The sequence below is a fragment of the Trachypithecus francoisi genome, unplaced genomic scaffold (genome assembly GCF_009764315.1).
Source record: "Trachypithecus francoisi isolate TF-2019V2 unplaced genomic scaffold, Tfra_2.0 Lachesis_group12, whole genome shotgun sequence".
NCBI classification, from domain to species: Eukaryota; Metazoa; Chordata; class Mammalia; order Primates; family Cercopithecidae; genus Trachypithecus; species Trachypithecus francoisi.
In genome coordinates, this window is record NW_022681457.1 from 2,668,587 (window position 1) to 2,790,482 (window position 121,896).

General features: G+C 51.0%; 3 protein-coding genes across 7 annotated transcripts; all 3 read left to right on the plus strand.

Annotated features, from left to right (window-relative positions):
• Positions 1–13,295: 13,295 nt before the first annotated feature.
• On the plus strand, positions 13,296–32,436 carry C5AR1 (complement C5a receptor 1). Its single transcript, XM_033223813.1, has 2 exons — positions 13,296–13,450; positions 31,021–32,436. Exons 1-2 carry the CDS (start codon positions 13,448–13,450, stop codon positions 32,068–32,070), a joined length of 1,053 nt encoding a protein of 350 aa, XP_033079704.1. The 5' UTR covers positions 13,296–13,447; the 3' UTR covers positions 32,071–32,436.
• A 10,060-nt stretch (positions 32,437–42,496) lies between these two features.
• Positions 42,497–54,915, plus strand: C5AR2 (complement component 5a receptor 2). Of its 4 annotated transcripts, XM_033223815.1 has the most exons (3): positions 42,497–42,644; positions 43,100–43,192; positions 53,525–54,915. In XM_033223815.1, exon 3 carries the CDS (start codon positions 53,540–53,542, stop codon positions 54,551–54,553), a length of 1,014 nt encoding a protein of 337 aa, XP_033079706.1. In that variant the 5' UTR covers positions 42,497–42,644; positions 43,100–43,192; positions 53,525–53,539; the 3' UTR covers positions 54,554–54,915. The 4 variants fall into 4 exon arrangements, with proteins under 4 accessions (XP_033079706.1, XP_033079708.1, XP_033079707.1 ...); XM_033223817.1 differs by lacking the exons at positions 42,497–42,644; positions 43,100–43,192 and adding an exon at positions 44,011–44,760; XM_033223816.1 differs by lacking the exons at positions 42,497–42,644; positions 43,100–43,192 and adding an exon at positions 45,496–45,542.
• A 10,560-nt stretch (positions 54,916–65,475) lies between these two features.
• DHX34 (DExH-box helicase 34) lies at positions 65,476–120,129 on the plus strand. 2 transcript variants are annotated; one of them, XM_033223818.1, is made up of 17 exons: positions 65,476–65,664; positions 78,948–79,929; positions 81,541–81,852; positions 84,677–84,931; positions 86,771–86,873; positions 89,423–89,640; positions 103,977–104,151; positions 110,054–110,247; positions 110,910–111,011; positions 112,830–113,072; positions 113,300–113,473; positions 113,862–113,979; positions 114,513–114,619; positions 117,159–117,434; positions 118,259–118,435; positions 118,640–118,778; positions 119,430–120,129. In XM_033223818.1, the coding sequence occupies exons 2-17, from the start codon at positions 79,225–79,227 to the stop codon at positions 119,561–119,563; spliced, it is 3,432 nt and encodes a 1,143-aa protein (XP_033079709.1). In that variant the 5' UTR covers positions 65,476–65,664; positions 78,948–79,224; the 3' UTR covers positions 119,564–120,129. The 2 variants fall into 2 exon arrangements, with proteins under 2 accessions (XP_033079709.1, XP_033079710.1); XM_033223819.1 differs by lacking the exon at positions 65,476–65,664 and adding an exon at positions 74,685–74,874.
• The last annotated feature ends 1,767 nt before the right edge of the window (positions 120,130–121,896 follow it).

Sequence of the window (121,896 nt, forward strand, 5' to 3'; positions counted from 1 at the left end):
GATGCTGCGGATCAGAGAAACACACTTTGGTAGTGAGGGGGCTGTGGCCTTAAAGTTTGGTAACGGAAGGGGACTCCCCACTGGGACCCATTTTCCCTGTTCCTCAACCCAGCTCAGGTTAGCATCTGCATTATTTTATTTATTTATTTTTTTTTTGAGACAGGGTCTCACTCTGTCACCCAGGCTGCAGTGCAGTGGTGCAATCTCTGCTCACTGTAGCCTCCACCTCCCGGGTTCAAGAGATTCTCCTGCCTTAACCTCCCAAGTAGCTGGGATTACAGGCACCCGCCATCACGCCCAGCTAATTTTTGTATTTTTAGTTTTGCAATGTTGGCCAGGCTGGTCTCAAACTCCTGACCTCAAGTGGTCCGCCCACTTCAGCCTCCCAAAGTGTTGGGAGTACAGGCATGTGCCACCACACCTGGCTAATTTTTTTTTTTTTTTTTTTTTGAGGTGGAGTCTAGCTCTGTTGCCCAGGCTGGAGTGCAGGGGCACGATCTTGTCTCACTGCAAGCTCCATCTCCCGGGTTCATGCCATTCTCCTGCCTCAGTCTCCTGAGTAGCTGGGATCCCGCCACCATGCCCGGCTAATTTTTTTGTATTTTTAGTAGAGACGAGGTTTCACCGTATTAGCCTGGATGGTCTCCATCTCCTGACCTCGTGATCTGCCCGCCTTGGCCTCCCAAAGTGCTGGGATTACAGGTGTGAGCCACTGCACCCAGTCAATTTATATATATATATATTTTTTTTTTTTTTGAGACGGAGTCTCGCCCTGTCGCCCAGGCTGGAGTGCAGTGGCCGGATCTCAGCTCACTGCAAGCGCCACCTCCCGGGTTTACGCCATTCTTCTGCCTCAGCCTCCTGAGTAGCTGGGACTACAGGCGCCCACCACCTCGCCCGGCTTTTTTTTTTTTTTTTTTTTTTTGTATTTTTTTAGTAGAGACGGGGTTTCACCATGTTAGCCAGGATGGTCTTGATCTCCTGACCTCGTGATCAGCCCGTCTCGGCCTCCCAAAGTGCTGGGATTACAGGCTTGAGCCACCGCGCCTGGCCAATTTTTATATTTTTAATCGAGACAAGGTTTCGCCATGTTAGCCAGGCTGGTCTCAAACTCAAGGCCTCAAGCAATCCTCCTACCTCGGCCTTCAAAGTCCTAAGATTATAGTGTGAGTCCCTGCATCTGATTCTAACTGTATTTTTGTACCCGTTAATCCATTTTTTTTATATCTCCCTCCCACCTTCCCTTCTCAGCCTCAGGTAACCAACATTCGACTAGAATCGCCCTCTTAAACACTTAACAACTTTAGAATTAGAGACTTCTAGAATTTTCTTTTCTTTTTTTTGAGACGGAGTCTCGCTCTGTCGCCCAGGCTGGAGTGCAGTGGTGCGATCTCGGCTCACTGCAAGCTCCGCCTCCCAGGTTCACGCTATTCTCCTGCCTCAGCCTCCCAAGTAGCTAGGACTACAGGCACCCGCCACCACACCCGACTAATTTTTTTGTATTTTTAGTAGAGACGAGGTTTCACCGTATTAGCCTGGATGGTCTCCATCTCCTGACCTCGTGATCTGCCCGCCTTGGCCTCCCAAAGTGCTGGGATTACAGGTGTGAGCCACTGCACCCAGTCAATTTATATATATATATATATTTTTTTTTTTTTTGAGACGGAGTCTCGCCCTGTCGCCCAGGCTGGAGTGCAGTGGCCGGATCTCAGCTCACTGCAAGCGCCACCTCCCGGGTTTACGCCATTCTCCTGCCTCAGCCTCCTGAGTAGCTGGGACTACAGGCGCCCACCACCTCGCCCGGCTTTTTTTTTTTTTTTTTTTTTTTGTATTTTTAGTAGAGACGGGGTTTCACCATGTTAGCCAGGATGGTCTTGATCTCCTGACCTCGTGATCAGCCGTCTCGGCCTCCCAAAGTGCTGGGATTACAGGCTTGAGCCACCGCGCCTGGCCAATTTTTATATTTTTAATCGAGACAAGGTTTCGCCATGTTAGCCAGGCTGGTCTCAAACTCAAGGCCTCAAGCAATCCTCCTACCTCGGCCTTCAAAGTCCTAAGATTATAGGTGTGAGTCCCTGCATCTGATTCTAACTGTATTTTTGTACCCGTTAATCCATTTTTTTTATATCTCCCTCCCACCTTCCCTTCTCAGCCTCAGGTAACCAACATTCGACTAGAATCGCCCTCTTAAACACTTAACAACTTTAGAATTAGAGACTTCTAGAATTTTCTTTTCTTTTTTTTGAGACGGAGTCTCGCTCTGTCGCCCAGGCTGGAGTGCAGTGGTGCGATCTCGGCTCACTGCAAGCTCCGCCTCCCAGGTTCACGCTATTCTCCTGCCTCAGCCTCCCAAGTAGCTAGGACTACAGGCACCCGCCACCACACCCGACTAATTTTTTTGTATTTTTAGTAGAGATAGGGTTTCACCGTGTTAGCCAGGATGGTCTTGATCTCCTGACCTCGTGATCCGTCCGCCTCGGCCTCCCAAAGTGCTAGGATTACAGGCATGAGCCACCGCGCCCGGCCTTAGAATTTTCAATGTAATAATAATACCAGCTTCCATTCTGTATTTTTTTTGGTTTAGCTGTTTCAGAGACATGGTCTTACTCTGTTGCCCAGGCTGAAGTGCAGTGGCACAATCACAGCTCGCTGTAGCTGGTTGGATAACTCCTGGGTTCAAGTGATTCTTCCACCTCGGCCTCCTGAGTAGCTGGGACTAGAGGTGTGTGCTACCGTGCCTAGCTAATTAAAAACATTTTTTTTTTTTTTAGAGATAGGGTCATGCTATGTTGGCCCGGCTGGTCTTGAACTCCTGGGCTCAGTGATCCTCCCACCTCAGCCTCCCAAAGTGCTGGGATTACAGGCATGAGCTACCATGGCTGGCCTCCATTATGCATTCTGTGAGCTTGCATCTCTCATCTCTACCTGCTTTGGTGGTTATGAAGGCTTAGAAGAGCCCCTGGTCCTGAGCAATCACTATTATTATTACTATTATTTTAAAATTATTATTATTATTTTTGGATGGAGTTTCGCTTTGTTCCTCAGGCTGGAGTGCAATGGCAAGATCTCAGCTCATTGCAACCTCCTGGGCTCAAGTGATTCTTCTGCCTCAGCCTCCCCAGTAGCTGGGATTACAGGCGCGCGACACCGTGCCCGGCTAATTTGTGTATTTTATTTATTTATTTATTTTGAGACAGAGTCTAGCTCTGTCGCCCAGGCTGGAGCACAGTGGCACGATCTTGGTTCACTGCAACCTCCACCTCCCAGGTTCAAGCGATTCTCCTGCCTCAGCCTCCCGAGTAGCTGGGATTACAGGCCCCCGCCACCATGCTTGGCTAATTTTTGTATTTTCAATAGAGATGGGGTTTTACCATGTTGGCCAGGCTGCTCTTGAACTCCTGACCTCCTGATCTGCCTGCCTCGGCCTCCCAAAGCGCTGAGATTACAAGTGTGAGCCAACGCATCCGGTCATTTGTGTATTTTTGATAGAGATGGGGTTTCACCATGTTGGCCAGGCTGGTCTAGAACTTCTGACCCCGTGATCTGCCCGCCTCGCCTCCCAAAGTGCTGGGATTACAGGCGTGAGCCACCACACCCGGCCACCCAGCCCTATTTTTATTATTATTGCTGGTGCTGATGTTTTCTGCCCGCCTTTGAGACGCCCTCAGCTTGGTGCGCCTCCAGCTTCCTCCTGCCTGTGTCCCTCCACTGGTGCTTATTGCGGCCTCTGGGCCTTACTCAGAACCCCTGGTGCTAGAGTTTCTGGTAAGTTGGTCAGGCCAGGGTCGGATAACTGCATGGACACAAGCATTGCCCATGATGGACCCACCACATCCTGCCTCAAAAGCCACTCTGGCTACAGGTAAGGAACCTGCATGCCAGGGGAGGGGAGGGTGGTGAGTGGTGGTCAACTAGCCCAGTTTGGCTGGTTCTGGGTTTCCTGTGGCCACTGGCAGGCTGGTGGCTGGGCACAGCTGCTTCTCCTTGGGATGTGGTAGCTGCAGCTGCCTGCTCAGTCCATCCCTCCTGATAGGGGTTGGCATTGCCTGGTGCGATGGGTTTGTGAATGCAAAATAACATGCTCTGTGTGCCTTTCTGTCATGATTCTTTTCTTTCTCTCTCTTTCTTTTCTTTCCTTCCTTCCTTCCTTTTTTCTTTTTTTCTTTCTTTCTCTCTCCTTTCTTTCCCTCCTTCCTTCCTTTCTTTCTTTTCTTTCTTTCTCTTTCCTTCTTTCTTTCTTTCCTTCTTTCTTTTTTCCTTCTTTCCTCCTTCCTTCCTTCCTTCCTTCCTTCCTTCCTTCCTTCCTTCCTCCCTCCCTCCCTCCCTCCCTCCTCCCTCCCTCCCTCTCTGTCTCTATTTCTTTCTCCTTCCTTCCTTCCTTCTTTTTTTTTTTTTGAGGCGGAGTCTTGCTCTGTCGCCCAGGCTGGAGTACAGTGGCCGGATCTCAGCTCACTGAAAGCTCCGCCTCCCGGGTTTACGCCATTCTCCTGCCTCAGCCTCCCAAGTAGCTGGGACTACAGGCGCCAGCCACCTCACCCGGCTAGTTTTTGTATTTTTAGTAGAGACGGGGTTTCACTGTGTTAGCCAGGATGGTCTCGATCTCCTGACCTCGTGATCCGCCCGTCTCGGCCTCCCAAAGTGCTGGGATTACAGGCTTGAGCCACCGCGCCCGGCCTCCTTCCTTCCTTCCTTCCTTCCTTCCTTCCTTCCTTCCTTCCTCCCTCCCTCCCTCCCTCGCTCCCTCCTTCCCTCTCTCCCTCCCTCCCTCCCTCCTTCCTTCCTTTTCGTCTTGTCTTTTCTGTTTCCTTTTCTTTTTTTTTTTTTTTGGATACAAAGTTTTCCTCTTGTTGCCCTGGCTGGAGTGCAGTGGCGCGATCTCAGCTCACTGCAACCTCCGCCTCCCGGGTTCAAGCGATTATCCTGCCTCAGCCTCCTGAGTACCTGGGATTACAGGCACGTGCCACCAGGCCCAACTGATTTTGTATATTTAGTAAAGACGGGGTTTCTCCATAGTGGTCAGGCTGGTCGTGAAGTCCCAACCTCAGGTGTTCCTCCCGCCTCGGCCTCCCAAAGTGCTGGGATTACAGGCGTCAGCCACCGTGCCTGGTCTCTTTTCTTTTCTTTCTTTCTTTCTTTTTTTTTTTTTTGATGGAGTCTCACTCTGTCACCCAGAGTGGAGTGCATTGGCACAATCTCGGCTCACTGCAGCCTCCGCCGCCCAGATTCAACCAATCCTCCTGCCTCAGCCTTCTGAGTAGCTGGGATTACAGGCGCATGCGCCACCACCACACCTGGTAAATTTTTGTATTTTTAGTAGAGATGGGGTTTCACCATGTTGGCCAGGCTAGTCTTGAACTCCTGGCCTCAGGTTATCCACCCGCCTAGGCCTCCCAAAGTGCTGGAATTACAGTCATGAGCCACTGCACCCAGCTTAAAAAAAGGACTTCTATTGATATGTAAAAATACAGCAGAAGAGTTCACCAATAATAAGCTTAAAGAATGTTTACAGCTGAATATCCCTGTGTAACCAACACGTAGATCAAGAAAGACTTTTTCTAGCATCCAGAGCCCCCCCTTCCAGTTTTTACCCCTCAAAAATTATTTCTTTCCTGATTTATTTATTTATTTATTTATTTATTTATTTATTTATTTTTTGAGGCGGAGTCTCGCTCTGTCGCCCGGACTGGAGTGCAGTGGCCGGATCTCAGCTCACTGCAAGCTCCGCCTCCCGGGTTTACGCCATTCTCCTGCCTCAGCCTCCCGAGTAGCTGGGACTACAGGCGCCCGCCACCTCGCCCGGCTAGATTTTTTTGTGTTTTTAGTAGAGACGGGGTTTCACCGTGTTAGCCAGGATGGTCTCGATCTCCTGACCTCGTGATCCGCCCGTCTCGGCCTCCCAAAGTGCTGGGATTACAGGCTTGAGCCACCGCGCCCGGCCCTCTTTCCTGATTTATAACACTGAAGTCTAGTTTTGTGTGTTTTTGATTTTGTTTTTTTTTTTTTTTTTGAGTTGGAGTCTTGCTCTGTCGCCCAGGTTGGAGTGAAATGATGCGCTCTTGGCTCACCGCCTCCTGGGTTCAAGCAATTCTCGTGGCTCAGCCTCCCAAGCAGTTGGGATTACAGGTGCCCGCCACCATGCCCGACTAATTTTTGTATTTTTAGTAGAGACGGGTTTCAACATGTTGGCCAGGCTAGTCTGGAACTCCTGACCTCAGGTGATCTGCCCACCTCAGCCTCCCAAAGTGCTGGGATTATAGGCGTGAGCAGCCATTCCTGGCCTTATTGAGATCTTTTACAATCTGTTTTTTTGGTACTAAGTCTTTGAAATCCAGTGTGTGTGTCATTTTCACGGCCCATGTTAATGTGGACTCACTTTATTTCAAGCACTCACTGGCCAGATGCGGCTGGTGGCTGCCGTACTGGGCATTGCTGGTCTGGATCTTGAAGAGGATGAAGAGATACCAGCACAAAAGTCACCAACACAGGCCGGGCGCGGTGGCTCATGCCCGGAATCCCAGCGCTTTGGAGGCCAAGGTGGGCGGGTCATCTGAGGCCGGGAGTTTGATACCAGCCTGACCTGACCAACATGGAGAAACCCCGTCTCTACTAAAAATACAAAATTAAACGGGCGTGGTGGCTCATGCCTGGAATCCTAGCTACTCGGGAGGCTGAGGCAGGAGAATAGCTTGAACCCAGGAGGCGGAGGTTGCTGTGAGCTGAGATTGCTCCATTGCACTCCAGCCTGGGCAACAAGAGCGACACTCCGTCTCAAAAAAAAAAAAAAAAAAAAAAAAAGTTGCCAACATAAAAAATGGTGTGTATACACTCTATCCTGCAATCTCATTTCTAGAGAGTCATCTATAAATACTTGTACATGCATACGAGAATATATGTACAAAGGTACTCACTATGTTATAACCCAAAATATTGGAAACCACCTAAAATTTCACCATTAGGGAGGTGATTGAGTAAGCAAATTTGAAACTAACAACAGATTTCTTCTTCTTTTCCTTCTTTTTTTTTTTTTTTTTGAGACGGAGTCTCACTCTGTCGTCCAAGCTGGAGTGCAATGGCGCAGTCTTGGGTCACTGCAAACCCCGCCTCCCGGGTTCACAAGATTTTCCTGCCTCAACCTCCCAAGTAGCTGGGATTACAGGCACCTGCCACCACTCCCAGCTTATTTGTATTTTTAGTAGAGATGGGGTTTCTTTTTTTTTTTTTTAATTCAAAACCTTGCTAAATTCATTTTTTTTCTTTTTTGTTATACTTTAAGTTCTAGGGTACATGTGCACAACGTGCAGGTTTGTTACATATGTATACATGTGCCACATTGGTGTGCTGCACCCATTAACTCATCGTGTACATTAGGTATATCTCCTAATGCTATCCCATCCCACTGAGATGGGGTTTCACCATGTTGGCCAGGCTGGTCTCGAAGTACTGACCTCGTGGTCTGCCTGCCTCGGCCTCCCAAAGTGCTGGGATTACAGGCATGAGCCACCATGTCCGGCCTTCTTTTCTTTTTTGAGACCGGGTCTCTCTCTGTCACCCAGACTGGGTGATCATAGACAGTGGTGTGATCATAGCTCACTGCAGCCTCAATCTCCCAGGCTCAGGTGATCCTCCCACCTCAGCCTCCAGAGTAGCCGGGACCACAAGTGTGCACCACTACACCTGGCTAATTTTTGTATTTTTTGTAGAGATGGGGTTTCTTCATGTTGCCCAGGCTGGTCTTGAACTCCTGGCCTCAAGCAATCCTCCCTCCTTGGCCTCCCAAAGTGCTGGGACTACAGGCATGATCCACCACACCCAGCTAAAGGATTTCTTATGCTGTTAAAACAGAACAAAGTGTTTTAAAATTTATTTACAAAAACATTATTCTGACACCAGGTGCAGTGGCTCTTGCCTGCAATCCCAGCACTTTGAGAGGCTGAGGTGAGAGGATTACCTGAGCCCAGGAGCTCAAGACAAGCCTGGGCAACATAGACCCCCGACTCTACAAAAAATAATAAAACCAAAACCAAAACATTATCCAGAAAAACAAAGTGATAAAGTACATTACTGGGGCCCAGCATGGTGGCTCACACCTGTAATCCCAGCACTTTGGGAGGCCGAGGCAGGAGGATCACCTGAGGTGAGGAGTTCGAGACCAGCCTGGCCAAAATGGCAAAACCCCATCTCTACTGAAAATACAAAACTTAGCCGGGTGTGGTGGTGGGCACCTATAATCCCAGCTACTTGGGAGACTGAGTCAGGAGAAACTCTTGAACTTGAGTGGCGGAGGTTGCAGTGAGCTGAGATTGTGCCTCTGGACTCCAGCCTGGGCGACAAATTGAGACTCTGTCTCAAAAAAAAAAAAAAAACAAAGTTATTGGAACCACTGGTGAAATTTCAGTGAAGGCTGAGGATAGTGTGGTATCAGTGGCATAGTTCCTTATTTTGATAAACATATTGTAGTTACGTCAGAGAATATCCTGTCATAACCGCAATATAAGAGATACACAGTGACGAATTTATGGTAAAGGAGCATGATGTTTCCAAAGTACTCTCAAATGATTCCAGAAAAAACTTAAATAGACATAGATATGCCTGTATTATTTTTCTGGGGTTTACCAGCCCCCACAATTGCGTGAGCCAATTTCTTTCTGTCTTTTTTTCTGTGTGTGTGACGAAGTTTCGCCCTTGTCACTCAAGGCTGGAGTGCAATGGCACGATCTCGGCTCACTGCAACCTCCACCTCCCAAGTTCGAGTGATTCTGCTGCCTCAGCCTCCCAAGTCGCTGGGATTACAGGTGCCCATCACCATGTCTGGCTAATTTTTTATATTCTTAGTACAGATGCGGTTTCACCATGTTGGCCAGGCTGGTCTTGAACTCCTGACCTTCAGGTGATCCACCTGCCTTAGCCTCCCAAAGTGCTGGGATTACAGGCTGAGCCACCGTGCCCGGCCTCTGTCTTTTTTTTGAGACAGGGTCTTGCTCTATTGTCCAGGCTGCAGTGCAGTGGCACAATCATAGGTCACTGCAGCCTCGACCTCCTGGGGTCAGGTGATCCTCCTGCCTCTGCCTCCTGAGTAGCTAGGACTATAGGTGTGCTCCACCACACCTGGATAATTTTTTGTGTTTTGTAGAAACGGGGGTTTCCCTATGTTACCTAGGTCTGGAACTCCTGAACTCCGGTGATCTTCCCACCGTGGCCTCCCAAAATGCTGGGATTACAGGCACGAATTATTGCTTCTGGCCCCAATTTCTTTATTTTTCTCTTTCTTTTTTTTTTTTTTGTTTTTTTTGAGACAGAGTCTCACTTTGTCACCCAGGCTGGAGCACAGTGGCATGATCTCGGTTCATTGCAACCTCTTCCTCCTGGGTTCAAGCGATTCTCCTGCCTCAGCCTCCCAAGTAGCTGGGACTACAGGCGCCCGCCACCATTCCCAGCTAATTTTTTTGTATTTTTATTAAAGACGAGGTTTCTCAATGTTGGTCAAGCTGGTCTCGAACTCCTGACCTCAAGTGATCTTCCCGCCTCGGCCTCTCAAAGTGCTGGGATTGCAGGCAGGAGCCAACGCGCCCGACTGCTTTTACTATTCTTGCAACTTTTTTCATTTGACATTCCATTAAAATAAAAAGTTAAAAAAAATTTTTTTTTTTTTTTTCTGAGGGGATGTTTTATCAAGGACAGCTTTATCAACGGTCCCGGGCCTAAAAACGTTAAGAACCCATGATTTACGGTTGAGGAGGCAACTTCCATCCAAAATCCTAAAAGTCAAGTTCCTGTGACCTGGCTTCCTGAGCCGCCCCGCTCCCGCGCCCCCTGGAGGTCAGGGCCAGAACAACACGGCATTCCTATAATGCTCCAAATCGCCACAAATCGACCTTCGAAATCCTGGGTGAGTAACGCAGACCGCTCACATGGCTTAATTAGCAGAACTAAAACTTGCTGAACATCGTGCACCTGCACGTCCATCGCCAAACACAAACTCCGCCTTTGTAAAAGTCTAGGTGAATTCCCAGCTGAATTCAGAAGGGTGACAGGAATGGGACTTTTCATTGGTATTTTTCTTTTTTTTTTCTTTTTTTTGGAGTTGGGAGGAGTGTATTTCTGGATTGTTTAAATATTTACAATGAGCCAATGAGCATCCATTTCCTTTGCAATTAAAAGAAAATCAGATTTTTTTTTTTTTGAGACGGAGTCTCGCTCTGTCCCCCTGGCTGGAGTGCAGTGGCGCGATCTCGGCTCACTGAAACCTCTGCCTCCTGGGTTCAAGCGATTCTCCTGCCTCAGCCTCCCGAGTAGCTGGGACTACAGGCACCTGCCACCACGCTCAGCTAATTTTTGTATTTTTAGTAGAGACGGGGTTTCACCGTGTTAGCCAGGATGGTGTCTCAATCTCTTGAATTCGTGATCTGCTTGCCTCAGCCTCCCAAAGTGCTGGGATTACAGGCATGAGGACCGCACCCAGCCAAAAACCAGATTTTTAAAAATTGAAGTTTGCTGTAGAAAAATACTGTGGGAGAAAATTGTGGGTGGTGCCGGGCGCGGTGGCTCAAGCCTGTAGTCCCAGCACTTTGGGAGGCCGAGGCGGGCGGATCACGAGGTCAGGAGATCGAGACCATCCTGGCTAACACAGTGAAACCCCGTCTCTACTAAAAAATACAAAAAAAAAAAAAAAAAAAAAAACTAGCTGGGCGAGGTGGTGGGCGCCTGTAGTCCCAGCTACTCAGGAGGCTGAGGCAGGAGAATGGCGTCAACCCGGGGGGCGGAGCTTGCAGTGAGCTGAGATCCGGCCACTGCACTCCAGTCTGGGCGACAGAGCAAGACTCTGTCTCAGAAAAAAAAATAATAATAAAAATAAAGAAAGTTGTGGGTGGTGTTTTGTAGAGTCGCAGAAAGACATGGGAAAAAAAAACTGAGTGTGTTTCTGTAATTATCATAACAATCACACTCATTGTGCCGTAGGCTCCATAGGAGGGCTGTGAGCTGTGGTTACCAGATAAAATACAAGATTCCCAGGTAAAATATGAAAAAAAAAAATTTTGTGATCTTAACTCACTGCAGTCTTGATCTCCTGGGCTGAAGCGATCCTCCTGCCTCAGCCTCCCAGGTAGCTGGGACCGCAGGCATGTGCCACCATGCCCAGCTAATTTTTAATTTATTTTGTTGAGATGGGATCTCACTGTGTTGCCCAGGCTGGTCTCAAACTCCTGGCCTCAAGTGATCCTTCCTCGGTGTCCCAATGCCCTGGGAATACAGGTATGAACCACCAGGCCCAACCCTGAAATTTAAAGTTAACTGGGCAGTCTGTAATGTGTTTATGTTTGTTTGTGTGGGTGTGTGTGCTAAATCAGGCAACCCTATTCTGAGCAGAGAAGTGCTTTGATCTGACTTAGGTTTTATTTTTTTTATTTTGTATTTTTATTTATTTATTTTTGAGACGGAGTCTCGCTCTGTCGCCCAGGCTGGAGTGCAGTGGCCGGATCTCAGCTCACTGCAAGCTCCGCCTCCCGGGTTTACGCCATTCTCCTGCCTCAGTCTCCCGAGTAGCTGGGACTACAGGCGCCCGCCACCTCGCCCGGCTAGCTTTTTGTATTTTTTAGTAGAGACAGGGTTTCACTGTGTTAGCCAGGATGGTCTCGAACTCCTGACCTCGTGATCCGCCCGTCTCGGCCTCCCAAAGTGCTGGGATTACAGGCTTGAGCCACCGCGCCCGGCCTACTGACTTAGGTTTTAATAGGCTCCCTCTGGTTGCTGATGGAGATGAGACTACGGAGGGTGGGCAGTGAAGATCCCAGAGAGGAGGCTACTGCAATGGTCCAAGCAGAAGGTGATAGTGATTTGGATCAGGGTAACAGAGTCGAGGTGGTGAGAGGCTGACAGGTCATGGATCTATTTTGAAGGAAAGGCCAAGTCCAGGCTCCTTAGCTCGGCATTCAGGGCTTCTCTCCACCATGGACACACTTTCTCTCTGGCTTCTCAGACCCTGTAGCAGATAGAATGATGACCCCCGATGGTGTCCACATCTTAATCCTCTGAATCTGTGAACAGGTGACCTTCCATGGCAAAAGGGACTTTGCGGATGAGATTAAGTTAAAGATCTTTAGATGGGGGAGCAATTATCCTGGATTGGGTCTGGGTGGGCTCACTGGAATCACAAGAGTCCTTATATGAGGAAGATAGAAATTTGAGACATGTGGTAGAGGAGGAGGTGATGGGACCACAGAGGCCGGGATGGGCAGGGTGCAGCCACAAGCCAAGGAATGCCAGGAGCCACCTGAACCTGGGAGAGGCAAGGAACAGATTCTGCCCTGGAACCTCTGGAGGGAGTGCTGACATCTTGATTTTGGACTTCTGGTCTGCGGAACCATGCCAAAATAATTGTCTGGCATTTTTTTTTTTTTTTCCCCTGAGATGGAGTCTTGCTCTGTAGCCCGGGCTGGAGTGCAGTGGTGTCATCTTGGCTCACTACAACCTCCACCTCCCGGGTTCAAGCAATTCTTGTTCCTCAGCCTCCCGAGTAGCTGGGACTATAGGCATGCACCATCACACCCAGGTAATTTTTGTATTTTTAGCAGAGATGAGGTTTCACTATGTTGGCCAGGCTGGTCATGATGGTTTTTTTTTTTTTTTTTGAGACAGAGTCTTGCTCTGTTGCCCAGGCTGGAGTGCTGGAGTGCAATGGCATGATCTCGGCTCACTGCAACCTCTGCCTCCCAGGTTCAAGTGATTCTCCTGCCTCAGCCTCCTGAGTAGCTGGGGTTACAGGCTGGGGCCTTAGAAGGAAAGAGATAGATGGCTCCAGGCCAGGTGTGGTGGCTCACACTTGTAATTCTAGCACTTTGGGAGGTCAAGGTGGGTGATTGCCTGAGCTCAGGAGTTCCAGTCCAGCCTGGCCAACATGGCGAAACCCCGTCTTTACTAAAAATACAAAAAATTAGCCAGGGGTGGTGACACAGGCCTGTAATCCCAGCTTCTTGGGAGGCTGAGGCAGGAGAATTGCTTGAACCGGGTAGGCAGAGGTTGCAGTGAGCCGAGATCGTATCACTGCCCTCCAGCCTGGGCAACAAGCAAGACTCCGTCTCAAAGAGAGAGAGAGAGACAGAGAGAGAGAGAGAGAGAGAGAGAGAGACAGACAGAGAGAGAGAGAGACAGAGAGAGAGAGAGGGCCCCAACTAGGGAAATCAAGGCCAGAAGATGGGCCGAGCCTACAAAGGAACTTCCTCGGTTTTCCGAGCGCCGGCCCCCCTTCTCTGCCTGGGAGGAGGTGGTTAGAGTGCCCTGGGTGTGTGCCCCGCAGAGGGAGCTCTGGCTACAGTGCCCAGTGTGCAGACCAATGAGAGCCCCAGAGAGAAAGATGGTCATTTCCTCCCTGCATCTTCCCTTGGGGCTTTAAAAACCACAGCCCTTGGGCAGGAGGGACCTTCGATCCTCGGGGAGCCCAGGAGACCAGAACATGGTGAGTCTTGAAGGGGAATGGGAGCAGGAAGCTTTGTCCAGGGTCCCTCCCATCTCTGCTCCCGTGGGTCCTTTCTCTCTCCAACTCTCACCATCGACTCTGTCTGTCTCTCCCTTTCCTTTTCTCTCCCTGTCTTCTACCTCCCACCTTCCCTCTCTCCCACATCCCAGGCTCTAACACTCCAGGACTGGGATGTGGCCATGGGAATAAGATTGTCAAGTTGTGGGAGCCACAGCAACCTCATGGGGCTGGGGTCCGAGAAGACTCCCCAGGGGAGGGGACCCTTGAGTTGGGTCTCGTAAGATGACTAAGAATTCCACAAGCAGCCGAGCGCGTTGGCTCATGCCGTAATCACAGCACATTGGGGATTGTGCCAAGGTGGGAGGATTGCTTGAGGTCAGGAGTTCAAGACCAGCCTGGCCAACATAGTGACACCCTGTCTGTATTTTTTTTAAAAAAAGAATTCCACAAGTGAAAAGATCTAGAGAAGGCCTTCCAGGCAGTGGTAATGGCAGAGAAAATGTTGGGAGGCTGGAAAGAACCAGTTTGGAGGAATGGTCAAGTTACTCACAAGCTCTTTCAGATAGATGTTCTTTTCTTTTTCGACTTGGGATCTTGCACTGTTGCCCAGGCTGGAGTGCAGTGGCACCGTCATAGCTCACTGCAGTCTTGAACTCGGGCTCAAGTGATCCTCCCACTTTAGCCTTCTGAGTACCTGACCACAGGCATGCACCACTATGTCCGGCTAATTTTTTTTTTTTTTTTTTTTTTTTTTTGAGACGGAGTCTCGCTCTGTCACCCAGGCTGGAGTGCAGTGGCTGGATCTCATCTCACTGCAAGCTCTGCCTCCCGGGTTCACGCCATTCTCCTGCCTCAGCCTCCCGAGTAGCTGGGACTACAGGAGCCGCCACCTCGCCCGGCTAGTTTTTTGTATTTTTAGTAGAGACGGGGTTTCACCGTGTTAGCCAGGATGGTCTCGATCTCCTGACCTTGTGATCCGCCCGTCTCGGCCTCCCAAAGTGCTGGGATTACAGGCTTGAGCCACCGCGCCCGGCCTGTCCGGCTAATTTTTAAAATTTTTATTCTTGTAGAGATGGGTTCTTGCTATGTTGTCAGGGCTGGTCTTGAACTCCTGGCCTCAAGCCATCCTCCCACCTTGGCCTCCCAAAGCTCTGGGATTATTGGCGTGAGGCCATTGCGCCTGGTCGTTTCAGATGTTCTACATGATAGAGATGGGGAAACCGAGGCCCAGGCAGGAGCAGAGATGGCTGGGATCACTCCGTGGTTGGTGGCAGAATGAGGTTATGCCATGGATTCTGTGAGCGTCAGAAGGAACGCACCCCAGGCTAGATGAAGGTCCCCGTCATCCCTGTGTCCGGCGGCCTGGGCACTGAGCCAATAGAGCTGCGACTCAGCACCTGCTATAACACAGGCATTGCCTTGCTTCATCTGCGTCAAAGAGGAAACGGAAGACAATTTGGATGGACCAGGGAGGGGGCTCATGTTGCTTCATTCCTGCGTTCCACCCTTGAGATCAGACGAGGGCAAATGGCACTCTGCTGCTGCTGCTTTTTGCTTTCCAAAACATATTACAAAGTACCAAAGGACACTTGGTAAAAATTCATTCTCAGCCGGATGCCGTGGCTCACGCCTGTAATCCCAGCACTTTGGGAGGCCGAGGCGGGCGGATCACGAGGTCAGGAGATTGAAACCATCCTAGCCAACATGGTGAAACTCTGTCTCTACTAAAAATACAAAAATTAGCTGGGCGTGTTAGCGGGCGCCTGTAGTCCCAGCTACTTGGGAGGCTGAGACATGACAATCACTTGAACCCAGGAGGCGGAGGTTGCAGTGAGCTGAGATTACGCCACTGCACTCCAGTCTGGCAATAGAGTGAGACGCCGTCTCAAAAAACTAACAGAAAAAAAAAAAGAAAACTCATTCTCCCTGCCTACCCCAGAGCCTCTGACCCCTTTTCTTTTCTTTTCTTTTCTTTTTTTTTTTTTGAGACAGAGTTTTACTCTTGTTGCCCAGACTGGAGTGCAATGGCACGATCTTGGCTCACCGCAACCTCCGCCTCCTGGGTTCAAGCAATTCTCCTGCCTCAGCCTCCCAAGTAGCTGGGATTACAGGCATGCGCCACCACGCCTGGGTGATTTTTTGTCTTTTTAGTAGCGACAGAGTTTCACCATGTTGGCCAGGCTGGTCTTGAACTCCTGACCTCAGGTGATCCACCCACCTTGGTCTCCCAAAGTGCTGGGATTACAGGTGTGAGCCACCGTGCCTGGCCCTCTGACTCCTTTTCATTGCCCCCTCCCCTACCCAGAGGCAACCATGGGATGCCAGTTTGTGGTAGATCCTTCCAGAAACAGTTTACAGATGTCTGAGAGCACAGATGCTTAGGGAACAAAGTAAGGACTGGTGTGATGCAGGGAACCCCAAAACCGATCTCAGTCTTTACTGTGAAATAGCTGCAGAGATCTGTCCTCTCCTTATCTTTTTGTTTTTTCGAGACAGTGTCTTGCTCTGTTGCCCAGGCTGGAGTGCAGGGGTGTGATCTCAGCTCACTGTAACCTCCACCTCCTGGGTTCAAGTGATTCTCCTGCCTCAGCCTCCCAGGTAGCTGGGACTACAGGTGCCCACCACCATACCTGGCTAATTTTTGTTTTTGTTTTTTTTTTTTTTTGTTGAGACGGAGTCTCGCTCTGTCGCCCAGGCTGGAGTGCAGTGGCCGGATCTCAGCTCACTGCAAGCTCCGCCTTCCGGGTTTACGCCATTCTCCTGCCTCAGCCTCCCAAGTAGCTGGGACTACAGGCACCCGCCACCTCGCCCGGCTAGTTTTTTTGTATTTTTTAGTAGAGACGGGGTTTCACCGGGTTAGCCAGGATGGTCTCGATCTCCTGACCTCGTGATCCGCCCGTCTCGGCCTCCCAAAGTGCTGGGATTACAGGCTTGAGCCACTGCGCCCGGCAATTTTTGTATTTTTGTATTTTTAGTAGAGACAGGGTTTCACCCTGTTGGCCAGGCTGGTCTCAAACTCCTGGCCTCAAGCAATCTTCCTGCCTCGGCTTCTCAAAGTACTGGGATTATAGGCGTGAGCCACCGTGCTGACCGCCCTCTCCTTATCTTTAAGGTGAGGATAATACTAGAACCTACATCATAGACTAGATGAGAGAATTGACTGAGTGAATGCATGAAAAGTTCTTGTAATAGTGCCTGGTATACAGCTGGCACTCAATGTGGGTGACATTTCTAACCTTTCCCAGACTTATAAATAGCAGTATGTTTTGTACAGTACTCTGCATCTGACTTTTTTTCGTGAATAACATATAGTATTATTAACTGGCATTTATTGAGTGCTTACTGCATACCAGGCATTGTTATTAAGGCATTCATTAATTTCCCCTCAAGCAACCTTGAGGAAGGTACTTCATTCCCATGTAGTTCAAGGGAGTTGCCTCCTCCTCCTCCTTTTTTTCTTTTTTCTAGACAGGGTCTACTGAGGTCTCCCACCTCAGCCTTCTGAGTAGGTGGGACTACAGGTGCATGCCACCACGCCCAGCTAGATTTAAACTTTTTTGTAGAGGTGGGGTCTTGCTATGTTGCCCAGCCTGGTGCTTCTTTCTTTCTTTTATCAGCTGAGTAATGTGCTAATAGGAGATTTCATCCCCTTTAATGGAAATTTAGTTTGATTCCAATATTTGGTCTGTTTTGTTTTGTTTTGAGACGGAGTCTCGCTCTGTCACCCAGGCTGGAGGGCAGTGGCATGATCTTGGCTCACTGCACCTCCGCCTCCTGGATTCTGGTGATTCTCCTGCCTCAGCCTCCCAAGTAGCTGGTATTACAGGTGCATGCCACCACACATGGCTAATTTTTGTATTTTATTTTTTTAATAGAGACAGAGTTTCACCATGTTGGCCAGGCTGGTCTCAAACTCCTGACCCCATGATCCACCTGCCTCGGCCTCCCAAAGTGCTGAGATTACAGGTGTGAGCCACCGTGCCTGGCTTCCAGCCACATTCTTTAACTCAGTATCTGCAGACCTTCCAGTCCCATCTTGGCCGCCTGCCAGCCATGCTGACCTTTCATTTCTGCTATGCAGAAACGGATTTTGAGACTCCATCTCAAAAAAAAAAAAAAAAAAAAAGAGGGTGTTGGAGCTCAGCTCTCAGGAGTTTCTCTCCTGTCTCTGTTCTTGCTGACTGAGAAGACTTGGAGAGGTCTCTTCATTTCTCTGTAGCCTCATTTTTCTCATCTGGAAAATGAGTGTTGCTATTGCAACAAGTCTCCTAGGGTTGCTTTGTGGGTTAAATGAGATAATACACGAGAAAGGCTCAGGACAGCTTGGCAATGATTATGGCTATTCTTGTAAGTACTGCGTCTTCTCCTTCACCCTGTTCTCATCTGATCGTTCACATCTTGCTGCCAGCACCCTTTTCTAAGCCACCATCATGGCTCACGTCACCTGGACAGTTCCAATCTCCTTTTCCTCCTGGCTTCTGCTCTCTGCCCCTTTCTCCATGCAACAGACAAGGGTCCTTCTTCTAATGTGCACGTGAATTTAGGAACAATAATAGTACCCTGCCCTTCGTGCTGTTGTGACATAGATATGCACTGTGATTAGGAAATTACTGAGCCAACACTTGGGAAGCACCTGGAATAGTGCTGGGTAATTAGAACCCCCGGAGTAGCCCTGGACCTGCACTGCCCAATATGTGGGCCACCTGCCACAATGCAGCTGACCTATATTTATTTTTCACGATTTTATTTTATTTTATTTTATTTTATTTTTTTGGAGATGGAGTCTCGCTCTGTCACCTGGGCTGGAGTGCAGTGGCCGGATCTCAGCTCACTGCAAGCTCCGCCTCCCGGGTTTACGCCATTCTCTTGCCTCAGCCTCCTGAGTAGCTGGGACTACAGGCGCCCGCTAACACGCCCAGCTAATTTTTGTATTTTTTTTAGTAGAGACGGGGTTTCACCGTGTTCGCCAGGATGGTCTCGATCTCCTGACTTCGTGATCCGCCCGTCTCGGCCTCCCAAAGTACTGGGATTACAGGCTTGAGCCACCACGCCTGGCCCACGATTTTATTTTATTTTATTTTATTTTTGAGATGGAATTTTGCTCTTGTTGCCCAGGCTGGAGTGTAGTGAAGCGATCTCAGCTTACTGTAGCCTCCACCTCCTGAGTTCCAGCGATTCTTCTGCCTCAGTGTCCCAGATAGCTGGGACTACAGATGCACGTTACCACTCCCGGCTAATTTTTGTATTTTTAGTAGAGACAGGGTTTTACCATGTTGGTCAGGCTGGTCTTGAGCTGCTGACCTCAGGTGATCCACCCGCCTGGGCCTCCCAAATTGCTGGGATTACAGGCGTGAGCTACTGTGTCCAGCTTATTTTATTTTTTAGAGATGGAGTCTCGCTCTGTCGCTCAGGATGGAGTACAGTGGTGCGATCTCAGCTCACTACAACCTCTGCCTCCCGGGTTCGAGTGATTTTCCTGCCTCGGTCTCCTGAGTAGCTGGAATTACAAGTGCTTGCCATCACACCCAGCTAACTTTTGGATTTTTAGTAGAGATGGGGTTTCACTATTTTGGCCAGGCTGGTCTTGAACTCCTGACCTCAAGTGATCCGCCCTCCTTGGCCTCCCAAAGTGCTGGGATTACAGGAGTGAGTCACCGCGCCTGGCCTCGCCCCGGATCTTGGAGGTCTTTCCACATCATTATATAAATAACTTCCTCATTCTTTTTGTTTTTTTTTTTCTTTTTTGTAGGGATAGGGTCTTGCTAGGTTACCCAGGCTGATCTTGAACTCCTGGGCTCAAGAAATCCTCCTGCTTCAGCCTCCCAAAGTGCTAGGATTACAGGCATGAGCCACTGCACCTGGCCAACTTTTCCATTCTTTTTGATAGCTGTGTAGTATTCCGTTGCCTGGATGTACCATCATTAATTTAGCCAGTCCCCTCTTGCTGGACACTTCAGTTATTTCCAGTCTTTGGAGTGGTGACGCAGCGGCAAAACTTTGCAAGCCATTTGCGTCTGAAGATCCTGGAAACCACAGGATGTTGGAATCAGCATATTTTTTCTGCCTTTCTGAAGTTAACCAGAGGAAAGGACTGAGCGAGCTCATGGCAGGAAAGGAGCTTTGTCAGCTGACGAGGGAGTGACAAGGCAATGTCAGAGCAGAGGGTGAGGAGGCTTCCCTTAGGAGGGTCTGAGTCATTCTGTAGTCAAGGGTTGTTGCTGGGAGCATGCGAAACCAGCAGAGGCAAAAGTTACCTTCATGCGTCACAGCCAAGGGGGGCATTCAAAATATTTAACAACGTGCTAGAGTGCAGAGGACCCCTGGGCAGGGTCTAGGGCCTCCTGCTGCACCTAGTGTTAACAGTTTAGTGACATGAGCGTTGGGACCTGGAGCGGGGGTGTCCCAGAGTAGGAAACAGGAACTTAGGGTGCTGGGAGTGGGCAATAGAAGAGGTGGGTGGCTGAGGGCGGGGGCTGTTTACCAATGAAGATATTTTAAACAATGTTAACCTTCTATTTGGAAACATTTTCAAACTTATAGAAAAATGGCAAGAATGGAACAGGCTCATATACATATACATTTTACCCAGGCTTTCCCAATTTACTATATCTATCTCTCCATTATCCATCCATTCATCCATCCATCCATCCATCCATCCATTATCTAGCTTTTTTTTTTTTTTGAGACAGAGTCTTGCTCTGTTGTCCAGGCTGGAGTGCAGTAGAGTAATCTTGAGTCACTGCAACCTCCACCTTCCAGGTTCAAGTGATTCTCCTGCCTCAGCCTTCCAAGTAGCTGGGACTACAGGCACACACCACCATGCCCAGCTAATTTTTTTTTTTTTTTTTGAGATGGAGTCTCGCTCTGTCGCCCAGGCTGGAGTGCAGTGGCCGGATCTCAGCTCACTGCAAGCTCCGCCTCCCGGGTTCACGCCATTCTCCTGCCTCAGCCTCCCGAGTAGCTGGGACTACAGGCGCCCGCCACCACGCCCGGCTAGTTTTTTGTATTTTTTAGTAGAGACGGGGTTTCACCATGTTAGCCAGGGTGGTCTCGATCTCCTGACCTTGTGATCCGCCCGTCTCGGCCTCCCAAAGTGCTGGGATTACAGGCTTGAGCCACCGCGCCCGGCCCAATTTTTTTATACTTTTAGTGGAGATGGGGTTTCGCTATGTTGGCCAGGCTGGTCTTGATCTTCTGACCTCAAGTGGTTACAGGCATGAGCCACCACGCCCAGCCCATTGTCTATCTACCTATCCATCATCTATCTCCCAATCATATCTCTATCTATCCATTGTCTATCAGTCATCTGTCTATCCATCATCCATGCATCCACTCATTCGCCCATTCGTTATCTATCCATCCATCCATTCATTTATATCCATCCATCTTTCTATCATCTTTTTTTTTTTTTTTTTTGAGACAGAAGTCTTTCTCAGTCAAGGCCGGAGTGCAGTGGCACGATCTCAGCTCACTGCAACCTCCGCCTCCCAGGTTCAAGTGATTCTCCTGCCTCAGCCTCTGGAGTAGCTGGGATTACAGGGGTGCGCCAACATGCCGGCTAATTTGTGTATTTTTAGTGGCCTTTTTTGAATGGCTTCTTTCAGTTAGCATCGTGTTTTCAAGATTCATCCACATTGTAGCATGTGTCAGCACTTCCTTTTCATGGCTGAGTAATATTCCACCACATGACTAAACAACCCCTTTTTCATTCACTCATTAGCAGAAAGTGACATCTTAGCTTTCAATAATTTACTCATGGGGGTGATTCCATCAGTAAATGCCCACTGCCCACAGCCTGGTTAACCTTGGGCAGGCACAATGTTAGGGAATTAGAAATAAAAAAAGAAAGACTATCCAGGCATGGTGACTTTTACATCTGTAATCTCAGTACTTTGGGAGTTCAAGCCTGAAGGGTTGCTTGAAGTCAGGAGTTTGAGACCATCCTGTGCAACAAAACGAGACCCCATCTCTACAAAAAAAAAAAAAAGAAAAAAGAAAAAAAAAGAAAAAACAAAAATTAGCTGGGTGTGGTGGTGCACAACTGTAGTCCTAGCTACTCAAGAGGCTGAGGCAGGAGGATTGCTTGAGCCAGAGGGTTTGGGGTGACAGTGATCCATGATTACACCACTGCACACAAGCCTGGTGACAGATCAAGACCCCATCTCAAAAAAAAAAAAAAAAAAAAAGAGAGAGAGAAAAAGGAAATATAAAAAGGGAGCTGGGCCTGTAATCTCAGCACTTTGGGAGACCAAGGCGGGAGGATTGCTTGAACCCAGGAGTTCGAGACCAGCCTGGGCAGCACAGTGAGACCCTCCTCTTTACAGAAAATTAAAAATTAGCTGGGCACAGTAGTATGCACCTGTAGTCCCAGCTGCCTGGGAGGCTGAGGCAGGAGGATCACCTGAGCCTGAGAAGTCAAGGCTGCAGTGAGCCGAGGTTGCACCCCTGAGCTACAGCCTGGGTAGCAGAGTGAGACCCAGTCTCCAAAAAAAAAAAAAAGCGGTTCAGAGATGTGGATCTGAGCTCTTCAATAATCGAAGTATCGACAAATAATAATAGCAATGGCTGCCCCTTCTTGTCCCCTTCTCTATGGCACACGCTGTGCTAGGTGCTTAGGCATTTTTCATCTTATTTAATCTTCAAGGTGAATATTTTAAAGGTGTAAAAACCAGGCCGGGTGTGGTGGCTCACGCCTGTAATCCCAGCACTTTGGGAGGCCAAGGTGGGCGGATCACGAGGTCAGGAGTTCGAGACCAGCCTAACTAACATGGTGAAACCCTGTCTCTACTAAAAATACAAAAATTAGTGGGGCGTGGTGGTGGGTGCCTTTAGTCCCAGCTACTCAGGAGGCTGAGGCAGGAGATTCACTTGAACCTGGGAGGCAGAGGTTGCAGTGACCTGAGATTGTGCCACTGCACTCCAGCCTGGCAACAGAGCGAGACTCTGTGTTGGCCAGGCTGGTGTCGAACCCCTGACCTCAGGTGATTTGCCCACCTCAGTCTCCTAAAGTGCTAGGGTTATAGGTATGAGCCACCACACTGGCCTGAAATGGGCATATTAACAGAACCTCCTTGTAGGTTGTGATCAGGATCGAAAGAACAAATTTCATGTGGCATGTATAGCAGGTGTTCAGTAAGTACTGGCTGCTTTCGTATGACCACTCAGTGCCTTGATGGGTGCTTTACTGCAGTGTCTGATGGCTCTGGGCACAGATTTCGCCTACAAGGCTTTCTCCAGTCCAGCTGCCATGGACTGCAGCCTTTCTTTCTTGGGTGCATGACAGCTTCCTGCAGCTCTGTCTAGGAAGAAGTGATCAGGACCTTTTTGTTCTTTTTTTTTTAGATGGAGTCTCACTCTGTTGCTCAGGCTGGAGTGCAATGGGGCTATCTCGGCTCACTGCAACCTCTGCCTCCTGGGTTCAAGCAATTCTGCCTCAGCCTCCCGAGTAGCGGGGATTACAGGTGCCCACTACCATGCCCAGCTAATTTTTGTATTTTTAGTAGAGATGGGGTTTCACCATGTTGGCCAGGCTGGTCTCGAACTCCTGACCTCAGGTGATCTGCCCACCTCGGCCTCCCAGATTGTTGGGATTATAGGCATGAGCTTATTTTATATTTTAGTATTTATTTATTTATTTATTTTGAGACGGACATTATCTAAGAACTTATCTGGTCCCTCTGTTACCGACCTACTATGCCTTCCTGTCACATTAGTTCCCCGGTTAACTCTATTAACTGCCGGCGAGTTCCTGGGGTACACCGGTAACTGGACTAGTACTGCTATTCACTCAATCTCTAAACCGAGACCTACACGAGCAATATTTCTCCCCCTCATTGCGGGAATCTCCCTCACATCATCCCTCATTGCGGCCGGACTGGCGGGGGGAGCCCTAGGTCACACCCTCATAGAAAGCAACAAATTGTACCAACAATTTGCCGTAGCTATGGAGGAGTCAGCTGAGTCCCTTGCCTCCCTTCAGCAACAGCTCACATCCCTAGCTCAGGTGACCTTGCAGAACCGAAGGGCCCTAGACCTACTCACTGCTGAAAAAGGTGGTACATGTATGTTCCTGAAAGAAGACTGTTGCTTCTATGTAAATGAATCAGGGCTTGTAGAAAACCGGGTCCAACAGCTGCGCAAGTTAAGCATAGAAATGAGAAAACAGCAGTTTGCCTCAGCTGCAAATCAATGGTGGAATTCCTCTATGTTTTCTCTGTTAGCCCCCTTCGTTGGACCCCTGCTAAGTCTACTATTTCTGTTTACCGTAGGACCTTGTGTTATTAACAGAATTTTGCGGTTTGTCAGGGAAAGGTTTGACACCATACAGCTCATGGTCCTCAGAGCCCAATACCAACCTGTAAGCGCTGAAACAGAATCAGACTTATAAGACCCAAGATTGGCTCCAGAGGTACCTGAGAAAGGGGGAAATGAAAGATCAAATGAAGAGACTAAGAGGCAGAAATGAAGTCCACAGGCAAACAGCCCGGGCGGCGCCCTGACAGCCCGGGTGGCGCCCTGAGCCTAGTTAAAGATCGACCCCGGACCTAACCGATTAAGGTTATCTATAGACTCCAGACATTGTAAGGATAAACGTTGTGAAAGTCTCTGTCCTGCTCTAATTACCAGTATCTGCCACATATCTTAGTCCTGGGCCCAGTACAAACACAATCCTCTATTTTGTCCCAACTTCCTGGGCCCGACACAAACACATGAAGAAAAACAACACCTGGGGAAGCTCCAATAAGGTTACAACCGTTTGTCAAAGTGCAGGAACCAATAAGAAGGCTGCTAAAAGCATAACTTCACATTAACATGTAAACCAATTGTAATGCTGTAGCCTAGAGAAATGCCTTGTTCCTCTGTAACCTGACAAGTCCTGTTTACCTCGAGCTATAAATAGCAAGCGCACGCATTGTTCCAGGCCCTCTTGTATGTTGTGGAACGGAGGGACCAAGTTCGAACTTGCATTAAAGATCCTTGCCGCTTGGCTTTGACTCTGGACTCTGGTGGTCTTCTTCGGGGAACAAACGGTCTGGGCATAACAGTCTCGAACTCCTGACCTCAGGTGATCTGCCCACCTCGGCCTCCCAGATTGTTGGGATTATAGGCATGAGCTTATTTTATATTTTAGTATTTATTTATTTATTTATTTATTTATTTTGAGACGGAGTCTTGCTTTGTCGCCCAGGCTGGAGTGCAGTGGCGCGATGGCTCACTGCAAGCTCTGCCTCCCAGGTTCATGCCATTCTCCTGCCTCAGCCTCCCAAGTAGCTAGGACTACAGGCGTGCACCACCACGCCCAGCTAATTTTTTGTATTTTTAGTAGAGACGGGGTTTCACAGTGTTAGCCAGGATGGTCTCGATCTCCTGACCTCGTGATCTGCCCGCCTCGGCCTCCCAAAGTGCTGGGATTATAGGCGTGAGCCACCGCGCCCGGCCTATTGTATTTTATTTTATTTTGAGATGGGGTCTTGCTCTGTTGCCCAGGCTGGAGTGCAGTGGTGCAATCTCAGCTCACTGCAACCTCCGCCTCCTGGGTTCCAGAGATTCTCCTGCCTTAGCCTCCCAAGTAGCTGGGACTACAGGCACACACCACCACACCTGGCTAAGGTTTTGTATTTAGTAGAGATGGGGTTTCACCATGTTGGCCAGGCTGGTCTCAAACTCCTGACCTCAGGTGATCTGCCCACCTCGGCCTCCCAGATTGTTGGGATTATAGGCATGAGCTTATTTTATATTTTATTATTTATTTATTTTGAGACGGAGTCTTGCTTTGTCGCCCAGGCTGGAGTGCAATGGTGCGATCTCGGCTCACTGCAAGCTCTGCCTCCCAGGTTCATGCCATTCTCCTGCCTCAGCCTCCCAAGTAGCTAGGACTACAGGCGTGCACCACCACGCCCAGCTAATTTTTTGTATTTTTAGTAGAGACGGGGTTTCACAGTGTTAGCCAGGATGGTCTCGATCTCCTGACCTCGTGATCTGCCCGCCTCGGCCTCCCAAAGTGCTGGGATTACAGGCGTGAGCCACCGCGCCCGGCCTATTGTATTTTATTTTATTTTGAGATGGGGTCTTGCTCTGTTGCCCAGGCTGGAGTGCAGTGGTGCAATCTCAGCTCACTGCAACCTCCGCCTCCTGGGTTCCAGAGATTCTCCTGCCTTAGCCTCCCAAGTAGCTGGGACTACAGGCACACACCACCACACCTGGCTAAGGTTTTGTATTTAGTAGAGATGGGGTTTCACCATGTTGCCCAGGCTGGTCTAGAACTCCTGACCCAAGTGATCCACCTGCCTCAGCCTCACAAATTGTTGGGATTACAGGCATGAGCCACTGCACCTGGCCTGTTCTTTATTTTATTATGGAAAGTTTCAAACACACAAAAGTGAAGAGAATATTATAAACCCCTGCAAATACATCACTGCCATTCTTAGTCATCTGTAGCCCTGTTCTCCTTCCTCCCTCTGTCGCTCTCTCCCTCTCTGCTTTCTTCCTCCCTAATTTCCTCTTCCCTCCTTTGTTTCTTTTCTTTCTTCCTGCCTTTCTTCCTTTCACCCTTCTTCCCTTCCTCATTTCCTCCTCCTTCCCTCCTTCATTCCCTCCTCCCTCTCTTCTCTCTTTCTTCCTCTTCCCTTCCTTCCTTCCTCCTTCCCTCTCCTCCTCTCTCTCCCTCTAGTTACTCCTTTTCCTGGAGTGTTTTTTGTGGAGTCCTAATTAGGGAAAAGGAGTCAGGCTGGCAGGACCCAGGGAAAGCAATAAGAGGAAGGAGATAAACTATACATCTGCCTCTCTTCATGGTCTAGGACACACAGCTCTCCTATGCAAATAACTCCCAATTTTCCTGCGCCCAGCTATCGCCAGACACTCAGCTAATAGAAAAATGCAAGTTAGCTCACTGCAACCTTGGTGTTACCGGAACTTCACAAAGCCCTTTTCACACACACCACAAGCACCATCATATAAAATCACTAGCGAGCCGTTGTCTCTTTGCAGTTAGCTCTTCTGTTGCTGACCTGCCCATTGCACTCTTACAACATATTTTCCTACTTTCTCTAATAAATCTGCTTTTCTTTACCTACAACTGTCTTGGTAAATTCTTCTACCCTGCATCACTGGCCCCAAATAGTCACATTTACCTGTGATATTATTGTTTATTTTTGTTTGTTTGTTTGTTTGTTTATTTGTTTTTGAGACGGAGTCTTACTCTGTCGCCGGGGCTGGAGTGCAGTGGCCGGATCTCAGCTCACTGCAAGCTCCGCCTCCCGGGTTTACGCCATTCTCCTGCCTCAGCCTCCCGAGGAGCTGGGACTACAGGCACTCGCCACCTCACCCGGCTAGTTTTTTGTATTTTTTAGTAGAGACGGGGTTTCACCGTGTTAGCCAGGATGGTCTCGATCTCCTGACCTCGTGATCTGCCCGTCTCGGCCTCCCAAAGTGCTGGGATTACAGGCTTGAGCCACCGCGCCCGGCCGATATTATTGTTATTTTTGTGAGAGAGGGTCTCACTATGTTGCCCAGGCTGGAGTGCAGTGGTGTGATCATAGCTCACTGCAGCCTTGACCTCCTAGGCTCTAGTGATCCTCTTGCCTCACCCTTCCAAGTATCTAGGACCACAGGAGTACACTACCATACCTGGCTACTTTTTTTTTTGTAGAGACAGGGTCTTGCTATATTGCCCAGGCTGGTCTCTAACTCCTGGGCTCAAGCAATCCTCCCACCTTGGCCTCCAAAGAGCTGGGATCACAGGCATGAGTCACAATGCTTGGTAAAAAAAAATCTATTTCTTATTTCTGATTGTATCTTCCTCTTGCTGCCCCCAAACATTTTGTTCAGGGTTGGCACCATGATCCTAGAATCCGTCTTAGTGTCCCAAGAAGAGAGGCAATCGGAGATTCGATGCCACTGATGTGAGGCAGCAGAAAAGACACAGAACCATCTATGAAGTAATTTTTGCCCACCCCCAAAAAAATTGTACCTAAATCTAATCAAAGTTCTAGATCTCAAACTATCACTTTACAGCAAAACCAAGGGAGAGAGGAACAGTTGAAATAACAGCACACCTAAAAAATCAGCAAAATCTACTTGAAATTGATAACTCCTGGCCGGGCGTGGTGGGTGTTGCCTGTAATCCCAGCACTTTGGGAGGCCGAGGTGGGCAGATCACAAGGTCAGGAGTTTGAGACCAGCCTGACCAATATGGTGAAACCCTGTCTCTACTAAAAAATACAAAAATAAGCTGGGCGTGGTGGCACATTGCCTGTAATCCCAGCTACTCAGGAGATTGAGGCAGGAGAATCGCTTGAACCCAGGAGGCAGAGATCCAAGATCCCGCCACTGCACTCCAGCCTGGTGACAGAGTAAGACTCTGTCTCCAAAAAAAAAAAAAAAAAAAAAAAAAAAAGGATAACTCCTCCTAATGGCTTTGGGTTTTGAAATGATATCAGTTAGAACAGATGGGCTGCTGGCCGGGCATGGTGGCTCATGCCTGTAATCCCAGCACTTTGGGAGGCCGAGGCAGGTGGATCATCTGAGGTTAGGAGTTCGAGACCAGCCTGACCAACATGGAGAAACCCCGTCTCTACTAAAAATACAAAATTAGCCGGACATGGACATGGTGGTGCATGCTTGTAATCCCAGCTACTCAGGAGGCTGAGGCAGGAGAATCGCTTGAACCCGGGAGGCGGAGGTTGCAGTGAGCAGAGATCGCACCACTGCACTCCAGCCTGGGCAACAAGAGCAAAACTCAGTCTCAAAAAAAAAAAAAAAAAAAAAAAAAAACCAGATGGGCTACTCGGCTCTCTATGGGAGGATAAAAAGGGAGGCGAAGAGCAGTAGATGAACGTGCGGAGGGTCACACGGGCTTCACATAGGGTAGTCAGGATCTGAACCCTAGGGGACTGACTCCAAATCCAGTGCTGCTAACCTGAGTGCCATTCTGAGCCCACCACTACTGGACTACTGGAGCCCAAGTCAAAAGCATTCACATAGACTCATACCTGTAATCCCAGCACTTTGGGAGGCCGAAGCAGGTGAATTGTTTGAGGCCAGGAGTTTGAGACCAGCCCTGGCAACATAGCAAGACCTCATCCCTACTAAAAATTAAAAAAATAAGCCAAGTATGGTGGTGTGTGCCTGTAGTCACAGCTACTTGGGAGGCTGAGGCGAGAAGGTTGCTTGAGCCTCGGAGATCGAGGCTGCAGTGAGTCATGATCACACCACTGTACTCCAGCCTGGGTGAGAGAGACTCTGTCTCTAAAAAGTTTTTTAAAATAGTGTTTTTATGCAATCTTTTTTTTTGGACAGTCTCGCTCTGTTGCTAGGCTGGAGTGTAGTGGCACAATCTCAGCTCACTGTAACCTCAACCTCTTGGGTTCAAGCAATTCTCCTGCCTCAGCCTCCCGAGTAGTAGCTGGGACTACAGGTGCCCGCCACCACGCCCGGCTAATTTTTGTATTTTTAGTAGAGACGGGGTTTCACCATGTTGGCCAGGCTGGTCTCGATCTCTTGACCTCGTGATCTGCCCGCCTTGGCCTCCCAAAGTGCTGGAATTACAGGCGTGAGCCACCGCACCCAGCCCCATACAGTCTTTTAAAGAATCAAAAGCAGGCCGGGCGCAGTGGCTCAAGCCTGTAATCCCAGCACTTTGGGAGGCCGAGACGGGCGGATCACGAGGTCAGGAGATCGAGACCATCCTGGCTAACACGGTGAAACCCTGTCTCTACTAAAAAATACAAAAAACTAGCCGGGCGAGGTGGCGGGCGCCTGTAGTCCCAGCTACTGGGGAGGCTGAGGCAGGAGAATGGTGTAAACCCGGGAGGCGGAGCTTGCAGTGAGCTGAGACCCGGCCACTGCACTCCAGCCTGGGCGGCAGAGCGAGACTCCGCCTCAAAAAAAAAAAAAAAAGAAAAAAAGAATTGAAAGTAATGCAAAAACATCCATGGTGAGAAAAAAAATCCAAATTTTAACTAAAGACCATCTGCTTTCATTTGTTTGTTTTAGCACACTGCATTACTGCACAACAGGAACTGTAGAGGCTGGTCCCCAACATTCTATTTTTATGGCCAGTTTATACAGGCACCCCACAAGCCTTTTCCCAACAAGGAACCTTGTTTTCCAATCTACAGATGCCTCGAACTCTCAGCTGGGGGGGTTCACCCAGGTTCACAGTGTGACAATAACATGCAATCAGATTAGGCAACGTGGGGCTTTATGTAGTCATGGGCGTTTTGTGGTCTTGCGTTCTTTTGCTAAGCTTTATAATCTTTTTCTTCTTGGTTCAAACTATAGGAATGGCCGGGCACAGTGGCTCATGCCTGTAATCTCAGCACTTTGGGAGGCCGAGGCGGGTGGATCACCTGAGGCCAGGAGTTCGAGACCAGCCTGGCTAACATGGTGAAACCCTGTCTCTACTAAAAATACAAAAATTAGCCAGGCATGTTGGTGGGCACCTGTAATCCCAGCTACTCAGAAGGCTGAGGCACAAGAATCGCTCAAACCCAAGAGGCAGAGGTTGCAGTGAGCCGAGGTCGTGCCACTGCACTCCAGCCTGGCCAATAAAGTGAGACTCTGTCTCCAAAAAAATAAATAAATAAATAACAAGCGGTGTGTCCTTCACTGACCAGTGTGAATGGGTAGTGGCTACAGCCTTGCAATAGGGCTAGACTTTAACCATTAGGTTTCTGGATTGTGGGGAAGTGGGGAAGTCCAGGGACTTCACAGGATGGGACTGAGGGGAGAGGCAGCAGGCTGGCAAGGGGCCCAACCAGCATGGAATCATTTCAATTTTTTTTTTTTTTTGAGACGGAGTCTCGCTCTGTCGCCCAGGCTGGAGTGCACTGGCCAGATCTCAGCTCACTGCAAGCTCCGCCTCCCGGGTTCCCGCCATTCTCCTGCCTCAGCCTCCTGAGTAGCTGGGACTACAGGCGCCCGCCACCTCGCCCGGCTAGTTTTTTGTATTTTTTAGTAGAGACGGGGTTTCACCGTGTTAGCCAGGATGGTCTTGATCTCCTGACCTTGTGATCCGCCCGCCTCGGCCTCCAAAAGTGCTGGGATTACAGGCTTGAGCCACCGTGCCCGGCCAATTTTTTTTTTTTTTTTTTTTGAGACAGGGTCTCACTCTGTCACCCAGGCTGAAGTGCAATGGTGTGATCTCAGCTCACTGCAACCTCTGCCTCCTGGGCTCAGGTGATCCTCCCACCTCAGCCTCCGGAGTAGCTGGGACGACAGGCAAGTGCAACCACATCCGGCTAATTTTTGTATTTTCAGTAGAGACGGGTTTTTGCCATGTTGCCCAGGCTATGCTCGAACTCCTGGGCTCAAGCAGTCCACCCTCCTCGGCCTCCCAAAGTGCTGGGATTACAGGCGTGAGCCACCGCATCTGCCTCAATACTGTAGTAAGTGGTGTGATACCCTAGCTGACTCTCAGCCCTCAGCATCCCCATTTCCTAGGAAGGAAAAGCCACATGGGGGAAAAGCCACATGCCTGGGCCAGGATGCCCCCTCCCTGGGCACGTGCCTGCAGACTCATCCTCTCTGCTCTCTCCAATTCCCCTTAGGACCCCTTCAGTAGTACCACCCCTGATTATGGGCACTATGATGACAAGACTGTCCTGGATCCCAGCATCCCTGTGGATAAAACTTCTAACACGCTGCGTGTTCCAGACATCCTGGCCTTGGTCATCTTTGCAGTCGTCTTCCTGGTGGGAGTGCTGGGCAATGCCCTGGTGGTCTGGGTGACGGCATTCGAGGTCAAGCGGACCATCAATGCCATCTGGTTCTTCAACTTGGCGGTAGCTGACTTCCTCTCCTGCCTGGCGCTGCCCATCTTGTTCACGTCCATTGTGCAGCATCACCACTGGCCCTTCGGTGCGACCGCCTGCCGCATCCTGCCCTCCCTTATCCTACTCAACATGTACGCCAGCATCCTGCTCCTGGCCACCATCAGCGCCGACCGCTTTCTGCTGGTGTTTAACCCCATCTGGTGCCAGAACTTCCGAGGGGCCGGCTTGGCCTGGATGGCCTGTGCCGTGGCTTGGGGTTTAGCCCTGCTGCTGACCATACCCTCTTTCCTGTACCGGGTGGTCCAGCAGACCGATTTTTCAACAAAGCTGTCGTGTGGCGTGGACTACAACAACGACACACAGCGGGAGCAAGCTGTGGCCATCGTCCGGCTGGTCCTGGGCTTCCTGTGGCCCCTACTCACTCTCATGATCTGTTACACCTTCCTCCTGCTCCGGACGTGGAGCCGTAGGGCCACGAGGTCCACCAAGACACTCAAGGTGGTGGTGGCGGTGGTGGCCAGTTTCTTTATCTTCTGGTTGCCCTACCAGGTGACGGGGACAATGATGTCCTTCCTGAAGCCGTTGTCACCCACCTACCTGCAGCTGAAGAAGCTGGACTCCCTGTGTATCTCCTTTGCCTACATCAACTGCTGCATCAACCCCATCATCTACGTAGTGGCTGGCCAGGGCTTCCAGGGCCGACTGCGGAAATCCCTCCCCAGCCTCCTCCGGAACGTGTTGACTGAAGAGTCCGTGGTCAGGGAGAGCAAATCATTCATGCGCTCCACAGTGGACACTACGACCGAGAAGACCCAGGCGGTGTAAGCGATAGACTCGTGGGCCACTGTGGCGCAATGTCCCCTTCCTTCCTGGCCACTCTCCTTCTGCTTGTTTTCACTCCGCTCTTCGTGGGATGGCCTTACCTTAGCTAACTAACTCTCTTCCATGTCGCCTGTCTTTCCCAGACTTGCTCCTCCTCTTCCAGCGGAACTCTTCTCATCCTTCCTCATTTGCAAGGTGAACGCTTCCTTCTAGGAAGCCCCCCCTGCCCCCACCCACACACCGTCTTTTCATCCCAGGCTTTTGAAAAACAAACAGAAACCCACGTATCTGGGGTATTTCCATATAGCAATAGGTGTGAACAGGGAACTCAGAATACAGACAAATAGAAAGATTCTTGCTTTAAAAAAACATTTATTTTATGGTGAGTTGGAAAAAATGTAACTGGAGTCTTAAAAGTTCTTTGGGATAAAACAGAAGTCCATGGAGTTATCTAAGCTCTTGTAAGTGAGTTGATTTAAAAAAGAAAATTAGGCTGAGAGCAGTGGCTCACGCCTGTAATCCCAGAACTTTAGGAGGCTGAGGCTGGTGGATCACCTGAGGTCAGGAGTTCCAGACCAGCCTGGCCAGCACGGTGAAACCCCGTCTGTACTAAAAATAGAAAAAAATAACCAGGCATGGTAGTGGGTGCCCGTAATCCCAGCTACTTGGGAGGCTGAGGTGGGAGAATTGCTTGAACCTTGGAGGCAGAGGTTGCAGTGAGCCACGATCACTCCATTGCACTCCAGCCTGGGTGACAGAGGGAGACTCTGTCTCAAAAGCAAAAACAAAAACAAAAACACCTAAAAAGCCTACAGTTTTGTTTTTACTTTGTTTTTAAATTATACTTTCTATTTTGAGATCATTGCAAACTCAACACAGTTGTAAGTAATGATGCAGAGGGATCTTGTGTACCCTTCACCCAGCCTCCCCCAATGGCAACATCTTGCAAAACTACAGTGTAGTCTCTTTTTTTTTTTTTTTTTTTTTTTGAGACGGAGTCTCGCTCTGTCGCCCGGACTGGAGTGCAGTGGCCGGATCTCAGCTCACTGCAAACTCCGCCTCCCGGGTTCCCGCCATTCTCCTGCCTCAGCCTCCCCAGCAGCTGGGACTACAGGCGCCCGCCACCTCGCCCGGCTAGTTTTTTTGTATTTTTTAGTAGAGACGGGGTTTCACTGGGTTAGCCAGGATGGTCTCCATCTCCTGACCTCGTGATCCGCCCGTCTTGGCCTCCCAAAGTGCTGAGATTACAAGCTTGAGCCACCGCGCCCAGCAACAGTGTAGTCTCATAACCAGAATATTGACATTGACACAGTGAAGATATGGGACATTCCCATCACCACGAGGATCCCCAGGATGCCCACCTCCTCCACCCCCACACCCCAGCCTTTTCCCTAAACCCTGGCAACCAGGAATCCACTCTCCATTTCTCCAGTTCTATAATGTTGCCATTTCAAGAATGTTATACAGTGTAATCATATGGTATGTAATCTATTTTGAGCTTTTTTAAAAAAAGTATGCATGACTTTAATGATGAAAATAAAAATAATGAATATTGAAATCTTGTATTATTTCTAATGAATAATTGACTTGCAGTAGGTATTAGTCCGTTTGCACACTGCTGATAAAGACATACCCAAGACTGGGAAGAAAAAGAGATTTAATTGGATTTACAGTTCCACATGGCTGGGGAGGTCTCACAGTCATGGCAGGAGGCAAAGGCACTACTTACATGGCGGCGGCAAGAGAAGAAGAGGAAGAAGCAAAAGTGGAAACCCCTGTGAAACCCATCAGATCTTGTGAGACTTATTAACTATCACAAGAAGAGCAAGGGAAGGACCAGACCCCGACCCACAACACATGGGAATTCTGAGAGATACAATTCAAGTTGAGATCTGGGTGGGGAGACAGCAAAACCATGTCACAATATTTCTGCTTTGATTGTGTAGTGAGAATGTGCATGGATTATCTAGAAATAGCATGCAGACCAGCCAGGTGTGGTGGCTCGTGCCTGTAATCCCAGCACTTTGGGAGGCCGAGGCAGGCAGATCACTTGAGGTCAGGAGTTTGAGACCAGCCTGCCAACATGGTAAAACCCCATCTCTACTAAAAGTACCAAAATTAGCTGGTGTGTTGGTGCACACCTGTATGTAATCCCAGCTACTTTGGAGGCTGAGGCAGGAGAATTGCTTGAACCCGGGAGGTGGAGGTTGCAGTGAGCCAAGATCATGCCATTGTACTCCAGCCTAGAGTGAGACTCTGTCTCAAAAAAAAAAAAGAAAAAATTAAATTTAGAAATAGTGTACAGACCCAATGTTGTCCAACAGAAATATGATGCGGGCTACATGTATATCTTTGTTTTCTAGTAGCCACATTAAATAAGTAAAAAGAAATAGATGAAATACTTAATATAATACAATCATATGTTATATTAAGAACAACGAGGTGGTGGCTTACGTCTGTAATCCTAGCACTTTGGGAGGCCAGCCTGGGCAAAATAGTGAGATCCCATCTTCAAAAAAGTTAGTATGAGTGTGGTGGCTCATGCTTGTAATCCCAGCACCTTGGGAGGCTGAACTGGGCAGCTCACGAAGCCAGGAGTTTGAAATCAGCTTGGCCAACATGGCGAAAACCCAACTCTACTAAAAATACAAAAATTAGCCGGAGGTGATGATGCACGTCTGTAATCCCAGGTACTCAGGAGGCTAAGGCATGAGAATCACTTGAACCCAGGAGGCAGAGGTTGCAGTGAGCCATGATAGTGCCACGGCACTCTAGCCTGGGTGACAGAGTGAGACTCTCTCAAAAAAAAATTTTTTTTTAATTAAAAAATTAGCCAGTGTGGTGGTGGTGCCTGTGGTCCCAGCTACTCGGGAGGCTGAGGCTGGAGGATCACTTGAGCATAGGAGTTTGAGGCTGCAGTAAGTTGTGACTGCACCACTGCACTCCAGCTTGGGTGACAGAGCAAGACCCTGTCTCCAAACAAACAAACAAACAAACAAACAAAAAACTGCCTGACAGACAGATGCTGCAGTCTCTAGAGCATGCAGAAGCGGCTGTGAGTGGCCTCTGTGCCTGCTTGAGAGGAGATGTTGGTACCTGGGACAAGATCCTCTCTGGAAGCTGTGCTCATTAGTGCAGATCCCCTGGGCATCGAGGTCATGGGGAAGGACCTGAGCCCCAGCCGCCTTCAGCTCCTGGGGTTGGGCTCCTGTCAGCTCCCTCCCCAAGAAGACATCAGCCTCCTGGCCTCCTCCTGCCTGCTCCGGTCTCTTCCATGGCTGCCCCTGACCTAGATAGTTTCCCTCTGCCTCTCTGCTGGACCCTTCTGTGCATCCCTTGCAGAGATTTTTCCTCTTCGACGTTGGCGTTCCTCAGCTGTGTGTCCAACTCACTGGGTGCACTCACTCCTGCAGCTTCACCCAATACTTTCAGCATCTCTCTTTCCACATCTGGCCTCCCCACCCACTTGCCATGGCCAGACTGACCTCAGCAGTCTCCCCGGAGCCTCTTCTTCCCCTTCCCTCCCGACTCCAGAGACAACCCCGCGGTCCTCCCAGTCACCTAGCCTGAGCCTGGAGCCCATCCTGGATGCTACCTCCTTCCCAACCCACGCCCTGCCTGGCCCATGCCCTCCATCCTCTCCCATTTGGCTCTCTGCCTTGCCCCTTCCCTGATTTCCTGGCTGCTCAGTCTGTTTTTCCCAGACCATCTCTGCCTCTATTCTACCTTCCTTCAGGGGCTGCCTCCTCCGGGAAGACCTCCCTGACTTCCTCCTCTGCCTCCACAACCCCTAAGTTCTATCTCTATTCTCAGTCATCCTGTAGCTTTCCTGACTTCCGGAGTTGCAGGCAGTCGGTATTTTCTCCCCACCCTGATTTGGGAAGGAGATAGTGTCCCAAGAGCTGGACCCCACAGCAGTCTTCTAGATACAATTGGAGGCCAAGGAGTGGGATCCAGGTAGCCTTTCCAAGGCAGCCCCCACCTGGTGTTGACCAGCCCTGCCCGGGACGGAAGTGGGCTGAAGGGGCAGACAATTGCCAGATCTGCAGCTTGGGGAATCTGCTGGGTCAGCAAGTTCTGAAGGGGAAGTGGTAGGGAAGGGAAGTAGATGATGGGCTTGGCTGAGTCAGGCTGTATCCCCTTTCCTGCACCCACCCCCGCTCCCTGCATCCCTGGGATCTCATTCACACGTCTACTCTGCAGACCAGGGTGCCCCCAAGTCCTGCGACCAAAGTCTCCTCCTCTTTATCTTTGCCACGTGACCTTCCTGAACCTCACCCCTCTCAGAGCCAGGAGGGCATTTCTCTAGATGAGCACAGTCCCATAGAAATAGACCGTGAGTGGCCGGGCGCAGTGGCTCACACCTGTAATCCCAGGGCTTTGGGAGGCCAAGGTGGGTGGATCACCTGAAGTCAGGAGTTCAAGACCAGCATGGCCAACATGGCAAAACCTCGTCTCTACTAAAAATACAAAAACTAGCCGGGAGTGGTGGTGCATGACTCAGCTACTCAGGTGGCTGAGGCAGGGGAATTACTTGAACCCAGGAGGCGGAAGTTGTGGTGAGCTGGGATCGCACCACTGCACTCCAGCTTGGGCGACAGAGCAAGACTCTGTCTCTAAATAAATAAATAAAATAAAAGAGAAAGAAATAGACTGTGAACCAGGAGGCAGGAGGATCGCTTGAGCCCAGGAGTTTAAGACCAGCCTGGGCAACATAGCGAGACCCTGTCTCTACAAAAATTAAAAACAAAAAAAAGAAATAGGTGGGTGTGCAGGTGTGCACCTGTAGTCCCAGCTACTCAAGAGGCTCAGGCGGGAGAATTGTTTGAGCTCAGGAGAGACTGAGGCTGTAGTGAGCCAAGATCGCACCACTGCACTCCAGCCTGGGTGACGGAGTAAGACACTGTCTCAAAAAAAAAAAAGCAATATAATTATATTTATATTTGCCCGCAGGCAAGCAACAGACAAAAAGAAACAAAAAGAATCAGGTAAAATTAATTTTGGTAATATGTTTTATTTACCACAATATATTTAAGAGAGTATCATTTTAATATGTGTTCAATAGAAAGAGATTCTTGAGACTTCATATTCTTTTGTTTTGTTTCGTTTTTGGTACTGTGTTTTCAAAATCTGGTGTGTATTTTACACTCACAGCACTTCTTTTTTTTTTTTTTTTTGAGACAGAGTGTCGCTCTGTTGCCCGGGCTGGAGTGCAGTGGCCGGATCTCGGCTCACTGCAAGCTCTGCCTCCCAGGTTTAAACCATTCTCCTGCCTCAGCCTCCCGAGTAGCTGGGACTACAGGTGCCCGCCACCTCGCCCGGCTAGTTTTTTTTTTTTGAGACGGAGTCTCGCTCTGTCGCCCAGGCTGGAGTGCAGTGGCGCCATCTCCACTCACTGCAAGCTCCGCCTCCCAGGTTCACGCCATTCTCCTGCCTCAGCCTCCCGTGTAGCTGGGACTACAGGCGCCCGCCACCGCGCCCAGCTAATTTTTGTATTTTTTTTTTAGTAGAGACGGGGTTTCAGTGTGTTAGTCAGGATGGTCTCGATCTCCTGACCTCGTGATCCGCCCGTCTCGGCCTCCCAAAGTGCTGGGATTACAGGCGTGAGCCACTGCGCCTGGCCGTTTTTTGTATTTTTTAGTAGAGACGGGGTTTCACGGTGTTAGCCAGGATGGTCTCGATCTCCTGACCTCGTGATCTGCCCGTCTTGGCCTCCCAAAGTGCTGGGATTACAGGCTTGAGCCACCGCACCCAGCCACACAGGACTTCTTATCTCGGACCCAAGGACATTTCAAGTAGTCTCTCGTGGCTGGTGGCTGCAGTGTTGGACTGCTCAGGGCCAGACTTCCTTGACTAATGTATAGAGCGTCTACAGAGTTCGAACATCTAACTGTTGGAGCTGTACTTCTAACCCTCTGAGGTTGTGGTGTGACACTCTAGGATCCTGTGATTCAAATAGACTGTGACTCACATTGTAGGATCTGTTGGATTCAACAGCCTATGATTCCAATATTTTAAGAGTCTGTGATTCCGATACTCTAGTCTCCAGAGTCTTTGATTGATTGGTTTTGAGACAAAGTCTTGCTCTGTCACTCAGGCTGGAGTGCAGTGGTGTGATCTTGGCTCACTGCAGCCTCTGCCTCCTGGGTTCAAACAATTCTCCTGCCTTAGCCACCCGAGTAGCTGGGATTATAGTTACCCACCACCATGCCCGGCTAATTTTTTTTTTTTTTTTTTGAGACAGAGTTTTGCTCTTGTCACCCAGCTGGAGTGCAATGGCACCATCTCAGCTCACTGCAACCTCTATCTCCTGGGTTCAAGTGATTCTCCTGCCTCAGCCTCCTGAGTAGCTGGGATTACAGGCGACTGCCCCACGCCCAGCTAATTTGGTATTTTTAGTAGAGCCCAGGTTTCACCATGTTCGCCAGGATGGTCTCCATCTCTTGACCTTGTGATCCGCCAGCCTCAGCCTCCTAAAGTGCTGGGATTACAGCGTGAGTCACCATGCCCAGCTGTGATTATGTCTTATGACTCTCATATATGTTAAGACATTCTCTCCTGTGCATCAAATATCACATATATATTGTTTAATATTACATTGTTCAAAAGAGAAAAAGTCTATGGTCCTCTCCATTAGTCACTCATCCTGTCAAGCCCTGTAATTCCATTAGGTTGAACGCTATGAAATTGCCAAAATTCAGTCTATTTTGGGGTGGGGGGTGTGTGTAACAATTTATTTATTTGTTGCTTTTGAAAAATTGTGGTGCCATGGCACAGTGGCTCGTCTGTAATCCCAACACTTTGAGAGCCTGAGGTGGGAAGATCACGTGAACCCAAGAATTCAAGACCAGCCTGAGCAACATAGTGATACCCTGTCTCTACAAAAAAAAAAAAAAAATCAGCCAGGTCTGGTGACATGTACCTGTAGTCCCAGGTACTTGCGAGGCTGAGGCAGGAGGATAACCTGAGCCAGGGAGGCAGAGGCTGCAGTGAGCTGAGATCACACCACTGCATTCCAGCCTGGGAGACAGAGTGATCCGAGGCGGGCGGATCACTAGGTCAAGAGATCGAGATCATCCTGGCCAACATGGTGAAACCCTGTGTCTACTAAAAACACAAAATTAGCTGGGCACAGTGGCGTGTGCCTGTAGTCCCAGCTACTCGGGAGCCTGAGGCAGGAACCCAGGAGGTTCGCTTGAACCCAGGAGGCGGAGGCTGCAGTGAGCCAAGATGGAGCCACTGCACTCCAGCCTGGTGACAGAGCGAGACTCCGTCTCAAAAAAAAAAAAAAAAGAAGGCCGGGCGCGGTGGCTCAAGCCTGTAATCCCAGCACTTTGGGAGGCCGAGACGGGTGGATCACGAGGTCAGGAGATCGAGACCATCCTGGCTAACACGGTGAAACCCCGTCTCTAATAAAAAATACAAAAAACTAGCTGGGCGAGGTGGCGGGCGCCTGTAGTCCCAGCTACTCGGGAGGCTGAGACAGGAGAATGGCGGGAACCCTGGAGGCGGAGCTTGCAGTGAGCTGAGATCCGGCCACTGCACTCCAGCCTGGGCAACAGAGCAAGACTCTGTCTCAAAAAAAAAAAAAAAAAAAAAAAAAAGAAAAGAAAATGAGTAAAACAAAAATTGTAGTACAATGCACGTAACATAAAATTTACCATTAGTGGCATTGCATGCATTTGCAGTGTTGTACATCCATCACTACTGTCTTGTTCCAGAACATTCTCATCCCCCCAAAAGGAAACCCCATACCCATTAAGCAGTCACTCCCCATTCTTTACCCCTTCAACCCCTTGCGACCACTCATGTACATGCTAACTCCAGAGATTTGCTGAAATTTGACCTTTTGGCCTGACATGGTAGCTCATGCCTGTAATCTCAGCACCTTTGGAGGCCAAAGTGGGAGGACTGTTTGAGGCCAGGAGTTTGAGGCCAGGAGTTGCCTGGGCAACATAGTGAGACCCCTGTCTGTTTTGAAAAAAAAAATGAAAGAAAGAAAAAAAGAGAAATTCAACCTTTTTTGACCTAGAAAAATGACAATTTCATATGGATTGACTTAGAACCTTTTAGGATGCTTGGTTGTGGTGGCTAACACCTGTAATCCCAGCACTTTGGGAGGCTGAGGCAGGTGGATTATTTGAGGTCAGGAGTTCGAAACAACCCTGGCCAACATGGTGAAACCCCATTTCTACTAAAAATACAAAAATTAGCTGAGTGTGGTGGTGCCTGTAATCCCAGGTGCTTGGGAGGCTGAGGCTGGAGAATTGCTTGAACCTGGGCGGAGGTTATAGTGAGCCGAGATCTCGCCACTGCACTTTAGCCTGGGCGACATAGCAAGACTCTGTCTCCAAAGGAAAAAAAAAAGAAAGAAAGAAACAAAAAAATCCTTGTAGGATGTTCTCAAAGTTTCTCCCAGGAGGAAATGGCTGGTGAGTTGAGGGGGTGGTGCTCGGCTTTTCACAGGGTGGCTGAGAGAGAATCCCCCTCCACTCCCCTCCACATACACACTGGCCCGCCTCTTGCCTTCTGAGACCTGTGGAGACCCTGTTCTTGGCCCATAGCAACCCCCAGACCCCTAAGTGACAGTCCTCAGCTCCAGGGACAACAGAAAATCTTTGCCTTCCCAAATCTAAGACTTTTGTTTTGTTTTTGCTTTTTTGAAATGGAGTTCCACTCTGTCGCCCAGGCTGGAGTGCAGTGGCACGATCTTGGTTCACTACAACCTCCGCCTCCCAGGTTCAAGCAATTCTCCTGCCTCAGCCTCCTGAGTAGCTGGGATTACAGGTGTGCCCCACCAAGCCTGACTTTTTTTTTTTTTTGTATTTTCAGTAGAGATGGGGTTTCACAATGTTGGACATGTGGGTCTAGAACTCCTGACCTCAGGTAATTCACTGGCCTTGGCCTCCCAAAGTGCTGGGATTACAGAAGTGAGCCACTGTGCCCAGCCTCAAATCTAAGACACTTAAACAATTTTTTTTTTTCTTTTGAGATGGAGTTTGGCGCTTGTTGCCCAGGCTGGAGTGCAATGGCACGATCTCAGCTCACTGCAACCTCCACCTCCCGGGTTCAAGCGATTCTCCTGCCTCACCCTCCCGAGTAGCTGGGATTACAGGCATGTGCCACCATCCCAGCTAATTTTGTATTTTTAGTAGAGACAGGGTTTCTCCATATTGGTCAGGCTGGTCTTGAAATCCCGACCTCAGGATCTGCCCACCTTGGCCTCCCAAAGTTCTGGGATTACAGGTGTGAGCCACCATGGCTGGCAATTTTTGTTTAAATTTTAAATTATTTTTTAGACCCAGGGTCTCTCTCTATCGCCCAGGCTGGAGTGCAGTGGTGCATTCGTAGTTCACTGCAGCTTGACCTCCTGAACTCAAGTGATCCTCCCTCCTCAGCCTCCACCTCCCACTTCAGCCTCCACCTCCCACTTCAGCCTCCAGAGTAGCAGGGACTACAGGCTTGCTCCAACATGCCTGGCTAATTAAAACAAATTCTGGGGGGCCAGATGCTGTGGCTCGCATGTGTAATCACAGCACTTTGGAAGGCCAAGGTAGGAGGATTGCTTGAGCCCAGGAATTGGAGACCAGACTAGGCAACAGAGACATACCCCATCTCTACAAAAAGTTTTTTAAAAAATTAGCTGGGGCCGGGCGTGGGGGCTCACGCCCGTAATCCCAGCACTTTGGGAGGCCGAGGCAGGCGGATCACGAGGTCAGGAGATCGAGACCATTCTGGTTAACACAGTGAAACCCCATCTCTACTAAAAAAAAAAAAAAAAAAAATACAAAAGATTAACCGGACACGGTGGTGGGCGCCTGTAGTCCCGGCTACTGGGAAGGCTGAGGGAGGAAAATGGTGTGAATCTGGGGAGGCGGAGCTTGCAGTGAGCCGAGATCGCCGCTGCACTCCAGCCTGGGCGACAGAGCAAGACTCTGCCTCAAAAAAAGTAAAAATAAAAATAAAAATTAGCTGGATGTGGTGGCTTGAGCCTGTGGTCCCAGCTACTCTGGGGGCTGAGGTGCGAGGATTGCTTGAACCCAGGAGGTCGAGGCTGCAGTGAGCCATCATCACGCCACTGCACTCCAATGGAGGTGAAGAGTGAGAAGCTGCACTTAAAAAAAAAAAAAAAGAAAAGAAAAAAAAGAAAAGGCCGGTTGTGGTGGCTCAGGCCTGTAATCCCAGCAGTTCGGGAGGCCGGGGCAGGCAGATCATGAGGCCAGGAGATTGAGACTGTCCTGGCTAACATGGTGAAACCCTGTCTCTACTGAAAACACAAATTAGCTGGGCGTGGTTGCAGGTGCCTATAGTCCCAGCTACTCAGGAGGCTGAGGCAGGAGAACGGCCTGAACCCGGGAGGCGGAGCTTGCAGTGAGCTGAGATCGGGCCACTGCACTCCAGCCTGAGCAACAGAGCAAGACTCCGTCTCAAGCGACGCTCCGTCCAGAGACAGCATCTCACTGTGTTGGCCAGGCTGGTCTCAGAATCCTAGCCTCAAGCAGTCCTCACACTTCGGCCTCCCAAAGTGTGGAGATTACAGGGGAGCGCCATCCTGCCGGGCTGGAATCCTAAGAAAGGTATGTTGAGAAACTTTGTGGCCGAATCAGGAGTTTATCAAGACGAAGCATCTGAGGAACAGACCATTGCAAACTTTTGAGACTAAAGAAAGTTTGAGCTGATAAAGGGAAGGTTCCACCTCTGTTTCTTTCCTCTTAATCTCTTCTTCCGGCCAAGGCAGGTTCCCGCAGGAGACTGGGGCTGGCAGGATATGGCAGAGGAGGGGCATGATGTCGGCCTCCCGGGACAGAAGAGGAGGGGAGGGGACTTGGGGGATGTTTGTCTCTCTGAGGGTCCGGGGTGACGGTTGGCCAACGCAGGGTCACCTAGATGGGGAAACAGAGAAGAGGACGCCCTGGGTCAAACAGTGAGTCCCAGCCTCTTGTCTCACGAACAGCTTCCTCTAGGAAAGTTATTTCATTCTCTAAAACAATAACAAAAGAAGTGTGTAAATATTTCCCTTGAATCCCTAAAGCATGCACAGAAAAAAGCACAAACAGAAAGAACTGCTGAATAAAGAGTTTCCAAAGTTGGAGTTGGAGCCACTTCCTCTTGCTAAGCCCGCATGGTATGTGTACTTTGAGAATTCATACTACAGTCTTGTTGCTGTTGCATGAACCTAGCGTATACCATGTGCCAGGCACTGCTCTGGTTTTTTTGTTTGTTTGTTTTTTGTTTTTGAGACAGAGTCTCACTCTGTCACCCAGGCTGGAGAGCAGTGGCAAGATTTTGGCTCACTGGAACCTCCACCTCCTGGGTTCAAATGATTCTTCTGCCTCAGCCTCCCGAGTAGCTGGGACTACAGGCATGTGCCACCACGCCAGGCTAATTTTTGTATTTTTAGTAGAGATGGTGTTCTGCCATGTTGGCCAGGTTGGTCTTGAACACTTGACTTCAAGTGATCCACCTGCCTCGGCCTCCCAAAGTGCTGGGATTACAGATGTGAGCTACTGCACCCAGCCAGTTCTGTGTATTTTAAATTTATCTAATGCTCATAGCAACCATCCACTGCACAGATGAGGAAGTTGAGGTTCAGAGGGGCTGAGGCCCTGAACTTTGACCTGGAATATGAATCTTATCATTCTGGCCCTTGAGTCCTTGTTCTCAGTCAAGGTGGTATGCTGGGAGAGGTTAAGAATTGCTATGATGGCTGGGCATGTTGACTCACTCCTGTAATCCCAGCCCTTTGGGAGGTCGAGGTGTGAGGATAGCTTGAGGCTGGGCAATGCAGCAAGACCCCACCTCTACAAAAAAATTTTAAAAAATTAGCCAGGCATGTTTGGTGCATGCCTGTAGTCCTAGCTACTCAGGAGGCTGAGGTAGGAGGATCACTTGAGCCTAGGAGTTTGAGGCTGCGGTGAGTCATAATGTTGTCACTGCACTCCAGTCTGAGCGACAGAGCAAGACTCTATCTCTAAAATAAAAGTAAAGTGTCACTATGGCCAACAACATCTTCCCATGTTACAGATGGAAAATTGAGGCCCAAGAAAGGAGTTGTTTGTGCTTTTTCTACCACTGAGGCCTTGGGCCCTGCACTCAGCTGCAGTGGTCTTTTTGTGGAGAATGTGACCCCAGGCTGTCTTCCTCAGAGCCAAGGAGGAGGGAGGGACGTTTGTCTGTCCTGAGGCTGCAGAAGGGAGGGGTTGAGCACAGTAAGAGGCCTGGAGGTGGCTGGGGGCAGCTGGCATGTTGTGGGGAAAACGAAATCCAGGCCAAGACCTCTAAGGGGTTGAAGAGCAAACCGCATGCAGGTCTGGTTTCCAGGAAGCTGGGACTTCCAGACTAGGGTTGGGGACTTGGGATCAGCCCTCCACCCACGAGCCCTCTCTAGCCCTGCCAGCCACCCGGTAATTTTGTGTTCTGAGTCATGGGAAGAAGACAGGACAAACACACCCTGAGAGTGAGACAAGGCCACTCCTAGTTCATACTGCTTATAAAGATTTACTGGGACCAGTGAGGTGGCAGTGCTCAGGAGCGTCCGGCAGGAACTTCTGGCAAACAGGACGGATTTCCAGGACTCTGCCAGCTGCCAGACACGGCAGGGAGAGACCCCAGACCTCCTGGGTCCTGGCTGTGGGCCCAGATTGCACTCCTAAGTGGCGTTTGACTCACGTGGGGACCCTCTTGGAAGAGACGGTAAGGATGGAGGCAACAAGGGCGGGAAGGAGGGAGAGAGAGAGATTGCACGATCCTGGCTTCTTGGAATGGTTACTTTCAGAATCTGGAAAGCAGAACTAGGGTTTGAGAAGTGCAGTCTCATTGTGGCCACACTGGAATGCATGTCAGAGTCCTGGGCTCTTGGAATTAACTTGGGCGGCCCAGCAGCAAAGCTCTTGTCAAAGGAGCTAAACGTTTTTTCTTTTTGGAGACGGGGTTTCACTCTTGTTGCCCAGGCTGGTGTGCAATGGTGCCATCTCGGCTCATCACAACCTCCACCTCCCCGGTTCAAGCGATTCTCTTGTCTCAGCTGGGATCACAAGTGCGCGCCACCACGTCCAGCTAATTTTGTATTTTTAGTAGAGATAGGGTTTCTCCATGTTGGTCAGGCTGGTCTTGAACTCCTGGCCTCAGGTGATCCTCCCACCTTGGCCTCCCAAAGTGCTGGGATTACAGGCAGTGCAGCCCAAATGGTTTTTCACACACAGGTGTAAGGGAAACAGCCTCCGTCAAACCTGCAGGAAGTCCTGTAGCTTCCAGCAAATCCATCAAACTGTAGCATGCGTAGCGAGCAAGCCCTTTCACTCAGCGGTTCCAATTCTTTTCTCGTTCTTTCCTTTTCTCTCTTTCTTTCTTTTGACAGGGTCTTGCTCTGTCGCCCAGGCTGGAGTGCGGTGGCGCAATCTTGGCTCACGGCAACCTCTGCCTCCCAGGTTCAAGTGATTCTCCTGCCTCAGCCTGCTGAGTAGTTGAGATTACAGGTACCCGCCACCACACCTAACTAATTTATGTATTTTTAGTAGAGACAGGTTTCACCATGTTGGTCAGGCTGGTCTCCAACTTTTGACCTCAGGTGATCCACCCATCTCGGCCTCCCAAAGTGCTGGGATTACAGGCGTAAGCCACTGCACCTGGCCGTAATTGTTTTTTGTATTTTTAGTAGAGACGAGGTTTCACCATGTTGGAGAGGCTGCTCCCGAACTCCTGACCTCAGGTGATCCTCCCACATCGGACTTCCAAACTGCTGGGATTATAGGCATGAATCACCGCGCCTAGCCCCCTCAATATTCTATCACAAAATCCGTCCACATTCTTGCGTAGTGTTTATTCATTCTCATCATGTAGAATATTCCACAGGGTGAACACCCCATGATGTGTTCATCCATTCTGCTGTGAGTGGCTATTTGACGGTTTCTCATCTTGGGCTGCTGTGAACATTCTGGCACATGTGTTCTGGTGAGCATATGTGCGCTTTTCCGGGAAGGAGGCTGATCGCCGGGTCATGAGGGAGGAATCCTAGAAGATGGATGTTCAGGAAGGAAGAATGTTCAGACTTTTATTTTATTTTTTTCCTGAGATGGAGTCTCGCTCTGTCACCCAGGCTGGAGTGCAGTGGCGCCATCTCGGCTCACTGCAAGCTCCGCCTCCCGGGTTCAGGTCATTCTCCTGCCTCAGCCTCCCGAGTAGCTGGGACTATAGGGGCCTGCCGCCGCCCCCGGCTAATTTTTTGTATTTTTAGTAGAGACGGGGTTTCACTGTGTTAACCAGGATGGTCTCGATCTGCTGACCTCGTGATCCACCCGCCTCGGCCTCCTCCCAAAGTGCTGGGATTACAGGTGTGAGGCACTGGGCCCGGCCAGCCTTCTTTGATTCTGCTCCAGAGTTTTCCAGAGCAGAGGATCCAGCAGGACTGGATGCACAGACAGACGTGCACCAAGAGGCACACATGAGGGTGCTTGCAATCACAACAAAAGAAACCTAAGTGACCACTTCGTTTCTCTGTGCCTCAGTTTACTCTTTTATCCTTTCACTTACCAAATATCGACCGTGCCTGTGCTGTGTGCCAGGTTCTGTCCCAGATGCCAGGGACACAGTGGCACCCAAGGCCAGAAGGAGCTGATGTTCTGGGAAATGAGGATGATAATATTGACCTCAAGAGTTTGTGATAAGGGTTATAGCTTGTAGATCATAGGTGCTCAATAAAAGCCATCTACTATTTTAATTATGAAATAATAAGAAGGGTACCTATGCTTTAGAATCTAGATGTAAGTGCAGATGCTCTTTGACTTACGATGGGGTCCCATCTCTATCAACCCATCGTAAGGCCGGGCACAGTGGCTCACACCTGTAATGGCAACGCTTTTGGGAGGCTGAGGTGGGAGGATTGCTTGAGCCCAGGAGTTCAAGATCAGCCTGGGCAATACAGTGAAAGCCGTCTCTACAAAAAATAAAAAAGTAACTGGGCGTGAGGGCGTGCACCCGTAGTCACAGTTACTCCAGAGGCTGAGGCAGGAGGATCACTTGAGCCTAGGAGGTAGAGGCTGCGGTGAGCCGAGATTGAACCATTGAACTCAGCTTGGGTGACTGAACAAGACAAAAACACAAACAAAATGAAACAAAATAAAAATTCCATCATAAGTTGAAAATATCCTAAATCAAATTGGATTTAATACACCTAGCCTACCGAACATCATAGCCTACCTTTTCTTTTTTTTTTTTTTTTGAGACATGGTCTCACTCTGTTGTGCAGGCTGGAGTGCAGTGGCACGATCTTGGCTCACTGCAGCCTTGACCTCACGGGCATAGCCTACCTCAAATGTGTTCAGAACACTTACATTACCTAACAGCAGGACAAAATCATCTAAACCAAATCCAATTTTTTTTTTTTTTTTGAGATGGAGTCTCACTCTGTCACCCAGGCTGGAGTGCAGTGGTGTGATCTCAGCTCACTGCAACCTCCACCACCCAGGTTCAAGGGATTCTCCTGCTTCGGCCTCCTGAGTAGCTGAGATTACAGGTACTTGCCATCACGTGCAACTAATTTTTTTTTTTTTTTAGTAGAGATGGGATTTTACCATGTTGCCCAGTCTGGTCTTGAACTCCTGACCTCAAGTGATCCATCTGCCTAGGACTCCCAAAGTATTGGGATTACAGGTGTGAGCTTCTGCACCTGGCCCTGTTTCTCATTATTCTCCTTACCATTGTTATTGAATGGCCTTTAGTTAATAAGCATGACGTGGGCAGACAGTGGACTGTTTTTGATGCTTTGGGGATGAATGGGGTTGATATCTGTACAGATAGGAAGACAGGTATCCGGCACGTTAAGTGAAAAGATGAAGCAATGGAACAATGTGTGTTGAAAGCTCCCATTTCTGGTTAAAATGTTACAAAGGAAATGCCATCTGCGATACCATTGTTTTGGGCTTACAGTTAGACAAATTACGACGCACAGAAAGTTCCCCAGATTGTAATAAACAAGGGCCAGGAAGGGTGGAGTCTTTGTGGGGTGAGAGGATGAGTGTGGACAGTGATAACAGCGGCTAGCATGTGTATGACAGCCACTGAAAACCAGCGCTGTACACTCAGCTGTACGTTTCTAACTCGTTGAATTCTTACCACACCGCCTAAGGCAGGTATATTATTATTCCCATTTTACTAAGGCACAGATAGGTCAGGTGACTTGCCCAAGGCCACACAGCTGGTAGGAATTGGAGGGTTTTTGTTGTTGTTTGTTGGTTTTTTGAGATGGAGTCTCACTCTTGTCACCCTGGTTGGAGTGCAGTGGCGGGATCTTGGCTCACTGCAATCTCCGCCTCCCGGGTTCCAGTGATATTCCTGCCTCAGTCTCCCTAGTAGCTGGGATTGCAGGCGCCCACCACTATGCCTGGCTGATTTTTGTATTTTTAGTAGAGACCAGGTTTCACTATGTTGCCCAGGCTGGTCTCCAACTCCTGGCCTCAAGTGATCCGCCCGCCTCAGCCTCCCATACTGCTGGGATTACAGGTGTGAGCCACTGTGCCCAGCTGGGGGGAGGGGTTCAGTTTTTAAATGTTTTTCTTTTTTTTTTTTGAGACGGAGTCTTGCTCTGTCGCCCGGGCTGGAGTGCAGTGGCCAGATCTCAGCTCACTGCAAGCTCCGCCTCCCAGGTTCACGCCATTCTCCTGCCTCAGCCTCCGGAGTAGCTGGGACTATAGGCGCCCACCACCTCACCCAGCTAGTTTTTTTGTATTTTTAGTAGAGACGGGGTTTCACCGTGTTAGCCAGGATGGTCTCGATCTCCTGACCTCGTGATCCGCCCGTCTCGGCCTCCCAAAGTGCTGGGATTACAGGCTTGAGCCACCGCGCCCGGCCTTAAATGTTTTTCTTTGTCTCTCTCTCTCTCTCTCTCTCTCTTTCTTTCTTTCTTTGACAGAGTCTCTCTCTGTCACCCAGGCTGGAGTGCAGTGGCATGATCTCGGCTCACTGCAAGCTCTGCCTCCTGGGTTCATGCCATTCTCCTGCATCAGCCTGCTGTGTAGCTGGGACTACAGGCACCCACCACCATGCCCAGCTAATTTTTTTGTATTTTTTAGTAGAGATAGGGTTTCACTGTGTTAGCCAGGATGGTCTCAATCTCCTGACCTGGTGATCCGCCTGCCTCGGCCTCCAAAAGTGCTGGGATGACAGGCACGAGCCACTGCGCCTGGCCTCTTTCTTTCTTTCAAGGGACAGGGTCTCACTCTGTTGCTCAGGCTGGAGTGCAGTGGCGCGATCATGGCTAACTGCAGCCTCGAACTCCTGGGCTCATATGATCCTTCACCCCAGTCTTCGAAAAGGTTGGGATTGCCGGCATGAATCACGATGCCTGGCTAATTTTTAAATTTTTTGTAGAGACAGACGGTCTCACTGTGTTGCCTAGGCTGGTCTTGAACTCTTGGCCTCAAGCGATCCTTCCTCCTCAGCCTCCCAACGTACTGGGATTACAGGTGTGAGCCACCGCACCTGGCTAAATTCTGCACACCTTTTCCTCTAGGGATAAAAATAATATGAAAGTGGAATGCCAGACTCCAAATACACACACCAAGTGGCCTGGCCTCTTCACTGCTACCTAGCATGGGGGAGGGATGTGCCCTACTTCCTCTCTGTCCTTCCTGTTGCCTCAACACCAGCTGGAGTGCTGGACAGTGCCACCCAACCCATAATAGTCAGCAGAGAGCCGCAGGGCCGGGTCACACTGACATTGTGGGGATGGGATGGTGGGGACGCCTGCCTGGGTCCTGTGCTACCCAAGCTTCGTCTACCTGAGCCTGTGTGCCAGATGCTAGACACATCTTAACTCCTCAAGGACTCCCAAAACCAGAGAGGTAGGTTCACCTCCATGACTCTCGTTTTCCCAATGAGGAAACAGACACAGCCAGCTGCAACTGACACCCACAGTCATGGAACCCGGGGCTGCTCGGGGCCACTTGCCGTACTGCCTGCCAGCTCTCCAGAGCCTGAGATTTGGAGATGGTAATATTCTAGGGCATGGGGTTCTGCAGCAGGGACTAACACACTTTGAAATTTACCTACTTAGGAGCCGGGTGCGGTGGCTCACGCCTGCAATTCCAGCACTTTGGGAGGCTGAAGTGGGCGGATTACAAGGTCAGGAGTTCGAGACCAGCCTGGCCAATATGGTGAAACCCCGTCTCTATTAAAAATACACAAATTAACTGGGCGTGGTGGTGGGTGCCTGTAGTCCCAACTACTCATGAGGCTGAGGTGGGAGAATTGCTTGAACCCTGGAGGTGGAGGTTGCAGTGAGTCGACATTGTGTCACTGCACTCCAGCCTGGACGACAGAGCGAGACTCTGTCTCAAAAAAAAATTTTACCTACTTAGCTGAGTGATCTTAAGTAAGTTATTTAACTTCGCTGTGCCTTGTCTGTAGAATAAATATAACAGTAGTGTCAAATTCAGACAGTTATTACAAGGTTTCAGTGAGGCTGGGCACGGTGGCACACGCCTGTAATCCTAGCACGTTGGGAGGCCATGGCAGGCAGACCACTTAAGGTCAGGAATTCCAAACCAGCCTGGCCAACATGGTGAAACCCCATCTCTACTGAAAATATAAAAAATTAGCCCCAGGCATGGTGGTGCACGCCTCTAATCCCAGCTACTCGGGAGGCTGTGGCAGGGATGTTGCTTGAACCCAGGAGGCAGAGCTTGCAGTAAGCCGAGGTAGCACCACTGCACTCCAGCCTGGGCAGCAGAGTGAGACTCCATCTCAATAAAATAAAATAAAATAAAATGAAATAAGGTTCCAGTGACACAGTGTTTAAAGCTGCGTGGTGGCCACTGCCTGTAGTCCCAGCTACTCAGGAGGCAGAGGTGGGAGGGTCGCTTGAGCACAGGAGTTTGAGGCTGCAGTTAGCCGTGATTGCACCACTGCACTCCAGCCTTGGCAAGAGAGTGAGACCCTGTCTCTAAAAAAAAAAAAAAAAAAAATATATATATATATATATATATATACACACATACATATATATAAATTTGCCACGTGCGGCGGTGCACACCTGTAGTCCCACGTACTCAGGAGGATGAGGTGGGAGGACCACTTGAGCCCAGGAGTTCAAGGCTGCAGTGAGCCATGATAGTGCCATTGCATTCCAGCCTGAGTGACAGAGCAAGATCGGTCCCTAAAAAAACAAAAAACAAAAACAAAAAAAAAGTTTGGCACAAAACACAAAGTGTTCAATAAATGATGGCTTCTAATAATAATAATAATTTTATTATTATTATTGTCAGGCACAGTGGCAGTCATGCCTGTAATCCCAGCAGTTTGAGAGGCTGAGGCAAGGCAGGTTGCTTGCACCCCAGAATTCAAGAGGTGAAACCAGATGACCGCCAAAAAAAATTAATCAGGCATGATGGTGTGCACCTGTAGTCCTAGCTACTTTGGAGGCTGAGGTGGAGGGATGTTTGAGCCCATGAGGTGGAGGCTGCAGTGAGCCAAGATAGTGCCACTGCAGTCCAGTCCAGGCTACAGAACCAGACCCTGTCTCAAAAAATAGTAATAATAATATTATTGTGGCTGGACATGGTGGTTCATGCGTGTGATCCCAACACTTTGGGAGGCCGAGGTGGGTGGATCACCTGAGGTCAGGAGTTCGACACCAGCCTGGCTAACATGGTGAAACCCCTTCTCTACTAAAAATACAAAAATTAGCCAGGCGTGGTGGCAGGTACCTGTAATCCCAGCTACTTGGGAGGCTGAGGCAGGAGAATTGCTTGAACCCAGGAGGCGGAGGTTGCAGCGAGCCAAGATCATGCCACCATACTCCAGCCTGGGTGACAGAGTGAAACTGTCTCAAAAAGAAAAAAATTATTGCTATGATAGATTATGACGCTTCTCTGCTCTGCACCCTCCTACAGCACCTGTCTCATTTGGAATAAATGATGACGTCCTTGCGTTGTCCACGTGGCCCTACATGCCACGGCCCCTGATAACTGGTTTTTGTTTTTGTTTTTGTTTTTGTTTTGAGATGGAGTCTTGCTCTGTTGCCCAGGCTGGAGTGTAGTGGCATGATTTCAGCTCACAGTAACCTCTGCCTCCCCGGTTCAAGTGATCCCTCCTGCCTCAGCCTCCTGAGTAGCTGGGATTACAGGCGCCCGCCACCACTCCACGCTATTTTTATATTTTTAGTAGAGATGGGGTTTCACCATGTTGGCCAGGCTGGTCTCAAACTCCTGACCTTAGGTGATCCACCCGCCTTGGCCTCCCAAAGTCCCGTGATTACTGGCGTGAGCCACTGTGCCTGGCCCCTGATGACTCGGCTATTGCTTCCAGCCCTCTCCCGCTGGCAGATTCCACTCCAGCCACACTGGCCTCCTTGCTGTTCTCAGACATGACTGTCATGTTCCCACCTCAGGGCCTTTGCACTGGCTGTTCTCGATGCCTGAAACACTCTCCCCCCAGATCTCCATGCATCTCTCCCACCTTTTCCTTCAGATTTTTATGCAAATGTCGCCTTCTCAGAGAAGCCTTCCCTGACCATGCCTGTAAAACTCCAACATAGCCAGCTTCCCTGTGTGATACTCTTCCCATAGTATTTATCATCTTCTAAAATACTGTGGACTTTGGATTTTGCTCATTTCTTTCTTTTTTTCTGATTTTTTTTTTTTCTTTTTTGAGACAGAGTCTCACTCTGTCCTCCTGGCCGGAGTGCAGGGGTACGATCAAGCTCACTCAATCTCCCGGGCTCAAGTGATTCTCCCACTTCAGCCTTTTCAGTAGCTGGGATTACAGGCACACATGACCATGCCTGGCTACGTTTTAAAAAGTTTTTATAGACATGGGGTGTCCCGATGTTGCCCGGGCTGGTCTAGAACTCCTGACCTTGAGTGATCTTCCCACCTTGGCCTCTCAAATTGTTGAGATTACAGGCCTGAACCACCGTGCCCAGCCCCAATATTCCAAAGTACTAGGGTTCTAGCATTGTAATATTCTAGAATTCCAAGATGCCACCGAGCTACTTCTAACAACACTAAGTTCTGGAATTCATTTTTTTTTTTTTTTTTTTTTGAGACGGAGTCTCACTCTGTCTCCCAGGCTGGAGTGCAGTGGTGTGATCTCAGCCCACTGCCACCTGCGTCTTCTGAGTTCAAGAAATTCTCAACCTTCCAAGTAGCTGGGATTACAGGCACACACCACCACACCCAGCTAATTTTTGTATTTTTAGTAGAGATGGCGTTTCGGCATGTTGGCCTGGTCTTGAACTCCTGGCCTCAAGTGATCTGCCCGTCTCGGCCTCCCAAAGTGTTAAGATTACAGGTGTGAGCCACCATACTCAGCCTAGAATTCCAATATTCTAAAGCACCGGAGTTCTTATGACGCAGTATCCCAGTTTGCAAGGTGCTGGTGGGCCGGGCTGACGGACACCCTAGATCTCCAGCGCCGTGGAGTTTTCTCCTCTGAGTTTTCGTGGTCTTTCTTCCCTGCCCAGACACCAGGAGCCTGAATGGGGAACGATTCTATCAGCTACCAGTATGGGGATTACAGCGACCTCTTGGACCTCCCTGTGGACTGCCTGGATGGCGCCTGCCTGGCCATCGACCCGCTGCGCATGGCCCCGCTCCCGCTGTATGCTGCCATCTTCCTGGTGGGGGTGCCAGGCAATGCCATGGTGGCCTGGGTGGCTGGGAAGGAGGCCCGCCGGAGGGTGGGTGCCACCTGGTTGCTCCACCTGGCCATGGCGGATTTGCTGTGCTGTTTGTCTCTGCCCATCCTGGCAGTGCCCATTGCCCATGGGGGCCACTGGCCATATGGGGAAGTGGGCTGTCGGGTGCTGCCCTCTGTCATCCTGCTGACCATGTATGCCAGTGTCCTGCTCCTGGCAGCTCTCAGTGCCGACCTCTGCTTTCTGGCTCTCGGGCCTGCCTGGTGGTTTAAGGTTCAGCGGGCGTGTGGGGTGCAGGTGGCCTGTGGGGCAGCCTGGACGCTGGCCTTGCTACTCACCGTGCCCTCCGCCATCTACCGCCGGCTGCACCAGGAGCACTTCCCCGCCCGGCTGCAGTGTGTGGTGGACTACGGTGGCTCCTCCAGCACCGAGAACGCAGTGACCGCCGTCCGGTTTCTTTTTGGCTTCCTGGGGCCCCTGGTGGTCGTGGCCAGCTGCCACGGCGCCCTCCTGTGCTGGGCAGCCCGACACCGCTGGCCGCTGGGCATGGCCATTGTGGTAGGGTTTTTTGTCTGCTGGACACCCTACCACCTGTTGGGGCTGGTGATCACTGTGGCAGCCCCGAACTCTGCACTCCTGGCCAGGGCCCTGCGGGCTGAACCCCTCGTCGTGGGCCTTGCCCTCGCTCATAGCTGCCTCAATCCCATGCTTTTCCTGTATTTCGGGAGGGCTCAACTCCGCCGGTCACTGCCAGCTGCCTGTCACTGGGCCCTGAGGGAGTCCCAGGGCAGGGATGAAAGTGTGGACAGCAAGAAATCCACTAGCCATGACCTGATCTCGGAGATGGCGGTGTAGGCTGCAGAGACACTGTGGATGTGTATCTTCCTATCCCATTTCACAAGACTGGCTTCAGGCATAGCTGGATCCAGGAGCTCAATGATGTCTTCATTTGATTCCTTCCTTCATTCAACAGATACCCATTATGCACCTGCTATGTGCAAGGCCTTTTTAGGCACTGGAGATATAGTAGTGACCAAAACAGACACAAATCCTGCCCTCAGGGAGCTGATATTCTAGTGGAGGAAGACAGACTATAAACAAAGATAGGCCGGGCGCGGTGGCTCAAGCCTGTAATCCCAGCACTTTGGGAGGCAGAGACGGGCGGATCACGAGGTCAGGAGATCGAGACCATCCTGGCTAATATGGTGAAACCCCGTCTCTACTAAAAAATACAAAAAACTAGCCGGGCGACGAGGCGGGCGCCTGTAGTCCCAGCTACTTGGGAGGCTGAGACAGGAGAATGGCGTGAACCCGGGAGGCGGAGCTTGCAGTGAGCTGAGAGCCGGCCACTGCACTCCAGCCTGGGCGGCAGAGCAAGACTCCGTCTCAAAAAAAAAAAAAAAAAAAAAAAAACAACAAAGATATACAGGGCCATTTGCCGTGGCTCATGCCTGTAATCCCAGCGCTTTGGGAGGCTGAGGCAGGTGGATCACTTGAGGTCAGGAGTTCAAGACCAGCCTGGGCAATATGGTGAAACCCCGTCTCTACTAAAAATACAAAAATTAGCCAGGCGTGGTGGTGCATGCCTGTAGTCCCAGCTACTTAGGAGGCTGAGGCAGGAGACTCATTTTGAACCCGGGAGGCAGAGGTGGCAGTAAGCCAAGATTGAGCTCCTGCACTCCAGCCTGGGTGACAGAGCAAGACTCTGTCTCAGAAAAAAAAAAAAAAAAAGATTTTATTTATTTATTTAGTTGTTTATTTTTTGAGACAGAGTCTCGCTCTGTCGCCCAGGCTGGAGTGCAGTGGAATGATCTCGGCTCACTGCAAGCTCCGCCTCCTGAGTTCACGCCATTCTCCTGCCTCAGCCTCCTGAGTAGCTGGGACTACAGGCGCCCGCCACCATGCCCAGCTAATTTTTGTATTTTTAGTAGAGACGGGGTTTCACCGTGTTAGCCAGGATGGTCTCGATCTACTGACCTTGTGATCCACCTGCCTCAGCCTCCCAAAGTGCTGGGATGACAGGTGTGAGCCACTGCACCCGGCCAAAAGATTTTAGTAGGATCCCTCTGGTTGCTGGTGGAGATGAGAGTATGGTGTGGGGGCAGTGAAGATCCCAGAGAGGAGGCTACTGCAATGGTCCAAGCAGAAGGTGATAGTGATTTGGATCAGGGTAACAGAGTCGAGGTGGTGAGGGGCTGACAGGTCATGGATCTATTTTGAAGGAAAGGCCAAGTCCAGGCTCCTTAGCTCGGCATTCAGGGCTTCTCTCCACCATGGACACACTTCCTCTCTGGCTTCTCAGACCCTGTAGCAGATAGAATGGTGACCCCCGATGGTGTCCACATCTTAATCCTCTGAGTCTGTGAACAGGTGACCTTCCATGGCAAAAGGGACTTTGCGGATGAGATTAAGGATCTTGAGAAGGGGTGGTTATCCTGGATTGTCTGGGTGGACTCAATGGAGTCACAAGGGTCCTTTTAAGAGGGAGGCAGGAGGGTCAGGGTCAGTCGCAGGAGATGTGACAACGGAAGCAGATGTCATAGTGACGTGAGGGGGTGCCAAGAAATGCAGGCAGCTTCCAGAAGCTGAAACAGACAAGAAAACAGATTTTCTCTGAAGCTCCCAGAAGGAACGCAGACCTGCTGACACTTTCAGAACTCTGATCTGCAGACCTTTGAGAAAATACATTTGTATTGTTTTAAGTCACTGTGTTTGGGATGTTTGTTACAGCAGCCATGGGAAACTAACACACACCCTTCGGGCTATATTATTTTCATGCTTCTGCGTCTTTCCTGAAGCTGTGCCACTGGCTGGAATGTCCTTCTGATCTATGATGTGCAGCTCAACAATCAAGAGCCATCTGTGACTATTCAAATTAGATGGCCAGGCGTGGTGGCTCGTGCCTATAATCTCAGCACTTTGGGAGGCCGAGGCAGGAGGATTGCATGAGGCCAGGAGTTTGAGAGCAGCCTGGGCAACATAGCAAGACTCCATCTCTATAAAAAATACAAAACTTAGCCAGGCATAGTGGGGGCGTGCCTGCAGTCCCAGCTACTGAGAAAGGAGTTGCTGGAATCCTTCTGCTTCAATCCTCCTTGAAGCAGGTAGATTGCTTGAGCCCGGGAAGTGGAGTTTGCAGAGAGCTTAGATCGCACTACTGCACTCCAGCCTGGATGTCAGAGTGAGACTCCATCTCGAAAGAAAGAATAAATTTTCATTTCAAATTCAGTTCCTCAGGCACACTGACCATAGTTCAAGCGCTCAGTAGCCACATATGGCTGGTGACTGCCATATTCAACAGCACAGCTATAGAACACTGCCGTCATGACAGAGATTTCTGTTACAAAATACTGTCTAGAATTTACTCTTGAACTCTACCTGCTCAGATCTCTTAAATTACGTAGTGGGCCAGGCATGGTGGCTCACACCTGTAATCCCAGCACTTTGGGAGGCCCAGTCGGGAGGATCCCTTGAGCCCAGAAGTTGGAGACCAGCCTGGGCAACAGAGCAACACCCCATCTCTACAAAAATAAAAAAAAGAAAATTAGCCTGGTTTGGTGCACATGCCTGTAGTGCCAGCTACTAGGGAGGCTGAGGTGGGAGGATTGCTTGAGCCTAGGAGGTTGAGGCTGAAGTGAGCCGTGATTGCATCACTGCACTCTAGCCTAGGTGACGGAGTGAGCCCCTGCTGCTAAATAAATAAATAAATAAATAGCATAATATTGGTACCTGTGTCTGCAGTCATTACTCCAGAACAGCACTTTACACATAGTTTCTCCTTTAAGGTCATTCTCACAACAGCCCAGGGAGATAGGGTGGCATGCTTCATTTTATAAGCTGAGGTCTAGGGAGGGGAGGTAATTTACCCAAGATTACACAGCAAGAACACTGGACAGCTAGAATTTGATCACTGTTTTAATTGACTCCAACGTTCCTGCTCTTCATCATCAATAATTTCCTTCAAGGCCTCCCTCAAATGTCACTTCCTCCAGGAAGCCCTCCCTGATTTATACTCCTTCCAGAGAGAATAGACTCTTCCTTTCTCTGAGTCTCTGGAATACAAGGTCCCAGCTAAACTGTAAATTCCCCAAGGCTAACAACTGGACTAATTTTTAAAATTTTTATTTTATTATTTTTAATTTTTTTCAGACAGAGTCTCTCTCTGTCGCCCAGGCTGGAGTGCAGCGGTGCCATCTCGGCTCAGTGCAAGCTCCGCCTCCAGGGTTCATGCCATTCTCCTGCCTCAGCCTCCCGAGTAGCTGAGACTACAGGTACCTGCCACCACGCCCGGCTAATTTTTTGTATTTTTTTTTTTTTTTAGCAGACACAGAGTTTCACTATGTTAGCCAGGATGGTCTCGATCTCCTGACCTCGTGATCCGCCTGTCTCAGCCTCCCAAAGTGCTGGGATTACAGGCATGAGCCACCATGCCTGGCCTATTATTATTTTTTTGAGATGAAGTCTTGCTCTGTCACCCAGGCTGGATTGCAGTGGCACGATCTCAGGTGACTGCAACCTCCACCTCCCAGGTTCAAGCAATTCTTATGCCTCAGCCTCCCGAGTAGCTGGGATTACAGGCGCAGCCACCATGCCTGGCTAATTTTTGTATTTTTAGTAGAGACAGGGTTTCACCATGTTGGCCAGGCTGGTGTCGAACTCCTGACCTCAGGTGATCCACCCACCTCGGCCTCCCAAAGTGCCAGGAATACAGCCGTGAGCCACCTTTCCCGGCCTTATCCTGTGACTTAGAATGCTTAACCTCCTGGGAATGCAGCCCAGTGGGCCTCAGCCTTATTTCACCCAGCTCCTATTCAAGATGGAATCACTCTGGTTCCCATGTGTCTGACATTTCCCTCCTCCCTTTTATTTTTATTATTTTTATTTTATTTTATTTTTTGAGACGGAGTCTCACTCTGTCACCCAGGCTGGAGTGCAGTGGCACCATCGCGGTTCACTGCAAACTCCGCCTCCCAGGTTCATGCCATTCTCCTGCCTCAGTCTCACGAGTAGCTGGGAGTACAGGTGCCCACCACCATGCCTGGCTAATTTTTTGTATTTTTTTTAGTAGAGATGGGGTTTCACCGTGTTAGCCAGGATGGTCTTGATCTCCTGACCTCATGATCCGCCCGCCTCGGCCTCCTAAAGTGCTGTGATGACAGGCGTGAGCCACTGCACCTGGCCCCCCCACTCCCTTTTATAAGAGCAGCTTTAATCCTAAGGGTTGTAGAGGGAGGAAGATCCATCTTCTGTAACTTCTTCAGGCTGAAGAGGGGTGATGATATTCCTGCCTAACTATTAGGATCTATTGGATTCAGGGTAGAGAGGAGTTCAATTAGAAAGCATTGGTATCGGCTGGGCGCGGTGGCTCAAGCCTGTAATCCCAGCACTTTGGGAGGCCGAGACGGGCGGATCACGAGGTCAGGAGATCGAGACCATCCTGGCTAACACGGTGAAACCCCCGTCTCTACTAAAAAATACAAAAAACTAGCTGGGCGAGGTGGCAGGCGCCTGTAGTCCCAGCTACTTGGGAGGCTGAGGCAGGAGAATGGCATAAACCCGGGAGGCGGAGCTTGCAGTGAGCTGAGAGCCGGCCACTGCACTCCAGCCTGGGCGACAGAGCGAGACTCCGTCTCAAAAAAAAAAATAAAAAGAAAAAGAAAGCATTGGTATCACATATTTTGTTACTTAGTATTTTACTCAGAATTCTCATGCGTGAATTAAGACCAAGGCTGTCTTGTAAAATAAAATTTGTTGTGGAACAATTTATACATCTCCTTTGAGGTAGAAGGTGGGACTCAACTCTGGAGGTAGGGCTCAAACATTGGACCAAATTGAGGACTAACTAAAACAGGGAGGAGGCCGAAGCAACTTTTTTTTTTTTTTTTTTTTTTTTTTGAGAAGGAGCCTTGCTCTGTTACCCAGGCTGGAGAGCAGTGACACGATCTCGGCTGACTGCAACCTCCACCTTCTGGGTTCTAAGCGATTCTCCTGCTGGTCGAACTCCTGACTCAGGTGATCTGCTCACCTCGGCCTCCCAAAGTGCTGGGATTACAGGTGTGGGCTACCACGCCCAGCCCAAAACAACTTTCTTTCTTTTTTTTTTTTTTGAGATGGAGTCTCACTCTGTCGCCTGGGCTGGAGTGCAGTGGCCGGATCTCAGCTCACTGCAAGCTCCGCCTCCTGGGTTCACGCCATTCTCCTGCCTCAGCCTCCCAGTAGCTGGGACTACAGGCGCCCACCACCTCGCCCGGCTAGTTTTTTTTGTATTTTTTAGTAGAGACGGGGTTTCACCGTGTTAGCCAGGATGGTCTCGATCTCCTGACCTCGTGATCCGCCCGTCTCTGCCTCCCAAAGTGCTGGGATTACAGGCTTGAGCCACCGCACCCGGCCCCGAAACAACTTTCTATGGCATGCCTACTAGTGTGCCATGTCAGTTTGCCATTGCCATGGCAACATCCAGGAGTTACTGCCCCTTTCCATGGCAGTGACCCCACAAACCAGAAGTTATTACTCCTTCCCTAGATATTTCTGTGTAATCTGCCCCTAATCTATATGTAATTAAAAATAGGTCTAGGCGGGTGTGGTGGCTCACGCTTGTAATCCCAGCAATTTGGGAGGCCAAGGCAGGTGGATCACCCGAGGTCAGGAGTTGAGACCAGCCTGGCCAACATGGTGAAACCTCGTCTCTACTGAAAATACAAAAATTAGCCGGGCGTGGTGGCGGGTGCCTGTAATCCCAGCTGCTTGGGAGGCTGAGGCAGGAGAATCTCTTGAACCCTGGAGGCAGAGGATGCAGTGAGCTGAAATCACGCCATTGCAGCCTGGGCCACAGAGCAAGACTTTGTCTAAAACAAACAAAAAAAATGTATAAATGTAACTACAGAACTGCCCTGAGCGGTTAGTCTCAGCACATGGCCTATGGGGTATCCCTGCTGTGCAGGAGCAGTCACAGAGCTATAACACTGCTGCTTCAATAAAGCTGTTTTCGACCCAGCGTGGTGGCTCACGCCTATAATCCCAGAACTTGGGGAGGCCCAGGTAGGCAGATCCATGAAGTCAGGAGTTCGAGACCAGCCTGGCCAACATGGTGAATCCCCATCCCTACTAAAATTACAAAAATTAGCCGGGTGTCGTGGTGCGCGCCTATAGTCCCAGCCACTTGGAGGCTGAGGCAGGAGAATCGCTGGAACCTGTAAGGCGGAGGTTGCAGTGAGCTGAGATCATACCACTGTACTCCAGCCTAGGCGACAGGGTGAGACTCCTTCTCAAAAAAAAAAAAAAAAAAAGGAGGCCGGGTGCAGTGGCTCACCCCTGTAATCCCAGGAATTTGGGAGGCTGAGGTGGGCAGATCACGAGGTCAAGAGATCGAGACCATCCTGGCTAACACAGTGAAACACCGTCTCAACTAAAAATACAAAAAATTAAAAAAAAAAAAGAAAAAAATACAAAAAATTAACCGGGAGTAGTGGTGGGTGCCTGTAGTCCCAGCTACTTGGAGGCTGAGGCAGGAGAATGGCATAAACCCGGGAGGCGGAGCTTGCAGTGAGCTGAGAGCCGGCCACTGCACTCCAGCCTGGGCGACAGAGCGAGACTCCGTCTCAAAAAAAAAAAAAAAAAAGAAAAAGAAAGCATTGGTATCACATATTTTGTTACTTAGTATTTTACTCAGAATTCTCATGCGTGAATTAAGACCAAGGCTGTCTTGTAAAATAAAATTTGTTGTGGAACAATTTATACATCTCCTTTGAGGTAGAAGGTGGGACTCAACTCTGGAGGTAGGGCTCAAACATTGGACCAAATTGAGGACTAACTAAAACAGGGAGGAGGCCGAAGCAACTTTTTTTTTTTTTTTTTTTTTTTTTTTGAGAAGGAGCCTTGCTCTGTTACCCAGGCTGGAGAGCAGTGACACGATCTCGGCTGACTGCAACCTCCACCTTCTGGGTTCTAAGCGATTCTCCTGCTGGTCGAACTCCTGACTCAGGTGATCTGCTCACCTCGGCCTCCCAAAGTGCTGGGATTACAGGTGTGGGCTACCACGCCCAGCCCAAAACAACTTTCTTTCTTTTTTTTTTTTTTGAGATGGAGTCTCACTCTGTCGCCTGGGCTGGAGTGCAGTGGCCGGATCTCAGCTCACTGCAAGCTCCGCCTCCTGGGTTCACGCCATTCTCCTGCCTCAGCCTCCCAGTAGCTGGGACTACAGGCGCCCACCACCTCGCCCGGCTAGTTTTTTTTGTATTTTTTAGTAGAGACGGGGTTTCACCGTGTTAGCCAGGATGGTCTCGATCTCCTGACCTCGTGATCCGCCCGTCTCTGCCTCCCAAAGTGCTGGGATTACAGGCTTGAGCCACCGCACCCGGCCCCGAAACAACTTTCTATGGCATGCCTACTAGTGTGCCATGTCAGTTTGCCATTGCCATGGCAACATCCAGGAGTTACTGCCCCTTTCCATGGCAGTGACCCCACAAACCAGAAGTTATTACTCCTTCCCTAGATATTTCTGTGTAATCTGCCCCTTAATCTATATGTAATTAAAAATAGGTCTAGGCCGGGTGTGGTGGCTCACGCTTGTAATCCCAGCAATTTGGGAGGCCAAGGCAGGTGGATCACCCGAGGTCAGGAGTTTGAGACCAGCCTGGCCAACATGGTGAAACCTCGTCTCTACTGAAAATACAAAAATTAGCCGGGCGTGGTGGCGGGTGCCTGTAATCCCAGCTGCTTGGGAGGCTGAGGCAGGAGAATCTCTTGAACCCTGGAGGCAGAGGATGCAGTGAGCTGAAATCACGCCATTGCAGCCTGGGCCACAGAGCAAGACTTTGTCTAAAACAAACAAAAAAAATGTATAAATGTAACTACAGAACTGCCCTGAGCGGTTAGTCTCAGCACATGGCCTATGGGGTATCCCTGCTGTGCAGGAGCAGTCACAGAGCTATAACACTGCTGCTTCAATAAAGCTGTTTTCGACCAGCGTGGTGGCTCACGCCTATAATCCCAGAACTTGGGGAGGCCCAGGTAGGCAGATCCATGAAGTCAGGAGTTCGAGACCAGCCTGGCCAACATGGTGAATCCCCATCCCTACTAAAATTACAAAAATTAGCCGGGTGTCGTGGTGCGCGCCTATAGTCCCAGCCACTTGGGAGGCTGAGGCAGGAGAATCGCTGGAACCTGTAAGGCGGAGGTTGCAGTGAGCTGAGATCATACCACTGTACTCCAGCCTAGGCGACAGGGTGAGACTCCTTCTCAAAAAAAAAAAAAAAAAAAAAAAGGAGGCCGGGTGCAGTGGCTCACCCCTGTAATCCCAGGAATTTGGGAGGCTGAGGTGGGCAGATCACGAGGTCAAGAGATCGAGACCATCCTGGCTAACACAGTGAAACACCGTCTCAACTAAAAATACAAAAAATTAAAAAAAAAAAAGAAAAAAATACAAAAAATTAACCGGGAGTAGTGGTGGGTGCCTGTAGTCCCAGCTACTTGGGAGGCTGAGGCAGGAGAATGGCGTGAACCCAGGAGGTGGAGCTTGCAGTGAGCCAGCCAAGATCGCGCCACTGCTCTCCAGCCTGGGTGACAGAGTGAGACTCCGTCAAAGGAAGAAAGAAAGAAGGAAGGAAGGAAGGAAGGAGGGAAGGAGGGAGGGAGGGAGGGAGGGAGGGAAGGAGGGAAGAGAGGGAGGGAGGGAAAAGAAAAGAAAGAAGGAAAGAAAGCAAGCTGTTTTCCTCTACCTTGCCTGTGCTCGCCTTTGAATTCTTTTCTGGGCAAAGCCAAGAATCCTCGTGAGCTAAAACTCCACTTTGGGGCTTAAAGTTTGCAAAAATCCTCCCATTAATCCATTGGGACCAGGTGCCACTTAGGAGCGTTCTTTGATAACTTTTACAAAACATCTTTTGTAGTTTTTGAGATGTTGTCATTTTGTAGATCATTAACCTTTCTTTTTTGAACTAGAATACATTTCATGGGAGTTTTCAAATGTATGTCTGTGCAATGTTACATAAAATCCCTTTGACTAGTAAAAGCCATCTGTTTTGTTTTAACTCCCCTTTTTTTGTTCTAAGGTTTATTTCTGCTGTTTTTTTTTTACCATAGAAATATTGATTTCCTTAAGTTTTCAAAGAACCAAGTTATTAATAATTTCTCTAAGAACTAGGCTCAAGCTTGCTATTCAACCCTGTTATTGATAGACTGTGGCTTTCTTCTTGATTTCACATTTGTTGTTCATTTCTTCCAGTTTTCCTTTTTTAAAAATTATAGTTATTGTTTGGATTATTTATTTATTTATCTATTTATTTATTTATTTGAGACAGAGTTTCTCCTTGTCGCCCAGGCTGGAGTGCAATGATGCGATCTTGGCTCACTGCAACCTCCGCCTCCTGGGTTCAAGCGATTCTCCTGCCTCAGCCTCCCGAGAAGCTGGGATTACAGGTGTCCGCCATCATGCCTGGCTAATTTTTTATATTTTTAGTAGAGACGGGGTTTCATCATGTTGGCTTGGCTGGTCTCGAACTCCTGACCTCAGGTGATCCACCTGCCTCAACCTCCCAAAGTGCTGGGATTATAGGCGTGAGCCACCACACTCGACCTTGTTTGGAAATTTTAAGCAGAATGCTTAGTCCATTTATTCTTCTTCTTTTGATAATAATGTATGAATTGGCTTCTCTATCTCTAAGTTGTTTTCCAGAGGCTTGATAATTATATCCAACTTTCCACTTGACATCCCCAGTTGATGTCCAATGCATAACTCAAACAATATGCTGAAAACAGAACTTCGGATTTTCTCTCTAGCCTCTCTCCCATGTCTTCCTGATGGTAGTAGACAGTGACTTCGTATTTCCAAATGCTCAGGCCAAAAACTTTAGAGTCCTCCTTTTTTTTAAGACATAAAATTTTTTTCTTTTTTTGAGACAGTCTGGCTCTGTCACCCAGGTTGGAGTGCAGTGGTACCATCATGGCTCACTGCAGCCTCAGTCTCTCAACCTCCTGGGTTCAATCGATCCTCCCACCTCAGCCTCTTGAGTAGCTCGGACTACAGGCACACACTGCCATATCCGACTAATTGTTGTATTTTTTTGTAGAGACAGGGGTTGGCCATGTTGCCCAGGCTGGTCTGGAACTCCTGACCTCAGGTGATCCACTCGCCCCGGCCTCTCAAAGTGTTGGGATTACAGGCGTGAGCCACCGTGCCCAGCCCAGTTTCTTCTTTCACTTAATAAAAGAGAGGGTGCATTCCTGGCTAATGAGATAGTTTCTATATGTGGGGGCCTTCCTGCATGTGTGTGATTGAGTTTATTGCAGGGAAAGGTAACAGAAAATGGGGTTGTAGAAAGAAGAGAGGTAAGGCTGAGTGTGACGCCTCACATTTGTAATCCCAGTGCTCTGGGAGGCCAAGGCGGGAGGATCACTTGAGGTCAGGAGTTGGAGACCAGCCTAGCCCAAATGGTGAAACCTTGTCTCTATTAAAAATACAAAAATCAGCCGGTTGTAGTGGTGTGCCCCTGTAATCCCAGCTACTCGGGAGGCTGAGGCAGGAGAATGCTTTGAACTTGGGAGGCGGAGGTTGCAGTGAGCTGAGATCAGGCCACTGCACTCTAGCCTGGGAGGCACAGCGAGACTCCGTCTCAAAAAAAAAAAAAAAAAAAAGCCTGGGCCCCGGGGTTTGGGTTAAAACCTCGGGGTAGCAGAGCTGGGGTGCACGTGGCTATGCCTGGGGAGGAGAGGGAGGGGTCGGGGAGGAGGTGCCTACAAGTCTGTAGGGCAACGCCTCTACTGGCCTCTAGAGGCGCAATCTCTCGAGGCTCCGCCCCAAGCGAGGCGGGGCGGAAGCGTGCTGTGCACAGGCGCAGGATGGGTCTTGGGCAGCCCAGAGCTTCCGATTGGCTCCTCTGTGGTGGTGGGGCGGGGTCAGACCGAGATGGCGGTGTGCGCAGGCGCAAGACTTGGGCTCTTGGGACCGGAAGTTAAGGCGTTTGCGGCTCATAGTAAGTGAGGGGAGAGGGGCGGGGCGGGGCGGGTGCTCCGGGTGGTGGCAGCGGTGGCTGCTGGAGTTAGGCGGGTCGGGGGTAATTTGGGAGGCGAGCCCAGGGACGAGGGAAATCTCGAGATGAGGAGAAATGTAGGAGGCAGCCGAAGGGCAGGCAGACGCGGACGGAGATGGCACCTGAGCGTCCCTGGGAGAACCTGGGCCACAGGCCAGAGACGGAAAGAAATGGAGGCACGAAAAGAAGCCTCGAGAAACTGAGGGACTGAAAGACCAGGGTGTTGGGAGAGGAGGGAAGCTGAAAACTAGAGAGCGTGGGCGAGAGTTGCGATAGGTTCCAGCCAGAGGCTCGGACTGTTATGCCCAGACCGTTTATTCCCCGAAGAAGACCACCAGAGTCCAGAGTCAAAGCCAAGCGGCAAGGATCTTTAATGCAAGTTCGAACTTGGTCCCTCCCTTCCACAACATACCAGAGGGCCCCGAACAATGCGTGCACTCGCTTTTTATAGCCCGATGTAAATGGGACTTGTAAGGTTACAGAGGAACAAGGGAATTCTTTAGGTTACAGCATTTCAATTGGTTAACATATTAAGTTATACATTTAGCGGTGATCTATTGGTTCCCGTGCTTTCAGTAAAACTACAAACAGCTGTGTCGTTATCAGGGATTTTTCCAGGTGGTGTTTTTCTAAAGTTGAGATATATGGTGGGACGTGTTTGTACTGGGCTCAGGAAGTTGAGAGATATGGGAGATACATGGTGTTTGTACTGGGCCCAGGAAATTGAGAGATATATGTTGTTTGTACTGGGCCCAGGAAATTGAGAGATATATGTTGTTTGTACTGGGCCCAGGACTGAGGAATGTGCCTGATTTCTTTCTTTCCCCCCTTTTCTCAGGTATCTCTAGAGCCAATCTTGGGTCTTATAAGTCTGATTCTGTTTCAGCGTGTACAGGTTGGTATTGGGCTCTGAGAACCATGAGCTGTACGGTGTCAGACCTCTCTCTGACAAACTGCAAAATTCTGTTAACAACACAAGGTCCTACGGTAAACAGAAATAGTAGACTTAGCAGGGGTCTGAGGAAGGGGGCTAACAGGGAAAACATAGAGGAATTCCACCATTGGTCTGCAGCTGAAGCAAGCTGCTGTTTCTTTACTTCTATGCTTAACTTGTGTAACTATTGGACCCGGTTCTCTACAAGCCCTGATTCATTTATGTAGAAACAACAGTCTTCTTTTTTTTTTTTTTTTTTTTTTTTTTGAGGCGGAGTCCCGCTCTGTCGCCCGGACTGGAGTGCAGTGGCCAGATCTCAGCTCACTGCAAGCTCCGCCTCCCAGGTTTACGCCATTCTCCTGCCTCAGCCTCCCGAGTAGCTGGGACTACAGGCGCCTGCCACCTCGCCCGGCTAGTTTTTTGTATTTTTAGTAGAGACGGGGTTTCACCGTGTTAGCCAGGATGGTCTCGATCTCCTGACCTCGTGATCCGCCCGTCTCGGCCTCCCAAAGTGCTGGGATTACAGGCTTGAGCCACCGTGCCCGGCCAACAGTCTTCTTTTAGGAACATACATGTACCACCTTTTTCAGCAGTGAGTAGGTCTAGGGCCCTCCGGTTCTTTAAGGTCACCTGAGCTAGGGATGTGAGCTGTCGCTGAAGGGAGGCAAGGGACTCAGCCGACTCCTCCATAGCAACGGCAAATTGTTGGTACAACTTGTTGCTTTCTATGAGGGTGTGGCCTAGGGCTCCCCCCACCAGTCAGGCCGCAATGAGGGGTGATGTGAGGGAGATTCCCGCAATGAGGGGAAGAAATATGGCTTGTGCAGGTCTCGGTCTAGGGGCTGGATGAATAGCAGTGCTAGTCCAGTTACCGGTGTACCCCAGGAACTCGCCGGCAGTTAGTAGAGTTAACCGGGGAACTAATGTGACAGGAAGACACAGTAGATCAGTAACAGAGGGACCAGATAGGTTTTTAGATAATGTTCCATTACACCAAAAGAATATGCCCGGTGGGGCCCTCAGGTTGGTATTAGGGGGCGTTACAGTGATGTTGCAGAGGCTAGAGTTAGTGCCTGAAAAACAGTAGGGAAACTTCTCCTGACTGGGGTTCCGGTACAGTGGCACATTAAGAATAGGGGCATTCGAGAGATTCCGAAGGTTGTTAGTTTGGGTAAAGGATTCCCATGGCAGAGGGACAGCGGTTAGCGGTGGACGCCCTAGGGTGGCACACAGAAAGCAGCCAGACAAGCTGTGAAGTCCTGTAAGGTTAGCAGGTTCTAATCCTTCTTGTAATAATTCTAACCAGGAGAAAGGACGTAAATCTTGTGTTAGTCTGTCTTCCTGTCGCTGGATATCCCCATGGACCAGGGGCCGTACCTGAACTAGGCCACGCCACAGATAGAGGTGACTGCTAGGCCACGTGGAGGAAGAGGAATAGTATACAGCCCCATGTTGAGGCGTGGTCCAGCAGGAGTTCCAAGGATCCTTAACTATCCAAGTATAGATGCCGCCTCTACCCTGCTGGTAGAAGTTCCACCCGGATTGCTCATTCCACCCTCTGACTGAGTGCATTTTATAGTAACTGTAGGGGCAGCCTGCGTTTTGGTGCCACCAATAGTGTTTACAATTGTACTTAGTCTGATCAAACTCAAAACATATCATTGGTACCACTGGTTTGGCTATCTGATAACCAGTAAAATTTAGCAAAATTGGGTCACTGCACCCTGTGGAGGGGCAATCAGCACTGGCCAATAGCTTCCTGGGCTTACGAGGTTGCCCAGGGTGGGTTCGGTTTTCATAAAGCCAGAATCTCCAGACAAAGGGGTTAGGAACTGGTTTTGTGTTTGCCCCAGCGGCCACTAGGGCGACTAACGTTAGGGTTAGACTACCTAGCTGCATGTTTGCAGTGAGCTATGCTGCCGGCGCACGGTGAGTTTTAAGGGGTTGTTCTTAGCTTTGTCCACAGTCCACGTGGTCGGAGCTTCAGTCGCTGTCGTGATTGGTCCGAGAAGGTCAGAGGTCGGGTCCACTGGTTTGACGTGGGTGTAGTGGATCCACGACGCAATGCCTTCTACCTTTAGGGCGGTGGGTGTGGTTAGGAGTATCTGGAGTGGTCCCTTCCACCTGGGTTCTAAGGTCTCTTGTCGGTGTCGCTTAACCAGGACCCAGTCTCCCGGCTGGTACGGATGGGGTGTCTCATATAGTTCCTTCAGCTTGGGCCAGATTTCCTGATGAATTTTCTGCAAAGCTTGTAGGGAAAATAAGAGTTCAGAGACATTTTCTGTTTCAGATTTGAGCAGATCATCTTTTAGGCTGGGAACCAGGGGTGGGGGTCTGCCATACATGATTTCATAGGGGGTAAGGCCCAGTCTGTAAGGGGTATTACGGGCCCGGAACAGAGCGTAGGGGAGAAGGACCACCCAATTAGTGCCAGTCTCCATAGTCAATTTAGTTAAGGTCTCCTTTAAGGTCCGATTCATCCTCTCTACCTGTCCTGAACTCTGGGGCCTGTAAGCGCAATGTAGTTTCCAATTTGCCCCAAGGATGGAAGCCAAATCCTGACTTACCTTAGCGACGAAGGCCGGTCCATTATCTGACCCTATCTGGACGGGAAAGCCATACCTGGGGAGGATATCTTCCAGGATCTTCTTTGCTACAACCTGAGCAGTCTCCCTTTTGGTTGGGAATGCCTCAATCCACCCTGAAAAAGTATCTACAAAGACAAGTAAGTACCGATACCCGTATTTCCCTGGCTTTATCTCAGTAAAATCTACTTCCCAGTAGATGCCGGGCCTGGTCCCCCTGAGCCTTGTTCCCGTTGCAGCCTGGGATTGGGGGTAGGCGTTGTTAAGCTGGCAGACTCTGCAGTTGGTCACGATGCTGCTGGCCGTTTCGGCTATATGTCTGATTTTGAGCTTGGAGCGTCTGATCAGGTCCATCATCCGCCGGGCACCCAGGTGGGTGGTTCGGTGGATGTGTTCTAACACTTGTTGTCCTAATTTTTCTGGTAGGATGGTTTGGTCATTAGTATCAGTCCACCACCCATTCTGGATCTGTTTCAGGGGAATTTTGTCGATCCACTGGAGATCTTGTTCTGAATAATCAGGGAGATATGGCAGGTCCCGGGGGGCCTGGATCAGGAAGCTGGAGTGCAAAGAGTTGACTAGGAGCCTTTGCCACACTCCTTGCAGTTTGGTCTGCCAGAAAGTTGCCTTGAGCAATTGGAGTGGTTGGTTTCTGATGCCCTGGGCAATGTACAATAGCCAATTTTTCTGGTTTCCATAGGGCTGTCAACAGGGCTAGGATCTCTTGCTTGTTTTTTATCTCTTTTCCTTCAGCTGTTAATAACCCTCGCTCCCTGTAAATGGCCCCATGTATATGCGCCGTAGCAAAAGCATACTGGCTGTCAGTGTATACTGTCAGTTTCCTCCCTGCCCCTAAGGTAAGAGCTTGGGTGAGCGCTATCAGTTCGGCCTTCTGGGCCGATGTCCCCGGGGGCAGGGGCTCTGCCCAGATTACCTCAGTCTCTGAAGTTACTGCCGCTCCAGCATACCTCTGGCCTTGGTGTATGAAGCTGCTTCCATCGGTGAACCAAACGAGGCCAGCGTCAGGAAGTGGGCGGTCCTGTAGGTCTTCTCGAACTCCGTGCACCTGAGCTAGTATCTCAGTGCAATCATGGAGCGGGGCGTCCAGGTCCGGGTTGGGCAGCAGCGAGGCAGGGTTTAAGGTTGTTGGGGGCAGGAAAGTTATCCTGAGGGGGTTTAGTAGTAGTCCTTGGTAGTGGGTGAGCCGGGCATTACTCATCCATTGATTAGCTGGCTGTTTGAGTACACCTTCGATGGCATGTGGGGTAACGACCCGTAATTCTTGACCCATGACAAGTTTATCAGCATCTTGTACCATCAGGGCCGTGGCTGCAATCATTCGGAGACAAGGGGGCCACCCGGCAGCCACTGGGTCTAATTTTTTTGACAGGTATGCAACTGGCCTCCGCCAGGGGCCTAAGTTCTGAGTTAGCACCGCCTTGGCAACGCCCTTACTCTCGTCCACGTATAAGTGGAAGGGCTTAGTGACGTCAGGCAGTCCCAGTGCAGGCGCAGAGAGCAGGGCGGTTTTGATCTGTTGGAAAGCCGACTCGGCTTCTTCTGTCCAATTAAATGCCTGCTGTCCCCGCGTTGCCTGATATAAGGGCTTAGCCAGCTCTGCAAACCCAGGTATCCATAGTCTACAAAATCCTGCCGACCCCAGGAATTCCCTTACTTGTCGGGTGGATTGTGGCCTGGGGATCTGCAGAACAGTTTGCTTCTGGGCGTCTGTTAACCAGCGCTGCCCTCCTTTTAGCAGGTACCCCAGATATGTTACTTCCGGTTTACAGATTCGAGCTTTCTTTGCCGATGCCCGGTAGCCTAGATTCCCTAGAGCTTGCAAGAGACCCTTGGTCCCTTGGAGGCAAGCTTCTCGGGTCTCGGCTGCAATCAGGAGGTCATCAACATACTGTAGTAAAGTTATTTCAGGGTGTTTGCGTCGGTACTCACCCAAGTCTTCATGGAGGGCCTCATCGAACAGGGTAGGAGAGTTTTTGAATCCCTGCGGCAGCCTGGTCCATGTCAGTTGGCCACTTATGCCCCTTTCAGGGTCAGTCCACTCGAAGGCGAAAAGCTTTTGGCTCTGAGGGGCTAAAGGCAAACTGAAGAAGGCATCTTTCAAATCTAAAACAATGTACCATTGGTGTTTAGGGTTTAGAGTACTCAGGAGGGTGTACGGGTTGGGCACAGTTGGATGTATGTCCATAATCCTCTTATTGACTTCTCTTAAGTCTTGTACAGGTCTGTACTCCCAGCTATTAGGTTTCTGTACCAGCAACAAGGGAGTATTCCAGGGTGAGTGACAGGGCCGAAGTACCCCTTGGTCGAGGAGCCGATGGATGTGGGGCTTAATTCCTTCTTTGGCCTCTAGGGGCATTGGGTACTGCCGTACCCGAATGGGGTCTGTCCCAGGCTTGAGTTCAACAAACAAGGCAGGACGGTGTTTTGCTAGTCCTAAGCCCCCCGTTTCTGCCCAAGCTCCTGGATATTGCTGGAGCCAGGTTGCTATGTCCTGGTCAGGGGCCGCTTGCTCCTGGTGGAGCCGATACTCATCCTCTAGGGTTATAGTAAGGACGGGCACGGGCTGATTTTGGGAATTGGTCACGATGGGCCCCTCAGGGAAGAAATGGATCTGTGCTCCCATCTTAGTTAGCAGGTCTCTCCCTAATAGGGGACAGGGGCTCTCAGGAATGACCAGGAAAGAATGGGTTACATTCCTGGCTCCGAGGTTTACTGTTCTTTGTGTTGTCCAGGGTTATTTCTTAATTCCTGTGGCCCCTTGCACCCACGAGGACTTGGAGGATAATTTTCCATTAGTTTCAACTAGGACTGAGTGCTGTGCTCCCGTATCGACCAGGAACTGAACTGGGGTCCCCTCCACTTGCAAAGTTACCCTAGGTTCGGGGAGAGGGTCTGAACCCCGTCTTCCCTAGTCTTCGTCTTGGGTGACTAGTACGGGTGTAGACCTAGGGGGTCCCCGTCCTTGTTGTTTCTTTTTGGGGCAGTCTCTTACCCAGTGGCCAGCTTTTTTACAGTAGGCACATTGGTCTTTGCTCAGGTTATCATGTCTGGGGGACCGCTTAGGTTGGGTGTTCTCTGGCTGTAGATGCTCTTTTTGTACAATTGCTGCCAGGACCTTGTTCATTTTTTCCTCTGGAGTATCTCTATTATTGTAAACCCGCTGGGCTATCTGTAGGAGGTCCTGAATCTGTTTTCCCTCCAAGTCTTCTAATTTCTGGAGTTTTTTTCTAATGTCTGGGGCTGCCTGATTTACAAAAGACATTACAATAGCTGCCTGACTTCCTGGAGCCTCTGGGTCTATGGGGGTGTACTGTCTAAAGGCTTCCATTAATCTTTCTAAGTAGTTAGTTGGGCTTTCTGTCTTTCCCTGCAAAACAGAGTATACCTTAGCCAAATTAGTGGGCTTGCGAGCGGCTGCCCGGAGACCCTCCATTAGAGTCTGGCGATAAAGGCGTAGCTGTCCCCTACCTTCTGCCGTGTTGTAATCCCACGCCGGCCTGGTCAGAGGAAAAGTCGCATTTATGAGGTCAGGGTTGGCAGTCGGTTGGCCGTCGTCCCCCGGGACCAGCTTTCTAGCTTCTACCTAGATTCTCTCTCGCTCCTCCGTTGTGAACAAGATTCGGAGGAGCTGCTGACAATCATCCCAAGTGGGCTGGTGGGTGAACATGACACTATCCAGTAAGGCCATTAAATCTTTGGGGTTGTCTGAAAACCGGGCGCTCTGAGTCTTCCAGTTATACAGATCACTGGTGGAGAATGGCCAGTACTGGAGCCTGGGGATTCCTGTGTCATCTGGGGGTCCTATTTCCCGAAGGGGTAGAGCCACTGTGGAGTCAGGCGGCTGGTGGGGGGGCTAGCCCGCAAAGTGCGCCCTCGCGTCCGCCCCGCCGGCCCTTCAGAGTTACTTTCACTTTCAGCAGGTCCGGGTGCGCCTGCCGCCTCCCGTCCGCCTGCTCCCTCCCGCGGCCCAGCCCGGGGGGCTGGGGCCTGGGGCCCAGAGGGGTATGGAGGGGGTGCTGTGGACAGTGGGTCCCCGCTATCAGGTAGAACAGGATGGGGGGGGCAGTCGGTTGCTTGGATTTTAGCGGCCGAGCAACCAGTGCCTTACAGGGTTCAGAGGCTAATTGGAAAGGGGACAGCCAAGGGGGCGGGTTCTCAGCTAGGTCCTGCCATATGAGGATATATGGGATATGATCCGGGTGGCCAGCATGCCCTGGTAGGAAAACCTTGGACTTGACTCTATTGATGACAGGAAGGCGGAATGTCCCCTCGGGTGGCCACCCTACATCAAAGGCTGGCCATTAGGAGCGGCATAGAGTAATTAGCTTTTCCTTCCTGATTTCCATACTATGATCATGGCCCCTCGCTCTAACATCCTTGAAATTACTTGTAAGGAGAGATAGGGGAGTGCTCTGGGTATTACCCATCTTGAACAGTAGCACCTGGAGTGGCGTCTGGAACGGGTCCTGCAAGGAAAAGTGAGTTGCTGGAACAGGTCCTGCAAAGGAAAGTGAATTGCTGGAACAGGTCCTGCAAAGGAAAGTGAGTTGCTGGAACAGGTCCTGCAAAGGAAAGTAAGTTGCTGAATATCAACAACAAGTTATGTCAGTCGCAGGCGCGCTCCAGAAATCTGGGTCAGAATAAATTCAGACAAGAATCAGATGAGAGCCAGGGGACGTCTCCCACTGGTCTCCGCTGGCCGTCCTATAGCACGTCCGCCAGGACTATGTCAGCTTTCAGCTTCAGTTACAGACCTCGCGAGTCTCAGATACAGGTTCAGAACAGACGCAGACAGACAAACAGAGACGAGCCGGCTCATCTATCAGCAGATCGATCCTGGGAGATCCGTTGACCAGGGGTCTGGTGGGCTTGGGGAATCCCGGACGAGCCCCCAGATGTTATGTCCAGACCATTTATTCCCCGAAGAAGACCACCAGAGTCCAGAGTCAAAGCCAAGCGGCAAGGATCTTTACTGCAAGTTCGAACTTGGTCCCTCCGTTCCACAACATACAAGAGGGCCCCGAACAATGCGTGCACTCGCTTTTTATAGCCCGATGTAAATGGGACTTGTAAGGTTACAGAGGAACAAGGGAATTCTTTAGGTTACAGCATTTCAATTGGTTAACATATTAAGTTATACATTTAGCGGTGATCTATTGGTTCCCGTGCTTTCAGTAAAACTACAAACAGCTGTGTCGTTATCAGGGATTTTTCCAGGTGGTGTTTTTCTAAAGTTGAGATATATGGTGGGACGTGTTTGTACTGGGCTCAGGAAGTTGAGAGATATGGGAGATACATGGTGTTTGTACTGGGCCCAGGAAATTGAGAGATATATGTTGTTTGTACTGGGCCCAGGAAATTGAGAGATATATGTTGTTTGTACTGGGCCCAGGACTGAGGAATGTGCCTGATTTCTTTCAGGACCACGAGGCCGAGAGGCGTGGTCGCCCTTAAACTTGGGGAGTGGAGGGGAAAGTCGGAAACTGATCGTGGATGCTAGAAACAGAAAAAATGGGATTTAGATGGAGAAACGATACACTGAATCATGTGGGACACCGAGAGATATGGAAGGGTGGAGACAGTGAAGTAGGGAGAACCCCACAAAAACTGGAGGTAATGGAGAATGATGCTGAGAAATGGAAAAGTGAGGGAGTGGAGCCCAAACCCCTAGATTTGAGTTCCTCATCTGACACTTGGCTACTCACTTAGCCTCTCTATTGCTCAGTAAAATAGGGGATGATCATAGTGCCTTATAGTTGTGAGAAAAGTATGTGTGTATGTACATAGGTGTGGGATAGGAATAAATCACACAGATAGGAATAGGTCTGTGTGTTAATGTGAGTAAGCAGTAAGTAAGCATGAGCTATTATTAAAGCTTCTGATATTGGGAGATAAAGTATTAGATGGGGAAATGGAGAGAGAAGGTGATGGAGAGTGAACACTGGAAGGACACAAGGGAGGAAAAAAGATTAAAACAGAACATGAGAAAGAGGGCACGGTAACTCATGCCTGTCACCCCAGCACTTTGGGAGGCTGCGGTGAGAGGATCGCTTGAGCTTGGGAGGTCGAGGCTGCAGTACGCTGTGGTTGTGCCACTGCATTCCAGGCTGGGTGACAGAGTGAAACCCTGTTTCAAAAAAACAAAAATGAAACATTTTTATTTTTTTGAGACGGAGTTTGGAGTTTCGCTCTTGTTGCCCAGGCTGGAGTGCAATGGCGTGATCTTAGCTCACTGCGACTCCCGCCTCCTAGGTTCAAGCAAGTCTCCTGCCTCAGCCTCCCAAATAGCTGGGATTACAGGCATGTGCCACCATGCCCGGCTAATCTTGTATTTTTAGTAGAGATGGGGTTTTTCCATGTTGGTCAGGCTGATCTCGCACTCCCGACCTCAGGTGATCTGCCTGCCTCGGCCTCCCAAAGTGCCGGGATTACAGGCGTGAGCCACAGTGCCCGGCCTGAAAAAGCTTTTTTTTAAATGAGAAAGATAGAGAAAGTCAAATGGAGAACTGAAGAGAGATGGAGAAAGGAAGAGCTGGATTACAGAGAAAATCAGACTACAAAATGACTCAGATAAATGAAGAGACATGAGACCAGAATAGGACAGGGAAGAGAGATGAGGGTGATGAACAAGACAGACTGAAAAAGAGACAGAGGCCTGAAGATGGAGTGGAGAGAGATGGAGGGGACAGAGGGGGAAACAAACCCACTGAAGGCCATGAGCCCAGGGCAAATAGGCCAAGAGACCAAAAGATGGTCAGAGACACAGTTATACAGAAACTAGAAGATGCAGACAACCTAGAAGCTGAAAAAGATAGACACCTTGAGAGGCACGGGATGCTGCCAGCGGGGCTCAGCATGCATAGGCAGTTTGTAGCCTCAGAGGAACACTCTCATATTCTTTTCATTTTTTTGTTTTTTGAGACGGAGTCTCGCTCTGTCACCCAGGCTGGAATGCAGTGGCCGGATCTCGGCTCACTGCAAGCTCCGCCTCCCGGGTTCCCGCCATTCTCCTGCCTCAGCCTCCCGAGTAGCTGGGACTACAGGCGCCCGCCACCACGCCCGGCTAATTTTTTTGTATTTTTAGTAGAGACGGGGTTTCACCATGTTAGCCGGGATGGTCCGGATCTCCTGACCTCATGATCCGCCCGCCTCGGCCTCCCAGCGTGCTGGGATTACAGGCGTGAGCCACCGTGTCCGCCCGGATCGCTGTCATTTTCTAAGAATCACTGGCCCAGAGTCACAGTAACACTCCAGGCCCTCAGCTTGCTTCCCTCCTAGAACAGGAAAACACAAGAGTAGGTGGAAGCATTGTTAGCACCAGTATGATAGGGCACTGTGGCCTTTTGAGTCTAATTTTGTTTCCAGATTTTGCCCCACTTCCTCTTGCTGTTTTCTGCTTGTTTTCTGTTTTGTTTCTAGTTACTATTTAACTACTTAGCTTCTCTCTACCAAGATTGATGGTTAAATGTTGTAAAGTTTTGAGACAGATATTATCTCTGTTTTATACATGATGAAAACTGCCTGAAGTTAGTTCAGGTTAATTTGCCCAGGGAGCTGGGCACGGTGGCTCACGCCTATAATCCCAGCACTTTGGGAGGCTAAGGTGGGTGAATCACTTGAGGTCAGGAGTTTGAGACCAGCCTGGCCAAGATGGTGAAACCCTGTCTTTACTAAATACAAAAAATTAGCTGGGCATGGTGGCACACGCCTGTAATCCCAGCTACTTGGGAGGCTGAGGCAAGAGAATGACTTGAACCTGGGAGGCAGAGGTTGCAGTGAGCTGATACACGCCACTGCACTCCGGTCTGGGCGACAGTGAGACTCCGTGTAAAAAAAGAAATTTGCCCAGGGGCACACATTTAATACATGATGAAGTTGAGATTCAAACCCAGATCTGCCTGACTCTAACTCCTTTACCAACGAAGGCTCTGAACCCTTTTAGAGTCATGAACCCCTCTAAGAATCTGAGTGACTAACTTCCAGAAAATTGCGCATATGAGGGTGTGCTCTTTATTAAGATATTTTCAGCTGAGAACCAAAAACCCAACTTTAGGCCAGGTGTGGTGGCTCACGCCTATAATCCCAGCACTTTGGGAGGCCAAGATGAGCAGATCACTTGAGGTCAGGAGTCCAGTACCAGCCTGGCCAACATTGTGAAATGCCGTCTGCACTAAATACAAAAATTAGTCAGCGTGGTGGTGCACACCTGTAATCCCAGCTACTTAGGAGGCTGGGGCACAAGAACTGCTTGAACCCGGGAGGTGGAGGTTGCAGTGAGCCAAGTTCACACCACTGCACTCCAGCCTGGGTGACAGAGCGAGACTCCATCTCAAAACAAAAGCAAAAGACTCCAACTGCAAGCAAAAAGGCATTTTCTTGTGTAAGCTGAGAAGTGGGGGGTTGAAGGGAACTAAGTTTCAAGACCTAAATGATGTTGCGAAGCTTCTCTTCCTCTCCCTCTTTCACCCTCTCCCTGTGATGCACAGTGATAGCCTTGTGCCTGTATCTAGTTATTTCTCTAGGATAGATTTTAGGAAAGACTCTGTCATGTTTCAGAGCTACTACAAACAGCTCCAGGCTTATATCAAACTTGCCTGATTATAATGGATAAAATGAGAGCTTTTCTGTCCTAGCAACCGTGTGTAAATTCCACAAAAGGGTCCTGATTGGCCCTTCTTGGATCATGTGTCCACTTCTTAGACCAATCATTGGTTAGAGGGGCAGTAGAGTACCATGATTGGACAGGTCTTTGTCACTTGCCTACCCAATAGGGGTTCTTTGACTTAAAGGCCCTTGAACCATGTAGAATCGAGGAAGGGCTGTTCTCCAAAGGAGGATGGATACTATCCTTAGAAAAGAAGTAAGGGGTTGTGCCAGGCAGGCAAAAATAATATATAACACTTGCAAAATTTTGCCTTTTATCTCAATGTTCTGAATCTCACTGGACCCCAGGTGAAGAACCCTTGCCTTATTCTTTTCATTACATCACACCCCTCTCCTGTTACTGCCTTTTGAGACAAGATTCTGCTGTTGGTTGGCCATGTGACCTACATCTTTCCTTTAGGTGTCAGGTCAAACAGCCCCTCCTCCCAGGATCCTTCCACGATTCCCAAGCATGGGAAGGAGGAGGAACCTCCTTTAGTGTCCCACAGCCCCCTAGGGTTCTGTTATCACAGTCCCCATCACTGGATTGTCACAGTCTGATGACGTGTGTGTCACATGAGAGATGATGTGATCATGGCCATCTGTGAGGACTCTGGTGGTCATATTCATTACCTCCTTTTCCTAGTTCAGTGCTTGAGAAACAGGCTGTTAGAAATGTTTCTAAAAATGGGCTGGGCATGGTGGCTCACACCAGTAATCCCAACACTTTGGGAGGCTGAGGTGGGGGAATTGCTTGAGCCCAGAAGTTTGATATCAACCTGGGCGACATGGTGAGACCTCATCTCTACAAACAGTAAAAAATTAGCTGGGTGTGGTGGTGTGTGCCTGTAGTCCCAGCTATTCGAGAGGCTGAGGCAGGAGGATGACTTGAGTCCAGGAGGTCGAGGCTGCGGTGAGCCATGATTGTGGCACTGCACTCCAGCCTGGGAAACAGAGTGAGACCCTGCCTCAAAAAAAAAAAAAAAAAAGAAGAAGGCACTGTTCCCAAAAGTGAATGAATGTCTTCTGTTCTCTCTCCTAAGAATCCAGGGCCTGAAAACCCAGAATGAACTTGTGTCCATCCCAGAGATCACTGCAGGTATCATGAGGTACCCTTTGTGTCATCAGCTCAAGCAGTCCCCTGACCACTTTATCATCTGTGGTGGTCCTGTGCCGTGACTAGGAGGAAAAATTAGCTCTTTGAAGATAAAGTGGTTCTCTGTTGCAGGCACTGGCCTCTTACATTGTTGCAGGTTGGGAATGGATGAGAATATTTGTTTTGGGTGATCAGAACTGAGACCCCCATTGTGGGTTAATAACATGCCTCCTCCTAGAACAAGAGAGGGCAGGGATCGCCAAGACCACCACTGGGCTCCCAGCGAGGAAGAGGCCTTGGAGAAGTGGGACTGGAATTGTCCAGAGACACGTCGCCTCTTGGAAGATGCCTTCTTCCGTGAGGAGGATTACATCCGTCAGGGTTCTGAGGAATGTCAGAAGTTTTGGACCTTCTTTGAGCGCCTGCAGAGATTCCAGAATCTCAAGACCTCCAGGAAGGAGGAGAAAGACCCTGGACAGCCCAAGCACAGCATCCCAGCGCTGGCCGACCTACCTCGCACTTATGACCCACGTTACCGCATCAACCTCTCTGTTCTTGGCCCTGACACACGGGGCTCTGGGGGGCTGGGCAGGCACTTGCCTGCTGAGAGAGTGTCTGAGTTCCGCCGGGCCCTGTTGCACTATCTGGACTTTGGCCAGAAGCAGGCATTTGGGCGTCTGGCCAAGCTGCAGCGTGAGCGGGCAGCCCTCCCCATCGCCCAGTATGGGAACCGCATCCTGCAGACACTGAAGGAGCACCAGGTGGTGATAGTGGCCGGTGACACCGGCTGTGGCAAGTCCACTCAGGTGCCCCAGTACCTGCTGACTGCTGGCTTCAGTCACGTGGCGTGTACCCAGCCCCGGCGGATCGCCTGCATCTCACTGGCCAAGCGTGTCGGCTTTGAGAGCCTCAGTCAGTATGGCTCACAGGTGAGTGGGACGCACCAGGTTTCCGATTTTTTCAGGGCGACCTTGGGGGAATAGGTTGCTTGTCCATGTGGCAGTATCAATAAAAATGAAGCACTTGGCCGGGCGTGTTGGCTCACGCCTGTAATCCCAGCACTTTGGGAGGCCGAGGCGGGCAGATCATGAGGTCAGGAGATCAAGACCGTCCTGGCTAACACGGGGAAACCCTGTCTCTACTAAAAAATACAAAAAAGTTAGCCAGGCATGGTGGCGGGTGCCTGTAGTCCCAGCTACTCGGGAGGCTGAGGCAGGAGAATGACCTAAACCCGGAGGTGGAGCTTGCAGTGAGCTGAGATCGCGCCACTGCACTCCAGCCTGGGCAACAGAGCGAGACTCCATCTCAAAAAAAATAAATGAAGCACTTACCCCTGGACCCAGTAATGATTCTTCTAGAACTTTATCCACAGATTGGCTTGTCCGTGGTCTATATGACAAAGGAGCTAGCATTACCAGTGTAGCACTTTAATGGCAAAACAATGGGAAATGTCCTAAAGGCTCGTCGCTTTTTTTTTGAGACAGAGTCTCGCTCTGTCGCCCAGGCTGGAGTGCAGTGGAGCGATCTTAGCTCACTGCAACCTCCTCCTCCCGGGTTCGAGCAATTCTGCCTCAATCTCCTGAGTAGCTGGGATTACAGGCACCCACCACCCTACCCAGCTAATTTTTGTAATTTTAGTAGAGACGGGGTTTCACCATGTTGGTCAGGCTGGTCTCTAATTACTGACCTCAGGTGATCCACCCACCTCGGTCTCCCAAAGCGTTGGGATCACACGCATGAGCCACTGCGCCCAGCTGCAAAGGTAATTCTTGGCAATCATCGCAATGCAAACTGCCATCTTGGAAGGCCAATAATAGTCCTTCTGTGTCATGGTGGTCATAAGGATGAAATGGGTTGATATACATGAAGCACTTAGAGTGGCATATAATGTCCTGGCACATAGTAGGGACTCAAGAAAAGGTTATTGGTATTATAGTAAACATTATATATACATGAGGTATGGTGCTAGATACTTCCTGTGCATTGTCACATGGCATTCTCACAGCATCTAGGAGGAAAACGATAAGGGATAGCATTGCCTGCCCAAGGTCTGTGGCACTAAGTGGTAGAGGTAGGATTCCAACCCAAGCTGTTGGACTCCAGAGTCTGATGGCTAGGCATGGCATTTGCTTAGATTTTCTTTTTTCTTTCTTTTTTTTTTTTTGAGACGCAGTTTCACTCTTGTTGCCCAAGGCTGGAGTGCAATGGTATGATCTTGGCTCACTGCAACCTCCGCCTCCCAGGTTCAAGCGATTCTCCTGCCTCAGCCTCCCAAGTAGCTGGGACTACAGGCACGTGGCACCACGCCCGGCTAATTTTGTTTGTACTTTTAGTAGAGATAGGGTTTCTCCATGATAGTCAGGCTGATCTCGAACTCCTGACCTCAGGTGATCCGCCCGCCTCGGCCTCCCAAAGTGCTGAGATTACAGGCGTGAGCCACTGCACCTGGCCTGCTTAGATTTTCAATTTGGGCAGGGCCAGGCGCTGATACCCAGGCTCAGGGTCCTCTCCTGACCACACCTTTCTTCATCCCACCTTAGGTCGGCTACCAGATCCGCTTTGAGAGCACGCGTTCGGCGGCAACCAAGATTGTGTTCCTGACGGTGGGCCTGCTTCTGCGACAAATCCAGCGGGAGCCCAGCCTGCCCCAGTACGAGGTCCTGATTGTGGATGAAGTCCACGAGCGGCATCTCCACAACGATTTCCTCCTGGGTGTCCTCCGGCGCCTGTTGCCCAAGCGGCCTGACCTCAAGGTCATCCTCATGTCGGCCACCATCAACATCTCGCTCTTCTCCAGCTATTTCAGCAATGCCCCCGTGGTACAGGTGCCCGGGAGGCTGTTCCCCATCACAGTGAGTACTTCCCCCTCCTCCTACATCCCCACACCTCCAACCTGGTCTCTGTCCAAACCTGGACATGCCTCTTCTCTCTGCGGCTGTATCTCCCATCTCTTTTATTTAAAGATGTTCTCTTTTTTTAAAGCTACCATTTTCTGAGCATTGATAATGACCTGGTTAGAGTGCTAAGTGCTTGTTAGAGTAAAAGCTATTAGAAGACCCAAAAATGGCTGGGCGCAGTGGCTCATGCCTGTAATCTCAGCACTTTGGGAGGCCAAGGCGGGCGGATCATGAGGTGAGGAGATCAAGACCATCCTGGCTAACACCGTGAAACCCCATCTCTACTAAAAATACAAAAACAGGCCGGGCGCAGTGGCTCAAGCCTGTAATCCCAGTACTTTGGGAGGCTGAGACCGGTGGATCACGAGGTCAGGAGATCGAGCCCATCCTGGCTAACACGGTGAAACCCCATCTCTACTAAAAAAATACAAAAAACTAGCCGGGCGAGGTGGTGGGCGCCTGTAGTTCCAGCTACACGGCAGGCTGAGGCAGGAAAATGGCGTAAACCCAGGAGGCGGAGCTTGCAGTGAGCCGAGATTGCACCACTGCACTCCAGCCTGGGCGACAGAGCAAGACTCCGTCTCAAAAAAAAAAAAAAAATACGAAAACAAAATTAGCCAGGCATGGTGGCGCGCACCTGTAATCCCAGCTACTTGGGAGGCTGAGGCAGGAGAATCGCTTGAACCCAGGGGGCAGAGCTTGCAGTGAGCCGAGATCGCACCACTGCACTCCAGCCTGGATGACAACACAAGACTCTGTCTCAAAAAAAAAAAAGAAAAAAAAAAATGTAAAGTCTCAAGTAAGAGAAATTTATTTCTCTTAGATAACAGTGCGACTGATCCAGACTGGTGGGCAACCCTGTTCCATGTGGTCATTCAGGGATCCAGGCTCCTCCTTTCTCATTAGCCTGCCATCTCACTGGGCAGGATTTCTCAAAGTCAGCAAGATTGACATTTCAGTCAAGGATAATTCCTTGTTGTGGGGGCTGTCCTGTGCATCATAGGATATTTAGCAGCATCCCTGGCCCCTACCCACTAGATGCTAGTAGTCTTCTCTGGTTGTGACTATTAAAAATGTCTCCAGATATTGCCACATGTTCCCTGGGGTGCAAAACCACCCCTAATTGAGAAACACTGTCTTAGTGAATTATCCTTGTCTGTGTAGTCAAGACTTACAGGAAGAACTTCATTGTCTCTTGTGATTTCTGGTTCCAAATGCCCATCAATTTGCCTTCTAAGCAGCCATAAAAAAAGAAAGAATGGGCCGGGCACGGTGGTTCGTGCCTGTAATCCCAGCACTTTGAGAGGCTGAGACAGAAAGATCATGAGGTCAGGAGCTCGAGACCATCGTGGCCAACATAGTGAAATCCTATCTCTACTAAAAATACAAAAATTAGTTGGGCACGGTGGCGTGTGCCTATAATCCTAGCTACTTGGGAGGCTGAGGCAGGAGAATTGCTTGAGCCTGGAGGCGGAGGTTGCAGTGAGCTGAGATCATGCCACTGCACTCCACCCTGGGAAGAGAGCAAGACCCGTGTGAAAAAAAAAAAAGAAAGAAAGAAAAGAAAGAGAGAGAGTGCCAGCTGGGTGTGGTGGCTCATGCCTATAATCCCAGCTCTTTGGGAGCCGAGGCAGGTGGATCACCTGAGGTCAGGAGTTTGAGACCAGCCAGGCCAACATGGTAAAACCTTGTCTCTACTAAAAATGCAAAAATTAGCTCCAGTGGTGGTGCACCCCTGTTTATCCCAGCTACTCAGGAGGCTGAGGTGGGAGAATTGCTTGAACCTGGGAGGTGGAGGCTGCAGTGAGCCAAGATCATGCCACTGTACTCCAACTTGGGTGACAGAGCAAGACCCTGTCTCAAAAAAAAAAGAAAGAAAGAAAGAGGCTGCTTCCTGAGAAATGTTTTCTAGGGTTTTTGTTTTTTTTTTTTAGTAGAGACGAGGTGTTGCTATGTTGTCTGCCTGGTCGCGCATCCCTGAGATCAAGCAATCCTCCTGTCTTGGCTTCCCAAAGAGCTAGGATTACAGGTGTGAGCCAACTATGCCTGGAAATCAGCCAGCCAACCTGGCTCAGGCTCAGGTCCTCTCCTGGTCATCCAACCAACCTGATTTCTAGGGTTTTCATCCTGGTTCCATCACCTAGAATTTTTTTCTTGTTGAAGCTACTCTAAACACAAGAGAATGCATGCATTGTAAATATATAGCTCAATTAGTTTTCACCAGTTAAATACATCTACGTAGCTAGCACCCAGGTTTAGAAAAGTCAGACATTACCAGCACCCCACAAGCCTTGCAGGTGCTTTGTTACTTTGTCTTTTTATTACATCCTTCAGAAATTATCTAACTGCAGTGTGCTGTCTGTCACCTGTTTCTCAATTAGGGGTGGTTTTGCCCCCCAGCGAACATGTGGCAATATCTGGAGACATTTTTAATAGTCACAACCAGAGAAGACTACTAGCATCTAGTGGGTAGGGGCCAGGGATGCTGCTAAATATCCTACAATGCACAGGACAGCCCCCACAACAAGGAATTGTCCAGACTGCAATGTCAATCTTGCTGACTTTGAGAAATCCTGCCAGTGAGATGGTAGACTAATGAGAAAGGAGGAACCTGGATCCCTGAACGACCACATGGAACAGAGTTGCCCACCAGCCTGTACCTGTTGCACTGTGTCTTCTCCGTCAACCAGGTCTCCCCCATCAGCCTGCAGCCTCCCCAGCCCATGGCTCTGAGCTGGAGGGACAGGGTGTGCTTCTACCTGGGGCTGTCTCCTCTCAGGTCGTGTACCAGCCACAGGAGGCAGAGCCGACCACGTCCAAGTCAGAGAAGCTGGACCCACGGCCTTTCCTGAGGGTACTGGAGTCCATTGACCACAAGTACCCGCCTGAGGAGCGGGGTGACCTCCTCGTCTTCCTCAGCGGCATGGCAGAGATCAGCACCGTGCTGGAGGCCGCCCAGACCTATGCCAGCCACACCCAGCGCTGGGTGGTGCTGCCCCTGCACAGCGCCCTGTCTGTGGCCGACCAGGACAAGGTATCACAGGAAGCCCAAGTGGGGCAGGCGAGGGGTCTGCATGAGTCAGGGGTGGCTGCACACAGGACTTGTGTAACTCCACAGACGCAGGGCTCGGGGGCTGCACTTGTGCAAAGTCGTAGCCACCTAGTGGCAGAGCCAGGCTGCGAACCCAGGTAGTTTGGCCCCGGAGCCCATGCTCTAAACCAGAGGTCGGCAAACTTTCTAGAAAGGATCAGAGTAGATAGTGTCAGCGCTATGGACCATGGGCTGTCTGTCTGTCACAGCTACTCAGCCCCACTGTTGCAGCATGAAAGCAGCCATAAATGGAGCGTGTGAGTCTATGTTCCAAAACAATTTTTTTTTTTTTTGAAACAGAGTCTTGCTCTGTTGTCCAGGCTGGAGTGCAGTGGCACAATTGGGGCTCACTGCAACCTTGACTTCTTGGGCTCAAGTGATCCCCTCTCCTTAGTCCCCCAAGTAGCAACTATAGGTGTGTGTCACTATACTCTGTTAATTTTTTTTTTTTTTTCAGACAGAGTCTCACTCTGTCGCCCAGGCTGGAGTGCAGTGGCGTGATTGTGGCTCATTGCAACCTCCGCCTCCCGGGTTCAAGTGATTCTCCTGCCTCAGCCTCCCGAGTAGCTGGGACTACAGGTGCACACCACCACGTCCGGCTAATCTTTTGTATGTTTATGTTGAGTAGAGACAGGGTTTCGCCATGTTGGCCAGGCTGGTCTTGAACTCCTGACCTCAAGTGATCTGCCTGCCTCAGCCTCCCAAAGTGCTGGGATTACAGGTGTGAGCCACCATGCCTGGCCTCCGTTAATGTTTTTTTGAATTTTAGTAGCAAAGAGGTCTCACTGTGTTGCCCAGGCTGGTTTCAAACTCCTGAGCTCAAGTGATCCTCCCACCTTGGCCCCCAGCAGGGGCAGTGCCAGTTTGTGCTTCAGCAGATCCTTCTGGCTGCCATGTGAGTCTACAGGCCAGAGATCTGAGGGGAAGCTAGAGCAGGATCAGAGTGGGCGAGGAGAGGCCTGGACCAGGGCAGGGGCCAGGCTGTGGGAGGAGGGAAGGATTTCAAGAAAAGTTCAAGATGGCCTGGTGCGGTGGCTCATGCATATAATCCCAGCACAGGAAGCTGAGGCAGGAGGATGACCCGAGCTTAGGAGTTAGAGACCATCCTAGGCAACATAGTGAGACCTTGTCTCTACAAAACAAAACTAGCTGGGCATGGTGGCATGTGCCTATAATCCCAGCTACTTGGGAGGCTGATGCAGGAGGATCACATGAGCTCGGGAGGTCAAGGCTGCAATGAGCTGTGATCACGCCACTGCATTCCAATGTAGGCCAAAGAGTGAGACACTTGTCTCAAAAAAATAAAAAGTTCAAGATGTTCAGGTCGGGGGCCACGTGTGGTGGTTCACACCTGTAATCCCAGCACATTGGGAGGCTGAGGCGGGTGGATCACCTAAGGTCAGGAGTTCGAGATCAGCCTGGCCAATGTGGTGAAACCCCATCTCTCCTTAAAATACAAAAATCAGCCAGGCTTGGTGGCAGGCGCCTGTAATCCCATCTGCTTGGGAGGCTGAGGCAAGAGAATGCTTGAACCCAGGAGGCAGAGGCTGCAGTGAGCTAAGATCACGCCACTATACTCCAGCCTGGGTGACAGAGCAAGACTGCCTCCGTCTGAGGGTGGGGGAGGGCCCAGGATGGCCCAGGTGATGGGGGGATGGTGAGCCGTCTCCGAGAGGGAGGTCTCTGGAGGAGGAAAGGGACATGGGGGTGGATGGGAAATTGGACACATAGGTTAGTCGGGGCTGAGTTAGTTCCTGACATCACCCCCTCCCTTTCCCCCAGGTATTTGATGTGGCGCCTCCTGGAGTCCGGAAATGCATCCTCTCCACCAACATCGCTGAGACCTCAGTCACCATTGATGGGATCCGCTTTGTAGTAGATTCTGGTAAAGACCACCAGAAGCCCCTACCCGCCACCCGCAAGGACTTGGATAGGAGCGTGGGGTCTGGAGGTGTACACCTGTGGCAGGGACGCACCAGCTTTAAGTGGGAATACAGTTGACTTTCCCATGTCCAAAATGCTTGCTACCAGAAGTGTTTGGAATTTCGGGTTTTTTGGAATTTGGAGTATTTGTATCTATTTTATTATTTGAGCATGTCACATCCAAAACTCTGAAATCCTCCAGTGAGCATTTTATTGGAGGGTCATGTTAGCGCTGAAAACATTTCAGATTTTTGAGCATTTCAGATTTTGGATTTCCGGAATTGGGATGCTGGAAGATGACATGTGGGGCCGTGGACCAGTGGCAACATCTTAATTTTTCTCACGCCTCCCAAGCCTGCTTCCGCCCTGGGGCCTTTGCACTTACTGTTCTCTCTGCTGAGAGCTGTCTTTCTCCAGGTATCCACACAGCTGAGGCCCTCACCTCATTTCAGGGCCTGCATAAATGTCCCCCCATCAGAGAGGCCCATCCTGTCCACTCTAAGAGATATCCCCTCCTCCTTCTCCATCCACTGTTGCTTCTCATATGAGGGGGGTTGGCATTCAATTTGTTTTTGTGTTTTTTTGAGACGGAGTCTCGCTCTGTTGCCAGACTGGAATGCAGTGGTGCGATCTCGGCTCACTGCAATCTCTGCCTCCCAAGTTCAAGCAATTCTCTTGCTTCAGCCTCCCAAGTAGCTGGGTTTCTGGACGTGCATCACCACACCTGGCTAATTTTTGTATTTTTAGTAGAGACAGGGTTTCACCATGTTGGCCAGGCTGGTCTTGAACTCCTGACCTCAAGTGATCTGCCAGCCTCGGCCTCCCAAAGTGCTGGGATTACAGGCGTGAGCCACTGCGCCTGGTCCAGCATTCTGTTTTATATGTGCTGCTGTGTTTGTTCGCTTTCTGTCTTCCCGACTGGAGTGTTCGCTGGGAGGTCAGCGCAGCATCGTGTTTGGAGACACGAGCCTGCCCGGCCGGGTTCAGTGCTGGCTGAGTGGCTGGGGTCATGTCACTGACACTTCATGCATCGGTTGGCTTATCTGTAAAATGACAATGACATGCCCTCCCTCAGGTTATGAGGATTAAATGACTTAACACCCTTGGTGCCTTAGTGCCTGGCACAGAGCCGTCACTCAATAAGTGTTAGCAGCTACCTGGTCGTATTGACTCTGGGGTGCCATTGATGGTAAAATGGTTCATAATTTCATGTGCCATTAAGACATTTTAGGCCAGGCGCAGTGGCTCACGCCTATAATCCCAGCACTTTGGGAGGCCAAGGCAGGCAGATCACTTGAGGTTAGGAGTTTGAGACCAGCCTGGCCAACATGGTGAAACCCCGTCTCTACTAAAAATACAAAAATTAGCCAGACTTGGTGGTGCATGCTTGTAGTCCCAGCTGCTCAGGAAACTGATGTGGGAGAATCACCTGAGCCCAGGAAGTCGAGGCTGCAGTGAGCCGTCATTGTGCCACTGCACTCAAGCCTGGGCAACAGAGCGAGACCCTGTTTTGAAAAAAAAGAGAGAAATTAAAAAAATAGTGCCTGCCAGGCGCAGTGGCTCATGCCTGTAATCCCAGCACTTTGGGAGGGCGAGGCAGGTGGATCACCTGAAATCAGGAGTTCGAGACCAGCCTGGCCAACATGGTGAAACCCCGTCTCTACTAAAAATATAAAAATGACCTGGGCATGGTGGTGGGTTCCTGTAATCCCAGCTACTCGGGAGGCTGAGGCAGGAGAATCACTTGAACTTGGGGGGCGGAGTGAGCGAGATTGCACCACTGCACTCCAGCCCGGGCAATAAGAGCAAAACTCCGTCTCAAAAAAAAAAAAAGAAAATGTGAAAAAAGGTTTTTTTGCCACTGGAGGAAATACAGTGCTCTGTTCAATCCCGTGAGACTAGGGCCTTTGTTTAGCTCATTGCTCTTCCCCTAGTGCCTACTGCAGTGCCTGGTACATAGTAGGTGCTTAATAAGTATTGATTGGATAAATGAACCTCTGAAGAAACAAAGACTTGGGAAAATAAATGAAAAGATGTGTGAGTGAAAGGCTGGGTGCAGTGGCCCATGCCTGTAACCCCATCACTGTGGGAGGCTAAGGGAGGCAGATTGCTTGAGCCCAGGAGTTTGAGATCAGCATGTGAAACCCCATCTCTACAAAAAATTAGCTGGGCATGGTGGCGTGCCCCTTTAGTCCCAGCTATTCGGGAGGCTGAGCTAGGAGGATCATCACTTGAGCCTGGGGGGTTGAGGCTGCAGTGAGCTGTAATTGAACCACTGCACTCCAGCCTGGGAGACAATGAGACCCTGTCTCAAAAAAAAAAAAAAAAAAGATGTGTAAGTGAGGAAATGAAAGAATAAATAAAACGTCAGAGTTGGACTCAGAATAAGCCCTCGGTTATCATTAACAGAATAAAGGAGTGAGGGTGTTGGCGAGTGGCTAGAGCCAGGCGTGTGGCCGACCGCACGTGGCTGCCACACACAGACTCCCTTTCCTCATTGCTCCCATCCAGGGAAGGTGAAGGAGATGAGCTACGACCCGCAGGCCAAGCTGCAGCGGCTGCAGGAGTTCTGGATCAGTCAGGCCAGCGCAGAGCAGCGGAAGGGCCGGGCAGGCCGCACGGGTCCCGGAGTCTGCTTCCGCCTCTATGCCGAATCGGACTATGATGCCTTCGCCCCCTACCCGGTCCCGGAAATTCGGAGGGTGGCCCTGGACTCCTTGGTGCTGCAGGTGAGGCACGGGCAGAAATGGGACTATATGCTGACTGCTGGCACAGGGAGGAACCTGGGAGGCCTTTTAAATTTTATTTTATTTTATTTTAAGATAGGGTCTCACTCTGTCACTCAGGCTAGAGTGCAGTGCTGTGATCACGGCTCACTGCAGCCTCCACCTTACAGGCTCAAATGATCCTCCTACCTCCACGTCCCAAGTAGCTGGGACCACAGGCACATACCACCATGCCTGGCTAACTTTTAAAATTTTATTTATTTATTTATTTTAGAGAGAGAGTCTTCCTCTGTCACTCAGGCTGGAATGCAGTGGCACAATCTTGGCTCACTGCAACCTCTGCCTCACGGGTTCAAGTGATTCTTCTGCCTCAGCCTCCCAAGTGGCTGGGACTACAGGCGCGCACCACCACGGCCAGCTAATTTTTTGTATTTTTTTTTTTTTTTTTTTTAGTAGAGACAGGGTTTCACCATGTTAGCCAGGATGGTCTCACTCTCCTTACCTCGTGATCCACCTGCCTTGGCCTCCCAAAGTGCTGGGATTATAGGCGTCAGCCGCTGTGCTCAGCCTAACTTTTTAAATTTTTAGTAGAGATCAGGTCTTGCTATGTTGCCCAGGCTAGTCTCATACTCCTGAGCTCAAGCGATCTTCCCACCTTGTCCTTCTAAAATACTGGGATTATAGGCATGAGCCATTGTGCCCGGCCAGCCAGGAAGCATTTACACAATTCCAGAGTGTCAGGGTCAGGAAGGATAGGGCTAGCCAAGCCACTGAGGGGAATGTGAAAACCCTTGTTGAGGGGAGAATTGTTCCTTAAATCCACAGGGTCAACTGGGCATGGTGGCTCACACCTGTAATCCCAGCACTTTGGCAGGCCAAGGCAGGTGGATCACTTGATGTCAGGAGTTTGAGACCAGCATGACCAACATGGTGAAACGAGTCTCTACTAAAAATACAAAAAATTAGCTGGGTGTGGTGGTGCGCGCCTGTAATCCTGGCTACTTGGGAGGCTGAGGCAGAAGAATTGCTTGAACCCGGAAGGTGGAGGTTGCGGTGAGCCGAGATCACGCCACTGCACTCCAGCCTGGGCAATAGAACAAGACTCCATCTGAAAAAAAAAAAAAAAATTTCTATAGGGTCAAAGGAAGAACCAGTGACTCAATCAGAATGCTTTCAGCTGTAACAGGAAACCTAGCAGGAAAGGGCTTTTAAAACCAGGGTTTCTCAATACATTTTATGTCATGATTTGTACCTCATTTGTTAATTTAGCATAGGTTAGACTGCCATGACAAATATACACGGTCACGAATGGCCAACAGTGGAATGGTGGTTTCCAGGTTGGCAGGCAATTTTCTTTATTCAGGGACCCAGGCTCCTTCCCTCCTGTGGCTCTATCATTTCCCCAGGGGCTTTTCCTGCATGTGTGTCCAGCCAGCCAAAGGGTCAAGGGCGTGGGAGGTGAGTACAGGAGATTTTGCGGGTCCAGCCTGCAAATGGCGCACTTGCCTTGCCCTCACCACTCCCGGTCAGTCCTCAGTCTTGTGGCCATGCCCAACCATGAAGGAGGCTGGAAAGTGTAGTCCTTGTGCTCAGGAACGAAAGAAAAAGGAAAGTTGGGAGCAGCTGATGGTGTCTGCCACAGGCTCATGTGCAGGTGTAGCACAAACCAGTGGCCTTCCTGCAGGAGGTGCACACTATTTTCTATTCTGTTTGATTTCATCTTTTTTTTAAAAAATACTGGTGCTGCCAGGCACAATTATCGGGAGAACCCGCTCCCGATGTTTAATGTGGGTTCTTTTCTATTTCCTAAGTGTCTCGGCTGGGTTGAGAAGTAAAGGGAAAGAGCACAAGAGAGAGAAATTTAAAGCTAGGTGTCCGGGGGAGACATCACACGTTGACAGGATCCGTGATGTTCCCCACGCCGTAAAACCAGCAAGTTTTTATTAGCGATTTTCAAAAGGGGAGGGAGTGCACGAATAGGGTGTGGGTCACAGAGATCACATACTTCACAAGGTAATAAAGTATCACAAAGCAAATGCAGGCGGGGTGAGATCACAGGACCACAGGATGGGGCGAAATTAAAATTGCTAATGAAGTTTCGGGCATGCATTGTCATTGATAACATCTTATCAGAAAACGGGGTTTGAGAGCAGACAACCTGTCTGACCAAAATTTATTAGGCGGGAATTTTCCTCCACCTAATAAGCCTGGGAGCGCTACAGGAAACCGGGGCTTATTTCATCCCTTTGGCTTCGACCATAAAAGACGACTGCACTCCTTAAAAGGGGCCGTCTATAAGCGTACCTTCAGGGCGCATTCTCTTTCTCAGGGATGTTCCTTGCTGAGAAAAAGAATTCAGCGATATTTCTCCTATTTGCTTTTGAAAGAGGAGAAATATAGCTCTGTTCCGTCGGGCTCACCAGCGGCCAGTTCAAAGTTACCTCTCTTGTTCCCTGAACATCGCTGTTATCCTGTTCTTTTTTTTAAGATGCCCAGATTTCATATTATTCAAACATACATGTTCTACAAACAATTTGTGCAGTTGACACTGACTTGTTTTTTCTAAGACCACCAGAGCGGGCGCAAAGGAACCAGCGACTAGGCAAGGGTAGGAGCAAAACTGCAAGTTTATTTTGGTCACCTAGCTTCAGGGGAAGAAGGTGGGTAAGGAGAGGTCTGTTGGCCTCCGGCAAATGAGGCCCCCAGAGTTCTCCGTGCTGCTCTCGGACGGAGTTCCGGCAGTCCCGACCGCAGTGGGGAAGCTGGGAAGTCCGCGCGTGGCACTGGTCCGCAGCGGCTTTTCTGGGAGTGGGAGGGCGATAGGCGGGGCACGGGCGTGTCCGGGGGCGTTCCGCAGGTGCGACCAGGTAAATCTTGGTCTCTTCAGATTGACGTCACCTGGCGCATGCCCAGTTGGTCTGCACCTTCCCGGGCGTCGGCTGCATTTTCGCGCGCGCGGGAAAAGTTGGAGGGGGGGGGGATGAAGAACCCGGAAGTGCACCATCTTGCCTCCGCTCATCCAAACAGTCCAACCTTTTATTGGTAATAGTGATAAAGGGGCGCCGTGGTCTGTCTGGCTACTTCCTGCTGTTAAGGGGCGTCGTTAAGGTCGGGGCCCATGGTTGGCATTTGGACGCACGGATGAAAAATAAAATAAGACACAGTATTAGTATAGGAACGAGGTATGGAAGCATTTGTCAGAATATGGGCAAAACCCAGAAGGAAGGTCCTGGCAAGGTTGGGGTGTTAAGGTTTTGTATCTCAGTTTTTTATTTTATTGAGGGTTTGAATGTTAGTGTCTACTAGGCCTGACTTGCTAACATAATAGCAGCACTCTTCTCCAAGGAAGAGACAAGTGCCTCCTTTTTCAGCTATAAGCAAGTCTAGGGCTCGCCTGTTTTGGGCAGCTACTTAGGCTATTGAGGTAGTTCGGCGCTGCAGGGAGGCCAGGCTTTCAGCTGATTCCAATAACTAGAGGGAGGACAACAGCCCGTTTTTTTTTTTTTTTTACGGGGGTGGCGTAGTGGCATGGAAAGTTGCTGGAAAAGCTCTGCTACTTCTGCCTGGCTGTATAAAGTTAGACTGAGGACCAAGGACACGGGGACATAGAGGGATCAGTTAATGGCTGTATGGTTAAGAGTTTTAGAGAGAGATCAGTTGCACGAGATATAGCCTTCAATGGGGGCTGTGTGGCCTCCATTGGGTGCCTGAGTATGATTACCTCAGGATGAATTTGGAGTTGAATAACGGAAAGGAAGATTGGGCAGTTTGGATGAGAAATAGCCTTCAATGGGGGCTGTGTGGCCTCCATTGGGTGCCTGAGCATGATTACCTCAGGATGAATTTGGAGTTGAATAACGGAAAGGAGGATTGGGCAGTTGGATGAGAAATAGCCTTCAATGGGGGCTGTGTGGCCTCCATTGGGTGCCTGAGCATGATTACCTCAGGATGAATTTGGAGTTGAATAACGGAAAGGAAGGATTGGGCAGTTTGGACGAGAAATAGCCTTCAATGGGGGCTGTGTGGCCTCCATTGGGTGCCTGAGTATGATTACCTCAGGATGAATTTGGAGTGAATAACGGAAAGGAAGGATTGGGCAGTTGGATGAGAAATAGCCTTCAATGGGGGCTGTGTGGCCTCCATTGGGTGCCTGAGCATGATTACCTCAGGATGAATTTGGAGTTGAATAACGGAAAGGAAGGATTGGGCAGTTTGGATTTCTGGTATAGTGGCGCCTGGAGTGTAAGTGAATTGTGGATGTTTGACCAGTTGTGTTGAAGGCCATGGGCAGGGGGCTGCCACTAGGTGGGGGCCTTCTAAAGCCTCACAGAGGAAGCAGTGGGAGAGATTGGTTATATTCACAGTGTAGGTTAAGTCTAGCCTTTGGCAGATAAGTGCGAGCCATGAGAAAGGGGTCTCTATTGTGTGGAGAGAAGTTTGATAGCCTTAAGGAAGGCAACTGGCAGAGCTATGTACTACTGAGTGTGTTCGGCTGTCTTGTGGCCAAGTTTCAGTGATGAGAAAAAAATTGCCATACAGTAGGCGGACTAGCAAAGGTCTGAGTGAATGAGTGAAACAGCAATATAAGTATAAAATGAGACTTCATTTTCCGTGTAGTCACGGAGTGTCCCTTGCCACTGGAGATGTTCAATGAAGGTTAGGAGATGGGAGAACCACTGCTCTGGACTATTGTCTGGAGGTAGATCTGGGTCTGGGGTTATGTATTGAAAGTCTGATAGGTTTATGTAGAAGATGGTGAGAAAGCGAGCTAAGCGCCAGGGGTCAGGGAGCATGAACTAGTTAAGAAAGTTTTGTAAGTTTGAGGCGAGTGGGGGAAAGTTGAACTGATGTCCACTGATTGTTCCCGGTGGGGGCCCTCTTTAGCTGGGAGATATGAATCCAATGCGTGTGTCCTAGGAGTTTTGCGGCTGTATGTGTAGACAGGAGGACAATGTATGGGCCTTTCCACCTGGGCTGTAAGTCTTTGGCTTGGATATCTTTTATGTATACTTGGTCTCCAGGACTGAGGGAGAGATGTGGGTTGTAGGCGTCTGTTGGAGGAGGGTGTGCTAACTCAGCGTGTTGTCTTAGGAGTTGTCTGAGAAGAGTGAGATATGGGAGGTAGTTCGCCAAAGGGGCTGGCAGGGAAGGTATTTGTTGGAGGGTTAGGGGCCGTCCGTAGACTAATTCGAATGGACTGAGACCTGTTGGGCTTCGAGGTGCTGCCCGCAGCTGGGTCAGGGCTAAGGGAAGGAGAGTTACCCACGACTGCCGGGTTTCGATTGAGAGTTTGGTGAGCTGCTGTTTGATGAGTCCGTTAGCCTTTTCTACCTTACCAGAAGACTGGGGCCTATAAGGGATGTGGAGTTTCCAGGTGATGTGTAGGAGGGCTGCCACCTGTTGGACTACCTTAGAGATGAATGCTGGACCATTATCAGATTGAAGAGTGACCGGGAGGCCAAACCTAGGAATAATATGTTCAGTGAGTATAGAGGCAACAATGTTAGCGGTTTCTCCTGTGGTAGGGTAGGCCTCGATCCACCCGGAAAAGGTGTCCACAAGGGTTAAGAGGTATTTGAATTTTTTATGTTTTGGCATATGTGTGAAATCAATTTGCCAATCTTCACCTGGTTGGTATCCTCTGAGTTGATGGCTGGGATGGGGATTACGCAATGCGCCTTGAGGATTTGCCTTTAGGCAGGTAGAGCACTGCTGGTTGATTGTAAGTAAGTGTTTTTGTAGTGTTGGACAGTGGAGGAGGGGATTTAGGAAATTATATAAGGCTTTGGGTCCTATATGTAAAGAATTATGTATGTCTGTTAGAATGGTATGGAGTTGTGTTTCAGGAATAACTAGTTTGTTATTAATATAAATCCAGTCACCCGTAGCTAGTTTGGCTGTTGGATTTTGTAATAGCTTAGCCTTTTCTTCCTGAGTGTAATTAGGGGCATACTGGGGGGAGAGAAAACAGGCGGAAGGAGGCTTAGGGGTGGAAAATCCGGCGGCTGACTTGGCAGTGATGTCAGCGAAATTGTTGCCGGCTGCTACCAGGTTAGATGAAGTTTGGTGCCCTTTACAATGTATAATGGCTACCTTGGAAGGTGCCGACAGTGCATCTAGTAGTTTGAGTATTTGGTTTTTGTTAATAATAGGGGTACCGCCGGTGGTTAAAAACCCTCTCTCTCTCCAGATAACTGAATGAGTGTGTGCGATTAGAAAAGCATATTTAGAATCTGTGTATATGTTTACTGTTTTTCCTTTTGATAGTAGGAGTGCCTTGGTTAGTGCAGTGAGTTCTGCCTGCTGTGATGTGGTCCCTTGTGGTAGGGGTTTTGCCTCCAAAACTGTGGAAGAGGTAACTACTGCATATCCTGCCTGTCTGTTTCCTTGAGGGTTGATAAAGGAGCTGCCATCCACAAATAGGGTTAGTTGTGCATTCTGAAGGGGCTGGTCATGCAAGTGTAGGTGGCTGGGGGGCTGGGCCTCCAGAACCTCAGGACAAGAATGTTTAGTATGGAGTGGTTTAAGAGAGCCTGGCAGTAAAGTGGCTGGATTTAGAGAGGAGCAAACTTCTAAAGTAACAGTGGGGTCTTCTATGAATAAGACATGGAAAAGCTGGAGCCGGGATGGAGTTAAGTGGCTAATACTTTTATGAGAGATGAGATCCTGAAGACGGTGTGTGGAGAAGACTGTCAGATTACTGCCTCTAATGAGCTTTTTTGCTTCCTGGGTCAGGCAGGCTGCTGCTGCTAGCGCACGCAGACAAGGTTGCCAGCCTTGTACAGTTGGGTCTAGCTGTTTGGATAGATAGGCCACAGGACGGTGGGTGTTACCGACAGGCTGGGCTAAGAGACCAACTGCCACTTTCTGCCTTTCATCTGTAAAGAGTTGGAAGGGACGCTGGAAATCAGGCAGTGAGAGAGTGGGTTGTGAGAGAAGGCAAGCTTTTAAGCGGGTGAAATGAGTCGAGATTAACTTGGGGTTGGACAAAGGCCCATGTGGGGTTTCTTTAACTGCAGCGTATAAAGGTTTGGCTAGGATTCCAAAATTGGGGATCCAATGTCTGAAGAAACCTATTAGACCTAGGAAGGATTGAATTTCTTTTGCATCTTGAGGGGGAAGAAGGTTACGTATTAGGGCCATGCGGTCAGTAGTTAGTGACCGGGTTGTTGGGGTGATTTCAATTCCTAAGTATATGACGGTTTGGCAAGAAATTTGGGCCTTGTGTTCAGATACTCTATAACCTAATGAGCCTAAATGGTTGAGGAGAGTTGCAGTGTCTAGAAGAGAGTCTTGTTTGGTAGGGCTACAGATTAGGAGATCATCTACATACTGCAGAACTTTGCTCTTTGTGAGAGGGCAAGAGGCAAGGTCTTTCGCTAAGGCCTGACCAAAGAAATGGGGGCTGTCCCGGAACCCTTGTGGGAGGACTGTCCACGTCAGTTGAGTGGAGGTATGTGTGTCTGGGTCCTCCCATGTGAAAGCAAAAAGGAACTGGCAGTCTGTGTGTAGGGGTATAGTAAAGAAAGCATCCTTAAGGTCTAGCACAGTAAAATAAGTAGAATTGGTGGGGATATGGGACAGAAGGGTGTAAGGGTTGGGAACTACAGGGTGCGTGGGACGGGTGGCTTCATTGACTAGCCTAAGATCCTGTACTAACCTATACGTTCCGTCTGCCTTTTTAACTGGAAGTATTGGAGTGTTACAGGGGGAATGTGTGCGGACAAGAATATGTTGGCTAAGTAGTCGCGTGATAATTGGCTTTAAACCTTGTAGATGTGTCGGAGAGAGAGAGAATTGGGGGCGGTTTGGGAAACGAGTGGGATCTTTGAGCTTGACGAGAACTGGTGGGTGGTGGGCAGCTATGACCGGGGTGGAAGTGTCCCACACTTGAGGGTGTACAGAAATAGGGAAGGTGGGGGGTGGGGGCGACATAGGAGGAGCCTGTGCACTTGCACAAAGCATGAGCAACAGGTCATGAGGGGGTTGAAGGGGAGTGGATGAGTTGGTGGGAATGTATATGGAGGCCTTTAAGGTGCTTAGGATGTCTCGGCCTAGTAAGGGGGTAGGGCATGAGGGTATAATGAGGAACGAGTGCGCAAAGTAGTTGTTGGCCAGGCAGCAACTAAGGAGTGGAGTTTTTCGTGGGGTGGATGGCTTTCCGTCTACTCCTACTACAGAGATATCGGATGGAAGGCTAGGTCCAGAGAAGGACGGCAAAACAGAATAGGTAGCCCCGCTATCTATTAAAAAATTAATTGTCTTACCCGCTACCAGGAGAGTTACCCGCGGCTCGGCGAGGGTGATGGGGGTCCCCGAGTCTCGGCACCTTCAGTCGTCGTTGTCGTCCAGATGTAGGAGCTGGAAGGAGCTCCCAGGATCCTGGGAAAGGGGGTCACGTGGAGACGCAGCACCTGTTCTCAGGGTGGGGCAATCAGACTTCCAGTGTCCTCCCTGCTGGCAAGCAGGGCAGGGGGTTGCTGGTGGACGAGGCTTAGGACATTCATTGGCCCAATGTCCTGACGCCTTGCACTTATAGCAAGGCTGCGTTGGGGCTCGGGGACCTTGCGGACACCTGTTGGCATAGTGTCCTGCCTTGCCGCACTTATAGCAGGCTCCTTTCGTAGCCTTGGAGTCTGCGGAGTGTGTACTCTCTGGCCTGGGGTTACGACTGGGCTGTAAAGCCGCTGCTAGGAGCTGGGCCTTCTGTTTGAGGCGTGCCTGTCGCACTGCCTCAGCCGTCTCCTCTCTGGAGTTATAGACCTTAAAGGCTAATTTAACCAGATCTTGTATTGGTGCCTGAGGACCATCCTCTACCTTTTGAAGTTTCTTACGAATGTCAGGAGCTGATTGAGAAATGAAATAAGACGCCAAAATGGTGGCCCCTGTGGGGGAGGCCGGATCTAACCGGGTATATTGGGTTAGAACCTCAGTCAGCCTATTTAAGAATGCGGCTGGATTTTCTTCTGGATTTTGTATAATTTCTTTTAATTTGTTAAAATTTACAGTTTTGTTTGAGGCTGTTTGCATACCAGCCAACAAACACTGAACCATTATGTCTCGCCTACGGCGCCCAGGCTGGTTTGCTTGGTAGTTCCAGTCTGGGTCTGCCGAGGGGACTGCTTGCTCCCCTAGTGGGATGGTGGCATCAGTTAAATGTAGTTGGTTGGCGTGCTGCCTGGCGGCCGCTAGGATGCGCTCTTGCTCCTCAGGGTTTAGGGTGGAGGTTAGGATAACCTGGAGGTCATGCCAAGTTAAGTCATAAGCCTGACAAAGATACCTAAATTCCTTTATGTAAACGGTGGGATTAGCTGAGAATCCCCTAAACGCTTTTCAATTTTGGAAAGATCGGCCAATGAAAAAGGGACATGTACTCTGACTACCCCCTCCGCCCCAGCCACCTCTCGCAAAGGTGCTAACACTGTAGGAGGGTGTGGGGCAGGAGTGGAGGCATCAGCAGGGCACTTAGAGCGGGTGTGTGCAGAGACAGGAGACTCAAGACAGCCAGTTGGGTGCCCCGAAGGAAGCACGGGACTGAGTGGATTACTAGTAGGTAAGGAAGAGGAAGGAGGAGTCCGGGCGGAGGGAGGAGAAGTATAGGGCGGAAGTGAGGGAAACCCTAGATCCTCCGGCTGAACAGAAAGGAATGAAGACTCCTCTTTTTCGGGTTCCTGTGAGCCGGCGTCCTTGGCTAGCATAACTTGGGCCGAAGAGCACCGGCTACACAGGTCGGGACGAGAGCGTAAGGCCCAAAAGCCTTGTATGTACGTAATTTCAGACCACTTGCCTAACCGCTGGCAGAAATTGCTGAGGTCGGTCAGAACATTGCGATCTAGGGTGCCCTCCGGTGGCCACTGAGACTGATTGTCTAGTTTGTATCGGGGCCACGCCACAGTGGAAAGGAAAATTAACCGCTTCCTCCTAAGGTCTTGTTCAAGCTGTAAGGTTTTTAAATTGGCTAGGAGGCACCCCAAGGGAGTGCTCTTTGGAAATTTGGACTGGGGGTTTCCCATTTGTTTCCTCTTTACCGACAACAATGGACCCAATGGACATGGGAATGGATCCCTGCCTGGCTTCAAAGCGTCCTTTGGAACCAGCAGAGACAGACGAGAGGCTCTTGAAGCCTAAGTGGAGATTACCTTCAGGCGGACGTCTCCGTCCTGAACGGGTCTCCCGAGCCACTTGGTGGCTCCAAATGGACCCCGGACCTGCGCAGGATTTCTGGCCGAGGGAGGTAAAGAGGAGACAAGGGCACTTACCCCAGAGAGGCCGTGAGAGTGAGGGAAGCGGGTCTCAGGTCCTGGTCCGTCTGCGGCGTGGAGCGAGGAGGAGGAGGAGGCTCCCCAGGCCCTGGGGGCCCCGAGGAGGGGTCTCCTCCCGGGTTCGGCACCAACTGACTTGTTTTTTCTAAGACCACCAGAGCGGGCGCAAAGGAACCAGCGACTAGGCAAGGGTAGGAGCAAAACTGCAAGTTTATTTTGGTCACCTAGCTTCAGGGGAAGAAGGTGGGTAAGGAGAGGTCTGTTGGCCTCCGGCAAATGAGGCCCCCAGAGTTCTCCGTGCTGCTCTCGGACGGAGTTCCGGCAGTCCCGACCGCAGTGGGGAAGCTGGGAAGTCCGCGCGTGGCACTGGTCCGCAGCGGCTTTTCTGGGAGTGGGAGGGCGATAGGCGGGGCACGGGCGTGTCCGGGGGCGTTCCGCAGGTGCGACCAGGTAAATCTTGGTCTCTTCAGATTGACGTCACCTGGCGCATGCCCAGTTGGTCTGCACCTTCCCGGGCGTCGGCTGCATTTTCGCGCGCGCGGGAAAAGTTGGAGGGGGGGGGATGAAGAACCCGGAAGTGCACCATCTTGCCTCCGCTCATCCAAACAGACACAATCATTACAGTGTCCTGAGGTGACATTCATCCTCCTCAGCTTACAAAAAAGATGACGGGATTAGGAGATTAAGTAAAGACAGACATAGGAAATCACAAGGATATTCACTGGGGAAGTGATAAGTGTCCATGAAATCTTCACAATTTATGTTCAGAGATTATAGTAAAGACAGGTGTAAGAAATTATAAAAGTATTAATTTTGGGAACTAATAAATGTCCATGAAACCTTCACAATTTATGTTCTTCTGCCGCGGCTTCAGCCAGTCTCTCCGTTTGGGGTCCCTGACTTCCCGCGGCAACAATGAGTGGCTCATGCCTGTTATCCCAGCACTTTGGGAGGTTGAGGCAGGAGGATTGCTTGAGGCCAGGAGGTTGAGACCAGCCTAGGCAACATGGTGAGGCCCTGACTCTACAAAAAATTTAAAAATTAGCCCAGTGCGGTGGCACACACCTGTGATCCCACGCAGGAGGCTGAGGCAGGAGGATCACTTGAGCCCAGGAGGTCGAGGCTGCAGTGAGCCTTGATTGCATCATTGCACTCCAGCCTGAGTGATAGAGCAAGACCCTGTCTCATAAAAAAACAAAGTCCATGGGGTAGGTTGTCTTATCTTAATTTTTCGACCAGAAGAAGGATGCACAGAGAGAGAAAATATTGCCCCAGGTCACACAGCTGGCAAGTAGTAGAGTCAGGGCTCCATCCGAGGCCACCAGGCGTCAGAGCCTGCTTCGTGAGTGGCCACTGGCCCCAGGCACAGTGGGTCACTTCCTCCTCCTTTACTGTCCAGAGGCAGAAGCAAGGAACTGCCCTTCTCGTGGGTCTAATTTTTGAGACCACGGGAACATTTTCTAGAAGCCTCTGGCCAGTCTCTCATCCTCTCTTGTCAGCAGAACCAGGTCACATATGTTCACCCTATGGCCAGCAATTGTCTAGGGTTGTGGCATTGCCTGAGTTGATCAGAGCAGTGTCTCAGCCCTAGCTGCATACTAGAAACACCTGCAGAATTTTAAAAAACCCCTGCCCTGCCCCCTGCCTCTTTAAATTAGAGCTGCTAATGTAAAGGTTATTTATTTATTTATTTATTTATTTTTATTTTTATTTTTTTTTGAGACAGAGTCTCGCTCTGTGGCCCAGGCTGGAGTGCAGTGGCCAGATCTCAGCTCACTGCAAGCTCCGCCCCCCGGGTTTACGCCATTCTCCTGCCTCAGCCTCCCGAGTAGCTGGGACTACAGGCGCCTGCCACCTCGCCCGGCTAGTTTTTTGTATTTTTTAGTAGAGACGGGGTTTCACCGTATTAGCCAGGATGGTCTCGATCTCCTGACCTCATGATCCGCCCGTCTCGGCCTCCCAAAGTGCTGGGATTACAGGCTGGAGCCACCGCGCCCGGCCTATTTATTTTTGAGAGTGAGTCTCATTCTGTCACCCACGCTGGAGTGCAGTGGTGTGATCTCGGCTCACTGCAACCTCCACCTCCCAGGCTCAAGTGGTTCTCCTGCCTCGGCCTCCTGAGTAGTTGGGACCACAGATGGGTGCCACCAGGCCCAACTAATTTTTATATTTTTAGTATTTTTTATATTTATATTATCAGTATTTTTTATATTTATAATTTTTATATTTTTAGTTTCACCATGTTGGCCAGGCTGGTCTTGAACTTCTGACCTCAGATGACCTGCCTGCCTTGGCCTTCCAGAGTGTTGGGATTACAGGCGTGAGCTACCATGCCTGGTCTATAAAGGTTTTTTTTTTTTGAGACGGAGTCTCGCTCTGTAGCCCGGGCTGGAGTGCAGTGGCCGGATCTCAGCTCACTGCAAGCTCCGCCTCCCGGGTTTACGCCATTCTCCTGCCTCAGCCTCCCGAGTAGCTGGGACTACAGGCGCCCGCCACCTCGCCCGGCTAGATTTTTGTATTTTTTTTTTAGTAGAGACGGGGTTTCACCGTGTTAGCCAGGATGGTCTCGATCTCCTGACCTCGTGATCCGCCCGTCTCGGCCTCCCAAAGTGCTGGGATTACAGGCTTGAGCCACCGCGCCCGGCCCTATAAAGGTTTTTAAATGAGTATTGGGTAAACTCCTACACAACATCAAGGCTTGGTCAGCAGGGAGGAAGGAGCAGCAGCTGCTTGCAGGTGGACGCCAGAACTTCTAGTGCCCTCGGATCAAAGCCAGGCAAACAGGCTCTCTGAGCTTACTTCTTACTCTCTGGCCATCACATGAGCTGCCTTGCCAGCCTCTCCTTCCAGTCACCAGAGAGTTGCTGTTTGCTTACGTATGCCACGCCAGGCTCCGGGGTGGACATACACTGTCACTTAATTCTCCCACCACCTGCTGCCTGCCTGGGCCGCTGCATTAATTGGGATTCTTTTGGTTGCAGGTGAGAGAAATACAACTGCAACGATTGTAGGCAGAAAGGGGGATCTTACCATTTTGTGCATTGGTGAGGCAGTATGTCTAACTTAGGAACAATCCAAGAATTTCCCCATCTGCTGTAGATGGGCCCGTTTCCAAACAATGGACAAAGCCAAAAGTCACAGCAGTTCTGGGTTAATAAGATAGGCTTCCATCCTGGCCACAACCAGAGAGGATGCTGGGAATGCTCTTCCTGGCTCCAGTCTCAGGGAAGGATTCTGATTGGTCCAGCTCAGGTCATGTGCCTCTCATCCATGGTCAGGGTCTGGGGGAAGATGTGCTAGGGAGACAGACACAGAGACAGCAGCCCTCCTTGCCTGCCTCTGTATAATGGATCTTGACATCGGGAATGTTACGTTATGTTATGTTATGTTATGTTTGAGATGGAATCTCACTCTGTGGCCCAGGCTGGAGTGCAGTGGTAAAATCTCTGCTCACTGCAACCTCCGCCCTCCAGGTTCAAGCAATTCTTCTGCCTCAGCCTCCCAAGTAGTTGAGATTACAGGTGCCCGCCACCACACCCAGCTAATTTTTGTATTTTTAGTAGAGACAGGGTTTCACCATGTTGGCCTGGGTGGTCTCAAACTCCTGACTTCAAGTGATCCACCTGCCGTGGCATCCTAAAGTGCTGGGATTGCAGGTGTGAGCCACTGTGCCTGGCTGACACTGGGAATTTGAGTTGAAGTCTTGATGTGTTGCCAGGTTGGAGTGTAGTGCAGAGGCCCGATCTCAGCTTACTGCAATCTCCGCCTCCTGGGTTCAAGCGATTCTCCTGCCTCAGCCTCCTGAGTAGCTGGGACTACAGGCGCACACCACCACTAATTTTTATATTTTTAGTAGAGACAGAGTTTCACCATGTTGGTCAGGATGGTCTCGAACTCCTGACCTCAAATGATCCACTCGTCTTGGCCTCCCAAAGTGTTGGGATTACAGGCATGAGCCACTATGCCCGCCGACACTGGGAATTTCAAAATGTCATGAGTTTGTGATCCCTGAGCCCCCCTATGCTGCACAGTGGTTCTTGTGTTTCCCAATCTTGGGGATTTTTCTTCTCATTCTAGATGAAGAGCATGAGCATGGGGGACCCCCGAACCTTCCCCTTCATCGAGCCCCCACCACCAGCCAGCCTGGAGACCGCCATCCTCTACCTCCGGGACCAGGGAGCCCTGGACAGCTCGGAGGCCCTCACGCCCATTGGGTCCCTGCTGGCCCAGCTGCCTGTGGACGTTGTGATTGGTGAGTACCCATCCCCTTCGTGATCACGCAGGGCACCAGGAGCGGGTGTGGGCACAGCTAACTCTCTGAGTGACCTGGGGGCAAGTCTGTTTCTTCCCTGGGTCCAGTTCATTTATTCACTCTTCACTGGGCCAGGCACTGTTCTAGGTGCTGGGCATATAGCCGTGGACAGAACAGACACAAATCTCTAGCCTCAGGGAGCTGACATTTTGGTGAAGAAAACCAGCAATAAATTAGGACAATAAGGAAAAGGTATAGTAGATCAGATGGTGCTTAGTGTTCTGGAGAGAAGAAACAACGGGGTTGGGGAATGGGGAGTTGCAGTTTATAATACAGGCCTCAGGTATAAGGCAGACCTCACGGGGAAGGTAACATCTGTGCAGAGAAACGGAGATGAGGGCTAGGAGCCATGCAAATACTAGAACATCCTTGCCAGCAGAAGTAGAGAAACATGGCCGGCACAGTGGCCCACACCTGTAATCCCAGCACTTTGGGAGGCTGAGACAGGTGGATTGCTTAAGCCTAGGAGTTTGAGACCAGCTTGGGCAACATAGCAAAACCCTGGTTTCTACAAAAAAAAAAAAAAAAAAAGGAAAAGAAATATAAAAATAGAATGTGAGCCCTGTATGTAATTTAAAACTTCCCAGTAGCTACATTAAAAAAGCAAAAACAGGCTGGGCACGGTGGCTCACGCCTGTAATCCCAGCACTTTGGGAGGCTGAGGTGGGTGGATCACGAGGTCAGCAGTTTGAGACCAGCCTGGCCAACATGGGGAAACCCCGTCTCTACTAAAAATACAAAAATTAGCTGGATGTGGTGGCATGTGCCTGTAATCGCAGCCACTTGGGAGGCTGAGGCAGGAGAATCGCTTGAACCTGGGAGGCAGAGGTTGCAGTGACCCGAGACCATGCCATTGTAATCCAGCCTGGGCAACGGAGCAAGACTCCATCTCAAAAAACAAAACAGAAAAGCAAAAAGAAACAGGTGAGATTCATTTTGATAAAATAGCTGATTTAACTTAATATACCTAAAACATCATAATTTTAACATAATCAATATCAACATTTTTTGCAAGATGTTATGTTATTTTTTACCATACAGAGTCTTGGAAATTTTGGCTTGGACCAGCCATGTTCAACTGCTCAGTAGCCATGTGTGGCCAGAGGCAGCCATATTGGACAGTGCAAATGTAGCTTGAGGGCGTTCAGGCAGTAGGAACAGCCAGTGCAGAAGCCCTGTGGGGGGCACATGCCTGCTGCTGCGGGAACAGTGAGGAGCCTGGTGTGGCTGCAATGGAGTGAGAGGGAGAAGGTGGGAGATATTAACCAATAGTCCCATCATTCATTCATTAAATACTTTTTTTTTTTTCTTTTTCTGAGACTGAGTTTTACTCTTGTTACCCAAGCTGGAGTGCAATGGTGCCATCCCGGCTCACTGCAACCTCTGCCTCTTGAGTTTAAGCAGTTCTCCTGCCTCAGCCTCCCAAGTAGCTGGGATTACAGGCTTGCGCCACCACACCTGGTTAATTTTGTATTTTTAGTAGAGATGGGGTTTCTCTATATTGGTCAGGCTGGTCTCAAACTCCTGACCTCAGGTGATCTGCCCGCCTTGGCCTCCCAAAGTGCGGTGATTACAGGCTTGAGCCACCATACCCGGCCCATTAAATATATGTGTGTGTGTGTGTGTATATATATATATTTTTTTTTTTTTTTTTTTTTTTGAGACAGAGTCTCACTCTGTCGCCCAGGCTGGAGTGCAACGGTGCGATCCCAGCTCATTGCAGCCTCTGCCTCCTGGATTCAAGCAATTCTCCTGCCTCAGTCTCCCAAGTAGCTGCAACTGTAGGCGCCCGCCACCATACCTGGCTAATTTTTGTTTTGTTTTGTTTTGAGACAGTTTTTGCTCTGTTGCCTAGGCTGGAGTGCAGTGGTATGATATCAGCTCACTGCCACCTCCTGGGTTCAAGCAATTCTCCTGCCTCAGCTTCCTGAGTAACTAAGATTACAGGCTCACACCACCATGCCTGGCTAATTTTTGTGTTTTTACTAGAGATAGGCTTTCATCCTGTTGGCCAGGCTGGTCTCGAACTCCTGACCTCAAGTGATCTGCCCACCTCAGCCTCCCAAAGTGCTGGGATTACAGGCGTGAGCCACTGTGCCTGGGCAATATTTGTTTTTTCAGTAGAGACAAGGTTTTACCATGTTGGCCAGGCTGGCCTTGAACTCTTGACTTCAAGTGATCTGCCCCACCTCGGCCTCTCAAAGTGCTGGGATTATAGGCATGAGTCACAGCGCCTGGCCCATTCATTAAATACTTTTTGAGCACCTGCTGTGTGCCCGGTCCAGTTCTAGATGCCAGAGATATGACAGTGAATAAAACAAAACTCCTGCCCTCACGGAGCTCACATGTAACAGAGCAGATGGACGGGGCAGATAAATGAGTGAAACTCGGAATGTCAGCTGCTGGTTCCTGCTCGGGTGGATGCAGGGTGCGGTGGGCACAGTGGGGGCTGGGAGCAGTGTTACGCGGCTGTCCTGGGAAGCCTCACTGAACGGTGACACCTGGGCAGCGGACCGAAGGAGGGGAGGGAACAGCTGTCCCTCTGGCCCTGGGTCAGGTGAGGAGCTTTGAATTAGATGGGAAGTGTTTAAGTGGCACTGGGTTATACGAGACTGAAGGTGGTCAGAAAATTCATCAGCTGACCTGGCGGTTCTGTGAGGATCTAGAAAGGCCAGGTCCACAGAGGTCGATGGAGACCATTTTCAGTTCCCGGCCCTCCTGATCTCAGGTCTTCAGTAGCCAGTCACAAGCAGATGTGGTGCTCCTCGTCCCCATGCTATGTGTCACCAGGAATAGGGCGTTAATCTTGAGGGATTTAGGGCCAGCAGACCCTCTGATCCTGTCGTTCTTGTGGCCATCCTGTGGCGTGCCATCAGTGTCTCAAGGCACTTACCTGATGCTGCAGATGACACCACTAGAGGCTGGGGGTGGCATGTGGTGTCTGGCTTGCAAGGCTGTTTCAGAGAATGTGACGCAAAGTGCCCCGGCGTGAGCGACAAGAAAGACAGGCTCTCTCGCTTGAATTCCCCAGCACTTGGGGTAATCACAGGGCCTCCCTTGGGAGGCACAGGCAGGTGGGGTACCCAAGATCCCCAAAACACAAAGAAGTCCTGGCTTTTCCACAGCTCAGACCCCTCCCACCTCTGTCCTCTGCACAGCGTGTCCCCAGCTCTGCCCTGCGCCCCTGTCTTGCGAACTCAAGGATGTCAGAACTCTTCCTCTCCCTCATTCCTGAGTCATGCTCACCCCTCCTGGGGAGCACGCTGACTGAGGCTTGTTCATCTTGCCCGATTTTCCTGACTCAAGACTTTCTATTTCCAGCAGCCTGCAGCCCACCATGGCAGGACCACCCCTGTGTGTGTTAACACCATTAAAGCCCCCCATCCTTGCAGCACAGCGGGTGTCAGTGTGGGCAGGAGGCTGGATCCACTGGACTCGGAGGGCTGCCCGGGCTGAGAAGATGGTTCATTTTTGTTTTATTTATTTTTATTTATTTATTTGTTTTGAGATGGAGTCTCACTCTGCCCTCCAGGTTGGAGTGCAGTGGCGTGATCTTGGCTCACTGCAACCTCCACCTCCCGGGTTCAAGTGATCCTCCCACCTCAGCCTCCTGAGTAGCTTGGATTATAGGCATGTGCCACCACACCCAGTTAATTTTTGTATTTTTAGTAGAAACGGGGTTTCACCATGTTGGCCAGGCTGGTCTTGAACTCCTGACCTCAAGTGATCAGCCAGCCTCGGCCTTCCTAAGTGCTGGGATTACAGGTGTGAGCCACTGTGCCCGGCCTCATTTTTGTTTTGGAAGGAACAGGGCTAGAGCAGGGAGAATCTGAGCTGAGAAGCAGAAGAATGTTCTGTGAGTGCTTGCTGTGTGCCGGGGAAAGGCTCTGTGGACTTTCCATGATTTCATCCTTACCTGCTGAGGGCAGGGCCTCTGATCGCCCCCAGTGTGCAGGTGGAGAAACTGAGGCTGGGCCCAGGAGGCTCCTGAGAGCCTGGGGGAAGCCTGGCTTTGATTGGAGGTGATGCTAAGTGCCTCACACACATTATCTCCCTGAGGGCTGGGGGCAGGTGCCCCCGCTTTCCCTGTGGGGAAAACAAGGCTCAGAGAATTGCTGCTCAGGGTCACAGTGGGAACCAGGAGGCACGGATGACCCTGTGCTGGGCGTCCTCTGTGCCAGGTGGAGTTCTGAATGCTTCACAGGGTGAAACACAAACCACCCTCTTGGCGGCCTGAGGAGGGCTGATGCTGTTGTTCCCCCATTTACAGATGGGGGGGCAGCGGCACAGCGAGGTGGGGCCACTTGTCCCTGGTGACAGAGCTGGGGCGTCCTGGAATAGGACAGGGGCCTGCACAGTACAGCCCGAGCCCTGCTTTACGACCACCTTTGTTTTATGAGGCCACCTTTTTTGTTGTTGTTTAGTTGGTTGGTTTCTGAGACGGAGTCTTGCTCTGTCACTCAGGCTAGAGTGTAATGGCACGATCTCAGCTTACTGCAACCTCCACCTCCAGGGTTCAAGTGATTTCTCTTGCCTCAGCCTCCCAAGTAGCTGGGATTACAGGTGCCCACCACCACACCCAGCTAATTGTTGTATTTTTAGTAGAGCCAGAGTTTCACCAGGTTTGCCAGGCTGGTCTCGAACTCCTGACCTCAGGTGATCCACCCACCTCGGCCTCCCAAAGTGCTGGGATTACAGGCGTGAGCCACCACACCTGGCCTTGGTTTTTTTTTTTTTTTTGAGATGGAGTTTTACTCTTGTCACCCAGGCTGGGGTGCAGTGGTGCTATCTCTGCTCACTGTGTCCTCCACCTCCTGGGTTCAAGCACTTCTCCCGCCTCAGCCTCCCGAGGAACTGGGATTACAGGCACCCACCACCACGCCTAGCTAATTTTTGTATTTTTAGTAGAGACGGGTTTTCACCATAGTGGCCAGCCTGCTCTCGAATTCCTGACCTCAGGTGATCTGCTTGAGTCCAGTTTTGTGACAGTCACTGTGGAAAGTCAGCAAAGGGAAAGAGTGGGGGCGGGTCAGACACATGACACAGACCACTAGCCACAGGACAGGAGGGCAAGGGAGTCCCCGGAAGTCCAGCATCAGCTTGGGCACCCAGAACCAGGGGATGTCTAGATGCCCGCTGTGGCGCACTCACAGATGGAGACCGTGTTCACCAGCTCTTCGGCCACCCTGGGAGATGGTTCCTGCCACTTTTCTCTCCGTGGCCTCCCCTCTGCCCTTCCTCCCCTTTCCCTGCCTCTCCTAGCCCCTGCCCCATCTTTCTCCATCTCTCCTCTGCCTTCTATTCCCTCTTCCTCTTCCACCTCCACCTTGACTTAAACAAAGGTAGCAGGAGAAGCTTCATCCTGTGATAGGCACAGGAGTCACTGCGTGCCTGTGCCAGGGCAGAGAGGGACTCACTTAGGGGTCACACTCTAGCGCGGAGGAGAGACGTCCACCACGATGGGTCAAAATGAGCTCCTAGAGCAAAGACCAAGCCAGGGAAGCGTCGGAGCGCTGGGGGAGTGGGTTGTAAATAGCAGAGCGGGGAACTTGGTGACAGGAGTAGCCAGCACTTAGACAGTGTCTCCTGTGTGTCCGAGGAGGCAGGCACTGGCCATCTCCAACCTACAGATGGGGAAACCGAGGCCCTTGCCCATGGCCACGTGAGCAGAAAGCACAGCGCGTGGGTTTGAATCTGTCCATCTGGGTCACGAGGCCCATAGTGGGCAAGATGGAGGGGCTGGGAGCAGGAGGGCAGGCGGAAGGGCGGGCCGGGGCCCCAAGGGGTGAGGGCTGCGCCTGTCCTGGCACCCAGGAGCCTCAGCCCCGTGTCTCCGCTCCAGGGAAGATGCTGATCCTGGGCTCCATGTTCAGCCTGGTGGAGCCTGTGCTCACCATCGCGGCCGCGCTCAGCGTCCAGTCGCCCTTCACCCGCAGTGCCCAGAGCAGCCCAGAGTGCGCGGCAGCACGGCGTCCGCTGGAGAGCGACCAGGGTGACCCCTTCACGCTCTTCAACGTCTTCAACGCCTGGGTGCAGGTGAGGCTGGTGGTGGGGCCCCTCTGTCTGTCACCCTGCTCAGGGCCAAGGCCTTCTGTGGCTGTGGCTCCTCCTCGTGTCCTACCCTGGGAGGACCACTGAGCCCTCCACAGACTGGGCCTGCCTGGGGAGGGCCACGTCTCCACCATCCATGCCCTTGGCTCGAGACAGCACATGCCCAGGCCCGGGGCAGAGAGGAGCCTGGGTGTCTGGAGCACTGATGAAAACCTGTGCCATCTGGAGAAAGTCCAGGCTCCTTGGGGGGCATCTGGATATCCAGTATATGTCCCCTGAGTCCTCACCCTAACGCTGGCCCTGTACCGTACTGCTGAGGATCCATCAGTGCCCAAACTACCCTGGCCCTGCCCTCCTGGGGCTCACAGCCCAGTGCAGGGAGACAGACCACTGATGTGACAGTGACAACCCAGAGAGGGCTGGAATGGGGAGTCCAAGGGGCTGGGAGAGCCCAGAGGGGCGTCGAACCCAGTATGTGGGTAGTCTTGGAGGGCTTCCCATGGGGGGGGGTACTGGGGCTGAGACCTGGAAGCAGGAGAGCAGGTGTCCCTGAGGGATGCTCGTGTTGGGGTTCTGGGTGCTGGGTCAGCCCCTCCCTCCCTGAGCTGGCTGGGCCCTGACACCCTGGCGTCTGCTCCTCCCCTCAGGTAAAATCTGAACAAAGCAGAAACTCTCGCAAGTGGTGCCGCCGCCGGGGCATAGAGGAGCATCGGCTGTACGAGATGGCCAACCTTCGGCGCCAGTTCAAGGTGAGGCTCGGGAGGAGGGGTAAGGCTGGCCCCGCCCAGGCAGACTCATGCAAGCACACTCCAGAACGCTGCCTGCCCTTCCCGGACAGCAGTCAGACCAGAGTCCCACCCTGCACCTACCTCCCCCACCACCTGATGACCAGGTGTTGGGGCAGCCGGGCAGGGCAAAGGGAGCAGAAATCCAGGAGGGCTTCCTGGAGGGGTGGACGGAGTCAGTGGACATGCAGCATCCTTGGGAAGAGCTCGCCCTCCCGACCGGGGATGCTGAGCTGGCTGCATGGGCATGGTGCTGGAGGCAGCCTGTGGTTGCGGTTGGGGCTGGCACATCTGGAGCCAGACACCCCAGCCATGAACCTGGCTCTGCCATTTCTGACAGCGTGGCCCCGGGCATGTTGTTGCTTGTCTCTGGGCCTCAGCTTCCCCTAGAAAAAAAGAGAGGATAAAAATAGCACCTGTCGGCCGGGCACGGTGGTTCACGCCTGTAATCCCAGCACTTTGGGAGGTTGAGGCAGGTGGATCACGAGGTCAGGAGATCATGACCATCCTAGACAACATGGTGAAACCCCGTCTCTACTAAAAATACAAAAATCAGCCAGGCTTGGTGGTGCATGCCTGTAATCCCAGCTACTTGGGAGACTGAGGCAGGAGAGTCGCTTGAACCCAGGAGGCAGAGGTTGTGGTGAGCCAAGATTGAGCCATTGCACTCCAGCCTGGGCAAAAAGAGGGAAACTCCATCTCAAAAAAAAAAAGATTTGGGTTTCTCCTGTGCCCACACAGTTCCGCAGCTTGTTTCATGGCTGTTCTCCATCTGAGTGCAGAAAGACCTGCTGTTAGGCCCTTTTCCGTGGTTGTGTCCATGGATTGAGGATAGAATAAAAGAGTTCCTGGTGTAACCCGTTCTCTTTGGTTGGAGATGGGCAAGCTGAGGCCCAGAATGGGCAGTCACCCAGCCAACGCCTCCTGTGCAATTTCTGGGGTCCCAGTGTTGGGGACCACAGATGCCCTGACCGCTCTCAGCATTGGTCCTGAGATCTCTGGCTGCTAGAGCAGTGTTCAGGCTTCACTGGTCCCCAGGTGCTTTGAGAATCTAATGGAAAGTGTGAGCCCTTTGCACACACACATGCAAACACACAGACACACACATACACATGCACACACAATCTTCTGTGTCCTCCATCGGTCAGGGCTCAGCAGGAAACAGAGGGTCCAACCAAATCGGGTCACTTGAGGAATGTTGACAAGGTGTGGGCACGGGGAGGGCATGGGGAGGGCAGGGGTCTCCGATTTTATGGGTCACAGTCAGCTGGAGGGTCTGTTGAGTCCAGATGCCCAGCCCCGCCCAGCCCCCTCCACTCTCCACTTGGTCGTTCTGGAATGAGGCCCAGGACTTGGCATTCCCACCAAGTTCCCAGATGCCCCAGGGCTACACTCAGAAGCGCTAATGCAGGACGCCCACCAGGGCTGTGTGGGAAAGCAGGGCTCCCTGGGGGGCATCTGGATATCCAGTATATGTCCCCTGCCCCAGACCCGAGGGGCAGGTGGGGCAGTCACCAGAGCCTGGAGCCAGCTTTTGGAGAAGGCACTGGGCGCCCCTGCCTGCCTCCTCCTGCCCCTGGCCCCGGTGTTCCCTCTGCCGACAGTGAGCACAGCTCTCCCGCTGGAGCAGCAATCCGCGCCCAGCACCACGCGAGGGGCTGTCCTCATTCAGCCCCCTTTGGGCACTAGCAGCCCTGCCACCGGGAAGGTCCCCATTTCCATATGAGTCCAGAGCCCGCTGAGCCTGCCCTGAGGCCCTCACCTCTGCCCACCTGCCCCCAGGAGCTGTTGGAGGACCACGGGCTGATGACTGGGGCCCAGGCCACGCAGGTGGCGGACAGCTACAGTCGGCTGCAGCAGCGCCGGGAGCGCCGGGCCCTGCACCAGCTGAAACGCCAGCACGAGGAGGGCGCGGGGCGCAGGCGCAAGGTGCTGCGGCTGCAGGAGGAGCAGGACGGCGGCTCCAGCGACGAGGACCGGGCTGGCCCAGCCCCCCCAGGGGCTGGCGATGGCGTGGACATCCAGGTGGGTGCCATGGGCTGTGGGGTATGGGGGTAGGTGAGTGGGGTTTACCAAGGTGGGTCTTGACCTCTTCTGGGGGGTCCCAGGAACCATGGCCCTGTCCTCGTTTCAGGAGCCGGGTTTCCATGGGCGGTGCTTGGCCCCAGGTATCTGCAGCGCCTGGGGGTCTGCGGATCACAGTAGCAGCCCCTCAGGTCCCCTAAGACTCTACCTCCTATGTTCCCCCCCAGGATGTGAAGTTCAAGCTCCGGCATGACCTGGCGCAGCTGCAGGCTGCTGCCAACTTAGCCCAGGACCTGAGCCGCGAGCAGCTGGCTCTGCTGAAGCTGGTGCTGGGCCGGGGCCTGTACCCGCAGCTGGCTGTCCCCGACGCCTTCAACAGCAGCCGGAAGGACTCAGACCAGGTGGGGCCTGTTCTGCCCCATCCTATGTTTCGTCCTCCAACACACGAACCCTGAGTGCCTGTCCTGAGTGCCCTGAGGCCCTCACCCCCGCCCACCTGCCCCCAGGAGCTGTTGGAGGACCATGGGTGACTGAAACAACCCTGGTTCTGTCCCCATGGGGCTCACAGCCCAGTGGGAGGACAGACCTGTCCCCAGACAACCCAGAGTGGGTAGGGCTTGGGGAGCCGAGGGCACTGTAGGAACCCACAGGGAGCACCTGCCCCAGATTTGGAGGAGTCCAGGAGGGCTTCCTGGAGGAGGGGACCTGGGCCAGAGGATGGAGGAGAGGCGTCCTGGGCAGAGGAGAGAGCAGATAGGAGGGCCTGTGCTTCCTTTCCATCCTCCACAGATTTTCCACACACAGGCCAAGCAGGGGGCCGTGCTGCACCCCACCTGCGTCTTTGCTGGCAGCCCCCAGGTGCTGCATGCACAGGAGCCGGAGGCTGGCAGCTGCGATGGAAGCCGAGGTACAGTGAGCCCAGGTGGAAGGAACCCCCATCTGGGATGTGAGGGGCAGGGATATCGTGAACTCCCGGGCCCCTCTGGCTGGGGCTCCCCGCGATCCTTCCCACGCCGGTCCAGGCTGGTATTGACAGGGGCTCGCAGAAGCGGAGGTTCCAGGGCCAGGCCTCCCTGGGTAGCCTTGGGTGACTCACCCCTGCTGGGCCTCGCCCTCCCCATGGTGGTGAGAGCCAACCTGAGCCAGTGTGGCTGTGCCCAGGGAGTGGACACCGGTCCGGGGGCCTGTCCTGTGGGCACTGTGAGCTCCCAACTGGGTCCTGCAGGGGGAGGCCCCCCTGCGCCTGTGCGCATGGAAGGGTGTCTCGCTGCACACATGGCTGCATGCTGGGAGTCACATTCAGATTTGGCCAGGCCACCAAAGCCATGCTGTGAGCATATTCTTTTTACCAATGTGTGCATTGACCGGGTGGGACAGGCGGGCCTCTGATGGGCCTGGGTGGGCCAGGGTGGGCCTGAGTGGTCCTCCTCAACCTTTCAGACGACAAGGACAAGATGAGCAGCAAACACCAGCTCCTCAGCTTTGTGTCCCTGCTGGAGACCAACAAGCCATACCTGGTGAACTGCGTCCGCATCCCTGCCCTCCAGGTGGGCCTCTGCCCCACCCTGCCCCCATGCCCAGATATGAGAGCTGCGTTGCCCAGGGTGGTAGGTGGGGGCACTGCGTGGGCTTGGAGGGCCGTCTGGCGCCCGGTGCCTGGGCTGGCCGCAGGCGTCCGCCTTGGGCCATTGCTGTGGCCGCTTTTTCTCTCATTCATGGAGTTGCTCGACAGAGTGCCTGCCGAGTGCCTGCTGGGTGCCAGGCGCTGTGCCAGGTGCCAAGGGCGCAGCAGGGAACCAGGCAAGAAGCCTAGCCCCTGCGCTCCCGGGCTCCCATGGCAGGGGACAGTGATAGCAGTAGCACAGTGATGCCCTGAGCGACCTGTGGGAGGGTGGTGCTGGGCAATAGAGAGTAGGGTGGGGGTGAGGATGGACACAGGGTGTGGCATAAGATAAGGCCACCTGGTGTCCCCAAGTAGATACCCAAAGAGGAGAGAGTGTGGATCTCGGGGCAGAGTGTCCCAGCAGTGGAGTGGCCAGCACAGAGGCTCTGAGGCAGACACGTGCCTGGCATGCAGTCGGCAAGGTGGAGTGTGCAGAGATGAGACCAGAGAGGCGAGGGAGACAGGACCCTGGGGACTTCTGAGCAGAGCTGGGACAGGGTCCCAGCCAGGAGGGCTGGCAGTCACCAGGAGGGAGAGGAAGGGCGCGGCCCGGGTGGAGGCTAAGGCCAAACTCAGATCATGGATGCCCTTGCATGGGTGCCGGCAGCAGAGCCATGGTCCTCACGGCAGCCGCTGCCCTGCCCTGAGTGCTCCTCGGGTGTCTCTGTGATCCAAGGCCTGGCCTTGGAGTCCTCACGCAGTCCTGCAGGTCTCCCTTTATAGAGGGGACTGAAGCTCAGGCAGGGGTGGGGACACGTCACCTGTCTAAGTCACACAGCGAGCAGGTGGCCAAACCAGAGCTCCCGGGTCACGCTGCCCCCTCCTGCCTCCCGCTCACTACCAGCACTCCCCAGCTTGGGTCCCAGAGAACGTAGAGGGGAGAGGAACCTGCGGGCTCCCAGAGCTTCAGGGTTTTGTTGACACTGTGCCAACAGCACCACGAAAGCCAGCTCAGCTCAGTCACTTCTGTGCATATCCACACCTCCCTCCAGCCCGCCTGGTGGGCCAGGCGATGTTAGTGTTCTGGGGGCTGGTGGTGCAGCTGTGGTCAACGTCTACCAAACTCCCCACCCTCATGGGGCTCAGATAGGATGGTGGAGGCAGACGGTAAACCAAAAGGGTGATGCCGGGCGCTCATGTGAGCATGGGAAAGCAGGCAGCACACAGGCCGAGGGACAGAGGGTTGGCAACCAGCCGGACTGCAGGAAGTGGAACAGACCTGCTACCAGAGTTGCTGCGCTCTCTCCCTGCACTGGACCGCTTGTTGAGAGAATCTGGCTGGCTCACACCTAGAATCCCAGCACTTTGGGAGGCTGAGGTGGGAGGATCGTTTGAGCCTAGGAGTTCAAAGGGCAGCCTAGGCAACATAGGGAGACTCTATCGCTACAAAAAATTTTAAAAAGTTAGCTGAGCGTGGTGTTGTGTGCCTGTAATCCCAGCTACTTGGGAGGCTGAGGCAGGAGGATCGCTTGAGCCTGGGAGGTCGAGGCTGCAGTGCGCTGTTATTGTTGACACTGCACTCCAGCTTGGGTGACGGAGAGACCCTGTCTCAAAAAATAACAAGCCGGGCATGGTGGCTCATGCCTATAATCCCAGCACTTTGGGAGGCCGAGGTGGGTGGATCAGTTGAGGCCAGGAGTTTGGGACCAGCCTGGCCAACGTGGTGAAACCCCATCTCTACTAAAAATACAAAAATTAGCCGAGTGTGGTGGTGGACGCCTGTAATCCCAGCGACTCGGGACGCTGAGGCAGGAAAATCACTTGAACCTGGAAGGTGGAGGTTGCAGTGAGCCAGGATGGCACCACTGCACTCCAGCCTGGGCGACAGAGCGAGACTCATCTCAAATAAATAAATAAAAATAATAATAATAAAAAGAAGATGGAGACACTTCACATTCACATAAGCAAGCAGAACAGTATATGGAGCCCTCCTGTACCATCCCCGGCCCCCAAACCATCCACACATGGCCAGTCCTGCCCTGTCCTCTGCCCTGGCCCCAACCCTGAGAATTTTCTCCAACAGCTTATGAGCCACAGCACCGGTAATTACAGCCCTGACTTCCGTCCTCACAGAGGAGCGTGTGCTCAGGGTCTGGGCCCTCCCTGCACGTCATGTGTGTCTGAGTGCCTGCTGTCCCTCTGCCACCCTGCCTGAGAATGCAGCTGTCTCTCTGCCAGCACGCTCCCATCTGCCCCCCGCCACCCTGCAACCCCAGCCCCCCTCCCGACTCAGCGGCTGCCTTGTTCATGCCGTATCCCCAGCACCCGCAGGGGTGCCTGGTACAGCGGGTAGATGGTGGGTAGGTGGATGCCTCGCATAGACAGGGCTCGTGGGTGGGCAGGAGCCCAGCCGGGCAGGGCCTGTCTCCAACATCGCCCTGCCCCTCACACCTACTCCCTGTCTTCTGCTCCCTCTCTTCCAGTCCCTCCTGCTTTTTAGCCGGTCCTTGGACACCAACAGTGACTGCTCCCGCCTGGTGGCCGACGGCTGGCTGGAGCTGCAGCTGACAGACAGTGAAAGTGCTCTCCGGCTCCTGGCAGCTTCCCTGCGGCTCCGTGCCTGCTGGGAAGGTGCCCTGGACCGGCAGCTGGCGCATCAGGCCCAGCGGCGGCTGGAAGAGGAGGAACAGGATGCGCCAGTCAGCCCCAAGGAGGTGGCCACTCTGAGCAAGGAACTCCTGCAGTTCACAGCATGCAAGGTGCCTTCCACCAGGGTGCCGTGCCTCCCTGTGGCCAGAGGGGGCGTCCACCACCGGGCTTGGGCCTCGGGAAGGCCTGGCTTCCCATTCACTCCACTGGGCACATTTGGGGGTTTTCAGGCCACAGAGGTTCAGTCACTCACCCAAGGTCACTCCACTGGTCTGGGTGGAGCCAGGATTTGATCCCAGGAGCCTGGTTCCAGAGGCCATGCTACGCACTGCTGCCCTGTTTACTAAGCACGTTCTGCAAGCGTGGCTGATCCCCCCTTGCTAACAGTCAAGGACGGGCAAAGTGTGAGAGGGAAGCCGTAGGTGTCTGCTTTTGGATGGGAAGAACTGAACTGAGCAGACTTGAAACCAACCACCGACTCTTAGGTGGGGAGCGGAAATTGCTCCTGGTTCTACTTCATGTGGGTGGGGTGAGAAGGGTGCAATTCAGGCTGACTTCCTGGAGTAGAGGGGCTTGAGGACAAAGGGGCAGGAACCCAGTGAGCCATGGAGAGGGGACCAAGGCTGACATGCTAGGAGGAGGAGGGTTGAGGCGGCCAGACTTAAAGGTTAGACTCAAGGTCTGAATGAGGTCCCACCAGTGACAGGGGCAGAAGAGGGGCCTGGGGAAGGCAATTTAGACGGGGGTGGCTTATCAGGATATTCTAGACAAACCCCTGGTCATGCGTGTCTGCAGCCAAGTTATGATTGGCTTAAGCACTTGGCTTCCGTAACTGCAAAGCCCGAGGGAGGGCTTCAGGCACAGCTGGATCCAGGTGCTTTGGCGGCATCTCCCTGAGCCTGTCTCTCTCGATTTCCTGTCTCTCCTTCCTTAGATTCCTTACAGCCTCCGGCGGCTTACGGGGCTAGAAGCCCAGAACCTGTATGTGGGACCCCAGACCATCCCAGCCACCCCCCATCTTCCTGGCCTCTTTGGCAGCTCCACCCTGTCCCCCCACCCCACCAAGGGGGGCTACGCAGTTACCGACTTCCTCACCTACAACTGCCTCACGGTGAGCATGAACCCTCCTTCCCTGAAGGTGGGATTTCAAGAAGACCCCACCCCTGATCCCACGGCTTCATTTCGCCTTAGTCCAGGGATGTGATTCCCACATGGGGCCCATGGCCCTGAGGGCTTCTGGGAAGGGTCCCAGGGGGGCAGTGGGTGGTGGGTGGCACTTGGTGGGGGCCCAGCCCTGACAGCTGGCCTGCCGCAGAGTGACACGGACCTGTACAGTGACTGTCTCCGAACCTTCTGGACCTGCCCCCACTGTGGCCTGCATGCGCCCCTCACGCCCCTGGAGCGCATCGCCCACGAGAACACGTGCCCTCAGGCCCCCCAGGATGGGCCCCCAGGTAAGCACAGGACTGTGGGGACCGGGCCACCTCTGCCCGGCCGTCTGTCCATCCCATGATCTCCTGTGTGTGCGGGCACTTGCTAGATGCTCCGAGAATGACGACCTCCACCTGCTGGCCCTGGCCGGTGCCACACACAGGCTTTGTCCTGAAGGTCAGGAGCCCAGGGCAGGGAGGGCCTGGAGCGCCACCTCTTCCTGCCTGTCCCCTGTGGTGCCTCTATGTTGCTGTCTTCGTCTCTTCATTTCTGACTCTCTGTGGCTATGTCTCTTGTTCTTTTTCCCTGTCCTGCAGCTGTCTCTGCCTTGGTCATATCCACCCTATTGTCACCCAGGGATGCTACACACTGGGGTTCAGTGGGGGAGACAGCACCGGGACCATGTGACCCCACCCCAGGGCTGGCTCTGTCTGCCTCTCAGTCTCCATGTTGCTCCTTGTATCTTTCTCTTTGTCTCTCTCACTGGCAGGGATGCAGAGTAAAGACAGGCCTGTGTCATTTTATTAATCCAGGAAGGCTTCCTGGAGGAGGCAAAACTTAGTTCCCCAAAGGCCAGGAGAGAACCTGAGCCCCACGAGTGCCTGGCATTTGGGTGCGGGTAGACATGTCCACTGGAACACCCCCCTCACAGCCTCCTCCTTTTCCTCCCTTAGGGGCTGAGGAAGCTGCCCCCGAGACCCTCCAGAAGACGTCTGTCCTGCAGAGGCCCTACCACTGTGAGGCCTGCGGGAAGAACTTCCTGTTCACACCCACAGAGGTGCTGCGCCACCGGAGGCAGCACGTGTGAGCCGGGCCAGGAGCCCTGCCCAGCTCCCTGCAGCCTCCCTGCCCTCCAGCCCAGGACTAGGGGCAGGACTCCTGCCTGAACCCCCAGCCTGGGCTTAGCCCTGTGGTCCTGCCCCAGTGCAGAGGGGCTGGAGCGTCGATTGTGAATAAAGCCTTACATGCTGACACACACTGTTAAGCCTGCACCTGCCCATCCAAAAAGCAGCAGCTGCTCCATTAGTCCTCCCCAGGGTCTAGCTTTCCTTCTTCCTGCTGCAGGGTGCTGCCTGAGGGGTCCTGGGTAGGAGGGGCATTAGAGCCAGCAGGGACCTCCCATGTCTCCTGGTTCCAGGTGCAGGTTCTTAGCACCTCCGCAGCCACTCTCTCTTGAGTCCATCCTCAGTCTCTGCTTCCCCTTGAAGTAGGGGGACCCTGAATTTGCCCATCCACCTGGGTCACTTTGAGAGTTGTGCAGGGGGGCTGGGGCCACTGGTGTTCACGTGGGATCACAGGCTGCACCATAAGACCCATTCCCAATAAAAAAGAAAAGAACAGGCTGAACCGGGCACAGTGGCTCACGCCTGTAATCCCAGCACTTTGGGAGGCTGAGGCAGGTGGATCGCCTGAGGTCAGGAGTTCGAGACCAGCCTGGCCAACATAGTGAAACCCTATCTCTACTAAAAATACAAAAACTTAGTTGGACGTGGTGGCAGGGACCTTTAATCCCAGCTACTCAGGAGGCTGAGGCAGGGGAATCGCTTGAACCCGAGAGGCAGAAGTTGCAGTGAGCCAAGATCACGCCACTGTACTCCAGCCTGGGCGACAAGAGTGAAACTCCATCTCAAAAAAAAAAAATTCAGGCCGAGGCAGGTAGATTGCCTGAGCTCAGGAGTTTGAGACCAGCCTGGGCAACACGGTGAAACCCGGTCTCTGCTAAAATACAAAAAATTAGCCAGGCATGGCAGCGTGTGCCTGTAATCCCAGCTACTCGGGAGGCTGAGGCAGGCAAATTGCTAGAACCCAGGAGGCGGAGCTTGCAGTGAGCCAAGATCGTGCCACTGCACTCCAGCCTGGGCAACCAGAGTGAGACTCCATCTCTCAAAAAAAGAAAACGAAAAGACAATAAAATCACTCAGTAGAAAAAGAAAAAGAAGGCATGGCATAGGAATGGAAGGAGAACAACCTGTAGGTCCTACAGATAACAAAAAGGAGAAGGGAATACGATAAACAACGTGCTGCACAGAAATTCCACTCATTTGAAATGGAAAAAATTATTGAAAGACACAAACTACCCAAAGCTCGTTCAGGAAGAAACAGATAACCGGAACAACTCTATTAAGGAAATGTAATTCATAGTTAACGAAGAGAACAGGCTCAGACGGGCTCATTGGTGACGTCTACCAAACATGGAAATTATACTCGCCCACACCCACTTGTCCATATAGGGGAGGACGCCTCCTGACTGATGTTATGAGGCCAGCATTATCCTGTTGCTAAAACCAGGCTATGACAATGCAAGAAAAGAAAATTCTAGGCCAATATGCCTTATGAACATAGACACAAAAACCCTAAATAGAAATTCAGCACATCATATTCTGCAATATGTAAATACAGTACATCATGGCCAAGTGGGGCTCATTCTAGGAATCTAAGGTTGATTTAACATTTGAAAATCAATGTGATTCACCATATTAGAAACAGAAAAAATAAAAGGCTGGGCATGGTGGTTCATACCTGTAATTCCAGCACTTTGGGAGGCCCATAAGGGTGGATCAGTTGAGTCCAGGAGTTCGAGACCAGATGGGGAACATAGCGAGACCCTGTCTCTATTAAAAAACACAAAAATTAGCCAGGTGTGGTGGTGCACGCCTGTAGCCCCAGCTGCTCGGGAGGCTGAGGTGGGAAGATCACTTGGTGTTAGAAGGTGGAGATTGCAGTGAGCTGAGATTGTGCCATCGCACTCCAGCCTGCGCAACACAGCAAGACCCCATCTCAAAGGAAAAAAGTACATAAACTCCTAGTTTTAGTCAGGGAGATGGATTTGAGACTGATCTCCTATCTCCTTGGCTGCACATCTGATTAAAGCCTTCTTCCTTGGCAATACTCATCTTAGTGACTGGCTTTCTGTGCGACCAGCAGCAGGACCTGGACTGAACCCCTAGTATTTCAGTAACAGATTCATTCAACAATTTTTTTTTTTTTTTTTTTGAGACAGGGTCTCTCTCAATTGCCCAGGCTGGAGTGCAGTGGTGCAATCTCAGCTCACTGCAGCCTCCACCTCCTGGGCTCAAATGATCCAAATCAGTCTCCCAAGTGCCTGGAACTACAGGCATGTGCCACCATGCCCGGCTAATT

Bases quoted from the DNA above. Each gene is read 5' to 3' on its own strand.
- C5AR2 (XM_033223815.1), top strand. From the start codon at position 53,540: ATGGGGAACGATTCTATCAGCTACCAGTATGGGGATTACAGCGACCTC.
- DHX34 (XM_033223818.1), top strand. From the start codon at position 79,225: ATGCCTCCTCCTAGAACAAGAGAGGGCAGGGATCGCCAAGACCACCAC. The intron at 86,874-89,422 runs GTAAAGACCACC...GCTCCCATCCAG, and splicing joins CCGCTTTGTAGTAGATTCTG to GGAAGGTGAAGGAGATGAGC. The intron at 113,980-114,512 runs GTACAGTGAGCC...TCAACCTTTCAG, and splicing joins CAGCTGCGATGGAAGCCGAG to ACGACAAGGACAAGATGAGC.